This window comes from Gigantopelta aegis, chromosome 3 (assembly GCF_016097555.1).
Source record: "Gigantopelta aegis isolate Gae_Host chromosome 3, Gae_host_genome, whole genome shotgun sequence".
Taxonomy (NCBI): Eukaryota; Metazoa; Mollusca; class Gastropoda; order Neomphalida; family Peltospiridae; genus Gigantopelta; species Gigantopelta aegis.
This window is the reverse complement of record NC_054701.1, coordinates 30,583,836-30,728,014: the sequence shown is the minus strand read 5'-3', so window position 1 is coordinate 30,728,014 and position 144,179 is coordinate 30,583,836. Positions and strand designations below refer to the sequence as shown.

At 37.4% G+C, this 144,179-nt stretch overlaps 6 protein-coding genes across 9 annotated transcripts in view; 3 read left to right on the top strand and 3 right to left on the bottom strand.

Moving 5' to 3' along the window:
* LOC121367871 (bis(5'-nucleosyl)-tetraphosphatase PrpE [asymmetrical]-like) overlaps window positions 1-2,592 on the top strand; it is a 7,280-nt gene extending 4,688 nt beyond the window's left edge. For 2 of the 4 annotated variants that reach the window (XM_041492308.1, XM_041492309.1), the window contains exon 2: window positions 903-2,592. In XM_041492308.1, coding sequence (XP_041348242.1) covers window positions 1,091-1,909 — 819 coding nt within the window. In that variant the 5' untranslated portion in view covers window positions 903-1,090 and the 3' untranslated portion in view covers window positions 1,910-2,592. The remainder of the gene's footprint in view (window positions 1-902) is intronic. The other 2 variants (XM_041492306.1, XM_041492307.1) reach the window with 1 other exon arrangement.
* An 11,696-nt stretch (window positions 2,593-14,288) lies between these two features.
* Window positions 14,289-37,522, bottom strand: LOC121389748 (deoxyribonuclease-1-like). Its single transcript, XM_041521400.1, has 9 exons — window positions 37,417-37,522; window positions 36,010-36,171; window positions 32,778-32,866; window positions 31,779-31,859; window positions 29,781-29,887; window positions 17,462-17,574; window positions 16,624-16,778; window positions 15,771-15,861; window positions 14,289-15,131 (listed from the first exon to the last, which is right to left on the bottom strand). The coding sequence occupies exons 2-9, from the start codon at window positions 36,163-36,165 to the stop codon at window positions 15,075-15,077; spliced, it is 849 nt and encodes a 282-aa protein (XP_041377334.1). The 5' UTR covers window positions 36,166-36,171; window positions 37,417-37,522; the 3' UTR covers window positions 14,289-15,074.
* A 4,876-nt stretch (window positions 37,523-42,398) lies between these two features.
* Window positions 42,399-64,577, top strand: LOC121367870. The gene is made up of 4 exons (XM_041492305.1): window positions 42,399-42,532; window positions 45,006-45,389; window positions 55,950-56,139; window positions 58,959-64,577. Exons 2-4 carry the CDS (start codon window positions 45,067-45,069, stop codon window positions 59,067-59,069), a joined length of 624 nt encoding a protein of 207 aa, XP_041348239.1. The 5' UTR covers window positions 42,399-42,532; window positions 45,006-45,066; the 3' UTR covers window positions 59,070-64,577.
* A 1,535-nt stretch (window positions 64,578-66,112) lies between these two features.
* Window positions 66,113-83,862, bottom strand: LOC121368595 (transmembrane protein 43-like). Its single transcript, XM_041493334.1, has 13 exons — window positions 83,763-83,862; window positions 78,371-78,535; window positions 77,285-77,419; window positions 76,554-76,648; window positions 75,044-75,093; window positions 74,508-74,577; window positions 73,930-74,000; window positions 73,203-73,325; window positions 71,829-71,833; window positions 71,623-71,694; window positions 71,165-71,266; window positions 70,331-70,448; window positions 66,113-69,322 (listed from the first exon to the last, which is right to left on the bottom strand). Exons 1-13 carry the CDS (start codon window positions 83,775-83,777, stop codon window positions 69,099-69,101), a joined length of 1,245 nt encoding a protein of 414 aa, XP_041349268.1. The 5' UTR covers window positions 83,778-83,862; the 3' UTR covers window positions 66,113-69,098.
* A 1,660-nt stretch (window positions 83,863-85,522) lies between these two features.
* Window positions 85,523-126,719, bottom strand: LOC121367869 (exportin-T-like). Its single transcript, XM_041492303.1, is given in 27 exon segments — window positions 85,523-92,010; window positions 93,187-93,240; window positions 93,542-93,613; window positions 95,694-95,741; window positions 96,312-96,427; window positions 97,472-97,588; window positions 97,870-98,059; window positions 103,161-103,446; window positions 104,466-104,608; window positions 108,714-108,879; window positions 109,389-109,483; window positions 109,747-109,866; window positions 110,578-110,646; window positions 110,946-111,074; window positions 112,894-112,965; window positions 113,687-113,749; window positions 114,515-114,710; window positions 115,470-115,549; window positions 116,033-116,302; window positions 117,136-117,219; window positions 117,770-117,853; window positions 117,855-117,989; window positions 118,848-118,917; window positions 120,432-120,488; window positions 121,866-121,951; window positions 122,757-122,876; window positions 126,685-126,719. Coding segments are annotated over 26 exon segments (2,886 nt in total). The 5' UTR covers window positions 122,814-122,876; window positions 126,685-126,719; the 3' UTR covers window positions 85,523-91,983.
* Window positions 126,720-131,421: 4,702 nt separating this feature from the next.
* Window positions 131,422-143,395, top strand: LOC121367868 (60S ribosomal protein L18a-like). Its single transcript, XM_041492302.1, has 5 exons — window positions 131,422-131,560; window positions 134,782-134,961; window positions 135,981-136,110; window positions 142,347-142,456; window positions 143,258-143,395. Exons 1-5 carry the CDS (start codon window positions 131,543-131,545, stop codon window positions 143,348-143,350), a joined length of 531 nt encoding a protein of 176 aa, XP_041348236.1. The 5' UTR covers window positions 131,422-131,542; the 3' UTR covers window positions 143,351-143,395.
* Window positions 143,396-144,179: the final 784 nt, after the last annotated feature.

Below are 144,179 nucleotides of genomic sequence, written 5' to 3'. Positions count from 1 at the left end.
CCTGTATTCTGATTAAGCTAAATTAGAAGATTTTTAATGATCAACGGTTTGTGTTTGGGAATATGAAATGGCTGACACTGAAATACTATTTTGATTGCACCTATAGTTTTCAGTGGGGGGTTGTCCACCCGAGGTATGGTAAATATTTAAATTAATTCCCATCGGTAAACATTTTAGGGTTTTCTTTTTTCTATTCTGTGTTCACGAGTTATCAAAAACAGTTGTATCAGCTTCAAAGAAACTGAGAATAAAAATGTTTTGCAACTGATCAGAAACAGTTTTATTTTCTGAATTAAAAGGAATGAAAACAGAAATTTCAATTGTAGGTGAAGTGACGGACTTGACAGCTGTGGTGGCGGACACCTGATATCATAACTGTTTCGATAGTGATTCACGAGTTCTTGTCATCACAGCTGTGTATATTCCAATGACCTCTATCCTGTACTAATTTTGGGACTGGCAGGCTTATTTGTGGCAGTCCAAGAAATATGAATTCCCAGTAAAGGATCGCCTCGGGAGTGGCTGTTCTAAGACGAGGCACTAGATAGAGATTCGTGGTTTCAAACACTATTTTACCAAATGCCCGTTTGACTCTGCATTGTGAGATACTGTTTTGATCACGGATAACGGTTTTGCCGTTCTGATTGATACTCATGTTTTCTTATTTTTATTGTAAAAGGTATTTTTATGGATATCCCAATAGACCGGTCAGAACATACCACGACTGATTTAATGTCCCTAAGTTTAGAATACTATAGTTTGTATTATTTATTCAAGATGTTTCACCTGGGAAACAATTGTTTTATCGTTAGATTTGCTCTAAAGTAACCAGGATATATTTTCCTATGCCATCTATTATGCTTTTGTTTTATAATACTTGTTTCTGCTTCTTCTTTTTTCAGATTACAAAAGAAAATTTTAAGCATCTTGTTCAAAGTGATCTACAACAGACGGACCAGCCATTTTTATGTTTCAGTTTGTGAAAAACAAAACGACCACTTTCATACACATTCCACTCCAGTCAAACACGTGTATTTTAATATGAACTGTGAATGTGATTTGTTTGTAACTTGCGAAAAACGGAAGAACAATGACGGCAATTGTAGCTTTTTTGGCTTCATTTATGCCACAGAAGTCTGTACAACACACCCGAAAATATGGACTTCCGCTTCCGCCAACATTGCATGTTACGTTGGGCCCAGAAGTCGTTGAGGGGAAAGCTGTTTTTGTTATAGGAGATATTCATGGCTGCTATGACGAACTCTGTGAATTAATCCACAGAGCCACCGATGTTGAACCTAACATCGTAATAGTATGTGTTGGTGATCTTATTAACAACGGCCCACACAGTGCTAATGTCTTGAAGCACGTCCAGGGACTCGGATGTCATGTTGTTTGTGGAAACCACGAAGAAGTAGCGCTGAGGGAGGTAACCAATATAAAATGGAATGATGGTTATCAGCTACCTGACAAATATCACTGGATTTTGTCACTGGATCCTTCGGACGTGCAGTTCATCGAATCTTTACCTTATTCCATCAGCATTCCTAGTCTGAACGCCATCATCGTGCACGCTGGACTGGTTCCCGGAATACTGCTAGAACAGCAACACACCAATACTCTCGCGCATGTTAGGAATATTATCGAGGAGGATTATTTTGACGGAGACGGTCTAGTTCCGTGTAATAAGCCAGACCATGGTGTCGCCTGGTCAACCCTGTGGCCAGGACCTCAGCACGTGTATTACGGACACGATGCAAGACGAGGCTTCCAGAATAATGCGCACGCAACCTGCCTGGATACAGGGTGTTTGTATGGTGGTTTTCTCACTGGGATGTTCATTAATAAAAGTAAACAAATTATACAGGTTAAAGCAAAACAGATTTACTCTGTTGGTAAACCAGAATAAATCAAAGTGTTGTCTTGGTGTCCTATGTGCAAACTGAGATGGACGAGAGATGTCTGCTAAAGGTTATTTGGTTATTTCTACACATATTCTTTATGGTGAGAGAAAGAAAGGATGAAAAAGTACAGTTAACGACGCACGTGTCTCATTTTATATCTACGGTTATATGGTGTCAGAATGTGGTTAAGGACTATATAGATGAGACGGGGAAACCCGCTTCCACTCCTTGGGCTATGCTTTTCCATTAGCAGCAAAGGATCTTTTATATATATATATATATATATATATATATATATATATATATATATATATATATATATATATATGCCTTATTCCACAGGCAGTGTAGTACATACTTTTGTAACACTAATTGTGGACCAGTCGCTTGAAAGACAAATAGCTCAAATGGGCCCACCGACGGGGATCGATCCTAGCTTAACCCGTTGGTGAGAGTAGCTGTCACCACATCGGTTACTCATAAGCTAAGAATACTATATTTATATTTCGCCTTAGTTTGATACACGTATTGATAAGGGGCCCGCTCACAGACATTAAAATATTTAACGAGGTGACAAACCCTAATATGGGAGATGGTTGGGAGAGGTAGACATGCCAGTGTACGATTTTAAAGTTAAGTAAACATGGCGATATAAATATCACTTGCAAAATAAAAATTAAAAAAATAATAAAAGTATACTTGAATTTATATACCTGTGTATGATATAACTGTCATTAATCATTCACAATATGTTTAAGCATTTGACCTTAAAACACTATAGCGTACCCTGGCGATGACAAAATGTGCGCATGCACAATTTACAATGTTCTAGTTAAAGTGACGTGTTTTATTACACTTGAAAGTAATCAACTTCTATACATATATATGGCTTCCAGAAGTGGTGGGGGGTGTAGGTTTTTTTCTTACAGAGTTTTAAGTCATAGGTTTGGGCATTAGGTATCTTATGCATTTAAAGAAGTAGCGCCAGTATGGAATAGTTTAGCTTGCGGAAGTAAATGCTGCTGTATGGCAAAGTGATATGTTCACTGTTAACGTGAATAGGTAGAGCTACTGCCTTAATTAAGATGGTTTTCGCTGTTAACGTGAATGGGTAGAGCTACTGCCTTAATTAAGATGGTTTTCGCTGTTAACGTGAATGGGTAGAGCTACTGCCTTAATTAAGATGGTTTTCGCTGTTAACGTGAATGGGTAGAGCTACTGCCTTAATTAAGATGGTTTTCGCTGTTAACGTGAATGGGTAGAGCTACTGCCTTAATTAAGATGGTTTTCGCTGTTAACGTGAATAGGTAGAGCTACTGCCTTAAGATGGTTTTCGCTGTTAAGAGGTAGAGCTACTGCCTTAATTAAGATGGTTTTCGCTGTTAACGTGAATAGGTAGAGCTACTGCCTTAATTAAGATGGTTTTCACTGTTAACGTGAATAGGTAGAGCTACTGCCTTAATTAAGATGGTTTTCGCTGATGGACAGAAATCCATTGTCACCGTAGTTTTGCAATTCAAAATTTGGTTATTTTATATAAATAAAAAAATACGTCGGACATGATTTGCTTATGTAGAATACAGACAGTATAATTGTATTGTGTATATTCATAAAACAACAGCGCCTCTATGTCGTAACAATGGCGGCCTGCGTTTTCACATTTGAACCATCTTATGTGGTCTAAAAGGTCATCTTCTATCGCTGCACTGGTTGATAGTTCAGTCATGTCTTCTGGACACCGTTTAAGATTGCGACCAGTCAGCCATTTTGAGTTTATATTGTTCGTTGAAAAATTATAGTAAAGTGACTTTTCTAGTTTGCCCGTTCCTCCTGAAGAAAATACATAGTGTCTTAATCCATCATTGTAAATAAATGTTGGTACAGTTTGGTGTCTGTATTGTGATGACACTGATTTGCACGTGGGTCTTGAATAGTCCAATTTCCAGAACAGTTCGTCTGTTGACTTTAGAAAGTGCAGCATTAGAACAGTGTTTTGATCGGGCATTTCAATTGGCGTCTTGTGTAGTCTGGAAGTGTTCGGACAGAAGTTTGCTACAACGGTCACAATGTGATGGAACGTGATTTTAAAATTCATTCTACTTCAAAAAAGTTAAAGTTTTATTTTGTTTATCGACACAACTAGAGCACAATGATGTATTAATCATTGGCTATTGGATGTTAAACAATTGTTCATTTTGACATACTGGCTTGGTGAGGAAACTGGGGCGGGACGTAGCGCAGTGGTAAAGAGTTCGCTTGATGCGCGGTCGGTCTAGGATCGATCTATCAAAGGCCGTGATATGTACTATCCTTTCTGTGGGATGGTGCATATAAAAGATCCCTTGCTGCATTAAAAAAATGTAGCGGGTTTCCTCTGATGACTACAAGTCAGAATTACCAATGTTTGACATCCAATAGCCAATGATTCATTAATCAGTGTGCTCTAGTGATGTTGTTAAACAGAACAAACTTTTGGTGAGGAAACTCGCTACATTTTTCCATTAGTAGCAAGGGATCTTTTATATTAACTATCCGAAAGACAGGACATACCACGTCCTTTGATATACCAGTCGTGGTGCACATGCTCTAGCGAGAAATAGCCCAATGGGTCCACCGACAGGGATTCATCCTAGACCGACCGCTCATCAGGCAGTTTTGCCATTGGTTAACAAAAATAAGGCAAACCGGTATACATGTTTAATATTTCTCCAGTTCTGTCTCATTTGATTTCCTTGAGTCTGTACTATGACTCTCTTCACTGGTATCATATCTCGGGTCTCCCGCCGCCACAGTTTGGGAATCTTTCGCCCACGGCTTAACCTCTGCGTCGACGAACACTTACTGACCTGAGCACACATGACGAACGTCAGGTAAAACGTGTTTCTCCACTATGCTCGAGTCTCCTTAAATTTTTACAATTTGCTTTTTCTTTTAAATAATTCACAGCACTATACCTTTTGGGATCAGTTCCCAACTACCATCATCCCAACCACCCACCCCACCCCTTTAACGCATTAGTTTATCACGCGAGTGTTATTTCATGTAAATAGACCTCGTCGTGAAAAACAACCGTTTGAAACGGTCGGAAAAATATTTCTGAAACTTCTAATAAAATTCCATCTGATGCTAAATTAAACATTATCGGGAGCCGTTTCAGATATGTTCATATAGTAAATTTATTGTAAATTCACATGCTTGGGTAGGTAAAAATTACTTTGCTTGATTTAGTCTTTGGACAGTGATGAGGATCGAGGGTGTCTGGTAATGTCAACTTTATAGTTAGCTTTTTCGAGACCAGTTGGTAATCTGGAAAATATTTGTTTTCTGGTTTTGTTTTACATTTAGTATTGTCTATGGTAGACCTACTTACGTTTGGTGCCATGGCGCCAACAATGACAGGGGAACTATTAAGCCGCCCGATTGATGCCAGTATGTTTCCATAGCAGGCCAAGACCCCAGAAAATCTGAAATGTTATGTTTGGTTTTGAATGACACAATTAAATACACAATTATCTGTGGTATAAATAATATGTATTTTCCGCATCTCTTTGAATACACCACATTTTCATTGATAACGTTTTGTAGTATCCGTTACAACGACTAACTTTTTTTTACATACTGATTTATCTACATACACTACTGAATTAGGCATAATATGGTTTGACACCTGTGATATGGTGTCTTTAAATACTCGCTCATTCTTGAAATTAACAAAACATGGGTACACGGATGGATGGATTGTATAACATATGTATGTATTTTAAACGAGATTAAGTTAACCCAATAAAATTTATATCTTTTAAATGTACAGACTGTTGATCTATTAATGTATTACCGTAAACGTGTGGGGACAGGGTCTTCCCTGTCTCTTCATAAGCGGCGAAAGATGCCAGCAATATATTAATTCACCTTCCAACGGCGGGGGTGTATGTTTTTCATTGTTGCACCTGGTGGTCAAAAGCATATGGATGACCATCATTAATGGAAGGGGGGGGGGGGGGGGTCTACTACTTGGGGTCCCATCTAATTCATTTCCGCACAGCCTTAGCGTCATAGGAAATATCCCAGATATCCTCTTAAGTTACCTGGTCCCCGTTATACGAAGCTTCTTGGCGCTAAGATTACCTTTATTGCATAAGGTAGCTATGCACTTAGGTGATATTAGCGCTAAGATCGCTTCGTAAAACGGGTCCCAGGGGTCTAATTCACAAAGGTCTCTTTGGCTCTGTTAGACAACAAAGCATCCTCTTTGCAAATCTTTTAGCATTACACTGCGAGATCGCAAAGTTACGAGAGTTTAGTGAATTAGGCTCCTGATGTAGTGTGTACGCTTAGTCGCTATATGAATATGTTCAATTTCCTACTACATGTATAAGAATATCTCCTTACCTGGGCGCAAGCTCCACCTGATTGACGGGGTATGCAGATTCTGCCATCGCCTCGAAGGTCATGCACACCATGAGAAGCGCCATGCCGAGATAGCGATACTCACAGGACAGGAATCCTAGATCAACCAGACAACCGCTAGACCCCAGGAATGCTGTTAAAAAATACTTATGCAAATATAGAGGGTGGGGTGGGGATAATGGTAAATACATTTTAAATATAGAGGGTGGGGTGGGGATAATGGTAAATACATTTTAAATATAGAGGGTGGGGTGGGGATAATGGTAAATACATTTTAAATATAGAGGGTGGGGTGGGGATAATGGTAAATACATTTTAAACTAAGAACTAAAACAAGACATACGGTGTTTTTTCCACAGTGATATGACGTCACGCCCCGTGCTCCTCTGTCGGTGGTGTTTAAAACGGTCTCCCGCACCATGCAAATGATGGCGACGCTGAGGTTTACTCTCGTAGAGTTAAGGGAGAAGAAAACTCCGAACCCCACGTAATACAAAAGCAATCGTCGAGACTACAGCCACCTACAGGTGCATGGAAACAGAAATGAAAATATTACCTTAAACGTGTGTTTTTGTTCAACGACACCACTGGAACACATTAATTAATCATCGGATATTGGATGTCAAACAGTTGGTAACCTGACACGTGGTCTTTAGGCTGGATTTCCATAGAAGTTCACTTTTTACGTGTAATGATTAACGTTTCACAATTCACTTTCAGTTTCCACCAATTTTACATAGCCACGGTTCAACGATGTATAAACTGTCACACACACCGCAATCCAGTGGTCCCTGCAATGCTGCAATGCATGTGCTATGAACAGCCAACAGAGTTCAATGACCTAGTTGATACTTGCTTAATGCGGGTAATTTACATGTATTTATGATCGTGCCCGATGATGCTGAAATTCAGATACTTGGTAATAACGGCGTAGTTACTGTTTTAATATTTACTTTTAATCTGTTTTCAGTTCACAAAGTATAATATATTTTTAACAATAAGGAAAACATGCATCTTGATAAAAAAATCAAAAAGAATCCAGTATAGTCCACGGCAACAGAAATGCCGCTGAGAACGAAAACCTCCGCGGCAATCTCCACGGCATTGCCGATTGCTGCGGGCAATTGCAGGGGTTGCAAGGGAAAACATTCTTCTACAGTCCCCCAATATGAATACCTAAAGACTTTAAGCCCCAGTCTCACATACACGAATTATACCCCGAATGTCCAGGAATATACACGATCCTATGCAGCCCCGATTGCTCCTAATTTTTCGGCAAAATTTGCATGATTCGGCTTCTTTCCCGAACTGCGTATGAATGCTCACAACTGCTGCAAGAACTAATACGATACCAAAGTTACGATCTTGAACCCGATTCATTACGATGTACTATGTGTCCCCTAGGATGCTTTCACGAATACGCTACGAATCAAAAAAAGAAAGAAAAAAAGTTTGTTTTATTTAACGACGTCGCTAGATCACATTGATTTTTTATCTCATCATCGGCTATTGGACGTCAAACATATGGTCATTCTGACACTGTTTTTTAGAGGAAACCCGCTGTCGCCACATAGGCTACTCTTTTTTACGACAGGCAGCAAGGGATCTTTTATTTGCGCTTCCCACAGGCAGGATAGCACAAACCATGGCCTTTGTTGAACCAGTTATGGATCACTGGTCGGTGCAAGTGGTTTACACCTACCCATTAAGCCTTGCGGAGCACTCACTCAGGGTTTGGAGTCGGTATCTGGATTAAAAATCCCATGCCTCGACTGGGATCCGAACCCAGTACCTACCAGCCTGTAGACCGATGGCCTGCCACGACGCCACCGAGGCCGGTCGCGCTACGAATCATGACGATTAATGCAGAACGCGTCAAGAATTACTACGATACGCCTACGAATCAGTACGACTGCCTTAAGAACCAGGGGCCAATTTCACTAAACATCGTAAGCTACGTTTTGCACGTAAACGTAAATCTACGACTGAAGAGCATTTCACAAAGAAGTGTAAACGTAAGTTACGAGTAAAGTTAGACGTAAATCTAAGAGTGCCCTCGACCACAACTAGTCGCACACGTAAACTGCTACAGCCACTTCGATAATTCATAAAATGGTCACACTTTTGGTTTTTGTAAAGTGGTTAACAAATTAACTCCCTTTATTAATCCAGTGATAGTCAGTTTTGTTACCTGTGTCATTTGATCCACTTAGGGGGGCGAGATTTAACTCAGTCGGTTGAGTGCTCGCTTGAGGTACCAGTGTCACAGGATCGAACCACCTCAGTGGATCCATTCAACTGATATTTTTTTTCAGTGCATCACAGCTGGTAAAAGGCCGTGGTATCTGTTTTCCTGTCTGTGGGAAAGCGGATATAAAAGATCCCTTGCTGCATTAGGAAACAAATGTAGCGGGTTTCCTCTAACAACTATTTGTCAGAATTACCAAATGTTTGACATCGAATAGCCGATGAATAATAAATCAATGTGTTTTAGTGGTGTCGTTAAACATTTTTTTTTTTTTAATCCACTGAATTTTTCTCTTTTTTTTTCAAATAGGCTGACAGCGTTCTGTTAAAACGAGTCTGCATATTTTTTATATTTTTTTTATATATATGCAAATGTATGCAGCAAAAAAAAACCCAGACGATATTTTTCCCCAGTACCTATTGCCTGTACCAGCTCCCATTAAACGCAGGGCCGTACCGTGGTCTGGACACGGGGGTGTGGTAAACTGTCCTGAAAACGCGTCTCTTCTTGTCTTCATTACGAATATTTCGGACCTCGGCTCATTTGCCTTGCACAAACTCAACTTGCTGCTCCTATTACAATTCTGTGACACCCCTCTCCCCTTTACAAATGTCTAGATCCGCCCCTGCTATCAAATGTATTATTTTAAAACTTATATTTGACGCACTATACCATGTTTTACTTTCATCTTTTTAAAATTCAACATCATATTTTCTCTACAATCTAGAAATAAAAGATATATCCATGCACAAATGACTGCCTGGTCAACTGACTATTATTTTGATTGGGGTGAAAACAAAATAATAAACCCACCCAAAATACTCCCGAACAGTGGCGTAGTGTGGGCGGGGCCACTGGGGCGGTTGCCCTGGGCGCAAAATTCTGGATTGGTGGAAGGGACTCGGGGAGTGCTAACGGTCAACTGTTTAGGGGGCGCAATACTTGCCTTGCCCCGGGCGCTGGCAACCCACGCTACGCCACTGCACCCAAACGTCATCTTGCATTTTGCCTTCACAAATAATAAACTCGTTTATGACCTGTGAAAATTTTAGTTGCGGATCCATGGGGTGGACATGCCTTTTTGTTTTCTTTCTTTTTTAATGCAGACCCTTTTTGCAGTATATCAACTACTTTGTTGGAAAACACGAATTGAAATCACCATAATATATTTTTTTTTTTTTTAAAGTGCATATCGACTTGTCTAAATCAGGCCAGTAGGAAGCGAGGGGGCCTGGGGGTACGCCCCCCCCCCCCCCACCACTTGTAAGACTATTTTTTATCACAATAATTTTTACCATTGTAACCCAAAATCTGATATAGTTTGTACCCGATCCATCAGTGCCCCCCCCCTCCGCCCCCCCCCCCCCCATCGACACACACAAACACACTCCCAAAGCAAATATAGGGAATTGACCCATAAAATAGTGTTTTTAACTACATAGGTTAACGTTGTCGCCTATAGGAATTTATTTGGTACAGTACAACCGTTGTGTTGGTATACCGGAAACGGTGGTTTCCAAACTTTATCAAGTTTATTCGTTCTTTCTTTTAAAAGTTATAAGTTTGTTCTGTTTAACGACAGTACTAGAGCACATTGATTTATTAATAATCGGCTTTAGATGTTAAATTTCTGCTAAATGAGCTGCAAAAGAAAACAGACGTAGATTTACGTGAAAAGTAAGTTAGTAGTATTTCTACGATTGGCTTCGTGAAATGGAGTAAACGTACACGTAGAGGTAGACGTACGACAGGTGTAAGTTTTACACGTAAACGTAAATTTACGATGTTTAGTGAAATAGGCCCCATTTCACTAAACATCGTAAATTTACGTTTACCACTATAGAAAAACCAAAAGTGTTACCATTTTATGAATTATCGAAGTGGATGTAGCAATTTACGTGTGCGACTAGTTATTGTCGAGGGCACACTTAGATTTACGTCTAACTTTACTCGTAACTTACGTTTACACTTCTTTGTGAAATGATCTTCAGTCGTAGATTTACGTTTACGTGCAAAACGTAGCTTACGATGTTTAGTGAAATTGGCTCCAGCACGACTGCCGCAAGACGTCTATATCAAGGCTGCCGAACAGGCCAGATTTCATTCGACTTTCTGTATGCAAGCAACGAACATCACCATGCCGCTCTTCAAGAAGTCAGCAACCGGCCACAAATGACGAGGGAAGAGTCAGTGTACCCGTGGAGAACCAGAGGCAGAGGAAGAGCCAGAGGTAGAGAAAGACCCTTCAATAGTCGTACGAATATCCTGAATGCGTCTATGAACATATTACGGTTACGCACGATGCCCTCAAGAACTCGTAAGATTGAGTCACGATTTTAACATTGTTCACGATTACTCCCGACAGTTTTGAACATGTTCAAAACAGTCGGGAGTCGATCCAGAACATTCAAGAATACTGACGAAAGGCCAGGAACCCCCTGCGGTCTTGGTACGTATATTCAAGAATCACCAAGCATTCTTAAATCGGCCCCATTCGGGATATAATTCGTGTATGTGAGCCTGGGGTTTAGTGTTGAAGGATTTAAAAGACCGAACATGGCAAGTGTGAATATGACGGAAAGTGTTACTGTTACTAACAGTCGCGCAATCGTGCGCTTCTCCGAATGAACACGTGCTCATCAAATATAAGAGAAACAACGGACATACCTTTCGGATTTCAATTTAAGTTATGATAATAAAAGTGTATCGTATAATTCATCATTTTTGTTGTTGTTTTTTGGTTTTATTGGGGGGGGGGGGGGGTAAATACAAGTGTGTATATGTGAATACACCTACACTTTTAATAAAAGAAACCATGACGAGACAGGAAGTGGTGTGTGTGTGTGTGTGTGTGTGTGTGTGTGTGTGTGTGTGTGTGTGTGTATATATTGCCGTGAGAGTTGTCAGGGGAACGTGTCTCAGTGGCGTAGTGGTTTAGCCATTGACTTTAATCTTGGTAAGCTCTGGGTTCGCACCCCGGTTCCGAATGCCACCTGGAATAAGAATAACCGGCTTACGAGGAGATATATGCAATAGCCGTCCTCCAAAATTCTTAAAAGATCTTTGCTTCAAAATGTAGAGATGTGTGATATGTGGAACACAGACTATTTTGGGACATCGCAAGACCCTAAAAACGAGGTACGACGTGCGATGATTTCCGAATTCCAAATTGGAATCCAGTGTTCCATCCCATGATGTATAGCCACCAAGCAATGGTGCGATAGAGGTCAACTCAGAAACACTGACATGGATAGGTTTTGGGCATCATGTAAAAACAGACTTAACAGCTGTTCGTGTTTCATCGTCATTACAGCCCCTGCGAATCTCTTCAAATCGGTTGATGTTTCATCGTCATTACAGCCCCTGCGAATCTCTTCAAATCGGTTGATGTTTCATCGTCATTACAGCCCCTGCGAATCTCTTCAAATCGGTTGATGTTTCATCGTCATTACAGCCCCTGCGAATCTCTTCAAATCGGTTGATGTACTTACTGCCCTCTTATCTGGCGTAGCATTACTTTTATTTACAATTTTGAATCTCTTTTTATTTTATCAATAATATTTTCACTGAAGGTGGCAAATAGTCATATAGTACTTGGTGTTACAGTTACAATTCCAATACTTTTAAAGGGACATTCCTGAGCTGCATTGTAAGATGTTTCCGACTAATAAAATATTTCTACGATTAAACTTACATATTAAATATATTTTCTTGTTTAGAATATCAGTGTCTGCATATTCAATGTGTTTCTGATCGTCTTAATATTTGTAAGAAGACCAAACTGGATTTTGTCTTCAAATAATTTCGTACGTGCGAAAAATAATATTTTAGAAAATAAAATGAAATTTAACCTAGTACAAATATTAGAACGATCAGAAACACGTTTAATATACAGCCACTAATATTTTATGCAAAAAAATATATTTGATACGTAATTACAATTCGTTAAAAAGTATCTGTTAGTCGATAACATCTTAAAAATTGCAGCAAACTCAAGAATGTCCCTTTAAATAATTCCACATTCAGTAGTTATCGTCGTTTGTATGTTGTTGGGTTGTTTGTTAAGGTGCTTTTTTGTTGTTGGTGGTGGTGGTGGTTGAGTTTTTTGTTTTTGTTTTTTCTTGGGGGTTGCTATTTTTGTTGTTTGTTTGCGTTTTTTGTTTTGTTTGTTTCTTTGGTGTTTTGTGTTGTTTTGTTTTATTTTGGTGGGGGGTTTTTTGTTTGTTTGTTGTTGTTGTTGGGGTTTTTTTTTTTTTTGGGGGGGGGGGTTTGCCCCGCGTTCTCCTCTATGTATATCTATGTCGTGAAAGAATATGTCACTTTGACTTATTAAAGGGTTTATCAGTAAAAAAAACCAGTCATAATTATTCTAATTAATTACACAGCACGCCTGGACCACAGCGTGTGGCACTATGTGTACGTGTACGTATATGTGATGAATTTTAGTACCAGTAAATACAGAACGTGTGCGATAATTCTAGAAGGTCGTTACAGGTCCGTAGCCAATGGGGGGGGGGGGGGGGGGGGGGGGGGTAGGTCGACCCCTCCCCTACCGGTGGCTTTTTTCAATATGCCCCCTGGACCCCCCTAAGCAACTCGAGAGTTTTGCGCCCTAGCGTGAGGCACTTCGTGCCTCACCATAAGTCTAAACGACCCCTCCCCCCTCTCAAAATCCTGGCTACGGGCCTGCGTTCCATACATGGGGACGAAGGTCAGAACGTGTTCTCAAAGTGTGCTTCATAACACCTTGCTCTGATACACACGTTTGTTTTTCTTTTGTTTGTTTGATTTTTCTGCTGGTGTTTTTGTTCGCATTATGTTTGTGAGTGTCTACTAATATATATATAATGAGACCAAAATGTAACAATACTATGAATCACAAATGTTTCAATTCAGCCAGACCTAGCAGAAAAACGTCCTCTGTACTGGTTTATGTGCTTCACAGTAAACCAAATGGCCACGTTGGGAACCAATCAAATAGTTCGCGAACGTTAGTAAAATATCTGTTAGCTGAACTTGGGGCAAAAACACATACAGGGCAGTACCCTGATCAAAATCCTGGGGGGACACTACTTTTTATAAACAAATGAAACACTGTACAAATTAAACCCCGAGATGTGTATGCTATTTCCTGGAGTAAAAAAAAAAAGGTGAGATTTTCAGGGGGCTGCTGCCCCCCCCCCCCCCCCCCCCCCCCCCCCCCCCCCCCCCCCCCCCGGAGAGTACGGCCCTGACATAAGTGTTATGCATTAGTTTAGAGTTAAGGACCTGACAATGATTTTAACAATAATTTTTTCAATCGTAACATCTGCCCAAGTTCAGCCAGCAAACGTTTCGCAAACTATTTGATTGGTTCCTGACGTGGCCATTTGGTTTATTGTAAAGTGCTTAAACCAGTCTAGCGAACGTTTTTCTGCTCGGTCTGACTGAACTCAGCCCGGATTCTAACCTGAGCGGTTGGTGTTGGGTTGGGGGATTTGGTATGTTTTTAATTATCACCTTTTTTGTGCGCCATTTATGCTCCCCACGAGCACATACAGTTTTAGTATATAACTGTATACTCAGGACCGTCGATGGTGGTGGTGGTGGTGGTGGGGTGGGGTGGCATTGGTGGGAGGATATGGAGGTCGTGCTCTCGAGGTTTTGCCACTAAACTTTATTATTACTGAGAATGTTTTTTATTTTATTTAAATAATCAACATTATTTGAAGTGAATAATGAACAAATTCTTATACAATTTTTTTATTGTTACTAATCGACTCATCAATGGAATTAAAAATTATACTTTCTTTTATTCACAACTCATGTCAAATTTAGGTGAAATATTTCAATGTGTCATTTAAGATTTTTTTTTAAAATTATTACATGTATTCAAAAAATGTAATTAGTGTATCACACATATATTAGACACATAATAAGACCCACATTGAAGACTGACAACACGCACTGGTTAGGTCCAATCTTTATTTGCAAAAATCATGATAGTCCAATATAGATCGCATTTTGTTTCTTCTTTTTTAATAATGGAGTTTGTTGGCGAATATACATGTTGTGGAGCATTGGCTGGAACGAGAAATAGACTGACCGCGCCGTTTTACCATATATAATTTGCATAAATAAATAAAATTGCTTCTTTTGGTGGGATTTATCATACTTTTTTAAAATAAAATGTTTTTCCTAAAACTATGATTTTGGAAATAACCAGCCTGGTTGTCAGTCATCGATATAATAATTACGAAATGAATAAATAAATAATTAAACATTATCGTGAAAATATAATTATTGCTTTATTGTATCATAAATTATTGCTTTATTACATTGTAAAAATGTTTACAAAATGTGGCAAGAATGTCACCATACTTTTGAAATTGTTATAGGTCGTCAGTTGTCGACGAGATTAATTCAATTATAATTATATGGTACTAAAGATGCCTTTGCCAATTAACAGAGCTCCTGTCTTTGTTATTAATTTGTTTAGTATTATTAGCTATGAGTCATTTAATAGCACAACAGTACTACAGACTTGAAGATAGCGTAATTTCCACTGGAAAATGGTCGCTCACCACCACTGTCTGAAATGAGAACACATATTACATTCAATAAAATATATATATTACTAAGAAGGGATTGTGAAGAAATGGTAAAAATGGGTGATAACTTAGTTTAAGGGGAAGGAATGGAATACTTGGTTAACGGCAATTACCTTTTGATATTTCAAACTACGACTAGCCTATTTCAGGTTAAGCATAATTATGATTATGGCACTTAGTCTAAAAATAGTTACTTCTGAATCCACTCATGAGAAAGTAACAAAGTATTTTTTTAAAGCAGCTTATAAATGTTTTATAAATTACATGAGTAAAACTACATCTAATAATTTTTTTAAAACATCAAAAAGGCATCTTGAAGGTTAACAAAGGAATTTCGAATATGAGTAATTATGTAATTGACTTGAACAAAAAAAAGATAAAATTTAAAAAATCTCGCAAATTTGAACTACAGCTTTAAGACACTCGTGTGTTTCCGGCATCAATGAACGTTGCCAATCGCCTTATACGTTAGAGATAATACGTCGAAAGCCGATTAGCACGCATAGATTACACATGCAGCAAACGGGTAGGCTATAGAAGAAGGACACATCATCGGAGGAAAACTAAACTGAACACTTTAATATTACAAACTACTCGACATTGCGACTTTAAATGACATACCTCTTGTTGGGTCAGACTGTATGCAGATTTGAAATCAAACACGCCGGCAGACACTATAGCGCTCTTCAGTCTTGACCCTTTAGCAATGATTCTATAATACACAACGGAACCCGTTCACTGTAAACATACATATCTACATTACCTGAATAATGAATGAATGAATGAATGAATGTTTAACGACTCCCCAGCACAAAAATACACATCGGCTATTGGGTGTCACAAATGGTAAGTATATGAAAATATTACCTGAATAAAGAAAGAAACACGAAAGAAACTGAAGGAAAGAAAAAATAGGAGAACAAAAATGTGGTGCTGATGATAAGGATGATGATAATGGTGATGATGATAAACAACAATAATTGGAAAGAAAGCGTATTTGTGTGAAAGGGTATTTTGTTTGATGGCATTAAATGTCTAACAAATGCCACACTTGGTAAAGAAAATGTGAGATTGAACACGCTTGCAGTCACATTGAGTAACCTTAGCTCATTAGCAATAATGGATCTTTTATAACCAATTTCTCACAGACAGAACAACACGTAACACGGTCTTTGCAAATTTGGTCACTCCAGCTTTAGAGTTTGGTGGGAGGAGAAATCATTCGCCTTCATCATCATCACCATTCCCATCCCTCGTACCTGACGCTTATGGAAATGGCATCAAAATATGGGCTAACATTTGTCTTGGTTAGATATCTTTAAGTTACGGAAACTTTCAAGGTGGAATGAGGCATACAGACCTTTTGTTATACTGCACACCTGATTTCCCCAGATCAACTAAATGAACTTAACTATAAATCATTCCAGGTTTAAACTATCGCTCTACACGTTATGAACTGTGTGGAGTGGCGAACCTGTCGTATGCGCATGTGCTGCTCTTGGTGGTGGTATCCTTGCTCCTGCTTATGAGCACGCTGTAGTCGGAGTTGGTGAAGATCTCCGTGTGGCTCAGCTCGGCGGCGCTGGCGTAGTTGCAGGCCGCATTCAGGTCGCCAAGAAACAGAATGTTCTAGAAAACATTGTCGGTAAATAGTTAAAACTGTGTAAACTCATTTACTAAAACTGTTGTTGTTGATGAGTTTGTTAGTGTGTCTGTGTGTGTGTGTGTGTCTCTCTCTCTCTCTCTCTCTCTCTCTCTCTCTCTCTCTCTCTCTCTCTCTCTCTCTCTGTCTCTCTCTCTCTCTCTCTCTCTCTCTGTCTGTATGTCTGTCTGTCTGTCTGTGTCTGTGTCTGTGTTGGTTGGTTGGTTGGTTGGAGACCACATATAAAGTCCGAACTCAAGACTATATAGCAAAGTGTCCATTTGCTGTTAAATTACGCACTAATGACTATGTTGCGCGGAGCCGGGGGTGGAGGTTGGGGTGGTCGACCTGTGCCTGCTTTTCCCACTAATGACTATGTTGCGCGGAGCCGGGGGTGGAGGTTCGGGTGGTCGACCTGTGCTTGCTTTCCCCACTTGACGACAAACATTACTTTTCTTCTTTAATATTCTCCTTCTTTTTTTTTTCTTCTTTTTTTTTTGGTCCTACTCTATATAAAAATAAATATATGGCTTGCCCCCCCCCCCCCCCCCCCCCCCCCCCCCCAGCTAGAGACTGTGTCCCCAACCAGATAGTTGCGTCATGTCCACGCTAAATTCTGTCCCTGGCAATACCGTTATGTCACGCGCAACTCGAATAATAAACCGCTCACCGTCGTGTTGAACTCCGCCTCTACCTCGGCGTCCACGACGTTCAGGTATCCGATCTCCTCGACGGCGTCGTCAGGTTTAGAGTGCAGGCCAACCAACGCCAGTTTCCAAGGAGCTGCCACGATAAACGAATACAGATACGGATATGTGTATTTGGATTGGCGATCACTTCACAGAGTGTCCCACACATAAATACAGAACAATGCCAGTACATAAATACACATTTAGTTAATTAATATTAATGTCAATCGTGAATATAAAATTGAAATGACAAATGTCAAATTAAGTATGTATACTATTTTGTATTTGAGCCTTAAGTATAAACTTACTTACAGTCCGTCTAATTCTTCTATAAAATTGGGGGTTTTTTTGTTAATAATTTCAGTTTGGTATGACGTAAGAAGAAAATTAAAAGTGTTTTGGAAATAACAAACAAATACGTTTTTTTGTGTTCAAGTTACAAAACAATCGTCTAAGAAATAAATAACTTGTAGTAAATTCAATTGTATGAAAAAAGGCGGGATTATGGGACGAACTATAAGTTTGTACACTCGCTGTTTTATGTACATTGTATAACCTTACTTAGCTTACCTACAATACTTAGGGTTTATCATCAACATTGACAGATCCAGAATGGGTTACAAGGGTTCCGTGACCCGCCACTCTCCGCCCGTTTAAAGTGCTCTTTTTATTACATTTTTTAAATTCATCATTCACAATAATTAACACTAAATTGTCCAGTAAACGTGTCTCTGGGCATCTTTATTTGAAATATTTCCTGGAAGCAAACCCCCCCCCCCCCCCCCCCCCTCGAACCCACCAAGAGATCTTGCTAAAAAAATGTTTTTAGTTCGGCTCATTTGCCTCTGATAAACACAAAATGCCCTTTTTAAAATTGTGTGACCCCTCCTTTACAAAATAGCGGATCCGCCCCAGAAGTTACAGGTTGTCTTAGTATAAGACGCCGGTATAATTATAAGCGTCTGTACGAAGAAAGGTTGTTTTTCATATATGGAAACTGTTAAGCAAGGTGGCCTCGTTATAGCAGATTTAACCGGTGTCATATACAATTTCGTTTATACAATATAAAGAAAGAAATGTTTTATTTAACGACGCACTCAACACATTTTATTTACGGTTATATGGCGTCAGACATATGGATAAGGACCACACAGATATTGAGAGAGGAAACCCGCTGTCGCCACTTCATGGGCTACTCTTTCTGATTAGCAGCAAGGGATCTTTTATTTGCGTTTCCCACAGGCAGGATAGCACAAACCATGGCCTTTATTGAACCAGTTATGGATCACTGGTCGGTGCAAGTGGTTCACACCTACCCATTGAGCCTTGCGGAGCACTCACTCGGGGTTTGGAGTCGGTATCTGGATTAAAAGCCCCATGCCTCGACTGGGATCCGAACCCAATACCTACCAGCCTGTAGACCGATGGCCTAACGACTACGCCATCGAGGCCGGTTTTATACAATATAATTATACTCTTCAAAAAAGTAGGGGAACCTGAAATATTAATGTTAATATCAACTATTAGACCGAACATACGTTTTGACTACAGTCATCCTAGTAAAGAACGTTCAGGTCTGTTTATCAACACACCGAAACACATTCCGTAGTTTGCACATGCATCATGTAGTTGCCCCGTACACGTTCGTGGGGTGTCATTCTCGATTTTCACAATTTCCAGGAAGGTCCATTAATCACTGAGGAACATTAATTCTCTCAATCTTGTTCATTCTGTTGATCATACAGTTGTTATTGTTTTGTTTTTAGTCATTTTTATTGTTAGAATTTGCGATTTACTGATACTGATACTGTGGGGCATACACAATGGGAGGCCACGCAATAGGAATGTGAATATCTCCATGATTAATTATTCTATCAGTAGCGAACCCAAAAATTCTGTCGACATCCAACAAGACTTATTGGAGACCTTTGTGAATTATTGCTTATCACGAAATAAAAAATATTTGGTTGTTAACGCCCGACAAACCATCAGTTCGGATTCGTACGCAATAAATATCGGATATGGGCTGAAATAATATTAATGTGTGCGTGCGTGTATGTATGCAGATATTTATTGTATTTAACATGATTTAAATATTTATAAAGCATTATATAGATAAATACATTCAGAATTCTTGTCGGGATTTCTTTTCACCAAGTTATTAAAAAATTTGTTCGGTATTTGGAATAAACTTAAATGATACACATGAAATTTGAGCTAGAGACTGTGTCCCCCAACCAGATAGTTGCGTCATGTCCACGCTAAAGTCTGTCCCTGGCAATACCGTAACTTCGTAAATATCAGATATTATTTCAAGCGAAGTTGTATGTATCTGATATAAATGATAGTGAAAATAAAATAAAATAAAATAATAAATAGATAAAATAAGATAAATAAATAAATAAGTAAATAAATAAATACATAAATAATTAAATAAATAATTTGTGGATAGACATGTAACATTGATTAGTAGTTGTACGACTGTCTTTTTTAATGAAACTTCGCCGAAGAGGAGGACGATGCCACCAGCGGAGACCACCTTGGACGCTACGGCAGGCCTACTGAACACCGCCATGGCTCAGTCGCCGCCACCGCCCCCTGCGTCGACTTCCACGCCACGCCTGCGCAAGGCTACTACACCTGCCATCCAGCCAGACACGGACAAGCCGCCGAGCCGACAACGTACCCCCCCCCCCCCCCCCCCCCCCCCCCCCCCCCCCCCCCCCCCCAGCCCAGCCGGAAGACGCATGGAAGCTTCAAGTCAAGAAGATCAAGCCAGCGTTCCGGCATTGCGTGCAGGGGGACACCACCGACCCCGGCAAGCTGATGGGGAAGTTCCTCAACCAGGCCTGGAGACCACTGCAGGATGGTACCGAGTACGAACTACACCATCTCCGGACCAAGGAAGGCCACTCGGGACTCGTTGTGACCCACCGGCGCCGAGACTGCTACCGACAAGCGATCCTGCTACGAGAGATGGATAGCCAGACCATCCACAGGATCGTCAAGGCTATCTTCGGTGCCGGCTACCACCAGGTCATACCAGCTATTATGGACAGGAAGCACGAAGTCCCGAACTTGACCACCGGACCCCTCATCAGCTCGCCCCCCCCCATCCAGAGTCAGGCCACCGATCTTGTCGGAGGTTACTCAGGATGAGCGTGTTCGAGGCCCTAGTTATCTAATTTCTTTTTGACCGCCCGATCTAATCTAGCGACCAAATTTCATGAGTAGAATTATTATTTTTAATTAGAGATGCGCATCAAAATTTTAAAGGCCCACTATTTAATTTTTGGATGTAAATTTCAAAATTGACCCTATTTGTTAGGTTATCCCTGTCCCGAGTCAGACCCCCGATCCTATCGGATGCCGGACTCGGGATAGGCGTGTTCGAATCCCTAGTGGTATATGGACACGTTAAACCAGTTACTAAGCTAAGCTAAATACTTATTCCAAATTCCGACCATTTCAAACTCAATCCCCCCCCCCCCCCCCCCCCCTTGTCCTGGACTTAGTCACTGGCAAAGGCCAGAGATTAAGCCCAGGACAGGCGTGTGTGAAACCTTCGTGGTATATACGCACGTTAAACCTTATACCTGACCTAACAGAAGCAGTGGACGAAACTAGCGAGACAACTGTCTCCCCCAGGTCCCCCTCTCCACCACCCCCTCAAACTCATAAACCAGCCGCGCCAACCCGCAAGACAGGGAAAAAACTGCCAACAGCCAACGTCAGCACGTCACCAATGGACAGCCAGCAGACAACAACGGACCCTGACAAAACAGTCGCACCCGCCGTCATGGCAGCTGACAGCCCGGGAAAAAAAAAAAAAACCAAACCAACTGTCTGCGGAGGGGCGACTGGCAGACAACACAGGAGTCCACGCCCCCAACAATTGTGAAAAGCAAACAAACTAAACCAAACGGCATAGCCCCAAAAAAGTCAACAAGAAACCAAACAGGCATCCCAACAATCAAACTGCCCCCCCCCCCCCCCGCAGCTACGAACCCGCCGTCAGGGCAGCTGACAGCAAACCAAAACAACTGTCTGCGGAGGGGCGATAAAAAGATTAGCCAAAATTGCAATGCCCCAAAAAAGTCAACAAGGAAACCAAAAGGCATCCCAACAAGCAAACTGCCCCCCCCCCCACCCCGACCTACCGCGATAAAAAAAAAACAGGAGCCCAATTAAAAATAACCTCAAAGCAACCAATTTCCTAAAACCCAGGGGGCATAAACTAGGGCAATTCACCAAAAAGACAGTAACGATAGTCAGCAAGAAACCCTGTAAAACCACTCCGCCAACCAACCAAACCACCCCTCTCACCATCACCTTCTCCAACACTATCCCCCCCACCCTCCCTTACCCCCACCACTACCCCAGCCCCTGAACACACCTCCACCCCCTCCCACCCACCCTCTATAACCCCTACCCCAGCAGGCCCCACCAATACCCCAGCCCTTGAACCCACAACCACCCTCCCCCACCCACCCTCTACAACCCCTACCCCAGCAGGCCCCAACCCACCCACCCGCTACTACCATCACCCCAACCTCAACGGGACCCACCAGCTTCCCAACCAACCAACCCACCCTCTACTACCCCCACCCCAACCCTAGCAAGTCCTGCCAACCCCTCAACCACCCTGCAGGAAAACCCAACCCGCCCAACCACCCCCCTGGATACCCATAACCACCAAAACCCGAAATCCAAACTTCCAAATGGCTAATCAAATTATACCCCCTTCCAACCCACGAAACCAAGCGCCTAAAATTTAACAACCCTGAACTCAACGTCACCGAGGCCACAACATGGACCAACGGGTATGTGCTTATCACAGCAGAAACCAAAAGCAAATATATATTCATACAAAGCCGCCAATACCAACTGTTACCTTACGAGATAAAACCATCCAAATGTTTCAACTGCCAGCAATGGGGCCATGGCGCCAACAAATGTAAACATATAAGGAGCAGCCCACCTGCTACAGGTGCGGCCAAAAGCACCCCAGAAGCTCCCGTAACTCGCCATGCACCCGACCGATCCAATGCCCCAACTGTTTAAGCAGGCACATGGCCCACGATGACACATGCCACCATTACCAGCGTGCGCTTAGACAGCTAAATAATAGGAAAGAGCAACCAAAACAACCAGTAACAACCTACCCAACGCCAAAACCAGTAACAACCAAAATAACCTACGCGGCGAAAGTAAAAACCAATGAGCAAACCCAGATAACCGAGTTAAAAGCACTAATCGAAACACTGGTTGTCGAAATGAACAACATTAAAAATAAACTCAACAATTAAAAAAAAAAAAAAAAAAAAGAGTATAAACCAATAAATTAAAAAAAAAAAAAAAAAAAAAAAAATATATATATATATATATATATATATTCTAAATAAACTAATCAACGGGACTAAAATATGGGAGACAAGTCTCCACACACCCATATTAATAAAAATAAACCTATAAGTAAAGGCCTTAGCGTTCTCCAATGGAACGCTAAAGGTCTCCACTCAATGGGACATGGTGCCGAACTCATTCAACTCATTAGCACCAACAACACCAAGCCAGATATTATATGCATACAAGCAAATTGGCTAGGAACTGGCTCAAAAAAAAGTAATAATAAAATAACAGCTAAAAAATTCAAAATCCCAGGCTATACAACTTACTATAAAAATAGAGAAAATAGCACTAGAGCTGGAATAGCCACACTGATTAAAAGCGCCATCCCGCATAGCGAAATTAAATATGAAGCCCTAAATACCAACCTAGAAGCCCTAGGACTTACTGTATTAAACAAAAATATGCCTATAGACGTCATCAATGTATATAGCCCACCGGGAGCAGCCCATAAACAACTAAACATAAACGATTATAATAAACTTATTAAACCTAATAATAACCTAATCCTAGTAGGAGACTTCAACAGCCATAGCCCACTGTGGGGAGGTCAGCACTCCGACACACAAGGAGACATACTAGAAGAATTCATTAACATAAACAACCTAGTATGTCTCAACGATGGCAGCCCCACCTACTACCATGACCAATTAGCAACCTCATCTGCCATCGATCTTACCATAACCTCTAATAATATAGGGGCAAACGCCCAATGGGAAGTACTGGATACTCTAAATAGCGACCACTTACCCATCCTAACCAACTATAAAAGTAACATAGAATATACCGAACAATAAAAATTCTTGCCAAAATTCAAATTCAGTAAAGCCAATTGGGCAGGCTTTACTAGCGAATGCAGCCAAATTAAACTAGACGCTAATTTAGATATCGATGAAGCGACCACTAAAATACTATAAATAATATACCAAAAACCAAACAAGCTAAAAAAAAATACACCCGTCAGTTGGAGGACGGACGAAATTAAAACAAAATGCGGCTTTAGAAACAGGATGCGAAAACTCTTTTAAAAAACAGGTAAACCAGAATACCACGCCAAATATAAAATAGCAAAAAACGAAATAGGCAAACTAATCATTGAAGCTAAACAGACCAGCTGGCAGACATTCTGCGGGGAATTTAATAACAGAACATCTATTAGAGAAATGTGGAAAAAAGTTAAAGCTATTCAAGGACATCGCACGATCGCTACAGTCCTCCAAAAAAGTAAAGTGGCTACCACAAATAAACAAAAAGCAGATCTCCTAAGTAAAACATTTAGTAAAAATAGCAGCAACGAAAACTTCCCTAACAAATTTTTTGATAAACCTAAAACAAACAACAACTTACCAACAAACGATTCTATGATGGACACAGATAATCTAGAATTTAATAAACCACTAACACTAATAGAACTAAAAACGGCCATTAAAGCCAGATCAAATCAGCTATACTCTACTAAAACATATGCCAGATGTAACCCTGGAGGTAGTGTTATCGCTCTATAACAGAATCTGGGAGGAGGGCCAAATGCCCACAGCATGGAAGCACGCAGAGTGTTTCAGTCTCCCAAAGGCGGGAAAGGACCACTCCCTCCCGGGGAGTTATAGACCGATAACACTCACATCGCACATGTGCAAAACGCTGGAAACCATAATCAATAAAAGACTAAATAATTACTTACTAGAGAATAAACTAATTACAAATGTACAAAGCGGATTTAGAACTAAACACTCAACAATAGACCAGATAGTTAGACTACAAAATAGCATAAATGACGCCTTCCGCAAGTCCAATAAAGTACTAGCAATCTTTATAGATATAGAAAAAGCCTTTGATATGGTATGGCGCCAGGGGCTACTCAATAAACTAAAAACTAACGGTATTAAAGGGAATATGTTCAACTTCATCAATAACTTTATTCACAACAGATCAATATCAGCACTACTCACAAAAAACCGAAATAATAAACGGTATCCCACAAGGCTCGGTCCTATCACCAACCTTATTCAATATATTTATCAACGACATAACTAAAGCACTGGATGCAAAAAGTAAAATCAAATCAACCACTCCACTAAATACAGCACTATTCGCTGATGACTGCGCCATTTGTCGCACAGGCAGAATAACCAAAAATCTATTTAGCCTAATGCAAAACGATATGAATAAATTAAATAAATGGGCCCAGGACTGGGGCATCAAGCTATCGGAAACCAAAACAGTCTGTATGCTATTCAATAAAGTTAACTCAGCCGATAACCACCAAATAACTTCAAATAATAAACCAATCCCAAGAGTCAAAAAATTTAAATTCCTAGGTGTCACTTTCGACTCAAAACTAACCTTTAGTGACCACATAAATAATATAATCAGACAATCTAAAAATACACTAAACTTACTAAGAGCAATCTCAGGCACCAGTTGGGGGGCGCAAACGGAAGCAATGCTTATGGTTTACAAAGCATGTATACTCTCCAGGATAGACTATGGAGCCCAAGCCTACAGCTGCGCCGACCCACAATTACTGCAAAAATTAGATGTTATCCAAAACCAAGCACTAAGAACAATAGCTAAAGTTCCACGTAATACTAGCGGCCAAAGCTTAGAAGTAGAATTTAACATCATGCCACTTAAATACCGCCGCAATATTCAACATCTTAATTACCACCTCAAAATCCACTCGCTTAAGTTAGACCACCCAGTTCAGGAACTTACTCCTATAATAACTAAACCAGGACTAGAATTAAAAAAAAAAACACACAAAAAACTCAATGACTCATTTGCCACTAGGGCTAGTAAACTAGAAATAGAGGTAGGAATTGATAACATACCAGTGGCACTATATCATATTAATCAGCCTATGGAGTGCAAAACTCCATACTTAATTAAAAAAGCCACAGACGAAACACCATTTCCACCTTTTAAAAAAGTCCTGTTTGAAGCCGCAGCCAACGAAAATTACCCGGAGCACATCCATATATACACGGACGGCTAAAAAAATCCAAATAATGGTAGGGTTGGCTTCCCAATAGTAGAAGAAAAGATATCTAAACACTCCAAACTTGTTAAATATGCCAGGCTGTCAGACAACCTATCAGTTTACACAGCAGAACTGACAACCATCTACGAGGCACTAATCTGGATCAGAAATAAACAATATCCTAAAAGTGTTATCTTCTCAGATAGCCTTAGCTCAATCCAATCTCTTCAAACTAATAAATCTACCAGGCCAGACATCTTAGCAGCTATCCACAATAAACTAGTCAACTCAATAAGACCTAAATACAAAAACACCTTTGTGGATAAATTAATCACTAAAGTACGCCTAGGTAAATCTTCACAACTTAACAGCTGCTCATTTACCAAACTAAACCCAGATGTGATTGTGGCACCTGGGAAGATATGAAACACTATCTCCTGGATTGCACGCTACATACCACACAAAGAAAACTAATGATAGAGTCAATAACCGAAGCCAACCATAATAAACAAATAACGCCTAACTTCCTACTAAACCCGGATAAACATCTAAAACATAAAACCTTCAAAGCAGTTTATCTATTCGTCCAGTCCACCAAACCAAAACTATAAAATAAACCAATAATAGGCACTCATAACCATTCACTAGTACGCCCCTAAGAAGGAACTGCTACCAATTCGAACTCTACTCGATGCTTTCCAACCTAGGGGCCAAAGGTGAATAGGTGAAATAAGAACCAAGACAGGGTTAATAGATTATTCATAAGGATTGTTCAAAACCACTCACTTGTAAGCCCTTACATAAGAGCTGCAACCAATTTAGAACTCGGACCCGATGCACTCTACTGCAAGTGGCCAAAGGTGGGGAGGTTATGAATTTATTCTAAAATCGTGTTTGGCAAATTGGTCCAATCCACCAAAAAAAAAAAAAAAAAATAAAAAAAATAAAAAATAAAAAATAAAACAATAAAAAAAAATAATAGGCACTCATAACCAAAGCCAATATATCAAACAGGATAGGATCACAAATTATCAACCTCTCTTTTTACAGCTCACCTAATGGTCCAAGCCAGCCAACCACGACCCAGAATAACCACATGTATATATCGCACATTTCATGTAATCGCACCATGCACTTTATTAATGATGAATAAAACTAGCAGACACGGTAAGTCACTTAGGGCACAGAAGGACAACTGGAAAACAGAAAATAGAAGATTGACCAAGTAAGACAATATAGTATAAGGGCGTAAGCCCAACAAAACCCTTAGTATACAATTACCAACAGATAGATATAATTACTTCATTAATCTTTTGCGGGGGCGGGAAACAAAATTAATAGTACGCCGGAGTGGCGGACAGTTATGTTATGTGACTATTCATTACTAATAAGCTAACTATCTTTCTCTCCTTTCTCTCTCTCTTTCACTGACTGATAAAATAAATATGTTAAGCACTAGGCTTTTTTAACCAATACATACACTACAAGGGCTCGCCCTTCAAATTAGATATTTAGAATAGACTAATTCCCCCCCCCCCCCCCGGCCATTGTGTTAACAAAACTACGCAAGGGCGGAGGGGGGGGGGGGTCATGATGACCGTTGGAAACATTAGAATAGGGACGTAAGACAATAGGTACAACCTAAACACCAAACTAGGATTACACACAGACAACATGCTCACCGCAACAGCACACAGGATGCATTGACTAATGATAACAATGCATCCGCCCCACATTTTTAATGGCCCAGCACGTGCTCTAATAAGGAACTGGACAAAAGAATACCGGTTCCGAGTACACAATTGCAATGCACCCGGGGGAGGCCGAACAAAAGAATATCGGCCGCCCCTACCCAGTCCCCAAATACTTGCTGCTGGGAAATGTACTTGGTGTCACTGAGGAGGAAACTGAAGACCAAACCAACACCAGCGCTTCGACCACCCCGGAACAAACCGCCTTGCCTGCCAGTGTCTACACAATTGCACGAGTCTCCTCTGGGTTGTCATGCCACGACCAGAAGAGGTCAGGTCCTTATCAGGACCCTACGGACAACCTAGGGAGACAACCAGCATCATGAAGGTCGATAAGTAACGAGCTACTCTCGACTCACTAACGAGCTACACTCGATTCAAAACCTATACTAGCTCAATCATTCACCTTTCGACCGACCGCTCAAAATTGCGCCAAAATTACTCAACAAAAACTGCGCACCATTTTCTCTTTGGCTTTAAAATGGCTTCACTCAAAATTCCATAGCATCACCACCACCCCCACCCGCCTGCTACCGATTCAATCGGACTGCTGGTGCTCCCTTGCACCTGCCAGTGCAGGCGGTCCCTCCTTCCCCCCCCCCCCCCCACCTTTCCTGTCTTGGACAGAAGGGCCGGCCAAGGCCGGCTCTTGTGCCCACGACAGGCGTGCGCTACAACAGCTTGTTCTGAATGTGCACGTAAAACCCTATGACCATGACCATTAAAGTGGAATGTTCGCCTTTTAACAGGGGCGTGCGCAGGAAATTTTGCAGGGGGGGGGGGGAGGGTCGAGGTGTCTGGCGAAGCCCGATAACATCACAGTACTTCCATCTCCATTCACAGGAATGTAAAAAATCGGGATATGAAAAACAAATTCGCCTTGAGCAGGGGGGGGGGGGGGGAGTACATGTATACAGAACGATTAATACTGATAATAGAAGGGTGCGAGATATGGGGACGGGACGCTCAGATAATATTTAGCATTCTGGACAATTTTGTTTTTGTATCACCGGAATCCCCCAGTATACCCTGTATCAGCTCCCATGGTTCATAAATCTTTATGATTCAGGTAGTAAAGATCGCAGATACCCTCTGCACTATTATAAAATTACCGATGATTTTTTTTAAATACAAAAACAGAATTGTAAATAAGAATTAATGCAGTCATGTTTGGACGAAATTATTGTTGTATATATATTTGTTTTTTGGGGGTTACCTCTGATGATATGCCCTAGATCGGCGTGCTTGAACCTTCAACTGAATATAACATGTTTAGCAATGTGGACTGACGGTTGTGCTAACTCTGACTGCCCATCCTTCTTTGATAAATACACTTATATACCAACACAAAAATGTTTAGCAAATTGGTACTACACTGCACTTTAAAATACATTTCATTTCATTTCTCCAGCCAGTGCACCACGAATGGTATATCAAAGGCCGTGGTATGTACTACCCTGTCTGTGGGATGTTGCATATAAAAGATCCCTTGCTGCTAATCGAAAAGAATAGCCCATGAAGCGGCGATAGCGGGTTTCCTCCCTCAATATCTGTGTGGTCCTTAACCATATAACCGTAAATAAAATGTGTTGAGTGCGTCGTAAAATAAAACATTTCCTTCCTTTCTTCATTTCATTTCAACTTATTTTCGTGCTTATATCCAATTAAGGTTCAAGCACGTTGTCCTGGGCACACACTTCGGCTATCTGTACTGCCTGTCCAGGACAGTGGGTAAAATACACGCTACATTCAATGACGTGACAGTGAAGCATTTCATTTTGTATTGTAAATCCCCTGTTAGTTATACTGATAAATAATGCATCAATTAAATCTAGTGTCTGCTTTCGCTTTGAAAGTCACGAGCTTTTGTTTATTTCAGCACACTTACCAGATTGATGAACTCTTTTGTCTTAATATTATACTAAAGTAAAAGGCCTCCGTGGTGTGGTTAGGCCAACCCGACATAAAGCAGATAGGTACTGGGTTCGCAGCCCGGTACCGCCTCCCACCCAGAGCGAGTTTTAACGACTCAATGGGTAAATAGCAAGACCACTACACCCTCTTCTCTCTCACTAACAAATAGCTGATATGTGACCAGGACAGCGTGCTTGAACCTTAATTGAATATAAGCACGAAAATGAAAAGTATAGTGTCGATTACCTGGTTCAGGTATCTCAAACAGCGTGCAATACGGCTCCCTTTCAAACACGTCGGCAGGTGTGTTGTCGTCGTACAGGTGGGTGGCCACAAGATTCACGCGGTCAGTCCTGTAAACATTAAAAACAATTCATAAAATATAATTTAATAACAACCTTAAGTCTAAACGTATATCTACATACAACAGCTGGTTCTGAAATTCACACACTCTCACTCTCTCTCTCTCTCTCTCTCTCTCTCTCTCTCTCTCTCTCTCTCTCTCTCTCTGTCTGTCTCTCTTAGTCCCTATCTGTCTGTCTGTGTATCTGTCTATCCCTTTGTGTCTGTGTGTAAGAGAACAAGAGAAATATATGTATATATGTATATTGGAACAGTTCTTCCAACCATGTAGAAAATTGCGAATGCATAATGAATAATAAATTGCTTGTAAGTTCAAGAAGTTTAACTGATTCAGGTCACTGTATCGGCGTCTGTACCAAGTGAACGCAAAAGCTGTTGATTTTAATTATCTGTAAATAATTAACAAAAATAAACTCCGTAGGGGAGATTAGTTGTGTGTTTTTAACAGTTACGTTTGTAAAAATAAATCTCGTCCGAATAAAAACATGACGACTATTTTTAAAGCCACCAAGATCTTGTTTAGTGCTGTTTCAAATATGCATGGCTAGCCATTTGGTTACGATTCGATATACGTCCCTATATCTTTTACTCTAAATTATAATTTTCTATATCTGAGATATTTGTATTTTTTGCACAGTTCTTTACACTGTGTTTTTATTTGACTCTTGAATTTTTATATTGATGTTGATCATCACTTTATTTGTTTATTTACCATAGTTTGACACCCAATAGCCGATGTATTTTTCGTGCTGGGGTGTCCTTAAACATTCATTCATTCATTCATTTTATATCAATGGGATAATCAATTGAAGTGAATTAGTTGAAGTGAATGAGGTTTTGACGCCAGATCCACCCATGCTACACTTAAAAAGTTAAAACGAATTTTTTAACGACACCACTAGAGCATATTAATTTAAATTAATCACCGGCTATGTTAAACATTTGATAATTTTGACTCGTAGTCTTCAGAGAAAATCCGCTACATTTTTCTATTAGGAGTACGGGATCTGTTATAATCACTTTCCCACATACAGGACAGCACATACTACGGCCTTTGATATACCAGTCGTAGGACACTGCTTGGAACGGGGGTGAAAATACAATCAGAGAATGGGTCCACAGAGGAGGTTCGATCTTGCGATCAAAGCATCAAGGCTATTCTTAAAAGCGACCGTTCTTGCTAAGCGGCTTGCATTGTATGTATAACTTGCAGGTCATATCTGGGGCGCATAGACGTACAGGCTCCCATTTGTGTATGGCAGGCCGATTCTTGCCCGAATTAAACAAAATGTGCCCGAATCTGGATTACAACGTTTATTCATATTAGTATTACTGCCAAACAGCTATCAAGGGTTGCAAACGAATTGCCACACATTTTTACATGGGTTACAGCTAATATTTTGGGTAGAATAATGAAATGACATGGTGAAATGTGTTCAGGACTGCTCATTGTGCCCGAATTTCTCGGTTGTTTTTGCCCGAATTTAAGGATTTTCTCCAGGACTGTCTCGTACACTTATGCCAGAACGTAGTAATATATGATCTTCTTCAACTAGAAAAAATGGGCACTTTTAAACTATACAAACAACCACAAAGACGGATCCAAGGGGAGACCAGGGGACTCGTCCCCATAACATATTTAAGAGTCTCTTCCCCCACCCCTTTTAAATGTTGGTCCATGTGCCCTTTTTCTGTTAGTTCCCTGTCACAAAATATGTCCTGGATCCGCCCCTGAACCCCCGGACCATAAGGCCGTAATTTATTATTGTTCTTCCTACAGGTGCTGCTAACCAGGAAGACAACCTTTTAAATATATGTTAAGTGAGCGCAGCCGTGCATGAGTGCGTGTTGTCGTCGATGCGTTTCTTGTGATAGGCTCACCTATAAAAATATGCATATTGCTCCTTGTAGTTACTAGATCTTCCCAGTCGAGGGCTCAGAGTGTAGCTGAAATGTTCTTGCCTGCAAAAAAAAAAAAAATAATAATAAAAAATATATATATATATATATATATATATATATAATAATAATAATAATAATAATAATAATAATAATATATATATATATATATATATATATATATAATTTCATTTCAAAATAATTATATTGATCTGAAGAACAAATTTACGAAATCTATGCTGGTTGTCATTTTCTATCAAACAAAACATCTATATTAAATATAAATATTGCACTCTGGCACTCGAGGGTCAAACTCGATTCGGACCCCCGAGTTATCGCCACTTAGATGACAATGAGACTAAGGAATAAAGTAAAATAGCATTTTGCATCTTAATTCCAACGCTGAACATGGGTACTCTAGTACTCGTGGAGACCCTAATCTATATACATGTTTTATTATCTTGGTTGATTTGTGGCTTAGGATTTCGGTTAAAGGAATGTAGCTCTATACTAGTCGCACTTTTTAACTTTTATACTAGATCATTTGTATAAAAACTTATAGAACTTCAATTATAGAATTAGGTATTCAAGTCCAAAATCAAAATTAACCATGAGCGTGGACGCCAGTTTTGACCGTTTCCATGTTTTGTTATTGGATATACCAAGTGATTGAGGTTTTGTTTTTTTCCTTACAACATACAATGCAAACCGCTTAGCAAAATGTGTAGCTGGCGTCGGTGGCATCGTGGATTGGTATCGGACATAAGGCTGGTAGGTACAGGGTTCGCAGCCCGGTACCAGCTCCCACCCAGAGCAAGTTTTAACGACTCAATGGGTAGGTGTAAGACCATTACACTCTCTTCTCTCTCATGTTTTGTTGGCTTTTTTAGAATTTTAGTAAATGAATTGGTGCTCTACACTACCTGTCGACAAGTTATACATGACTTTAATACTAGACATCTAAAACATGTGTGTGCTCACGTGTTAAGTGTGTTGTTCAGAACTTTAAGTGAGTTGCCAGAACTATCACGTATTTCCTGTATAAGGATGATGTCATAGCGCAGAACAATCTACAAGATAAAACAAAATCATAACAGATTCTTACTGGTTGACGCTTTAACTGATGATGATAGTGGTTATGATGATGAGGAGGAGGAAGAAGAAGATGGTTATGATGATGATGGTGATGGTGGTGGTGGTTATGATGATGATGGTGGTGATGATGGTGGTGGTGGTTATGATGATGATGGTGGTGGTGATGGTGGTGGTGGTTATGATGATGATGGTGGTGGTGGTGGTGGTTATGATGATGATGATGGTGGTGGTGGTGGTCATGATGATGATTATGGTGGTGGTGGCTATGATGATGATGGTGGTGGTGGTTATGATGATGGTTATGATGATGGTGATGGTGGTTATGATGATGGTGGTGGTTATGATGATGGTGATGGTGGTTATGATGATGATGATGATGGTGGTGGTGGTTATGATGATGATGATGATGATGGTGGTGGTGGTTATGATGATGATGGTGGTGGTTATGATGATGGTGATGGTGGTTATGATGATGGTGATGGTGGTTATGATGATGGTGATGGTGGTTATGATGATGATGATGATGGTGGTGGTGATGATGATGATGATGATGATGATGGTGGTGGTGGTGATGTTATGATGATGATGGTGGTGGTGGTGGTTATGATGATGGTGATGGTGGTTATGATGATGGTGATGGTGGTTATGATGATGGTGATGGTGGTTATGATGATGATGATGATGGTGATGGTGGTTATGATGATGATGATGATGGTGGTGGTTATGATGATGATGATGATGATGGTGGTGGTGGTTATGATGATGATGGTGGTGGTGGTGGTTATGATGATGGTGATGGTGGTTATGATGATGGTGATGGTGGTTATGATGATGGTGATGATGGTGGTGGTGGTTATGATGATGATGATGATGGTGGTGGTGGTTATGATGATGATGATGGTGGTGGTGGTGGTTATGATGATGATGATGGTGTTGGTGGTTATGATGATGATGATGATGGTGGTGGTGGTTATGATGATGATGATGATGGTGGTGGTGGTTATGATGGTGGTGGTGGTGGTGGTTATGATGATGATGGTGGTGGTGGTGGTTATGATGATGATGGTGGTGGTGGTTATGATGATGATGGTGATGGTGGTTATGATGATGATGGTGATGATGATGGTGGTGATAGTGGTGGTGGTGGTGGTTATGATGATGATGATGAAGGTGATAGTGGTGGTGGTGGTTATGATGATGATGATGATGGTGATAGTGGTGGTGGTGGTTATGATGATGATGATGAAGGTGATAGTGGTGGTGGTTATGATGATGGTGATGGTGGTTATGATGATGGTGATGGTGGTTATGATGATGATGGTGATGGTGGTTATGATGATGATGGTGGTGGGGATGGTGATTATGATGATGATGATGATGATGATGATGGTGGTGGTGGTTATGATGATGATGATGATGATGGTGGTGATGGTGGTTATGATGATGATGGTGGTGGTGGTTATGATGATGGTGATGATGATGATGGTGGTGGTTATGATGGTTATGATGATGATGATGATGGTGATAGTGGTGGTGGTTATGATGATGATGATGATGGTGATAGTGGTGGTGGTTATGATGGTTATGATGATGATGATGATGGTGATAGTGGTGGTGGTTATGATGATGATGATGATGGTGGTGATAGTGGTGGTGGTGGTTATGATGGTTATGATGATGATGATGATGGTGATAGTGGTGGTGGTTATGATGATGATGATGATGGTGATAGTGGTGGTGGTTATGATGATGATGATGAAGGTGATAGTGGTGGTGGTGGTTATGATGATGATGAAGGTGATAGTGGTGGTGGTTATGATGATGATGATGGTGATAGTGGTGGTGGTTATGATGATGATGATGAAGGTGATAGTGGTGGTGGTGGTTATGATGATGATGGTGGTGGTGGTGGTTATGATGATGGTGATGATGATGATGGTGGTGGTGGTGGTGGTTATGATGGTTATGATGATGATGATGATGATGGTGATAGTGGTGGTGGTTATGATGATGATGATGATGGTGATAGTGGTGGTGGTTATGATGATGATGATGATGGTGATAGTGGTGGTGGTTATGATGATGATGATGAAGGTGATAGTGGTGGTGGTGGTTATGATGATGATGAAGGTGATAGTGGTGGTGGTTATGATGATGATGATGGTGATAGTGGTGGTGGTTATGATGATGATGATGAAGGTGATAGTGGTGGTGGTGGTTATGATGATGATGGTGGTGGTGGTGGTTATGATGATGGTGATGATGATGATGGTGGTGGTGGTGGTGGTGGTTATGATGGTTATGATGATGATGATGGTGATGGTGATAGTGGTGGTGGTTATGATGATGATGATGATGGTGATAGTGGTGGTGGTTATGATGATGATGATGATGGTGATAGTGGTGGTGGTTATGATGATGATGATGATGATGATGGTGGTGATAGTGGTGGTGGTTATGATGGTTATGATGATGATGATGATGGTGATAGTGGTGGTGGTTATGATGATGATGATGATGGTGATAGTGGTGGTGGTTATGATGGTTATGATGATGATGATGATGGTGATAGTGGTGGTGGTGGTTATGATGATGACGATGATGGTGATAGTGGTGGTGGTTATGATGGTTATGATGATGATGATGATGGTGATAGTGGTGGTGGTTATGATGATGATGATGATGATGCTGGTGGTGATAGTGGTGGTGGTTATGATGATGATGATGATGATGGTGGTGATAGTGGTGGTGGTTATGATGATGATGATGATGATGATGGTGATAGTGGTGGTGGTTATGATGATGATGATGATGATGATGGTGGTGATAGTGGTGGTGGTTATGATGATGATGATGATGGTGATAGTAGTGGTGGTTATGATGATGATGAGGAGGAGGAGGAGGAGATGATGATGGTAGTGATTATGATTGCACAAATGACAAGTAACATGCGGTTTTTGTTTTGAATATTAATCATTATTTATATTTATAAATTGTTTTGAAAGACACCAATAACCGATGTGTACTTTTGTGCTGGGGTGTTGTTAAACATCCATTCATATATTCATACATTCATTCATTCATGTTTTGAAAGGAACAGATGTAGTTATATTTTCACCTGTTTGATGATATTAACAACGTCTGGCTTGTCCATTTTTGCCCTGCCGAACGTCTGAATGTTGAAGGCTGCAATCTTGTAGTGTCCCGCCACACACACCACCATAGCCAGGAGGCACAGCGCAGTGATGGTGTTCACTGAACTCATTATACACATCTATATCTGTAATAAATACATCGAAACAATTAGAGAAAATCTGAACGACAAAACCGTAATACTTGATCAGGGCCGTATCTCTGCACAATACAGAATCAAATGGGAATTTGACAAAATAGTGGATGATTCCATGATTTTCTATCTAGTGCCTATAGGAGGACAGCCACTCTCGAGGAGATCATTTAATGGAAATTTCATCCCTCTTGTACCACCAAAAAGAGGACTGCCACTCCAGACCAGTTTACTAAATCCAGACAGAAAAAGGGAACCCTTGTTTAACCAAATACCAGGCCGTATTAAATCAGACATTAGTGTGTGTTAAATATGTGTCAGTTATGACAGTTAGTTTAAGGTGTTCGAGGAATCCCTGAACATGCTGACATTCAAATTATGAATGTTTTATTTTATTTGACATTTAGCGTTTTAAACAGCATACGACGTCTCAAATGCATATAATATGAGTATATCTTAATCTTATAAAAGGAAGTCAGAGATATTTACTTCGAAGTATTGTTTTGATTTAAATGAGTCGGAAAATGTTCAGCGATCATCAAGAAATATTGCAGGACCATCAACACTAAGTCTTATTGAATCTCTATCATCAGAGACCGGCCTCTGTGGCGTAGTGGTTAGGCCATCGGTCTACAGGCTGGTAGGTACTGGGTTCGGATCCCAGTCGAGGCATGGGGTTTTTAATCCAGATACCGACTCCGCAAGGCTCAATGGGTAGGTGTAAACCACTTGCACCGACCAGTGATCCATAACTGGTTCAACAAAGGCCATGGTTTGTGCTATATTGCCTGTGGGGAGCGCAAATAAAAGATCCCTTGCTGGTAATCGGAAAGAGTAGCCCATGTAGTGGCGACAGCGGTATTCCTCTCAAAATCTGTGTGGTCATTAACCATATGTCTGACGCCATATAACCGTAAATAAAATGTGTTGAGTGCGTCGTTAAATAAAACATTTCTTTCTTTCTTTCCATCATCAGATGTTTGATGACTATCAACACCTGTGGGACTATTAACATGTAGTGGGACCACCAGATGTCGTAAGAACAACAACATATGGAAGAGCATAAGCACATATTGCATTCTTACATAGCAATTAACTGGACACGATGCGGCAAAAGAATTTGTCATAGTATCGTATAATGTTCAGCACTGTAGTTATATTATTTTTTATTAAATCAGAGCACTCGTGCCTTTCGTTTTAAATGTGTTTTTCAATTACGGACTTACAATTCCAACTTACCTGGGAAAGCTTTTCTTTCGGACTACCAGTTTTCGGTTAAACCAAGTCTGTGTATGAACTTAATAACAACAGATGTAACGACGTGCTGTAGTTACGACTGGCAAAACTCCTACCAAGGACTTTGTGACCACCTTAAAACAGGTGTTAGCCGTCTGGTACTTCAGTCCAACACGATTGTTTATGTATTAGCAGGTGTTACGGCTGTTTACTGCATTCATCTATATTCATTAAGGATGCGACGAAACGAGTTCATTGTCTTCACACTTGTGAATGGGGTTTTGGACGTCATTGTTATATATTATGTCCAAATGTCCGTTTTCCTTTCATTGTTAATCAAATCCAATCTGTAATATTACAGCCTTGCCCGGCACTGATGTTCACAAATTGTGAAATACAATTCCGTAGTTCTATACTGAATATTGAATCTGAGTGTTCCGATTGTGTAGGAAAATGTTAATTTGAAAATGTGCATACTGTTTTAAACAGAAAGTGGCATACATAAAGCAAATGAATGACAACTTTATTGATCTGAATTTCATAACACGAAGTTAGCTGATGAATATGATATGGAGTTGAGAGCCGAAAAGGAAAGGAATGTTTCACAAGACCTCAGTCAAAGGCGCCATTGGTGGGGAGATTATTATTATTTACGTAAAATAACTGTCTCTATTTTATTAATAACGCAAAACTCAGCAAGTCATGTCTTTGTTTATTTAATAGATTATTTTATGTCTAATATTTATTATCAAACTGAAAACATTACACGAGGGAGTTAGAAACTTTTTTTTAACATTTTGCGATATTAAAAACTGTTGAACGGCCTCAAACTACGGTGTCTGTAGGTTTATTGTGACACTTAATTCAGATACTTAGTAAGAATAAAACTCGTTGTGGCCATGTAGGCTACTCTTAGCAAGTAGCCCTAACATATAGAAGCAGAGACACGTTTAAATGCTCCTACAGAATAAGATGACCTTCAATATACCACATTACCATAGTTTGACACCCGATAGCCAATGTATTTTTTGTGCTGGGGTGTCGTTCAGTATACCAGCCGTGGGGAACTAATTGGGTGATCGACCCCACGACCCATCAGACCTCAGGAAAGCGCTCTTCCAAGTAACTATCCCGACATCCGAGTTGTAAGTACCACTCACAATACTGACCATGAAAGTAATGTTAACCAACAACAAAAAATTTCCAAATGCTAGGATTAATCCAGGCCCTGCCATAGAGATCCGTATACACTTTTGTAGGCATAGACTGACAGTTGATTTGAGTTTGAGATACCCCTAGATTCAAGAATGTACTAGGTGGAATTCCGAAATTTGTAGTGTAAACCGCCATTTTCCATAATGGCCGCCATCAGGCTAGTGCCAAAAAAGAAATGCATATAACCTTTAATAGGAACATAGTAAAAGATGATTTTGGTGTCTATTATTGGGATTTCGCTATGCCAGACACAGTGGTGGTATCAAAAAACATTTTAGACGTTGCTTAATTACCGAAATCCAAGATGGTCACCATACAAAGTCCGTCAAATATAAAAACGTGCATAACTTTTGAAAGAAATGTATTGGAAGGATGTTTTTGGTGTCTTTTATGGGTTTTTAGTTATGCCCAACCTATCGTTGTTGTCATGAACAATGATTTTCATAGTTTACTCACTCAAGTTCAACAGAACCGTCACGCAAAGTCTGCCAAATCATGGGAACCTTTGGCCAGTATCAATATAGGAAGAGCCGCAGCGGGGAGGTTTTGACAGCGGCTAACTATATAGGCGTCAGTTCTTGTTACAATGATGTAAAGAGATCTAAGCGGTTGGTCGCTTCCTACGCCGTTGCTAAGTCAGAAGGAAATGAGGATCCAGTTCCAAGCACTTTCACTCAAGGTACATACACGTGCTGGGCCATGGACAATGGGGCTTTCAGTGATCAGTCATCTATCTCATGCACTAAATCTGACCATGTGACTATTCAAGTGCTCTACCAGTAGGTTATCTCTCTCAGACTCATAACCTGAGTTACAGAAATAAACTTACAAAATAGTGTACTGAGCGGTATCTGTAAGAATCGGGCATTGAGAAAACTCTTATTGAGACAGAAGTCTTTGGTAAACTGACCTTGAACTTAGTTGTAGAAGACCGTCATTATGCTCGCTCCTTCCAAGAAACAATGATGGTTTTAGATCTGATGTATGAACGTATTAATGTATGAATATCTATATATTGCATGTATGTCGAGGTTGAATGTTACATACATAGATAGTAACTGTCACAAGTAATTAGATAACTAAAAGAAACACATAAAACCAATATAAGTTTGCTACATTTATTTATATCAGCAAATAATAATCATATACACTCACACATTTCAATCATTGCGCAAACCATAGGCCTATTCATCATACATCAATGCACACCTAAACCTTTCTCTCCATCACACATTTAACTAATTTCACCAGTCACCATCTTAGTACAGATGATCACCACACTAATCAATATTAAAGAAAGAAAGAAAGAAATGTTTTATTTAACGACGCACTCAACACATTTTATTTACGGTTATATGGCGTCAGACATATGGTTAAGGACCACACAGATCTAATCACTATTAACTATACCCAAATACTACTCAATGTTTTAAGTATATGTCACATCACACATAGCACCATGTAATATTTAAAACATTACGTATTCAAAATAAAATGTCAATGTCCACTTATGACTTCATATATCTTCATTAAAACAGGGTTTTTTTATAACACCAAAAGTCAGTTAGTTATATTAATTTATATACATATAACTAATTAAGCAGTATTGCACATACCACTTTCTACCAATTAACAACTATCACTGCTAATGTTTCAACACATACATGAGCACGTTGTTAACTAATACAATTATGAACTAATTGCACATCTTATCCTTCTCTTCACCTTCCGAATTCACCACACCTCCATTATTATACTTGCACAGTATAATAATAATATTACAAAACAACCCGTTGTTTTCTATTTAACCCGAACATGGCTAATAAATAGCCCACACATGGAACTTCATTTCCACATTACCACCACACTGCACTCTCTCGTGTACCACTCCTCCACGAATTCACCAAACCTCCACAAGCTTGACTCTCAGTCACATCTCCATTCAGGCAAGCCAAGTCTACATCTCTCGGTAGACACTACTGCTGTATCAGCTATAACAGTGACCTCTTACAGTGCTGTAACCCAGATACACTTAATTACTATGATGTAACACCTTAAGATTCCACACACTTTATATACCAACCAACTTCATCTCTTTACTCAATGTCCACATTATACAAGTTATACTAAACATTCATTATCCACATATTTATAAAATTAATATGTCATTACCATACTACTACACTTTAACATAATACAATTATGTTTTATAACCATCACAAAATAACAATACATACTAAATATCAAGTATTTAATTACTTACGGTTACTTACCCGAACTATAAACATCAAAGTCTTTCACAAACTTCTGTACAACTTGCACAAATCTTGTTCACTGTTTCTCTCAAAAATAAATCACACTGCCCCAAACAATAACTAAGTCATCTTTTTTATTCACACAGTCAGCTTTTCAGTTACCATCCACTCACTCCTGATACAAGCTATAACAATACAAATTCCTACCTTCCCTAATTAATCTCGTACTAAGAAACCTTAAGTTTGATGATCCAAGCTATGACTAATCTATTCCATTTCTATCATCTGTATTACCGTATAATTGATAATAAGTATTATACCATAAATTTCATATGTATAACTAAAAATACCACATGTGTGCTAATAAACATAGTATAGTAAATCTACAAATAATTACTTTCAAATCACATTCTGCTCCGATTACCCTTGACTTGTGACAGTAACGCACTGGCGCAGTGGATAATTAAATCCTTTCTGGCCTCACAAATTGCCCCATGCCGTTGCTGGAACTCGAACCTGTGGCACCGAATTGCAAATTGCAGACTAACCACCATGCTTTCTGAGCTATCGAGGCATCCATTTATGTATGTATGTATGATTTCATAAAATTGAATAGGTGTTTTTTTTAAAGGTTTGATCCCCCCCCCCCCCCCCCCCCCCCCCCGCTACGCCACTGGAGACAGGTAATTCAGAAATAGTAGTTTGAACCGAATTAACTACACGAGGGCTGTAAAGTATTTCTAGCGGGGAAAAGGCAAGAAGACGATGTTCCCTAAAACCTACAAAAACACCTAGCTGGAGAATGCTTTATATGAATTAGTCATGATTCGATTTTCCAGCCAGTGCACCACGACTGGTATGTCAAAGGCCGTGGCATGTGCTAACTGTCAGTGGGATGGTGCAAAGATCCCTTGCTATTAATGGAAACATGTATCGGGTTTCCTCTCGAAGACTATATGTCAAAATTATCAAATGTTTGATATCCAATAGCCGATCAATGTGCTCTAATGGTGTCGTTAAACAAAACAAAATTTTTGATTCGATTTTTATTGCACCCATTCCACCCCAGTAGAACTGCTATTTACTCAAAATTAAGTCTTTAAAAAGCATAGCATATTATATTTTGTGTATTACACACCGTGACAATATGTATTGTAAACGTCAACCCATGTGCTTTTCGCCTAACATAAGATATATTTCTTACACACATTACGTAATACAGTAATAAAAAATATGTGTTAGATGTTGTTAAATAATATTAGAACTAGTTCGTACGTACGTTATTATTATTATTATTATTATTATTATTGTTGTTGTTGTTATTAGTAGTATAATTATTAATTTAAAAAAACAAATTGTTCAGCAATGTGATCACGTTCGATCGGTCTCTCGACTTTGTAACAAGACCATTCAACAACCATAATAGGATTACTGCGCGGAGTACTCCGTTCCGTTTGACAGGTAAATAAAAAACCAGAATTCAGTCCGCGGGTAGCGTAGCGACGTTTGTATCACGTGACTTCTAGGGCAACGCACCTGCTCTGTATGTGTGTAATGGGAACTTTCTCTCAATCGAGACGAGCTCTGTAGATAAAGTTAAAACCGAGGACACGTTCTTATGGTGGTTGAAGATTTGTTAATGTCTCAGTGTAAGTAGTGATAAACGATCGTTGTGTGGAAGTTGGGAGACGTTGAGTGTTTGTTGAAAGCGATTGGAATCTTGTTTTGTTGTGAGAACAACTCCCTAGTTCCTAGTGTTAAAGGGATAATATTAATATGTAAATCCGGTAACCTCGCAGAATAAATCAAATGTCAATTTTCTTGGTAGGACTTTCTTTTGGCACTGTCACATATAAAGAACATTATAAATACTTATAATAAATAGAGTTAGGGTTAGTGACGGTGCCAAAGGAAAGTCCTTCCATTTTGTTTTTATGTAAAGATTAGATTTACAGTTTTTAGTATTTTAAAGAAAATATTATATTCAGGGAGAGGGGATGGGTAACCTTATATGCTTGATTAAAAGGCTATATGTAGTGGGAATCATGTGCCCTCCCCCCCCCCCATAAACCCCCCACACCCTCACCCCCAGCACAATCAAGCACATTTATATCCTACTTAAGTTTCAAAATGATAGAAGAATTATTTATGTAGCTCCCTTCTCCATGATATCCCTTTGCAGGGGCAGATCTAGGGGGCAGGGGCCCGGGCCTCCCCTAAATTTATAATTTTATTTGTTTATTTTTTTTACAATCCCCCAAAGTTCCCTTGGCATTCTGCCTCAAGTCATTGGGGCCCAGCTAAATGGATTCTCTGGATCCGCCACTGCTTTGTCAATATTAATTTTATTTATGATTATACCTCTGTACTAATCCCCCTGCATTCCATTTTGGGAGAGTATTGAGTAAACAAGAACAATGTGTAACGAGTCTTCTTTATCTTCTCTGCCAAAAGAATTAATTATATATTATATATATATATATATATATATATATATATATATATATATATATATATATATATATATATATATATATCCTATAACTTACCCATGATATCCATGTCATAAACCTATGTGATAATTTTAGTGTATTAACCCAGTTAATAATGGTATGTAAATTTACACGGTCTCTAGGTAATATGTCACTGTGGATGGGTCATTTGCTTTCAAACCAATAAGACCTGTATGCCTGAGCGTAACGTTTTCAAAGATTTAGTTGAAATGTGTGACGTCAAACTAATTTGTGCTAATCGTGATGACATCATATTACCCACTTTAGTACTGTGATTTACTAAAAATAATTTAAAATGTTATTTTAAAAGTGTTATAGGATAAATAGAATTCGCTACTCGTGTTTTTTAATATGTAAAATATCAACCTCATCTAGTTAATCAGCAGAACCTCGACAAATACCAATTAACATAGACTCGGTTGATATTTTCCATATTAAAAAATACTTGTGACGAATGATATATATATATATATATATATATATATATATATATATATATATATATATATATATATATATATATATATATACACACACACACACACACACACACACACATATATATATACCGGTATATATATATAGCAGGGGAACTGGCATAGGAAGTGGAGAGGCAAGGGGGCATGTGCCCCCCTTCTTTATCCAGTAGCAGCATCGATGATTTATATATTTATATTTATATATATGTGTGTGCCCCCTCCCTTCCTATGCCACTGTGATGTCTATACTAACGAGCAAAGTTTATAGGGGAATCAAGTCATGCTCCCCTGGAAACTATTGAAGTTTTTTTTGCTTGAGCAAGGCATAGGCTTACAAGATGGGAAGGGAGGAAATTACCCCCCCCCCCCCCCCCCCCCAATGCCCCCCACCCCCCCAGGGCTGGAGAAAATCCTAAAATTTAAAGATATTCGGGCAAAATGAGCTTGCCTGAAACATTTTCACCATGTAATTCCATCATTTTACCCACAATATTAGTTGTATTCTGTGTAAAAATGTATAGTGATTCATTCATTCAACCCTATGTTGCCATTTGACATGATGCTAATATGAGTAAATTTTGTTATTCAGATTCGAAAGTTTTCGTTTAATTTGGGCAAAATTCAGTCTGTCCTTATCCTCCACCCCCTACCAAACCAAATGGGATCCCTTACATCTATGATGGTTTTAACCCCTGAAACCTATTCCCTGCACAGGCACCTGTTTAAATATATTTCAGTGTTAAAAAGACAGCTTGGTTATAAACTATACAACATCTTAGGTGTCTGAAGATGCCAGAATAAAAACAAAAAAATATGTTAAAAAGATGCTAGCAACCAGATGGGCTATTAATACATTAATTTGACTTCTAATGTGGTGGAGAGGGGGTGGGATGTATTATTTTTAGTTGGGGGGGCAGTACATCTTGCTGCTCTCGACCCCCACTGCTACTACTGGCACCTACGAACTTAATATGTACTTATTAAATGAAAAATGTATCATACATTTACCGACTTTGACTCATACAGATTCATTCATTACATTTTTGAACAGCAAACTATAATAACATTATGGATGGGAAAAATACAGAATTCTTTAAAATTAAATCGTCTATTATAATTTTATTTTCCAGATTCATCCTGACACCTGACACACCTAGTAACGCAAACAGCTCCAGGTGACTTCTCGTCACCATGGCAACATCATTACCTCGGATCACCCCAAGGGGGACCCCTGTTCCCGGGGCGCCAAGGTCTTTTTCTGCCAACTCCATGTATGTGAGCTACCCCCCACCCCACCTCACCAGTACCATGGACTTTTTACATATGCCTCCAAGGATTAACCCTTTAGCTCCTCCGCCCCCACGAAAGCGAATCAACGCGAGCTGGGAGACAATAGAACAACATTTACATAATGACAGACGGAGGATATTTATGCAGGCGCGAGAGCATGAGCGGTACCATTCGGCCTGGGCAAAGGGATTTTATGGCCCACCGGCTGAACGAGAGGCCTATAGGTGAGTCAGTGGTTGTGAATGAGAATGACTATAGTCCGTCCCATCCTCATACAAAAATGACTTTTGTAAATAATTTCTGTTTTGTTTGATTTAAGAAGAAAAGTAAAAGCGGTTTGGAATTAACAAAAAAATACTACACTGACATCTCTCTTATTAACTTAACCACTAAACATTTAATTCATGTCTTGCTCAGACAGCTCAGCACATCATCTTTGAACCTTGATTAATTATAAGTATGGAAATAAATTGAATGGTATGTCTACCTGCATATGCACCTGAGCCTTGCAAGGGGCGGGATGCAGCCCAGGGGTAAAGTGTTTGCTTGATGTGCGGTCGGTCTAGGATCGATCCCTGTCATTGGGCATATTAGGCTATTTCTCACTTCAACCAGTGCACCACAACAAAGACCGTGGTATGTGCTATCCTGTCTATGGGATGGTGCACATAAAAGATCCCTTGCTACTACTGGGGAAAATGTAGCAGGTTTCTTCTTAGACTATATGTCAGAATCACCAAATGTTTGACATCCAATAGCCAATGATTAATAAATCAATGTGCTCTAGTGGTGTCATTAAACAAAACAAACAAACAAACTGAGCCTGGCAAATACTCGTTTTGAGTTGTAACCATTTACCCCCTAAACCCAGATCCTAGTCTAAATAACATTTAGTTATTTGTCCGCCTTCTTTGTACTTATCCAATGCCACACTTATCAAGGATCTTTCTGCACTCCGGTCCAGTCGACTATCATATACACATTATGCTGAATATTGCATACAATAATGAATTCCATCAATTAACAGCAATGGAAGATGTCATCTCTGTCACATAACATAGAAGTGGCTATATACTTGGTGGCCATGTATATACAAATAGTCTCAGCTATTGAGGGCTGGCTATCTACAAGGTGGTCATATTTTGTGGGAAAAGCCCAGTTTACGGCCACCCCACCCTGTCTAAACATCCCCATGCTAATCACAGGTTACATCTAGTAAGTACAAATATATTTTTAAGAGCATATAAATGTGTACACTAATGTATGTCAAATATGATCATAATTATTACAACGTGCTTTCCAGGCTTGTCAATACAGGTTTTTAGTATTGCTATTGTATGTTTCCATAATGCCTTTACTTTACAACCAGTTTCAAATATTTGAACAGGCTACCCAGCTCTGCTTGGTAAATATTGGACTATATATCTTATTAAGGTGTGAGATATAAAGAGTTTTATTGATTATATGTAGCATACATTTATTTACCAAGAATTGCACGCAAGCCCACTATAAGCATGTTTTTGAAATGCATATAAACCGTAATGTTTTGCCTTTACCATAGTCTGACACCCAACAGCCGATGTATTTTTCGTGCTGGGGTGTCGTTAAACATTCATTCATTCATGCATATAAACCCAGCATGGTTTCAGAATAAACAGGAAAGGAAGGAGTGTTTTACAGTCTCAGCACATTTTGTAATCAGTGGCTGATAAGTACATTCACACAATTGGTCTATGAAAGAAGAAACCTTACAGGATCACACTTTCCATGGTCTTGTATATACCAGTCATAGTTCTAGCAAAAACGTTTTTTATGTTTTAAAAAAGTCAGACCATTAACCGTTTTGTCTTATTAAGTAATTATTTTGTTGTTGTTGCTATAGTGACAGTATAGTTCTTGCTTACAACTGGAAACTAGTACATGTAGTTATAGTCAGGGTTTTTTATATATCTGATTCTTTAACTATCAGTTACTTATGTTATTTTTAACATTTAAATATATTTGTGAAATTTTCACTAGCTGTAGCCCAGGTTCAAATTTAATCAGTATACACTTTATTTTTTGTTGTTGATTTTTTAGTGATAGAAAAGGTGGTTTAGATTTTTCGAGAATTCAACAAAGTATGTGAATTGAACAAAACCTAACACACACACATGCATGCACACTGATTTGCATCTAGTTTTAATAAATCAAATATGCCTTTTGGTGTTTTGTAAGTTTCATTTCAACTTATTTTGTGCTTATATCCAATTAAGGTCCTGGGCACACACCTCAGCTATCTAGGCTGTCCGTTCAGGACAGTGGGATAGTTGTTAGTTGGTTAATGAGAGAGAAGAGGGTGTACTTGCCCATTGAGCCCTTAAGAACTCGTTCTGGCTTGGAGCCGGCACTGGGCTGTGAACCCTCTACCTACCATCCTGTAGGCCAGTTGCAATCACATAATAAAAGTCACTGCTTTAGTTCATGTCTATAAATATATAATGGCTATAGATGACTGGTTTAAATGTGCAATTTAACAGCATTCCTTACACTCAGCTGAATCCATTGGTGTAAATGTTACAGTCGATTGGACACATGAATGTGTCAGGCATTGCCCGATTTGAGAATTATTGCTTATGATAGTCCTGACAGATAATAGTTTGGCTCTTGGAAGTTACTTGAATGGTTTTATCAAAAATGACTTTTGTAAATAATTTCTGTTTTGTTTGATGTAAGAAGAAAAGTAAAAGCGGTTTGGAATTAACAAAAAAATACTCTTATTAACTTAACCACTAAACATTTAATTCATGTTTTGCTCAGACATCTCAGATAGCTGAGATATATGCTCAACACATCATCTTTGAACCTTGATTAACTATAAGTATGGAACACATTTCATTTATTTTTTATTGTTGATTTTTTTCTGATAGAAAAGGTGGGTTTTGATTTTTCTAGAATTCAACAAAGTATGTGAATTGAACAAAAACTAACACACACACATGCATGCACACACGCACAGACATACACACTGATTTGCATCTAGTTTTAATAAATCAGATATGCCATTTGGTGTTTTGTAAGTTTCATTTCAACTTATTTCGTGCTTGTATCCAAGGTTCAAGCACACTGTCCTGGGCATACACCTCAGATATCTGGGCTGTCTGTCCAGGACAGTGTGTTAGTTGGTTAATGAGAGAGAAGAGGGTGTAGTTGCCCATTGAGCCCTTAAGAACTCGTTCTGGTTTGGAGCCGGTACCAGGCTGCGAACCCTGTACCTACCATCCTGTAGTCCAGTTGCAAGTTTCAAGTTGATTTTTGTGTCTGAATCACATAATAAAAGTCACTGCTTTAGTTCATGTCTATAAATATATAATGGCTATAGATGACTGGTTTAAATGTGCAATTTAACAGCATTCCTTACACTCAGCTGAATCCATTGGTGTAAATGTTACAGTCGATTGGACACATGAATGTGTCAGGCTTTGCCCGATTTGAGAATTATTGCTTATGATAGTCCTGTCGGACAATATAGTTTGGCTCTTGGAAATTACTTGAATGGTTTTATCTCGTATAATTTAACCATTTTATGTTATTCCGATCATTGTTAGGAGTATGCTTTTTTGTTTCCTCAATGATTACTTGACTGAAAGGATGTGTATCAATAGTAGAGCCTTCACAATCATTGGTGTCCAAAATTCCATAAAAGATATACATGCCCATTGGTGTCTAAAAGGCTAAAGTAATAATATGTGCCATGATCTGTCTTTGAAAAATACATTTGAAGGACCCCTTACAGGGATTTATCGAGGCATTCTGTGGGTCCGAAGACGGGCCACTTCCCACTGCTGTCTAAAAGGCTATAATATGTGCCATGATCTATCTTTGAAAAATACATTTGAAGGACCCCTTACAGGGATTTATCGAGGCATTCTGTGGGTCCGAAGACGGGCCACTTCCCACTGCTGTCTAAAAGGCTAAAGTAATAATATGTGCCATGATCTGTCTTTGAAAAATACATTTGAAGGACCCCTTACAGGGATTTATCGAGGCATTCTGTGGGTCCGAAGACGGGCCACTTCCCACTGCTGTCTAAAAGGCTAAAGTAATAATATGTGCCATGATCTATCTTTGAAAAATACATTTGAAGGACCCCTTACAGGGATTTATCGAGGCATTCTGTGGGTCCGAAGACGGGCCACTTCCCACTGCTGTCTAAAAGGCTAAAGTAATAATATGTGCCATGATTTATCTTTGAAAAATACATTTGAAGGACCCCTTACAGGGATTTATCGAGGCATTCTGTGGGTCCGAAGACGGGCCACTTCCCACTGCTGTCTAAAAGGCTAAAGTAATAATATGTGCCATGATCTATCTTTGAAAAATACATTTGAAGGACCCCTTACAGGGATTTATCGAGGCATTCTGTGGGTCCGAAGACGGGCCACTTCAGGGATTTATCGAGGCATTCTGTGGGTCGAAGCATGGGCCACTTCCCACTGCTGTCTAAAAGGCTAAAGTAAAAGGCTTTAAAGTAATAATATGTGCCATGATCTATCTTTGAAAAATACATTTGAAGGACCCCTTACAGGGATTTATCGAGGCATTCTGTGGGTCCAAAGACGGGCCACTTCCCACTGCTGTCTAAAAGGCTAAAGTAATAATATGTGCCATGATCTGTCTTTGAAAAATACATTTGAAGGACCCCTTACAGGGATTTATCGAGGCATTCTGTGGGTCCGAAGACGGGCCACTTCCCACTGCTGTCTAAAAGGCTAAAGTAATAATATGTGCCATGATCTGTCTTTGAAAAATACATTTGAAGGACCCCTTACAGGGATTTATCGAGGCATTCTGTGGGTCCGAAGACGGGCCACTTCCCACTGCTGTCTAAAAGGCTAAAGTAATAATATGTGCCATGATCTATCTTTGAAAAATACATTTGAAGGACACCTTACAGGGATTTATCGAGGCATTCTGTGGGTCCGAAGACGGGCCACTTCCCACTGCTGTCTAAAAGGCTAAAGTAATAATATGTGCCATGATCTGTCTTTGAAAAATACATTTGAAGGACCCCTTACAGGGATTTATCGAGGCATTCTGTGGGTCCGAAGACGGGCCACTTCCCACTGCTGTCTAAAAGGCTAAAGTAATAATATGTGCCATGATCTGTCTTTGAAAAATACATTTGAAGGACCCCTTACAGGGATTTATCGAGGCATTCTGTGGGTCCGAAGACGGGCCACTTCCCACTGCTGTCTAAAAGGCTAAAGTAATAATATGTGCCATGATCTATCTTTGAAAAATACATTTGAAGGACACCTTACAGGGATTTATCGAGGCATTCTGTGGGTCCGAAGACGGGCCACTTCCCACTGCTGTCTAAAAGGCTAAAGTAATAATATGTGCCATGATCTATCTTTGAAAAATACATTTGAAGGACCCCTTACAGGGATTTATTGAGGTGTTCTGTGGGTCCAAACATGGGCTGCTTCTCAAGAGAAAGTGGCAGTGAATATTCCCAATTTGTGTACTAAAAATTCCCAAAATATATATTTAATGATGTCTGTTCTAATAAATTACTTTAGCAGTGGTGTACAGCATTATTCAGTGGCCTGAAGCCATGTCCCAAGTATCCTTTACTCAGCTAATTTTCCAATTCCCATCAGACATGGAACAATCCTGGATAAATCCCAGCCTTACTGCTAACTAGAAGTTAACAGCAAGTTTCTTTAGAGCAACATATCACAACTGACTACACCATGCATGTGCAAGGTGTCATTAACCCTTTGAATCCTGTAAAGCACATTAAACAAGTCATCTTAAAAGAATCATTAGATATAATGTGAAGACATGTAATAGCAAATGAATGATGAAAGGTGATAAACTGCCTAAATTCTGAAATAAAATGTTTTTAACATTCATTCCTTTTATACTCATAAGTAATACAATAGATATTTCATACATACACACACATGGACAAAGACACATGTACACACGCACACACACACACATGTACACACATGTACACACACACACACACACATACACACACATACGTACACATGCAAACACACATACACACACAAATATACAAATACACATACACACACATACACACATGCACACAGACACATACACATACACGCACACACATAGACACGTGCATACACACATACATACACATACACATGCACACAGACACACAAACACACACACACACACACACATATACACACACACATACACACACAGACCTCAGCTGTCTGAGTTGTTTGTTCAGGGCAGTGGTTAATGGCAGGCATATTGTTTGTTGAATTTTATTAGTAAAAATATTGGAGATGATACTGAAACCCACAATTCACCAACCTTAAAGCATGATGGCTTAACTGCTTTGCCATCAGTACTACATGGCTCAAATTTAATGGCGGCCATGTTGCAAATTGTTGTGATGCCCTAGTCCTATATATGCCCCATTTCCCTGAAAATCAAAGAGTCTCATGGTAAAACTAACTGTGCCTTATTTTGCGTGTTACTAACTGGTCATATTTGAAAGTTGTTTTATTATGAAAACATGAACCATTCATAATTTGAATAGGTTATGTTGTGCTATATTAAAAAACAACAAAACAACGTTTGTTTTGTTTAACGACACCACTAAAGCACATTGATTTATTAATCATCGGCTATCAGATGTCGAAAATTTTGTAATTTTGACATATAGTCTTAGAGAGGAAACCTGTTACATTTTTCCATTAGTAGCAAGGGATCTTTTATATGTACTACCCCACAGACAGGATAGCACATACCACGGCCTTTGATATACCAGTGGTGATGCACTGGCTGGAACGAGAAATAGCCCAATAGGTCCACCGATGGGGATGAACCTCAGACTGACCACACATCGAGCAGGCACTTTACCACTGGGCTACATCCCACCCCTTTGTACTATATTAAGACTCTTATTGAAGTTTGCCTTGTTACCTTCTGGTTGGAAAAAGAAAGAAATGTTTTATTTAACGACGCACTCAACACACTTTATTTACAGTTATATGGTGTCAGACATATGGTTAAGGACCACACAGATTTTGAGAGGAAACCCACTGTCGCCACTACATGGGCTACTCTTTCCGATTAGCAGCAAGGGATCTTTTATTTGCACTTCCCACAGGCAGGATAGCACAACCCATGGCCTTTGTTCAACCAGTTATGGATCACTGGTCGGTGCAAGTGGTTTACACCTACCCATTGAGCCTTGCGGAGCGCTCACTCAAGGTTCCTTCTGGTTGGAATGTCATCCCAAAATTTCCATCAATATAAGTCAAATGACCTTGCCCTCTAATTCACGAAATTCAAGGCCTGATACTGCATTTATATTTTATCTTGAATTTTTGTGTTTATATCAAGTTACGGCTCAAGCATACTGTCATTGGCATAGTTGTTAGTGGTTATTGTGAGAGAGAAGTCAGTTTAATGGGTAGTACACCTACTCGCTTGGGTAGACGTCATAACTGGGATGCGAACTCAGTACCTTCCAGCCACATTTCATTTCATTTCAACTTATTTTCATGCTTATATCCAATTAAGGTTCAAGCATGCTGTCCTGGGCACACACCTCAGCTATCTGGGATGTCTGTCCTGGACAGTGGGTTAGTTATTAGTTAGTGGTTAGTGAGAGAGAAGAGGGTGTAGTGGCCTTACACCTACCCATTGATCCCTTAATAACTCGCTCTAGGCTGAGAACCTTGTACCTACCAGCCTGTAGTCCGATGGCTTAACCACTGCACCAACAAGGCCAGCCATCAACACCAGTTCCCTATTGTTAATAAACTGCTGAGATTGACGAAATCAATAAAACACCTGCTGCTGACTGTAAATAAAACCCTTTGTTTGACTATTGATTACCTATTAACCAGTCTTATTTATTTTATTGGATTACGAAGCAAACAATACATTCCCAGTCAGAAGAAAAAAAACAGGAAAATAAGGTTCCACTTCTTGCAGTTATTCTTTAGTTAGGGACAGGATGTGACTCCGTGGTGGAGCACTTGTTTGAGGTGTGACAGGTCATAGGATCAATCCCGCATGCTGTTTTAGTGGTTTTATCACTGGCTCTCAATAACTCAACTGAGACTATTTCAAGGAAAGAGGCAGAACATAGCCCAGTGGTAAAATACTCACCTGATGTGTGGTCAGTCTGGGATCGATCTCTGTCGGTGGGCCCATTGGACTATTTCTTGTTCCAACCAGTGCACCATGGTGTGTGCTATCTTGTCTGTGGGATGATGCATATATAAAAGATCTCTTGCTACTAATGGGAAAATGTAGTGAGTTTCATGACTATGTCTTTTAGCTTCCCTTAAGCTTTGATTCCATTAACGCGGTAAGCATATGCGGCATGCATGATGCGTTATGCAGATACGGTATGCGTATGCGATTTATAAGATTCCATATAAACATTTCCCCATGCGTTTTCAGTCTCTTTTGTTGAAGATTTTCTTGCCAAGAACATGGTTAATCAGTCAAAATTGCAGCATTCTCTGTTGGAAATGGAGCAACATAATTTAAATTTATGCAATTAAAAAAGCGTAATAATAGCAAAAGAAAACACTGCTGGTGGGTACATGACATAATCAGGAACCGGATTCAACAATGAGTGTATCATAATCTGGTCATGGAGTTAAAATTTGATGTGAAGTTCCAGCATTACTTCATATTTGTGATTACCTCGTCCGATTTTGTAATCAGTTGCCGCACGAATCGCTACGTGGAGCCATTCAGTTTCCCTCATTCACAGCTGGACATATTGAATCACTCTCATGCATCTACATGCATTTCCATTTTTTCCCCGCATAACGCATCACACATGCCGCATCCGCTTACTGTGTTAATGGAATCTTAGCTTTAGCATGTGAATTAAAATGTTTAATATATAATACGACAAATTACAAAAGGATGTTTTAAATAGCTCCCCATAATCTAAGTTACGGGAGCAGTTAATTACTCCCCTGAATTGTTTTCACAGTAAGATGAATATATCAGCTATGTTTATCCAGCAAGTGTTTCACAGCTGGTTTATCTAATATCAAATGCTTTGGTATGTGCTGTCCTGTCTCTGGGAAAAGAATGTAAAAAAATACCTTGCTGCTAATTTATAGATGTAGCCTATGTGGTGGGGTGGGTTTTTTTTAATGGTTTAATTTTAAAAAATAGAAAATGTGATTTGATTCCATTAATTTTTTTTATCTTTAATGTTGGCCCAATCAATGTTGCATATGAGCATGTCAGATCACTTTCCCTGTCCTTAGACTATAGCCATAGTGTTTAACACACTTAAACCATTATACTGTTAGTTAGAATTCAATAAATTACTAACATCTATATTCCACAACTTGTTACAACAAGCTGCTAAGTGAAGAATATAATAATTTGTTCCAAGCACTGGGCTTACTAATGGCATTATTAATAATAAAATCAATAATAACCAGCTTCGTACAAGAGAATCATTCAAGTGATTGTTTGGGGAAACTTCTATTTCCGAGCAAATTAATGGCTTATCGGCCCTATCATGTTTTTATGACTTTGACTGCCTACCGTCTGCTACCTGGCTACAAGAAAACTTGGGTTCTTAAGCTCAAAGCAAGACCTGTTGTTTAGATAGCATTATTTCTGCCCCTGCGCAACAACACAAAAGAAAGAAAAGAATGTACACAGATAACATGAATATTGTATGTTTGACAGATCAGATTAAAATTGAAGTGTCAGCGTGGAGAATAAGTGGTCAAAGTTTCTGTTGTGGTCTATCGTGTTCTTATTCACATAATCCTAAAGTATTCAAATGTCGTGACGGCATTATCCACTTGACATGACATAACAAATGTGCCATTTGTTGGTAATGATAAGTTCCATTGTGGTGTTAGAAGAATATGCCAGTAAATGTAAATGACCAGTTTTAAAAAAGGAAAAGGGGTTTTAATGGGTGCATCGGACGGTTGGTTGTTGGGTCTATGGGCAGGTGGATGGATGGATGGATGGATGGATGAATGGATGGATGGATGGATGATGGGATGGATGGATGGATGGATGGATGGATGGATGGATGGATGGGTGGATGGATGTTGGGTGGATGCATGGAGGGATGTATTTGTTGTTTTTTAAATGACACCACTAGAGCACATTGATTAGGATGAATGTATGGATGAGATGAGATCAGAATTGAATAAACAACAATACAATAAGCATGAATGAGTGAGTGAATGAATAAAAAAATTAACATTTTCAAAATTGTAGGCTATCAGGTGTCAGACATTGGTACATGTAAATGATGAACAAATGATATTAATATACTGCATTGACATGACATGATAAATCTGTGATACATATAACAATAACTTTTGGCAATATAGAATACAAATGTAAATGATATTAAAACTAAAATAAATTGTGGATGTATGGGTTGGTGACTGGGTGTGCTTTGGTGGGTTGTGTTTTTGGGGAACTTGGATGAGTTGGTGGGTGATTTTTGGAGTGTGTGGGTGGATGATGGATGGATGAATGGATGGATGTAGGATACATGAAAGTAGATGAACAAATGAATGAAAAAACTAGTTCAACATCTCAGAACTATTATAAAATTGGACAGTGTTAAATAATGATCAATTATGAAAACCAGTGTATAATATAAACTAGTGGAATTTTTTTTATAATTTAGTCAAAAAACATAAAATTTGTTGGTGATTATTTCCTGTTGCTGTAGTAAGCCTATGTCCTTGATATATGTTATGATTCATAACATTTTTTTTTTTTAGAAAACACTTCCGAGAAGTCTTGAAGGAACAGATGTCCTATCAGGATTACCAGAAGAAACAAGACCTGAAGAATAAAATCCACGAGAGCGAGGTGGCGGTAGAATACGACAAAATTTGTCTACAAGAGGACACGGAGAAATTCATCAAGCGATACACCTATCTTAAAAACTTTAGGGATGGGAACAAAGTTGTGAGTTCAGTTTTACTACTGTCAGTGATCTATACCTGCAACAGTTCAACTGGGCGGGACGGGATGTAGCCCAGTGGCAAAGTGTTTACTTGATGTGTGGTCGGTCTAGGATCGATCCCTGTCAGTGTCCCCATTGGGCTTTTCTCATTCCTGCTAGTGCTTTTCAACTGGTGTAACAAAGGCTGTGGTATGTACTATCCTGTCTATAGGATGGTGCATATAAAAGATCCCTTGCTGCTAATCGAAAAGAGTAACCCATGAAGTGGTGACAGCAGGTTTTCTCTCTCAATATCTGTGTAGTCCTTAACCATATGTTTGATGCCATATAAACGTAAATTTTAAAAAATGTGTGGAGTGCGTCATTAAATAAAACATTTTCTTCCTTCCTTCAGCTCAACTGTTTCCATTTTAATTTATGTCCATGCTTGTATCCAGTTAAAATTCTATTCAGGGACAAGGATTCATGGTTAGGGGCTAGTGAAAGAGAAGTTGGTGAAGTTGACATTGCATGTGGTTAAGCCATTGTAAGATATTTTCAACTAATAGAGCTTGTTTGGTGACTAAAATTACATATCAACAGTTTATAGTTTAAACTTTTACTACATGGATAAAATTTAATGGCGGCCATTACATGTGGCAAATCATTGTGATGCCCTAGTCATATGCCCCATTTCCCTGAAAATTAAAGAGTTTATAAAAAAGGGTTTTTTGTTTAACAACACCACTAGAGCACACTGATTAATTAATCATCCTCTATTTTTGGTAATTCTGACACATAGTCATCAGAGAAAACCTGCCACATTTTTCCAAATGCAGTAAGGGATCTTTTATATGCACTTTCCCACAGACAGGAAAGCACATACCACGGCTTTTGACCAGTTGTGGTGGGGTTGTGTGACAAGAACAGTGGTTTGTGGTGAGTCATTTGTGAAAGAAAGATTGATGGCCATTAAAACTCACTCTGAGTATGAACTGGTACTCAAATTTGACTGCAGCACCTACTAGCCTTAAAGTTAAAGTCTGTTTTGTTTAATGACACTACTAGAGCACACTGATTAATAAATTAATTAATTCTGACATGTAGTCTTCAGAGGAAACCTACATTTTTCTGTTAGCAACAAACAATATTTTATAAGCACTTTCCCATAGACAGGACAGTACATACCTTTGATATACCTGTCATTGTGCACTCTATGAGTTGAACTAACATCCCAATCAGAGAATGGGTTCGATCTTTCAACCCAAGCACCTCAGGTGAACACTCTACTAACTACCAAAGTGTACAGCGGTTTAGTTTACATTGTGCACTCTATGAGATGAACTAACATCTCAATCTTAGAATGGGTTCGATCTTTCAACCCAAGCACCTCAGGTGAACACTCTACTAACTACCAAAGTGTACAGCGGTTTAGTTTACATTGTGCACTCTATGAGATGAACTAACATCCCAATCTTAGAATGGGTTCGATCTTTCAACCCAAGCACCTCAGGTGAACACTCTACTAACTACCAAAGTGTACAGCGGTTTAGTTTACATTGTGCACTCTATGAGATGAACTAACATCCCAATCTTAGAATGGGTTCGATCTTTCAACCCAAGCACCTCAGGTGAACACTCTACTAACTACCAAAGTGTACAGCGGTTTAGTTTACATTGTGCACTCTATGAGATGAACTAACATCTCAATCTTAGAATGGGTTCGATCTTTCAACCCAAGCACCTCAGGTGAACACTCTACTAACTACCAAAGTGTACAGCGGTTTAGTTTACATTGTGCACTCTATGAGATGAACTAACATCCCAATCAGAGAATGGGTTCGATCTTTCAACCCAAGCACCTCAGGTGAACACTATACTAACTACCAAAGTGTACAGCGGTTTAGTTTACATTATAGACGGGAACGGGACATAGCCCAGTGGTGAAGTGCTCACCTGGTGCGCTGTCAGTCTAGGATCGATCCCCATCGGTGAACCCATTGGGCTATTTCTTGTTCCAGTGTGTACACAATGACTGGTATATCAAGGCCATGGTATGTGCTATTCTGTCTGTGGGATGGTGCATATAAAAGATCCCTTGCTACTAATGGAAAAATGTACCGGGTTTCTTCTCTAAGACTATGTTAAAATTGTTTGACATCCAATAGCCGATGATTAATAAATCAATGTGCTCTAATGTTGTCAAACAAAACATACTTTTTTTATACATGTATTATAGACTTGTATCAGTTATAAATAGAATATTTGGTTTTAGATCTGTTACTGAATACAGGGGCGGTACAGTCTCGCTCGATGCACAGTCGGTCTAGGATTGATCCCCATCGGTGGGCCCATTGGGCTATTTCTTGTTCCAGCCAGTGCACCACGACTGGTATATCAAAGGCCGTGGTATATACTATCCTGTCTGTGGGATGGTGCATATAAAAGATCCCTTGCTGCTATTTGAAAAGAGTAGCCCATGAAGTGGCGACAGCAGGTTTCCTCTCTCAATATCTGTGTAGTCTTTAACCATATGTCTCATGCCATATAACCGTAAATAAAATGTGTTGAGTGCATCGTTAAATAAAACATTTCTTTCTTTTTGTTTCTGAATACCACCATTTTGTGATTTTATATGTGAATTGTTTTGGACCTGTTTTGATTTCACCTGTTACTCCCTAGCAACCTCACAGCACCTTGTTAGTTTTTCTGAACATGGTTCCATAAGATCCACTATACCTTTCTGATGACTCTGAACTTTAACTACATCATTGCTAAATTTAATACACTAGTTAGTGAATATGAACAGAGATTTATATTCCTTTGTATTTTCCACTTTCAGATAATGGAGAACCAATGGAGAGAAAACAGAGTACTACGCCAGCATGAAAACAAGGTTGATAGAGAAATGATGAAGTATAACCCTATTAACTGGAGCTGCACACTCAAGTAACGAGACTCATATTACCACAGTTACTGCACATACTGACACTGGCCACCACTGTACCAAACAGTTAACATATGTCTGGAGGCTCAAATGTTTTGTTTTTTTGTTGACTGTGATATCATAGAGAACAGTTGTGATAAGGTGTGGTTGTGGAATCATGGCAACCAACCAGTTGTGATATATGTACTGCAGTAAGAATTGCCTTGCATATTTGTTTTTTCTAAATTAGTTAGTCAACCAAAACTAACAATTTACATTAACTGAGTATTTGCATCAAAAAGTCTTCAGAGGCTGAGTAATTCATTTTATATAGTACCGGGTACCCGGTAGTTGTTAAGCTTGCAGGTCATTGTTGGTAGGTGATGGGTTTGCATTCAGGGGCCTTGTGTGATCTGGCCCTGGAGGGGTTCAAATCTGAAACTAGTGGACCATTTGGTCTACATTTTTTCCTGGACATCTATGTGAATAGCCTAATATTGCTCTATTAAAAAAAAAATTGTTTTAGCATTAGCTGGGTGTTTGTCTGAAATCCCCAAGGTTACACCCCTGGGGCCCTATTTTCGAAGCCATCTTAGCGCTACGAAATCGTAAAACCGTCGTAGGTTGTGATGTCACTACAGCACACGCCATAGTGACGTCATAGCTTACGATGATTTCACGATTTCGTAGGCTAAGATAGCTTCGAAAATAGGGCCCCTGGCATCTCGGTACCAGTTCTAACCCAATGGCTTAGTGCAGAGGTATAAAACTACTAGACTAACAAACTTATAACTTCACTAATTGTTAATGACCGACCATTAACAATACAGTGTGCGATTTTGGTTTAAAAATTTTAAGTGTCGATCATAAGGTCTGAATTCAAATCTTTAGATCCTGCCACCAACCCAGTGAGCCCTGCCATGCGTCTCCAGTAGATCAGAAGATACACTAGTTAAATGTTTTGCATGAAATTATGGAAAAGATCGCTATTCAAGACTCTGGTTTCTCAGGATTTTGAGATATATGTTGACTGTGTCATTTCGAAGAATCAATGTAATTTGTACAAATAATATTTACGAGCCATGCGGGCTCGTATTCTAGCCAAGCTAGAGAGTCCTATATGATTTTTGCGAGCCTCGGGCTTCTGGACTCTCCTCAAAATTGCACACTGCTGTATTGTACTTCAGTTTTGGTGAATATGTTTAGTCATGGACAGACAACCCAGACAACTGTGGTATGTCACCAGGACAGGATGGAGGAATATTAATCTGGATATAAGATGGGGAAAACAAGAAGACAGAAAATGGATTGTATTAAATAAGTCTTGATAAACTAGGCATTGGTACTTTTTATCAAGACCTGTTCAAAATAATGAAAAAGTATTTGAGGACTGCTATTTGAAAACAGACATGTTATGAAGTTTTGTATTGTGACTTCATGCTCCAGCTTGAAAATATTGGTTCAATTACAGTAAAACCTCACAATCCATTTTGTAGGGTGGGGAGCAATCTAAGCTTTGTACATTTTAATTTAGAAGCAAAAAGCTTATGTTTTGTATGTATAGTAAATTACTCTTGAAAACGAGATATTCAGGATGTGTCAGAAATATTATTTAAAAACTAGGATGAAAAGGAAAATCTGTTTGTGAAACTGATTATCAGAAAGCAGATTCTGCATTTTGAGCAGCATATGTTACCTGCTCCTTGTGAATTTTGAGTCATATAGTTTATGGACAAGAATATTGGGATTACATTAGACCACTGTGTGGTTTTTGGAATGAATTCTGAAAATCTACAACTTGAATAGTGGCCTGTGTGTGGTATTTGAGTGAACTGAAAGACTTGTTTTTGTTTTTGTGATCTTAGAAAGTTATGTTTTAATCATGTTTTTGTTGTTTATATCTAATTCCATAGTTACCAGGGTAATATGTACTTTAATAATAGCAACTGCTCAATGGATATGTCTCATAGCAAATGTTAGACTCATCACTGTCAGTGCAAAAGGTTTACAAATAAAATGTTTACGATACCAGTACATTATAGTATTGCCATAGTCACAGTATGTACCCGGTACATGTATTGTGGACACTGAAGCCCAAAACAAAACCCCACACATTCAAAACCCAACAACAAAAAACATTGATCTCAAAACATAGTCGACTTACATGAACATTTTTTAAAACTACTTATCAGGAATTTCCTAAACTTGTTAACCATTTTGTTGTTGCATATTAAAGTAATTTGCAAATTTTAGTTGAATAATCAGAATCAATTATTTATGTCTTCATAGAGCAGATATGTATTATGAATAATAATAATAATATTGTTGAATACTGCCTGAATGCTATGTGATACATGTACGTTATTCCTAGGCATCACTGGTATCTCTGTCTGGCAAGGGGACATAACTCAGTGTTGAATTTAGAGTAGGAAACATGTCAAGAATCACAGCAGTGTTGTTGTATATGAATAATGAAAACAATTAAACTCATCATTTTCTGTAAAAATCACACCCTCCTGTACTCTTCTAACCAAATTTTTTGTTTGTTCTATTTTTCAGTTAAAATTAACTAAAATTATTTATCACTAGTGAAATGGTGTGACCGTTTACATATCATGCATTGTTCTTAATGGACATTTTTAGGGAACAATTTTCTATATTTTTCACTGTTGATTGTTATAAATAAAAATTAACTTACAGTGAATATATTAATCATTGTTAATTTTTATGTTTTTTAAATCTCTTTAGTGTGATATTGTCTCCCACTTAAGATGTCACCCATCTCTACTTTCATTCATAAAGCATGTACATTTGCCTCATTAGTTAACTTTAGATTATTGTTATTTATGAGTTTGTTTTAATGCTTTAATTGTAGACTAACATAAAATTCTGTGTTCTTTGGCCAGTACGTAACTCATGTTCACATTTCCATCATATACCAGTACACCAATTTTTTTTTTTTTTTTTTTTTTTTTTTTTGAGTTAGCAGTGGTAGTATACTCATGTTATTACAACTCAATGATAGAACAATACAGTTTTCATAAAAGCACAATCTGTGCACATCAAACACGACAGGCCTTGACCTTAACATTTTTCAGTGGTAGCCCACCAGTCTACCAGGTTATAAAATATAAATATAAAAATTGGTAGCCCCATAATTTTAATAATTTTTGGTAAAAAAAAAAGAGTAAAAGGCAAAATCATTTATTTTTATTTAAACATGTTTCAGGTGGGTTTTTTAGGGGTTTAAGAATCTTGTTGATTGTGGAGTACCTGGATGTAAAATCTAGTAGCCCGGAGGACTACTGGGTTTAGACATCTGATAGCCCGAGCAACAAATTGGTAGCCAAAACACCCCGGGCTACTGCTAAGCCTTAGCCTAAGGTTGAGCCCTGCACGATGTTTACACTGTGTTTCATGTGATATATGTCTCAGATATATATATAATGTTAAAGCAAAACCACGGTTTCTCAAAATGATGGAACAGTAAATGGATACAGTGAAATCCTTTACTTTCATGGACTTACAGTTTCGGGGTTTTGCTAAAAAGCACATTTCATGTATACATGTACCTATAATTGTGGATGGACATGTAATTTCATAAATTCAAATTATATGCATACATTTACAGTAAAACCTGTCTAAACCAGGCCCTGAACTAACCGGAATCCTGTCAAACCCAGCCAACTTTCTAAATTCTATAACATGACCCTCTAAACACCAGACCCTAAATGAACCGGAATCCTGTCAAACCCAGCCAACTTTCTAAATTCTATAACATGACCCTCTAAACACCAGATCCTGCCTACATCAGATAAATATTAGGTCCCTGGGCTTCAAAGAACTTAAGTTTTTACTTAAGTTTAAACTTAATGGGATTTTTTATGACTTAAGTTCCTCGATAAAAAGGGCAGGAGTGTTCTGGTTTAGACAGGTTTCACGGTATTATATTTTCATTGTGTTTTTATTTTCGTTGACTGCATTAGTCCACAAATAACATGGAAATTGGACCACTTTGAACAAAAGTGATTTCACAGTATATAGCATTTTGGAAATGAACTCGCTATATTTTCTTTATGAAATTAGATACCAATTATCAAACATTCAACAATTAAAATTCTATATGGATAACATGACTAAAAATATAAACTGCTCAATTAATGCTCACTATATTTTGAAAACTAAATGTCTAAACACACTTATTCATATTTTTTAATTAATGACTGTGTACACTGCTTTAAATTTTCAGCCTATCTTAAAGACTCATCTTGTAGTCATTATTTGATGTATTACCTGGGTTGTTGGTGCTGTTATGCAGGTAATTCTTGGTCTAAGAAAGGTAGTCTTTTTCCATGTGTAATCAATTGAAGAATAGTCATTTTTATGTCAGTATAAATGTGTTTCTTTATATTGGGCTTTATATATTTTTACCATTATAGTGAAAGGAATTTTTAAAACTGCAGTAAACCATAAATTTATGACTATGTGTTAAATGTCAGCATAAACATACCAGTGTTTTATGTCTCATGGGACTGCATGGCTTGTCTCTTATGAGTACAATATATATTCAGGGCTGGGAATTCTCCTCAGATCATCTGTTTTCCTCTCATGGAACATTGCGTTTCTTCGCATTTTAATCGTCTTTTCCTCCAAGATGTGTCAGATGGCACAGATTTTAACCTAGGATTTCAAGAATTTCCGGGACCCCCTAAATTTCATCTTTTTTACAGTTCATCATTTCCCACCCCTGATATCATAACTAAAATATTTATTCACAGTGCTAAAACTATGATTTAAACAATATTTATTAATTGATGAACTGGCTTGAAAAACAAGTAATAGGATTTGATCAATTTCTCTCCATGAGATGACATTACATACAATGCTATTTTCACAAACAATAACCATAATAGATGTCCTGTTGACCACATTTTTTTTTTACTAGTGCAGATATTTTGACATTCCAGGTAGAGATCAATGGAGGGGTGGGGGGTGGGGGGACGAGGTGTACGCATACACACAAATTTCAATGTTTATCAGATGAATACAGTTCATTTATTGGTTTGTAGTGTGAATGTGTAATTGGTCAGCTTGGTATTTGTGTGGAAGATTACCATACATATTGGTATACTTCTAAATACTGTAGGCGGCCTTGTTACATGTTGCATCCCCATTCCCTAAATACTGGAGGTGCTCTTTTTAAAACATTGCACATCCATCTCTTGAAAAATCCCACATTCACCCTTACATTCATACTGGAAATTAACATAAAAATGCTGTAGCTCAAAATGCATTTTAATAAATGTACCGGTATGTGAACAGAAAAGGAAGATACCATGGTATTAGTGTTAGTGATTTTATGTAACTGTGTTGTTGAAATAAAACCATGCTTTAAATTGCCTTGAATGTCTCAACCGAACAGTATTCATATAGGTAGTGTTTAGGTCTACCTAATTGTTCAACTGTCTCCTGGAACTATGTTTTATGATTTTATGTTTTTAATATGTGTGATAATAAAGCCATTTTTTTTCTTAATAACATTTACTGTTCTTTTTGGAATGTCACCCAACAAATCTGAAACAAAACTGAAGGTGGTTCATTGTTCATCAAAATGAAAGAAGGGATCCATTTTTTTGTGATTGACAGGCCAGTCAGAAATGTTTTCATTTTCAATAGAGGCTCTTTCAGTTTTATTTTTAAAAATATGAGTTGAAAATCCAGAATTAAATTACTTTTGGCCAAAAGAAGAAAGTACCACCAAATTAACTCCCTTGATTAATGATGTACTTCATACAATTTTTGCCCAACTGCAGCTGTGTAGTGACTAAATCAAGAATGACATCATGTATGAATAAAGTTTGGAATGTTTAGCACAGGTATTTCGTAAGACACTTTGCATCACTGACCTGAAATTAAAACTAGGAATACCATGTGTTACTCTTTATTGGAAATACAAAGTTCACGTAGGTCTATACCGTAAAATAAATATACTGTATTGCTCATACCGATAGGTTAACTGTTAAAAAGGTGTGTTGACCACAAGGTTCAAACTTAGTCACCCTTTAATGCCATCCAAATCAAAGGAAATTTTGTTGTACACTTACCGCCTATAAAATATATTTTTTTTTAATGCAAATGACAAAACCCTTAAAGTGATCAAAATCATATCTCCACACACAAGATCGAGTTGAAAGGGTTAGCAAAGTTGAGATTGTAACCATGAATCGGATCAGGTCATAGAGTTTAACATGTACATTCAGAGCAAGCTGTTGTTGTGCATGCCTGCCATGGGCATATGTGTTAACTTGTGCCTGCTTCTCCATCCAGGATAGGAAACGGTTTGGGGAGGGTAGGATAAAGGCCTGCCCGCACTAGTCCAGTACGAGAGATGGCAACCCGACCAGGGTCGGTAGTGTTCCACGAATCACCGTCGAGTGCTTCATCTATAGAACTGCCACTGCTAGTCATTTGAACATGATTACATAGCCATGTATGCATAGAGTTAAAATGTGATGGACTACCATATATCAAACAATAATTACATAGCCTCCCACCAACGTTTCCAATTGTTTAATTCTGGAAGAGGCTTTACACCAATGACAAATCACCAGTCCACTACAAAGAGGTCAGATGAGGTCATAGGTTTTAACGTGCACATTCAGAACAAGTTGTTGTAGCACACGCCTGTCATGGGCGCAGTTGTCGACTTTCGCCAGCTCCTCCATCCAGGACTGGTGCAAGGGGGTGGGGGGTGTACGTATTTTCTTCTTATACCAGTTGTGAAACATGAATCCACCAAGGTATGGGGGGTAAGCCTCAGGTTATACCACGGACAAAGCACCAGTCTACTGCATAATGAATGAATGAATGTTTAATGACAACCTAGCACGAAAATACATCAGCTATTGGGTGTCAAATTATGGTAAATGCCAATATAATGATTGCATAATGGATTATTGCTATAACCCATCACACTTCAGGCAAGTACTAGACAAAATATTAATGGACAAATCTAGCATACTTGATATTGTGTACCATTACACAAAACAAAGCACAAATACCAAGTTTAGTAATAATAAATGCATTTATTGAATACTGCAGTTTAGACAAACAAACCAATCCTGACACAAAAATTTTTTTAAAATGGTATCGAGTATAGTCATGAAGGTAACACGTGGAATGGAACATGGTGAAAGTCTGTGTTCCTCTTACAACTATCATGAATGTAAAGTATTTCTGGGTGAAACTTGTGGGAATGGAGATCGTGTGGAGAATTTACACTGTTTGGTAACAAAATCTTTCATTCCATGCATACTGAAGTTTTTATACCAAAATGTTTTTGTTGAATGCTCAAGAAACATTTTTTAAAAACAACAATATCAAAATGAATCCAGCTGTTAAATAATTACCATAGCCTGGCTGAATATGCAGAATCTAAGTGGGTTGTTTTTGTTAGTTTTTTTGTTGTTGTTTTTTAGAGAGTTTCCATTGTTTCCAAACCTTTTGGTACTTTTAAATATTGTTTCAATTCCACAATTTCTACATATTAAGCCATATTCAGGATGGAAGTAATAAAATAATCCACTTTAATTTTCTTTGAAATCTATACATGTATAAAAATTAGTGTTACGTAAATTTGAATATTACAAATTGTATAAATCACAGATTAATAAAGCTACTCAATCAAAACAACACAAATAAATATATATTAAATATCAACATAATTTTAAAATCAATAAAATAATACCTCTACTATTCAACAAACACAAAATACTAATTCACTATGAGCAAACTGCATATATATATATATATACTATATTAAATCAATATGAATATACAAGACAACTTATTGAGAAATTAAATCTGGATTTCATTTATATATATTATGCATATGATTATAGATATTTTGTCATAAAATGTAAGTGTTATTAAAAATTATATATTCCTCTTAAACAATTTTTGAGGAAATCATGTGCATGTGTAGGACTCTGTGCAGGGGGTGTCTGTACTGTGGGGAGCAAACCTTTTAGGGGAGCTCAGTTATACTACCCTTGAAAATATATTGAAAAAAAGAAAATTTGATTGGATCGGAAGGGGGTGGGGGAGGGGAGAGAGTTTGACCCATGAATAACATTTTACACCCTTCTCACCAGTTCCTCCCCTCAGGGAGTACTGTTATCTTAAGGTTTTGAGTTATACTAAGGTTTCGAAAGACCAATGAAAAAGGGCAAGTTAATTACTGCTTACAAAAAAAAGATTATTATTTATGTCTACTGTTTAAACAATGGAGTAAAAGAAACATGAATTGATAAAAATATATCCCAGAATTTAATCACTTGACGTCTGTACAGAAAAATGCATTAAAAAATAAACTTTTGGTTATTCCATTGAGATGTTGAATGCACAAATAAGTTAATGCTTATGAAATTTATATACAAAGTTAAACCTGCTATAAAGGACAAAGGCATCTTATATCTTTGTTATATAACAAAATACCAGACTACAAAAGACTTGAAGCCCTTTCAGAAAGTTTCTGAATATAAATAAATTCTGTATGTTGTGACTGTCATGGGTTTTTTCTATCCATTATATTATTTTTAATACGAAGTATTCAGAATTATTCACAAATGAAACAGAATGCTATTTTATTATCTGTTCCAATTCTGAATTAAAACATTTTCAATCAGACTGTTAATTTTTAATTTTAAAATTTTAAGATTGAAAATTAAAATGATAATTCCTAATCGATTCCCGATTTATAGGCAGGTTTGCTTGTACCTACTACTTCATTCACATATTCAAAGCAAGCAAAAACTTAGCACCTAAAGTTTTATCTTTTATCCTCAATAAGCAACTTGCTAAAAGCGATATCTAAAGTACACTGTAAAATTGTTTCATGGATCTAGCTTCCTAAACACACTGTACTCTTTTTCTTTTTTTTACCAACCTTGAAACTTTAAAAATATTTTAACTGCATTTACAAAATTATTGTTTTTAAAGGAATTTCCATTGCAAGATTATGCTTTTTTGCACATCTCATACAGGCTCACAGAATCCCGTAAGGATGCTTGGGTTCTTTGTTTTATTGTCAATGCACTTTAAACATTGGAACACCGAAATGAGGACATGTTTCAAAAGTCTATGGTCATGTCATGGCTCTGTTAAAATATTCCTTGAACAATTTTGAATGTATATTACTATAATTATAGTTCTACACTCTCGTATCTCAGAATGAAGGTGAACACAAAATATAATTAACAAAAACAATGAACAATGATGGCAGTTATTATTAATCAATTATTGTTAATTGGTTGCGCTCTACTGGTGGTAGGGGTTATCTCCCATCTGTTACACATCCCATTTGTTACACACCTACATATTCCCAGTTCTTACACAGTCAGCTTAGGGACTAATTAAGTGAAACCCTATTAACCTTAGTGGAACACCCTAGTCCAATTCAACTGTTCAATTCAATTCAACTTTATTCCATCAAACCAATCACATTGGTACATAATACATGTATGCATTTGTAAATTGATATGCATACTGTAAATCGGGGAAAAACTAAAAAATTCAAGCGTATTGTTTTACTTCATAAACAGTTTTACTTCTAACAGGGGTCTTAATTGTTAGCAACTGAAACCGTGAGCAATATTATTCCAGTTTACAGTACATCAGCTACAAGCAGAGATTCTCTATAATCACATAGTAAATAGATAATTTGTAATAAATAAATGTGAATATGTGTTGTGTTCTTGTGTCTTAATTGTTAACAGAAGGTGAGTCCATTATTGCATACTAGGTAGAAGGTATAGGATTAGCAGTTCACTCAGTCAGGACCTATGTTGTTATAAGGTGTGTAAGAAACGGGATGTGTAACAAATGGGAGGATACCGTGGTGGGAATAGAAATAACTGTAACCACCTATCATCTATGATGACAAAAACAATACACTAGTAATTAATCCAAAATAATTTTAGGGTTTTTTCCACGATTTAGTGTACTCCCAGAGATCAACTTAACATGAGACAAACTCATAAAGCGTCATTACAACGTTTATCTTCCTCTGTAGCTGTTATACGAGTGACTGGACTGTCGGAATCGGAATCTGGAGAGAAATAACGGTGTTAGCGCCATAGCCAGAATAGCACAGCCAAGCCATGGGCGGTACCGGATCCACCCTAGAGCAATCACTGTCAAAGAGAGGCTGATTGACAGGGACAGGTTCATGACAGCCACGCCCATTCCAACCAACTCTCGTATAATGGGCAACCAGTCAACTGAAATGGAGAAAAAAAAGTATCATAATAATTTTAATTCATTGAGTTATGGATTTATGAACAGCAGTTCTGTATTCAAGACATAGTGTGGAAAAAATACTTTAAATGAAACAAATTGGTATTTATAAATGGCACTGAAATAACTACATGTATGTAAACAATACATTGTATTTTCAACATAGAGTTTACATTACTGAAATTATAGGATGTATAAGCCTGGTAGCACACAGGGCTAGCTATGCCTGTCACTGCATATTGCTTTGCAGGCGCGGCACAGTGTAAAAAATAGTGGTATGGCTCGATGTTGCCAGACTCTCCTTTCAAATTAACCTGTGAAGGACATTTTCACAGATACCACAAATATAACCACACATACGCACACACACACACTCTCTCACACACACAAAATGGTGGTACGGCCTACACACACACACACACAAAAAGGTGGTACGGCCATGCCATACCTTTTTGAAAACTGGTATGTCCATGGCTGTACTGGCCGTACTGTCTGCACTGACCCTGCTTTGTTAGACTCAATTTCATATATACTAGTTGTAATTTAATATTATCTAAGATTTACTGACTAGATGCAAATCTATGACTACTTTTTTCCTATAAAAAAGGCAGCATATCTCACTCATTTGAAATAGCATTTCTACCCCAGTCTTGAGTTTCTCATATTCAGGGATGTGAGAAGGGCTGGAACAAAAAAAGCTTACTGCGGCCGGGGTCCAGGGGTTGCTCAAGGGCCCCTGAAGGAAAATTGTTGTTTACAACCCCTGGAACTGCCAAAAATTGCATTCAATGCTAACAAATCTAAACTAGTTATAACTTATAATATAAGACACATCATAAACTTGAAACCGTGAAAACATGCAAATGAACCTTGTGTCGTCAACAGTATTGAACATCATGTTTTTGGGTTTTTTAGACGAAATGGAAAAGTGCATTTACGTGTTTCCGCGTAGCTCTCACATCCCTGCATATGACTAAGAAGAGAATACTGACCTAAAGTTGTGACAATACTGGTGAGACATCCAAACCCTACAAACATCATGAGCCAGCCAGCAAACCGAATGGCCCAGGTCAACATGGAGTTTTGAGCCTGCTCAAGACCAAATATTTCCTAAAAGATGAAACTCACTGTCAGAACACCAAAACTGTCCTTTAATTGGCATTATCCAAGCAGAATCAACAAAATTCCATAACAGCACAAAGTACAGAGCATAATAAAATATATAGAGATTATTATACGAGCTTGTGTCATACTGATTTTACAAAACGAGTGTCAGGATTCTTGTATTGCCCGAGCGAGAGCAAGGGTAATACATGAATCCTGATACGAGTTTCGTAAAATCAGTACGATTCACACGCAAGTGTAATAATTTCTTTATTATCCATATTATTATTGTTGTTTTCTTTATGAAAAACAAGACCCAACTCAAAATGTTTCAGCCACAACTAGAAGGTGACGACGAAATGATGTCATATTTCAAATGCACAGTCTGAGCTAGGACTGGAGAAGCAAAGTCATGTTATGACGTCGCTTCCCAAAGTTACGTTATTACACTTGTTATTACACGTTTGCTTCGTATGATTATTATTAACTCGGTTATGTTGAACCATATGGATAATAATACAAAATATAGTACATCAAAGCACCACTATTAAGTTACCACCTGTTCAATAAAAGACTACAGGCCATAATATTTGTCTACTGGCACCAGAACTGCTATCTACTTTGTGAAACAAAATTTCTAGTCCAAGAGGTTTTTTCCCTCTATGGCTCAAATAAAAATGTATCCATAGCCAACCACCAATCCACATTTTAATAAGCCTGACCTTGGGACTGAGGTTGCCGAAATGAAGAATCTCAAGGTTATTTCCTGCCTCAGTCCGATATTCAACCAGTTGTCTCCCATGTTGCTTGGCAATAATGCTGACCTAAAAACCAACATTTGCTACTATACACCTTTTTTTAGTGAGGGTATGAATCAAAATCATAAATAGGATATATCTAACATTTTTCTGTGGTGGGGTGACAGTTACATAAAATTTGTGAATATGTAGAGTGACTATGAAATTAAGATATAATAAAAATTCCTGGTAATAAAAACATTCTAATTAAGTTTTGATTTATTAAGCACTTACAGCAAAACTAAGTCAATCTAATATTGCTTTCTATCAAAGTGAATGTTGTACATTTGTTGTATAAAGCAATTTAAAATTTAGATGGAAAATGTTTATTGAATATGATGTTGGAAAAAACACCAGGATGCAGATAAAAGATCAACTGTTACCTGAGCAGGCGGTCCCAGCTCTGAGTCACCACTCAATCCAGCATACTCAAATGTGACTCTCAAGTCTCCCACCTGTGAACAACAAACAGATTAATTCCATATGCCATACAGCACAAAGAAACTTAATTCAAACATACTACTTTGAATGTTAATAACATAAGTTTAATTTTAGTATACACTGTCATATTACATATTGAAAAACTCACATAACCTAATGATAAGAGAATATTATATACAATACAGCACAAACAAAATTAATACATGCTACTTATTAATAACACAGTTTTATATCAAATATATTGCCATATTTCATAAACAATTGCAAAAGAACTATCACACAAGCTAATGACATAATTTGATATAAAACACAGAACAAGCAAATTTAAATTTAAACAAACTGTGTAAATAGATATTATTACCTACTGTAAGTGTGATTACTATGCAATTTTATGGACTTATGTATAACACACAAGCTAGTGTCATCATTTATTAATCAGAAATGAAAACACTGAAATATATCTGCAATTGTAGCTAATATTATTTCCATTTGAGGATGGAGGCAGAATGTGATTCTTCAAGTGGTGGGGGTGGGGGAGAAGGCACCAAGGTGTCTTGTATAAGAAGAAACTTTAAAGTTTGGATACTTTATAACATATTTTGGCTACTGTTAATTAAAAAAAATTATTCTGAAAAACAGTTAATGTCTGGAACTATCTGTCTACAGCCTTACCATTAAAGTTTATAAAGACGTGAATACATGTAATATACTGACATGTAACATAGACATTTTAAAACCTATATATTATATGCTGTGTTATACCATGACAGTTTATAAAGACGTGAATAACATACTGACATGTAAGATACACAATTTAAATGCTGTATACTATATGCTGTGTTATATAAAAATTGATTGTAATTTTTTTGTCAATTTATCAGTGTATATCAGTCACAAATACTATTTGAAAGCAAAGAAAGAAAGAAATGTTTTATTTAATGATGCACTCAACACATTTTATTTACAGTTATGTGGTGTCAGACATATGGTTAAGGACCACACAGATATTGAGAGAGGAAACCCGCTGTCACCACTTCATGGGCTACTCTTTTCGATTAGCAGCAAGGAATCTTTTATATGCATCATCCCACAGACAGAATAGTACATACTACAGCCTTTGATATACCAGTCGTATTGCACTGGCTGGGGATGAGAAATAGCCTAATGGGTCCACTGACTGGGATTGATCCTAGACTGACTGTGCATCAAGCGAATGCTTTACCACTGGGCTACGTCCCGCCCCCTCAAATAGTATTTGTAACTGTTATACAACTTACTTAGTTGAAAATACACATAAATCAGTTTCTAACATCCTTTCCAAAACCTATTTTACGTAATAAGTCCCATTAGATGTAATAACATAATTTTCTGAGGTTTATCAAAGGATAACATTCAGTATTTTTGTGACATCGTCCAATTAAAATAGAGTAAATCTTATAACAATGGGAAGTTTGTCATTACATAAATATATATATATCAATTCACAAGATGTCTGGAGTGGGTTAGTTTATTTTGAACCCACCTGGGGCTGTGTGGGGTTGACACTGTGGTAGAGAGCTCCGTTGAAAAACTTGGTGGTGGGGTCTCCCGGGGGAGGGCCCTGGTAAATTCAGAGGCTTGTAGTCCGTTATCTTCTCAACAAGACCTGCAAAACAGACATGACAGAATACAACACTGATGCATGGTATTACATGGAAACAGAGAATAACTAGTTAATGATGTTGGATAACTGCTTTATCCTGTGATGGTAAGAATGGGAAATTCCGCGAGGCTCTGCTGAGCAGAATTTCTCATTCAGCCTGAACAGTATAAATTAGATATTTGACGTCATTAACCAGTTATTATCTTTATCCTGCAGACCATAAAAATTATGGGGAAAAGCTATTATTTCTGTTATTTCAGCCACATTGTATGATGACCTAGAGGTCAAATGAGCAATTCTGTAATGTAGCTATGCTAGTAGCAGGATATGACTGCTTTATCCGTCATCATATTCTGTCAATAGAAACGGTAGTTGCAAGATAAACCCATATATTATGATTAAAAATGTACATAATATTATACGCTCTACATGTACCAATAAACGTAGCAACTTCTGCAAATATCTATTGCCAATCCAAGAAACACTGATCTCTTGGATTTGACTGCCATTGTCTCAACTATAAAGTAATCAGTTACCTGCTCCAGACATGTATCATATCACACATTATGTTATTACTCATCAAGTGTTAATTCCATATCATACTCACTGTTTGAAAGGAAAAAGTTCCCAACTCTAACCTCGTGAGCCACAAGGGTGAGTGACTGCACAGACATTGACCTAAAAGAATCATAATATGTAAATAAATTCTGCTGTAAATAGAATTAAGGCACAACAGCATTATCAGCAAATGCACTATAAATATATTCATTCTTAAAATGCAAAGTGCAGAGCAGACACTTCTCATAGTTAACATGATAACCAACAGATAGCTATCGAAAAATGAACAAACTCCCGTTACTACATCCAGACCAATGGGATGGCGTTACGTTGTAATGAATATAACAGAAATTTTATTATAAGTATTTGACGAACATTCTAATAAACAAACAAATAATTCATGTATATACAGATCAATTAATCAGTCTTGAAGGCCATACTGTCTGCAGAAAAATAAATTAAATGCAGATGTTGGATAGACACAGACTAGTATATGAACAAGACAATAATTTATACTATAGTAACTATAGGGATGATCTGCTAACAAAAGTCTGTCATTTCTTGTTGGATTGGGATAATGAAACTTCTCTATTATGATCAATTGATACACAAAATAATAAAACTTACTCAGGATTAACATGGCTGACAGAGTTGTCAAAGGACGAACTTCTTATTAGGTCTGAACTCCATTCTTGTGCTAAAATAAAAAAACAGTCTTAATGGACTTATTGTATTAACATGGTAAGAAAACATCTGGAAATGTCACGTTATTGTTAAACACTATACTATAACATTTTTAAATTGTGAGGAGCAGACATTTATTGTGGTACTAAAATATAAATATATCAGACATTTGTTTTGGCAGTTAAATTAAGTAAAACATAAGAAGAAACATAAATAGAAATCATTGTGAATATTTTTTTTATTATAAGAGTATGTTGTCTTTACTCATGAAATAATATAGAACTAGAAAGAGAAAATCTAGTGAATAGTTCCTTACAATAAGAGTATGTTGTCTCTACTCTCATGAAATAATAAAGAACTCAAAACAAAAAATATTGTGAATATTTTTTAATTATAACAGTATGTTGTTGTCTCTACTCTCATAGTTAAATGAAATAATAAAGAACTAGAAAGAGAAAATCTTGTGAATGTTTTCTTACAATAAGAGTATGTTGTCTCTACTCTCGTTTGTCCTCCTTCATTATATTCCCTGAAAAGAACAAAATATATGGGAGAAATGTTTTACATGACGTGTATTTCTATGGGTTTTTTTAATTTCCTAATACTTGTTTTAATATAAATGGAGGTGGACTCCACTGTGAACTACTATAAACATCAGTACAACAACAAAAACATACAGACACTGACATCTAAACAAAATAACTAAAATAACAGTATTATATAATTTTAATAACTGAAACAGTTAAAGTTTATTTTGTTTTACAACACCACTAGAGCACATTGATTTATTAATCATTGGCTATTGGATGTCAAACATTTTGTAATTTTGACATATAGTCTTAGACAGGAAACCCACTACATTTTCCTATTAGTAGCAAGGGATTTTTTATATGCACCATCCCAAAGACAGGATAGCACATACAACAGCCTTTGATACATCAGTCGTGGTGCACTAACTGGAATGAGAAATAGCTCAATGGGCCCACTGACGGGGATCGATCCAAAACCAACGGTGCATCAAACGAGTGCTTTACCACTGGGCTAAGTCCTGCCCCATAACTGAAAAAGTTCTATCAGCTGGAAATAGGAGTCAGGAATATGAGTCAGGAATATGCTTTGTACATTTTGTCTTCCCAGATTATTTCTTACAAATTTAATCTCGCCTATTTATATTTTACCAAGCTGTCTTACAAACATATTAATTTTTTTTTTTTTTCTCTAAAGTTGTATCTTTTCTTCTTCTTTGTAATTGCCCCAAAACCATTTAGTAAAGTCAGGCATCAAATGAACATATTTCTTACATTTATTACCGTACCATTTCGTCTTAAGAAAATAGTTTTTTTTTCGATTTTGGGGGGGATCCTACATGTCAACTCTTACGGATCACTTGTAAGACTTACAGATTTTTTAGCATTTGACAGTCTTACGGGTGTAGGACAAATTCCTTACGGGTAACACTCAGGTTTTTATTTTTTACATTATTATTATTTTTACATGACTCGTTATCATCTAAGTAAGCCATCCTTTGTGATCCTTTGTGATTTTCGTTGTACTTTTGTGAATCGGGAAACGGCCATTTTGTCATATTTATTTTGGACAAGAGGTGCCACCTAGCGGATATATGTGCACTAATCAAAATTGTAATTGTTAATAGTCTCGATTTTCATTTTCATGTTGCCTTGAATTTAAAATCATCAGTTCCCCGTCCTTTTGCAGCTCGCTTATGGATTTCTTATGGATTTTTGTCCACAGTCTTGCAGGTGTTGATCAGTAAAGGTTGGCATCTATGGGGGGGATTTTTGTTTTGGAGGGTGGGGAGTTATTGCTACGAATCTGATTAGTAATATCAAAGAACATAACATATTTCTAATGGTTAATTCTGACTCAACAAACATATGTTGCCATTAATTTTCACCAATGTATTTCTAACGGTCAATTCTGACTCACCAAACATATTTTGCCATTAATTCTCACCAATGTATTTCTTACCGTTTTGTCTCATGTTCAACCCACTGGTACATCTCTACTTTTCTCTTCAGCTTCACCGATGGTGTGGAAATCTTATATAAAGAATCTTCTAACATCTGTAAAAATAATATTATCTAATATTATTTAACTTGGCCTCTAAAAGTGATCTCGCAATAAAGCTACTAGGCAACAGCATTTTAAAAAAGGAAAACAAAAGAGACAACATAATTAATAGATTTAATGTTAAATTTCTACAATTTATACCAATATTATTACAGTAATCATATACATATTACTCTGCATAAAACAATTTCTGCTTTAAAAAAACTTGAAAAGTAACTGGAAAATAGTGTTATGATATACATGTAGGTTATAGAAACTGTTCAATGTTTTTATTATGTTATTTCGGAGTTCTGTGTCCTATGTATTATGATATTTCGGAGTTCTGTGTGCTATGTATTATATGTCGGAGTTCTGTGTGCTATGTATTATGTTATTTCGGAGTTCTGTGTCCTATGTATTATGATATTTCGGAGTTCTGTGTGCTATGTATTATGATATTTCAGAGTTCTGTGTCCTATGTATTATGTTATTTCGGAGTTCTGTGTCCTATGTCTCTGTCCATCACCAGTGTACATCAATAAGTGATCACACACATACAAATTTATTCACTCCTTAAAACTATTTTTGTGTTACCTTTAATTTATTCAGTCTTGATTTAACCTGAGATAATAATTTATGCCATCTGTTACCTTGTCAGTTCTGAGCAGTCCAGAGATGTGAACAAGCTTTCCATTGTTTTCATCAAAAGCCACTTCGTTTGCACCGAGTGGCAGGACAACTCTGAGACCCTCGTCAAGTGACTTGGCCGTTTGGACAGCACGACCCTGTTAACAAAACACCAAACATGTTGGTACTTTAGGAAAATGGGTCACTCCATTATGAAAGGATGAGTAACAGAAGTTAAAAATGAAACATCACACGCGTGTGTGTACAGGAATTGTAGCAAGGGGGTCTAGACTGTGGCAAGTTTAGTTTATGGGTTGGATGGGGGTAAAACATATTTCGTCAGAAAAGGTGCTTTTTTTAAAGATTCTTGAGCAGGGGTGGAAGGAGAGGGGGTCGACCCCCTGCACACATGTTTGAACATAAAATAAAAAGTAGCAACTGAAATCACAACACCGTCACATCAAATGAGTTGAAAGATCTGATTCTATTCACAGAGGCGAAAAACAATTTTGATTTATGAAGTCACAAATGACAATTAGGTAAAACTAATACTATAAAGCTTCATCCATTGGTAGCATGTTTATTCACTTGCTGTTCACTACTTGAATATCCGCAGTATGTATTTAGCTGCCTGCCTGCTAAAAACTACAAGGAAATTGATCTTCGCAAATAGAAAAAATACAGGAGCACTCATGTACCTAGCACTTTTAGCCATGAATAAATTTTCTCAAAAATTAAATGGGAACTCTTCAAGACTTTAAATGCAAAATTTTCTAAACTTTTATGAGGTAATCACAAAAGTTCAATAGAAAAGCCGCTAATACATGTATATGAATTTCTTCCTCTTTTTCCTTTTTTTTTTACCTGAAATCAGATTACAAAGTTTCATTATATTTGACTCTGGGAATAAAACTACAACATATTTTGGGACAAACTACATGTAAGGGGTCAGCATATCAGAGACATACTCCCTCAGAAAATGTACTGACTAAAAAGAAAATTTGCTTGAGCACGAACGGGTTTCGAATTTGAAACTCACTCCCTGAACGTGCACCTGTCACAGAGTTGGCTAATACTTAGTGAAATACAATACCTGTCAACCAACAAACCTCATTCCAGAAAACAAGACAGGATGCTCCAGTGAGGATAACAAGTCCAACTAAGATTCCTACTAAACTGTTTCCAATACGCTCAAAGAATGTCGGGTTGTGGCGGTACGACACACGTGTGTGAGAGTTACCTCCCATGTTGTGCATTCCCGGGTCACCTGGATACTGAAAATAGTACAAACTTTGGATTAGTTCCCGACTATAATGAACTAAATAATCATGTAACAGAACAATATATCAAAGTCACATACACATGCTTTATTAGTATTTATTTTAAAACAAAATTGTATACTGAAATATATCGGCATGACAGGATTATGATGCTGATTCTCTAAACAACTTATGTCTGAAAATGATATTGATGTCTAAAAATTACAACAATTGATTTTTTAAAAACCCAGACTGTATATTAGCAGGGTTGTTAAAGTTTGGTTTGTTTAACAACAACACTAGAGCACATTGATGAATTAATCATCGGCTATTGGATGTCAAACATTTGGTAATTTTGACTCGTAGTCATAAGAGGAAACCCGCTACATTTTTCCTAATGCAGCAAGGGATCTTTTATATGCACTTTCCCATAGACAGGAAAACACATACCACAACCTTTGTCCAGTTGTGGTGCACTGGTTGGAATGAGAAAAAACCAATAAGCTGAATGGATCCCCCAAGGTGGTTCGATCCTGCGACGCAAGCACCTCGAGCGAGCACCCAACCGACTTCGCTAAATTGCACCCCTAGCAGCATTGTAACCTATTACACTGATTCTCAAAGTGTGAGTAGAATTCTAACGGGTTAATCCACTCAAATGAAAGCGACTGTTAGTAAAACCATAGGACCAAATTTACAAAGCCCATTTTAGACTTACACATGTGTAACAACATACATTTACTATGCTTAAACACCTGCCTTTAAAACAGGCTTCATAACTTCGGCTTTTAATATTTTATATAATCAGTACATAATAAACAGGCTATTTTTGTCAAATACAGTTTTTGTCATTGATGCGTGCAATATATCATATTTTAACACATAACTATAAAAATCATATTTGACCCCCCCCCCCCCCAAAAAGAAAGAAATAAAAAGATTAAATAGCTATTTTCGTACCTTGACCATAGATTAAAAACAAAGAAGCCTTCTTGAACAGTCAATCAGAAGACTGCTTCAATGATAAAGTATATAGAGAACAGGTTGTAATGTTTTTCTCTCTTTTATAAATAGGAGAGCTTCGAGTGTAAATGAAATAAAAAAGAAATCACTGTTCTGGAACCACTTTAGTCTGGACATGTTGATGTCGACATTTACCTGTAGTCAATGATCCATATCCAATCTGTTTATCATCACTTACCTTTAACACACACGGATAAAAAAAAAAAAAAAGGTATATAACAAGTCTTGATTTGCAAATTAGAAAAGAATTCCACAAGTAAAAAGGTTCTCGGACACACACAGATGACGGGAATACTTTCTTGCCGAGTGTGGTTGCCACATGCCAGTATCTGGAGCACACCTCAACAGGTTACAATTTGGTGAGAAATTTACCATCTGACAAGTATCCTGAATTCACACTTGATATTGTTATCTTTTTGTGTATATGTATTAAAAGAAAGAATGAATGAGTGAATGAATGAATGAATGAATGAGAGAATGTGTCAGTGAGTTAGTGAGTGAATGAGTGAGTGAAAGTTTGTTTTCTTTAATGACACTACTAGAGCACATTGATGTATTTATCATCAGCTGTTGGATGTCAAATATTTGGTATTTCTAACAGTCTTTGAGAGGAAACCTGCTGCATTTTTCAGTTAGTAGCACGGAATCTCTTATATGCATGGACCACTGATAGGATAGTACATACCATGCCTTTGATATACCAGTTGTGACGCTGGCTTGAATGAAAAATAGCCACATGGGCCCACAAACAGCGACTGTTCCTAGACTGACCACACATCAGGCGAGTGCTTTACCACTGGGCTACATTTCACCCCATGAATGAATGAATGAATGAACGAACGAACGAACGAACGAACGAACGAACGAACGAACGAACGAACGAACGAACGAACGAACGAACGAACGAACGAACGAACGAACGAACGAACGAACGAATGTATGAATGGAGGAATTGATGACCAAATCAATATATAGAAATTCAAGTTAAATTAAAACAGTGTAAAGGGTTGAGCAAAAATATAAATATTAGGGTCTCACTACACAGATGACTTCCGGGTGAGAATCCATTCATCACGGTCCATTACAGTTCCTAATTGTGACACAAGTTATGGTTCACATATTCACTTCTAGGAAATGGTGAATAATTAAAACAATATGTATGTTTAATGGTAAGCCTTCTGGCTGTATTTTGCCCATGTTATTTTGTAATATTGTGCATTGACCTTTTGGGACATGGGTGTATAGTGCAAGAGACAGCCGGAGTGAATCGGTTAATGAACCACCTGTTCGGACCGATACGACAGCCAGATGCAGTCATATAGCCAAAAATTGAGAGGGAAATGTTCTCACTTTGGAGTGAAAATAAATGCTTATATAATGTATGTTCCCAATGGTATATGTTGTTAGTAACAACAAGAACCCGTTCTATTGGCAATCTTCATTTGCAGTTGGGCAATTTAACATGGATTTCAATGGCAGATGACATCTGTGTAGTGAGACCTTAGGGGCCTACAGGTAAGTATTTAAATTAAATTTTAAAATAAATTAAGTGTCTCTCAAATATTTAAACACAAGATCAAAGTGGAATCACTATGTATTAACAAGACTGTCCATGTATATCGTTTGAGTAAATAATGAATCTAAATTTGAATTCACAGCCTTTGTCTGTGTCTGACTAACAGTTATTAAAATGACAAAAAGTATGTATTGTTTTTCATTATCATCCTAATACTTTTTAAACTAACTTAATTAAAAATTTATTTTATTTCCTAATATACATTTTTTTATTCATACAAAATTACTGAGAATAAAAAAATTCAGTTTGGGCTACAATAAACAGGATAGCTAATAATCTAGATTCAAGACTCTTAATAACATCTTGATACTTTTAACATCATGAAATAGCTTATACATTGAATGCATCTGATGTCATTGTATGTAAAAATATTGGCAATATAGTAAGGAAATGTATTAAACATGTAATTTTTGTGGTTAAAAAAATACTTTTAATTATCAATTGAAAATAAGTTAGTATAGCAGCAAACTTGGGTTAGTCTCTTTAAAGTTGCGACAATAACAAGGTATAATTTCAATGCTAGTATGTCTGGAGCACCAAAAGCACAGCCCCCTCCTTAACTTTGAAGTTGAGTTGACCAGAATAGCAATTGGTTTCCCAGTTGCTGGCATCTATTGATGTTTTCATGCAGGGCTTCTAGAAATTTTTTTAAATCCACTAGCCATGGTATCAGTGATTTTAAAAATTTACTAGCCACAATTAAAAATTCATTAGCCCTACTTTACTTAGTTAATACAATTTTACTAAATAATATTAAAAAATCAGATATAGCTTTAAAACACTTAACATTGGCGGGTGGGGGGGGGTGGAGTCAGGTTATTCATATTTACAAAATAAGACTTAACTGCAACATTTGATTTTTTTTTTTTCACTAACCATCGGGCATGGCAATAGTAGTTATTTACTAGCCCAACACTGAATATGGGGCTACCATAATCTAGAAGCCCTGCTTCATTTATGTGAAGCTTGGAAATTTTATACAATTTTTAAAATGACAATACAGTCTAAGTGTTCACTGTCTAAGGCATGGTCAACTTTTTCACAATTTTGTTAACATTAATTACTGTTATCTGCCCCAGACTTCATCACTGTTGCTCCCAATAACTCCCCCCCCCCCCCCCCCCCCCACCGATAACAGTTCAAGGGAAGTAATTTTTAGTTCCCTTAGCATGTGAATTTATGTTACCAACATGATGATATCTTAAACAGCTCCCATACTCCAAGTCAAGGAAGAAAAATTGAATGCATGCTTGAGTTAAGTCTCACCGAAATTTCAGTATTTTGAGATTTGCTCGGTATGGTAAATTGGTATTGACCAGCTCGTGTAACCAGATTTGTAATCAGCATAGATTTACATTAGTCCTATGACAAATACTGACAAAGGAAGGAAGGAAATGGTTTATTTAACGATGCACTCAGCACATTTTATTTAAAGTTATATGGCATCAGACATATGGTTAAGAACCACATAGATATTGAGAGATGAAACCCACTTTATGGGTTACTCTTTTCGATTGGCAGCAAGGGATCTTTTATATGCACCATCCCACAGATAGGATAGTACATACCACAGCCTTTGTTATACTAATTGTGGAGCACTGGCTGGAACGAGAAATAGCCCAATGGGCCCACCGACACGAATCCTAGATCAATGGTGTATCAGGCAAATGCTGTACCACTGAGCTACATCCCGCTCCTACTGACAAAACAACTAAAGAAATTATTTGTAGTACATCGACAATTGTGTTGTACGTAGAGAATGTCCAAGTCATGATTTTAGTTACTTACTCTGTCTCCCTCTCCCTCTCCCCCTCTCTCTCTCTCTCTCTCCCTCCCCCCCCCTCCCTCTCTCTCTCTCTCTCTCTCTCTCTCTCTCTCTCTCTCTCTCTCTCTCTCTCTCTCTCTCTCTCTCTCTCTTGTTTTTTTTGTGTGTTCAAAATCACTTTCATGTTCAAGATGTTAAATATCATGTCCAATAGCTTAACAGCTACACCACCGAAGCCACTGACACCAAAAAACATATTTAGCCAAATGTCAGGACCGTAGTACATTCTGGACGTTCTTGCCTGTCATTAACACATACAGACCCTACTATAGGATTGTTTGAATGGTATATCTGGGTAATGGGTAATTTGTGAAACTTATTGCTACCTGTTGACTTAAAATATACCGTATCTAATATGGAGTAAAAATAATTTTTCGCTGGGGGTGGGATGGCATTGCCCTCATGCTTGAAACATTTATATCCCAGCCTTCATGAACAATGTGGGATTTGGAGGGAGGGGTTTGGGGGGAGGGGGGAGGGTTAATAATTCCAGTTCCATTTAACAGAAACAGAAAAGTGGAAGTGTTTTGGAAATTAAAAACACACAAATGCTATTGTAGTGTGCAATTTAAAAAATAATCGACTGTTTTCTAACTTGCACACAAAAATAGTTTTTAAAAAATTGTTATTTCCAAAACACTTGTTAAACAAATTGTTATTTACAAAAAAAAAAAAAAAAAAACATGTTTGTAACTTTGTAGGACGGACTACGGTACCTACAAACAATCATTTTAACACCTGTGTTTGATTCTAAAGTGAAGTTACAAGTCTTTGGTATTAAAACTATGCAAAGACAATGGGTGTCACGTAATATTTACCTGCTGCCTATACATTTTGGGTATTACTATTTCCTCCAATAAGTCACACCAATAAAAACTTGTACGTTGCAGCGAAATATTTCAACTTCCTGAAGTGATATCCCGTTTATAAATAGATAACTAGACCACAGGGCCTTTTTCGATTGGTTGATAAATATAGAACAGAAATTCCCTGACGTAATTTCAGGTACACACTGAACATTTACATATAACAGACATAATGTACGGTAATAAATAAATTCGCTTTGATTGGCTTCGGCGGTGTAGTGGTTATGCCATTATACATGAGGCTTGTAGGTACTGGGTTCGCATCCCGGTACCGGCTCCCACAGAGAGAGTTTAACGACTCGGTGGGTAGGTGTAAGGCCACTATATCAAGTCACAATGTCTTCTCACTCACAAACAACTAATCACTAACACCTTGTCTTGTATGGACAGCCCAGATAGCCGAGTGTGTGTCCAGGACAGTGTAGCCTACTTGAACCTTAATTGGATATAAGCAAAAAAATAAGTATAAACAACAACAAAATAAATAATTAAAAAGACCTGTAAAGAACCGATGAGCAGGGGCTATATACTCTTTAACTCTCCATCTTAATCAGGTTTCCTATTATCAGCATTTTGTTTCCCATTCCAACTAGTGTTCAATTATATTACTTAAATTATTGGCACAACACAAAGGGAATGGTTCTATTTTGAAGGATATGTGCCATCTTGCTTGCAGAATTTGCATATAAATGATCACATGTGTGCACTTTCATTTACACATGTGTCCCATTCCTGGATTTTACTTCTTGATCTGGGAAGTGGGGTCGAGCTCTGTCACTTGGACCGCACTCATCTAAGGTGTTTTGGTCATAGGATCGAACCTCCTTAGTGGACCCATTTTGATTGTGTTTTAGTCATAGGATCGAACCTCCTTAGTGGACCCATCTTGATTGTGTTTTACCCCAACCAATGACCCGTGACTAGTAGGCCTATATCAAATGTAGTGTTGTTCTGTATGTGGGAAAGTGCTTGAAGAGATCCCTTGCTGTAGCACATTTCCTTCAAGATTATAAAAATGTCAAACATCCACCACCACCAATGCCGGTTTAAGCCTATTATTAAGAAGGTAGGAATGTTTATTTAACGACGCACTCAACACATTTTATGTAGTTATATGGTGTCGGACATATGGTTACGGTCCACACAGATATTGAGAGAGGAAACATCCTCTTGCCACTTTATGGGCTACTCTTTCCGATTAGCAGTAAGGGATCTTTTATATGCACCATCCCACAGACAGGATAGTATATACCACAGCCTTTGTTACACCAGTTGTGGAGCACTGGCTGGAATGAGAAATAACCAATGGGCCCCGACAGGGATTGATCCTAGATCAATCGTGCATCAGACGAGCACTGTACCACTAGGTAACATCCCACCCCAGATAATGAGAGAAACTTGCTGCCGTCACTCACTGGGCAACTTTCTTCAAAGAGGATACTTACATATCACTGCATTTGTTGCACCAGTTGTGGAACACTGGCTGGAACAAAAAATAGCCCAATGGGCACAGCGATGGGGATCAATCATAGACCGACTGGGCTACTACTAGACTATGTCCCACCCCACCTATGATTAAGAAAACAGTATGTTCTAGTGGTCTATTTAAACAAGAAACAAACTTTAAACTCTTTGCTCTGCTTCTCTGTAATGCAAAATTCCTAAACATTTCTGGCAGACCTCAGTGAAGAACACTAAACTCAAAACAGAAATGAAGAAATATTAAATAGTTTTATTTTTCATGTTTGTATTTACAAAACATATTTGCATAAATAAAGAAATATTGGGTGAATTGATTTTAAAGATTTTATTTGCACAATCATCATAACTGACCATTTGCTGCAGTGCAGTATTTAACACAATCAATAAAGCCTACTGCATAATAACTCAATGCAAAGGTTATGACAGTTGATGGACATTTCCTTTACAAATATCACAGAAATATTGTATTCCAGTTATGGAACTTGTGACAAGTTCAAAAGTTGAAAATACCTTTGGAAAAGTTATGACCTTCAACACTATGTCTGAATATTGGCACACTACAAAGGGGAGGGGACTATTTTGAAGGAATCTGTCATGAATGTTTTTTAATTACTCCAATTTCTAGAAAAATACTATATGTAGAATAAAATAGCAATCGTTAGAGAAACCAATCACATATATGGTAGACAGCATTTAACCCACCTCAAGCAATAACATCATCCCTCCTCTCCCCAAATAATACAATTGTACTAATATTATAAAGACCGCCCTAAACACAAAATTTAAATCAGTCTGTGTTGTGCAAATTGAAAAAATTCCTTAATCATAAGAGGGCTTTCATCATCTTCACCCAACCCCACACCACGCCTGTCTGGTACACCTGCTTCTGTTTAATTCTTTAATCATGAGAGGGCTTTCATCATCTTTTTCACCCAACCCCACCCCACGCCTGTCTGGTACACCTGCTTCTGTTTAATTCCTTAATCATGAGAGGGCTTTCATCATCTTCACCCAACCCCACACCACAGCTGTCTGGTACACCCGTTTATGTTTAATTCATTTAAAGCCAATTTCCAGGGAGTGTGTTTTATCAACTGAGAAATGAAGTAACAGGTACATACTTATTATGATCCCTTACGACACGTATATGCACGTTCTTCCCATACTATAAGCTCAGGCCCCATGATTATAAAACTATTAGAGTCTAGACTCAAGACTTTATAGGGTTTGTGACTTCACCATCATGGCAATGACATACAAATTGTATGTGTGTGATATCATTATAGATATGAGTTGACGCTGAAGTTTTATAATCACAGGCCCTGGAATATCCTAACAACTAATCCAAATGAAGATAGGATAGTCCAGGTGTGATGAATCATATTGTAAGAGGCCAAGCTCAGAAGCCTATTTCACAAAACATCGTAAGTTTACGTCTGTGACTAGCAGTTATACCGGGCATACATTTACATCTGTTTGGCATCTATTTCACACAGAAAATTACATCATTACAGAAGATGAAGCATTTTAAGGACAAAAGAAAATGAAATATTTGTACTTTTAACTATATTTGTTTTAACTATAATAGTAATAAAAACTGTGGTTTAGTCGTAGATTTAGGTTTACATGTAAAACTAGGCCTACAATGTTTTATGAAATTGGGCCCAGTATAGCAAAAAGTAACTTTAATGATCTGAAATCCATAATAATCAGGTTAACTTGTCTCATCAAACAGTACTGGGGTGGTTTCCTTGCCAATGGTTTTATCATATACATACCACAATTACTTCATGATTTTTGGGTATCTGTGGTACTAAACAGTATTAATCATGGAATTACAGTACTTTGTGTATGGATCTTCCAATACTATAGGGAACTTTAGATATTGTAGATTCTGAAGAAGTAACTGAAAAAACAAACATTTAATGAATTTTAAACTTTCTTTCATTATTTCTGTAACTATATATACAAAGTTCATCTTTTATTTTGTGATGTTATTTAGCTTTGAAATTTTTAGAATTTGACTAATCATTACCAAAACAAATTTGAATAAAGCTTTGCCTTTTAATTAAAAAAAGATTTTTTCAAAGTTTATAAATAAATTAATACTTTTCCCACATTTTCTCCACAGGTGAGGTTTTCCATTTATATCTAGACCTAGAGAAGCTGGGGGGGGGGGAAGAGTTCTGAGGCAATGCAAACTTTATGGATATATTAATACTTTTCAGCTATAACATATTTGGGGGGGGGGGGGGGGTAAATAAGATGTAGAGCTGGGTGAGGGGTTGTACAAATACTAGTTCTGATTGTTTTCATGATTTCATGATGATTTCATGAAACTATCAAGTCTTGCATGAAGAATTCATTAGGTCAATTATAGCACTCAGAATGTATGTCCAATCATTTTATTTTAAACATAGTGCTTAAGGGTGGTTTTGCAAACAGATCAAAAAGCAATGCCATTTTAAAATGAGCTATCACTATTCTGAAATGTTAGTATGTTATGTTTCTGGGCCAGAGTTTTCAAACTGAAAGTTAAAACAGATTACTCGTATAAAAGGACATCTGAAATATTTGTCATACAATATGCCATTTTCAAAAATTTTGGAGGTAGTTATTGACATATTAGTACATCAAAATATTGCAGGGGCTTTTTGTTTTGTTTTGTTTTGTTTAATTTATTCATTTTTTTTTTTTATTATATTTTTTTTTTTTTTTTTTTTTTTTGTAAATATACTTCAAATATTTAGCTGTAACTTTAACCAATGTGAAATAAGATAATCTTAGAAATTCAAATTGAAATCTGGCCTGTTTTAATTAAACTTTGAATTCATAGCTCAAATGTACTGCATTAATTTACACTAACAGGGATTTATCCAGGATTTGTGGCCAGGATCCCACGACTGATGGGATTGGGAAAATTAACATGAGTTATAATCATACTTTGGATATGTTTTCAGGCCACTGAATGATGCAGTACACAATTGTTAAATTAATTTATTAGAACATACATAATTAAATATATATATATACTGGGAATTTTTAGTATAAAAATTGGTAATTTTCAGAGATTGGGAAAATTAGCGCAAGTAAATCATACTTCGGATAGTTTTTCATGCCACTGAATGATGCAGTACACCAGTTAAATTAATTTATTAGAACAGATATACAATGTAATTAAATATATATACTGGGAATTTTTGGTATAGAAATTGGGAATTTTTTAGGGCCACTTACTGTTTGGAAGGAGTCTATGTTCAGACCCACAGAACACCTCGATAAATCCCTGACTACCAGTAATGTATGCATTTTGTATGGCATTAAATTCAAAGTCACAAGTTCCATAAGCAATAAGCTCCGATTAGTAATATAATCAGGTGCAGGATTGCTCACAACTATAAACAAATTTGCCTTCTACAATAACATTTGTAGTAACATTTTTCTCCAATAATCATCAACACATTTGATTTTGTCATAAATCAGAAAAAGTACATTTTGAAAATTCCTTAAACTCATGATCTTATAACAAGGAACGAAAATCGCTGGCATACATTTTACATTCACTAACACTGTACATGTGATTGTTATATACCATTAATGCCCATGTTTGAAAAAAACTAAAAAATACACAAGTCCTGAGAATTGAAAAAACCCCAAACTGAAACATATCTTCTACATAAAAAGAAAAGACATCACAACAGAACAAAAATAAAATAAAACAAAACAAAACAAAACAAATTTGTTTATAAATAAATTTCGTGAGTTAAATTTTTTTTTTAAAGATACACTCCTTGCTCTGTGCGAAAGGTTTTACTAAAATAATTAAATCATTAAAATTTCTTTGCCCACTCAAAATTTTTAATCAAAATTCTTGTCAGTACCATTATGCATGATATAAAGAAAAAAAAACTAATCTCAAGTTATGAAGAATTACATTGCAACAATATATTTATAAATTTAACAGGTAAATTGCAAGTTATATTTGATAATATTTTTCTGTAGATTAAAAAAACAAACCACGTTACCCATACCTTTAACATAATTGATTTAACACATATTTCTAGATCAAAATAAAGACTTTTTCTTTACACTACTATTATAAACATTATTAATAACATGATTCAGAGTGTATGTATATATATATATATATATATATATATAAAACAGTCACAGTGACATGGTTTTCAGCATTTTAATGTGGCATTAAATGATCTAAAATTCATTTTTCACAGATATGTAATTTTACAAAGACAACAAGAATTCTGTGGAATTAAACGTCTCACCTATCATAAACCTTTTCGGTCAAGTGATAAACCAAGTTTCATTGATGTATGGTTTATAGTTTGTGGTAAGCTGATCGAAATGTAAAACTTTAATGTAAATATCAACATCGTCGCCATCAGAAAATCAATAACTTTATCTCGCTTTTTAATTCGTAAAGGAAAGATAATAAGTTACAGATTGAAATTTATTGCAATTAGATTTAAATATGCAACTAAAAAATAGATTGAACTGAATAAAATGCAAAGGGTAACGAATTGCATAAAAATGTACATACAACCATTCTGTAGTCTGCGTGTATGTCACTTAGTAGCAATTTACTGACAGGTTCCTCCTTGCCATTTATAACAGAAAACTGGACCTATCCTTTTTAATTTTGACATACTTGACAATTAACATGAAAACTATTACACAATGTTATAGTAGCACTCAACTGAAACAAACATTTACAATTCACACAACTGTTACCAACAGCAACAAACGATGTTAACCCTGTCATTGCTAACAAACCAGTAATAAACTTTGCTTCATGTTAAGAATCAAGTGCCCATCACGGCCAATACATCAGTAGGTAGAAAAATTTTCATAGTTTTTTTCTTTTCATGAATACTTACTTATCCTGGCATCTTAGTAACACAGTGCATTCACCCCCCCCCCCCCCCCCCCCCCCCTCCCATCCTACAGACCGGTCCAAACTTCCCAACAGTTGATTGGTCAAAATCTTCCATTGTGTCAAGGGTTCACTCTTCCAATCACTATATTACCCAGAGGCCAGGATTAAGAAAAAAAGAGGAAATTATCCACTGGATTTTATTTCAACTGTCAATGCCCAAGATGAGCATGTAACTCCATAATGCCAAATATACTAATATATTAAATATTCATTTTAATTATCTGTGCATGTAATGAGCATTCGTATCCAATATCAGCACCAGTAATATTTCACATTATTTCATTACAATTTTATAGGTCTGTGTTGCAGATATTGAAAAATTAAAATTAAAGAAAAGTTGGGAGTATTTTCTCTTTTTATGAATACTTAACCCGACTGATCTGTGACCAATGTAAGAATATTACACTACATTAATGAACATTTGAATACCATTTCTCTTACAACTCATTGTTTAAAAATGTATCCAGCTAACTTTCACTCATTAGATATGTCTTAACATATAATATACAACTCATTGCAAGATAAATGGTATGTAATGGTCACTTATGGCAGTATTCTCTATGTAACAAACTAATAAATTGATGTTAATTAACACTGTTCGTATTCATTTTTAATTCATTTCGGAGCTTAATTCTACTCAAGGTTCATGCATGCTGTCCTGGTTACACATTTCAGCCATCTCTCCAATGAGCTCTTAAAACTCACTCTGTGTTGGAGATTGTACTACAATATGAATTTAGCACTACACATCTTAAGGCTGATTGTTAAACAGCTAAAAATGTTAGTCTGTTTTCTTTAATGAAACCACTACAGTACGTTGATGAACTTGATCTATTAATCATCAACTAGTGGATGTCAAACTTGATAATTCTGACATAAAATCTTAAGAAAAAATCTGCTTTATTTTTCCATTAGCAGCAAGGCATCTTTTACATGCATTTTCCCATATACAGAAAAGCACATCCAATAGCCTGGGATAAACTAGTTGTGATGCACTGGTTGGAACAGGAAAAAATGTATCGGAGAGAGATTCAATCCTTTGACTTAAGCAATCTTAACTACTAAAGTAGAATTTTCCATTGTAACAGCAAGGTTTTTTTTATAACATTCTACTGACCTAGTTTGATCAGTAATTTAATAAGTAAATATAACCCTTGTATCAAGTGTCATAACGTTTTCACTTTTTACCAACTCATTCACACATCACACAACAAACAATTAGGCAGACATGGGAAGCTCCCCAGTGCAGAATGCAAAGGATATTTGGCACACTAAGGCAAGTCTCAAAAGGAGTGGCCCTTATAACAATCAGCGGGCTGCTGTTAGTATGAACAGTTCACATCATTGTTACCCAAATTATGGTACTCTAAGTAACTGTGTAATCCAATTAAAGACAACACCAGCCCTGACTATTATAGCTTCATGACAAAACTAGTGTGTATGCAAGCCTATGTAAAACAGACTGCCTTGAATTTCCATCACAGTAGTCGAAGCGATTCGCTGTGGTATAAAAGATAGCAGTATGATAACTACTCCTTTCTATAGTAAGTTATGCCTGGAGATCTGGCCAAATGAGATTTTAATATCTGCATACGTCCATTGATTGCGATTTCCATCATACTAGCGGATGAACGACTCATTCTAGGATTCTCGCAAAGCATTATGGGAAAAGTTCAGTAGAAATGTCTATCAAGATCGATCACTCTGGGAAGTGCGGCATCTTCAAGCATCCCTTTGTCATGACTTGGCCTTCAGAAAAAATGTCTGTAAAATAAACAGAAGATAATTTTTACAAAATTACTGAACTGCATCAAAATATATGCAAATAAAACAAGTATTAAGTTTTAAAATTGGTCCGACCTTTATCCAGGTTGGAGCAAAAATCAATAAAATTGATGTTTCATTATAAAACAAGCTGTTCCTACATGTGAGGTTTGATGGTCCTGTCTGCATCTTTATGCAAGATATGGTCCGGACAAGAAAAAGTTAACAGACAAGACATAAGGACGTATGGACAAGGCCATACCATAATACGACCCATCATAGACAGGCCTATAAAAAGAAAAGAAAACCCCCACACTGGTGAGTGTAGGTCTAATAGGATCTCTAATATATGCATTACAAAATTATCTAGTGACGTTTCCTGTTCTATTGTTTATTCTAAACAGAGATGTTGATCTTTTTGTGGAAAGATCAGGGGTGGGAATTGGTGAACTGTAAAAAAGAGGAAATCTAGAGGGGTCCCGGAAATTCTTGAAATCCTAGGTTAAAATCTGTGCCATCTGACACTTTTTGGACAAAAGGATGATTAAAATGCAAGGAAACGCAATGTTCCATGAAAGGAAAACAGCTGATCCGAGGAGAATTCCTACCCCTGAAAGATAAAACACAGGGCTCGAATTTAAGAATGTCTCCCACAGCAATGTTTAAATGAATTGCAATGGGTGAAACAGCCCACCGACGACAATTTTGAGCCCGTCTATGGCAATGTTAAAAAAGTGACATTTGCAGCAAATAAAACAAGACTGTGAGGCTATTTTGCTGTATGAAGACATATTTCAAATGTTCAAATGTTAAATACTGGCAGATAATGTACACCAGATGTATATATTTTGACACTGTTGAGCAGCTTTACCGACGACACTTTTGTGCTATTGGTGATGCTCTCTACCTACTGCAATTTATATCTCAACGACGGCAATTGCCGTCGGTGCCGTAGTTAAGTTCAAGCAAGCCCTGAAAACATATATGTTGCCTCCTTGACGTTCAATAACGGTAACACAAAAACAAAAAGTGAAGTTAAACAGGTCATTTCATTATGTTACACCACCATGGGTGATTTAATGTGACAGTTCTCCACGACATTGCCGACTGCCGTGGTCAATTGCAGGGCTTGTGTAAGTCTGATTAACTGTTAAACATGCTGCGTACAGTACTCACTTTCATATAATTTCTAAAAGTCTTTTGATCCGTCTTCATGGCTTGGCAAAACTCCTGAAAGATACAAGATATACTATATCAACAATTTCCATGTTTAATTTTAACATGTCGAAGTGTAAATCTCGCAACAATTGATTTTAAATTACGTAAACTCACAGACTAAAAGAAATATTTTAGTAATAAAAACTTGACATAAGCACATCCAGCATAAAACAATTATTAAGAAAGTATGAATGTTAAAGTTAATTTGGTAATTAAAAGTAATGATTTTGCTTGATAATAATAGTACATTTTAAAAATATATTTAGCATATCATATTTTAAAATTTATAATATTAATGACAAAGAAAACTTACCTGTGTGAGTTGTGGGGGTAAGTTGAGTGTTGGTAAATATTCACCCTGAAGATAGGCAATCACTTCTTCACCCTTGAATAAACAAATATTGAAAACTAAAGTAATATTTTTCAAACACATTATAGAGCTCTAAGAGTGCTGGTCTTTATACAGGACTTCTAGATTATGGTAGCCCCACTGCCATGGCTAGTGATGTTCAATGTTGGGCTAGTAAATAACTAATATTACCATGCCCGACAGGACTTCTAGATTATGGTAGCCCCACTGCCATGGCTAGTGATATTCAGTGTTGGGCTAGTAAATAACTACTATTGTGATGCCCGACAGGACTTCTAGATTATGGTAGCCCCACTGCCATGGCTAGTGATATTCAGTGTTGGGCTAGTAAATAACTACTATTGTGATGCCCGACAGGACTTCTAGATTATGGTAGCCCCACTGCCATGGCTAGTGATATTCAGTGTTGGGCTAGTAAATAACTACTATTGTGATGCCCGACAGGACTTCTAGATTATGGTAGCCCCACTGCCATGGCTAGTGATATTCAGTGTTGGGCTAGTAAATAACTACTATTGTGATGCCCGACAGGACTTCTAGATTATGGTAGCCCCACTGCCATGGCTAGTGATATTCAGTGTTGGGCTAGTAAATAACTACTATTGTGATGCCCGACAGGACTTCTAGATTATGGTAGCCCCACTGCCATGGCTAGTGATATTCAGTGTTGGGCTAGTAAATAACTACTATTGTGATGCCCGACAGGACTTCTAAATTATGGTAGCCCCACTGCCATGGCTAGTGATATTCAGTGTTGGGCTAGTAAATAACTACTATTGCCATGCCCGACAGGACTTCTAGATTATGGTAGCCCCACTGCCATGGCTAGTGATATTCAGTGTTGGGCTAGTAAATAACTACTATTGCCATGCCCGACAGGACTTCTAGATTATGGTAGCCCCACTGCCATGGCTAGTGATATTCAGTGTTGGGCTAGTAAATAACTACTATTGCCATGCCCGACAGGACTTCTAGATTATGGTAGCCCCACTGCCATGGCTAGTGATATTCAGTGTTGGGCTAGTAAATAACTACTATTGCCATGCCCGACAGGACTTCTAGATTATGGTAGCCCCACTGCCATGGCTAGTGATATTCAGTGTTGGGCTAGTAAATAACTACTATTGTGATGCCTGACAGGACTTCTAGATTATGGTAGCCCCACTGCCATGGCTAGTGATATTCAGTGTTGGGCTAGTAAATAACTACTATTGCCATGCCCGACAGGACTTCTAGATTATGGTAGCCCCACTGCCATGGCTAGTGATATTCAATGTTGGGCTAGTAAATAACTACTATTGCCATGCCCGACAGGACTTCTAGATTATGGTAGCCCCACTGCCATGGCTAGTATATTCAGTGTTGGGCTAGTAAATAACTACTATTGTGATGCCCGACAGGATTTCTAGATTATGGTAGCCCCACTGCCATGGCTAGTGATATTCAGTGTTGGGCTAGTAAATAACTAATATTACCATGCCCAACGGCTAGTAAAAACAAAAGTTGTCAAATGCTGCATTTTAGTCTTATTTTTTCAATATGAATATCCTGTAACCCACTCCCACCCACACAAACCCCCAATCTTAGTGTGTTTTAGCTCCATTTCCCTCTTTAGGTGACATATCCGATTATTACTATTAATTAGTAAAAGTTTATTTACTTAAAGTAAAGTAGGGCTAGTGGATTTTTAATTGTGTCTAGAAAATTTCTTAAATTACTGATTCCATGGCTAGTGAATTTTATAAAAATTCTAGAAGCCTTGCTTTATAATATTTTTAATTCTGGTAACATAAATATCAATATCACCGACAGGGTTTGAGCCAACGGGATTCAACAGCATTACTAATAATTTTATTAGTCAGTTAACATGTTCCTGCTTTTATTTTTTAATTGGTATGGAAGTTAACACAAACATTTCTGCATCAACTGCATGCTTTATCCAAATTTTGTTTGCAGATAGAATTAAAGAGTTAATAAAATTTTACCTGCAATAACTATAGTTACTAAATAAACTAATACATATAGGTCTGTTATATACATACATACCCATGTAATACAATGTACTAAAACATACATAGCCATATTATATACTTACTCTTTTGTCAAGAATAGTTTTTAAGCACATAGCACTTTCACCTAAAACCTGAAATAAAAAGCAAACTAAAATTAAGAATCTTCAAACAGTTATGGAATTTTTTATATTTTTTTTGGGTTTGTTTTTTAGAAAAGAACAAATAAGTACCACATATTAATAGAAAAATAGGTAAATAATAATAATAAATTATGGACGGGACGTAGCCCAGTGGTAAAGTGCTTGCTTGATGTGCAGTCAGTTTAGGATCGATCCCTGTCGGTGGACCCATTGGGCTATTTCTCGTTCCAGCCAGTGCACCATGACTGGTATATCAAAGGCCATGGTATGTGCTATCCTGTCTGTGGGATGGTGCATATAAAAGATCCCTTACTGCATTAAGAAAAATGTAGCAGGTTTTCTCTGATGACTACATGTCAGAATTACCAAATGTTTGACATACAATAGCCGATGATTAATTAATCAATGTGCTCCAGTGGTGTCATTAAACAAAACAAACTTCTTCTTATATCCAGTAGGGAGAACTAATGTAAATAAGATAATGAGGAAGATCAATTCTCTAACCTATCACAGATACTCCACCATATTATTATGCATGTTTTATTTTCAACTCAAACTCACCAGAGTTGTCTGTGCATCCGACAGGTCAAACGTGGGTTTGAGAGGAGCCAGAAAGCATGCTGGAATGACGTTCTTATACATGAAATCCAGAAATCCCATGATGTTGTTTGTGCCTCCTAATTAAAGAAACAGAACAATGTCTGACTTCATGAAAAATAACTTTGCCATGAGATTATTGAAGCAGGTTCTTGTCAGTTACAAAACAATTCAGAAGAAATGCCAAGAGTATATTAGTTTTTTCATTTTAAATACCCTCAGGTAATAATCCATATGAAGGTTTCATAAAATCGTCAGCCTCTTAGCATAACTCATATTTAGAGCTTTTGAGATCAGTGGGGGAAAAAACTAAAATGTATACAAACAGAAATAAATTCTTTAAAAATTAATTGAACAAAAACAAGAACAAAAACATGTGTTCTTGCTCAATTTTTTGTTTTAATTAATTTTTGTTTGTATACATATATACTGAAATAATAGATCACACCAACATTAACAAGAGAGGGTGACTCCCAACAAAAACCCTCATCATGTATGTGAAAACAAGAAGTTAACCATGTTACCAACATTAAATCTCACATTAGCGACATTCAGTCTCACATTAGTGACATTCAGTCCCACATTAGCGACATTCAGTCTCACATTAGTGACATTCAGTGCCACATTTATATCTTTGTACTTTATACCAACATTACGATGCCAATAGTGACTGAAATTTGCTCTACAATACCAAGTGTTCCCTTACAGGGTTCACAGCCTTAAAGACCAAACAAATTCAAAGACTTTTACCTACCATTTTCAAAGACTTTCAAAGACTTTTACACAGCGGTCAAAGACAATAGAATGCGATAAAAATACCAAATCAGTTCGATTACATTGCTGTCCATGGCAACAAATTGTTGGGGGGTTTTCAGGTTAAACCTTGTAACTACAAAATATCAAGTGCATGCAGCTGTAAAAGATATCATCATTGCTTTGGCTATGATTTGTGAGAATTTAAAGACTTTTTAAGACTTTTATTACAAATGAAAGACTTTCAAAGACCTAAAAAGATTTTTTTCAAATTCAAAGACATTCAAGGAATTTAAAGACCACTACGAACCCTGCCTTATTTCTTTCTCTCAGTATACATCAGAAATGCAACTTGACAAGCTCTGACTTACCCCAGATGTCAATCATTTTCCTCAGAATGCTGAAGCATGTTTTTTGACTAGTGGGGTCTGGACACTCAACAGCCCCTTGTACAACAGACATCAAAACCTCGTTCAAATTCTGAACATCTGAAAATAAAATGTCAATGCTTAATATATTGCATACCTTTGTACTATGAATTTCTGTACTGCAAAGTAATGGTCCTAATTTACTCCTTGTTAAATTTAATTATGTAATTTACTAATATTTTTCAGAAAAGTGAGACTGATCAACTTTAAAATTCCAAAACCTGTCAAAATAAGAATTTCAAAATTTCAAAATTTAATAGAAAAAGCAACGTAGCCTTATCTTTGGTTTGGAGAATATTATTAAATTAATCTAGTAAGATAACTGGATAAACTCTGCATACCCTGAACTTTCAAAACATCTATGGCATCATTGCTAATGATAGTCGACAGAAATTGGTAATATCCTCGCTGTAGTAGCTTTTTCTCTGTGGCAGCCACTTGGTCACGTTCGTCAGATGGTATTGCTAATGTCTGGAATATTGTACTCACAAACGGCATGAAAATCTCACTTAAAAATGGGGTTATTGCACTCTGAAACAAATAGAAAAATAAACTCCATGTAAAATTAGCCACATTAAATAGAAAAATAATTTACTAAGATCAGAGACAACCAAAAAACCCAACCATACACTAGTACACATGTATTGAAAGAACAGTCATATACACCACCACAAAATTAACTTTAACTGGCAGACACTATACCAATAATAATTCTATATAATAAAAGAAATCTATTGTTTTTCGTGCTTTGCTGGCCAGCTACAGATGATTTATTGCAACACATGTTCATATTTTACCTTCAATTTGATACTACTTTACCTTTTAACTTCAAAATACTTTAATGTGAACTTGATAGTACTTTACTTTGCATTTGATATTATTTTCCCTTGAACTTGATAGTACTTAACCTTGAACTTGATAGTACTTAACCTTGAACTTGATAGTACTTTACCTGGAACTTGTCAATAACTTACCCAGTGCTCATGGTTTGAAAATCGATGTTGAGCAAGAAACTGCTCTCCTGAAATTATGTAGGAGAGCAAATGTTCCCAGTGTATCAATTCACAGTAATTTTTAGTAAATATATTAATGATATAGGCATGTGACGAGGCGAGTGGTTTTTGGCCCAAGTGGAAATACTTTTGCGCGAGTACACGCGAGCAGGAGCAATTGCTCGCATCAAACCATATCGACTTGTTAACCTAGAATAATTTACCTTGAACATAACAGTACTTTGAACTTCATTGTGAGCTGGTTGAGAAGCAGTATGAAGTATGAACTCGACAGTACTTTACCTTGAACTTCATGGTGAGCTGGTTGAGGAGCAGTATGAAGTATGAACATGACAGTACTTTACCTTGAACTTCATGGTGAGCTGGTTGAGGAGCAGTATGAAGTATGAACTCGACAGTACTTTACCTTGAACTTCATGGTGAGCTGGTTGAGGAGCAGTATGAAGTATGAACTCGACAGTACTTTACCTTGAACTTCATGGTGAGCTGGTTGAGAAGTGGTATGAAGTATGAACTCGACAGTACTTCACCTTGAACTTCATGGTGAGCTGGTTGAGGAGCAGTATGAAGTATGAACTCGACAGTACTTCACCTTGAACTTCATGGTGAGCTGGTTGAGGAGCAGTATGAAGTATGAACATGACAGTACTTTACCTTGAACTTCATTGTGAGCTGGTTGAGGAGCAGTATGAAGTATGAACTCGACAGTACTTTACCTTGAACTTCATGGTGAGCTGGTTGAGAAGTGGTATGAAGTATGAACTTGACAGTACTTCACCTTGAACTTCATGGTGAGCTGGTTGAGGAGCAGTATGAAGTATGAACTCGACAGTACTTTACCTTGAACTTCATGGTGAGCTGGTTGAGGAGCGGTATGAAGTATGAACTCGACAGTACTTTACCTTGAACTTCATGGTGAGCTGGTTGAGGAGCAGTATGAAGTATGAACTCGACAGTACTTTACCTTGAACTTCATGGTGAGCTGGTTGAGGAGCGGTATGAAGTATGAACTCGACAGTACTTTACCTTGAACTTCATGGTGAGCTGGTTGAGAAGTGGTATGAAGTATGAACTCGACAGTACTTCACCTTGAACTTCATGGTGAGCTGGTTGAGGAGCAGTATGAAGTATGAACATGACAGTACTTTACCTTGAACTTCATTGTGAGCTGGTTGAGGAGCGGTATGAAGTATGAACTCGACAGTACTTTACCTTGAACTTCATGGTGAGCTGGTTGAGAAGTGGTATGAAGTATGAACTCGACAGTACTTCACCTTGAACTTCATGGTGAGCTGGTTGAGGAGCAGTATGAAGTATGAACTCGACAGTACTTTACCTTGAACTTCATGGTGAGCTGGTTGAGAAGTGGTATGAAGTATGAACTCGACAGTACTTCACCTTGAACTTCATGGTGAGCTGGTTGAGGAGCAGTATGAAGTATGAACTCGACAGTACTTTACCTTGAACTTCATGGTGAGCTGGTTGAGGAGCGGTATGAAGTATGAACCGGACAGTACTTTACCGTGAACTTCATGGTGAGCTGGTTGAGGAGCGGTATGAAGTATGAACCAGACAGTACTTTACCATGAACTTCATGGTGAGCTGGTTGAGGAGCAGTATGAAGTATGAACTCGACATTACTTTACCTTGAACTTCATGGAGAGCTGGTTGAGGAGCAGTATGAAGTATGAACCAGACAGTACTTTACCTTGAACTTCATGGTGAGCTGGTTGAGCAGCAGTATGAAGTATGAACTCGACATTACTTTACCTTGAACTTCATGGTGAGCTGGTTGAGGAACAGTATGAAGTATGAACCCGACAGTACTTTACCTTGAACTTCATGGTGAGCTGGTTGAGGAGCAGTATGAAGTATGAACCGGACAGTACTTTACCGTGAACTTCATGGTGAGCTGGTTGAGGAGCAGTATGAAGTATGATCCGGACAGTACTTTACCTTGAACTTCATGGTGAGCTGGTTGAGGAGCAGTATAAAGTATGAACTCAACATTACTTTACCTTGAACTTCATGGTGAGCTGGTTGAGGAGCAGTATGAAGTATGAACTCGACAGTACTTTACCTTGAACTTCATGGTGAGCTGGTTGAGAAGTGGTATGAAGTATGAACTTGACAGCACTTTACCTTGAACTTCATGGTGAGCTGGTTGACGAGAGCTATGAAGTATGAACTCGACAGTACTTTACCTTGAACTTCATGGTGAGCTGGTTGAGGAGCAGTATGAAGTATGAACTCGACAGTACTTTACCTTGAACTTCATAGTGAGCTGGTTGAGGAGCGGTATGAAGTATGAACCGGACAGTACTTTACCGTGAACTTCATGGTGAGCTGGTTGAGGAGCGGTATGAAGTATGAACTCGACAGTACTTTACCATGAACTTCATGGAGAGCTGGTTGAGGAGCAGTATGAAGTATGAACTCGACATTACTTTACCTTGAACTTCATGGTGAGCTGGTTGAGGAGCAGTATGAAGTATGAACTCGACATTACTTTACCTTGAACTTCATGGAGAGCTGGTTGAGGAGCAATATGAAGTATGAACCGGACAGTACTTTACCGTGAACTTCATGGTGAGCTGGTTGAGGAGCAGTATGAAGTATGAACTCGACATTACTTTACCTTGAACTTCATGGTGAGCTGGTTGAGGAGCAGTATGAAGTATGAACTCAACAGTACTTTACCTTGAACTTCATGGTGAGCTGGTTGAGGAGCAGTTAGATACGATAACGTAGCGCTGACATCGCTACGAGATGAGGCATATACCCCATGTGTAGCAAAAACAAACTTCAGTGTTGTGTAAAAAAACATTCACACTTTGTTGGAAACACTTACTCGATATAGTTCATATATATTAAATTAATTGTTGTTGCAAATATAATTAATACAATGCAGATTAACAATTATCAAGACTAAAAGCGTTCTTCGGCAGCCATGACGGATAATACGAGAAGTTCGTGAGAATGTGAAATAGCCTATCCATACATGAAAATATATACTATCTACTAGAGTAATTTTAGTTTTATGATATATTTGACGAAATGTATTTTTTTTATTTCTTTTATCTTTTAAAACTTAAACTTAATAGTTCGTCTAAAATTATAAAAAATAAAAACATACCCACATTTAAACTGCATTGTTTGCTCTCGGAACTTTTTTGACAGAGGTCAAGGTAAGTAGACCAGTTTTTATTTTAATGTGGCGAAGCATTGCAATAATATAGATTTATTTATTTTAAAAAAAAAACAATTTGCCTGACGTCTTTACAAGAACAATAACCTGGGTGAATGACGTTTCCGTTTTAAGAACGCTGGAAACATTTCAAAGCAAAATTGCTATAGAATGGGTTTTTTTGGGGTTTTTTAACATTACTAATGCACTTCACTCTGAAGAAAATCTTGTGATTAAAAAAAAATGTACTATCTACGAAATATAGATTTCAAGTGACATTACTGTAGGATATTTATTGTGTGCAAAGCCAAAATAAGGGTGTGAAAAGTGACCGTCGTCGACAGTAGTCATTTTTAAAGTACTTACACTAAGTTACAGTGCTAGCTGTTTGCTAATAGTGTAGTGGTAGAATGTCATTTTAATATTGGTGTGTATTTTGTGCATTATTGTAGTGGGTTATCTCAGATCTCAGAAGAAGAACTGTAAATAAAATGTTAACTTTGAGCTAGTAGTGTAGTCTTAGACTTGAATTAATCAATTTATTGTTGTTATTATTAACACTGTATTACTATTAGTGATTGCCAAATATTCCTCATGAGCTCATCTCGGACAGTATATGGTTTTAAAATACCTACAGTTAATAAATAGTTTTGTGTATGTAAAAAAAAAAAATATATATATATATATTACTCGATGCAGTTTCTGCGGTGCTCCGAAGAAGATAGCGGAGGAAACTACTTACAACCAACATGGCAGTCGAGGGATAAGAATAGCCAGATGACATTGTACATTGCGAATTTTAAGGGCTTACCAATACATAAGACATCTTTATGGCTCCTGATGCGTGTCAGTAGTGAAGAAACTTAACTATGTATACAACTACAACTTTATTTGAACAAAATGTGCGATAATATTGGCGGGAAACGTGCCGCTGTGATCTGTGGCGGCTCTGCTATGAAGAAATGACATCCATATCCCGTAACGGTAACCGAGACATAGGCGAAAGTTTCCGTTACAATACCATAACTAAGGAGCAGTATGAAGTATGAACTCGACAGTACTTTATCTTGAACTTCATGGTGAGCTGGTTGAGGAGTGGTATGAAGTATGAACCGGACAGTACTTTACCTTGAACTTCATGGTGAGCTGGTTGAGGAGCAGTATGAAGTATGAACTCAACATTACTTTACCGTGAACTTCATATGGTGAGCTGGTTCAGGAGAGCTATGAAGTATGAACTCGACAGTACTTTACCTAGAACTTCATGGTGAGCTTGTTGAGGAGTGGTATGAAAGTGACAGTACTTTACTTGAACTTCATGGTGAGCTGGTTGAGGAGCGGTATGAAGTATGAACGTGACAGTACTTTACCTTGAACTTCATGGTGAGCTGGTTGAGGAGCGGTATGAAGTATGAACGTGACAGTAATTTACCTTGAACTTCATGGTGAGCTGGTTGAGGAGCGGTATGAAGTCGTACAGCTCCTTGACCTCGGGCTGTTTGAGGAGGTTCTCCAGGATGATGGGGATGAAGGGCAGGATCTCCTTCTCCAGACACACGACCATGCGGTGGAGGTACTGCCTCACCCCCGTGTGCAGCATCTGGCGGTGAGCGGGGGCGTTGAGCGCCACCAGGAACAGCTTGAGCAGCTCGGTGAACACCTCGATACACCCGCTCTGCTTCATCGTCTGCTGGCTTGAAAAACACTTACTGGCACGGCTGAAGGAAGGAAAGAAATGTTTTATTTAATGACACACTCAACACATTTTATTTACAGTTATATGGCTTCGGACATATGGTTAAGGACCACACAGATATTGAGAGAGGAAACCCGATGTCGCCAATTCATGGGCTACTCTTTTCGATTAGCAGCAATGGATCTTTTATATGCACTATCCCACAGACAGAATAGCACATACCACGGCCTTTGATATACCAGTCGTGGTGCACAGGCTGAAACGAGAAATAGTCCAATTGACCTAGCGACGGAGATCGATCCCAGACTGACAGCGCATCAAGCGAGTGCTGTACCACTGAGCTACGTCTCGCCCCTGGCAGGAATGAAAACAAAGTAGATGTGATTTTATAATCTACATGAAGTAGTTAATTAAAAAGCAATTACATTTTCATTATTTACTTTTTCCTACATACATACAAAAGTAGTAGAGATAAATTAACAAAACAAAAAAATCAAATATAATTTTTAGTAGGATAAACTACAGTGACCTAGTAATAGTACTGACACATCACCATCCCAAGTTGTTCCTACATGTGAGGTTTGATGGTCCTGTATGCATCTGTATGCAATATATGGTCCAGACAAGAAAACGTTAACAGACTTACAATTTTAACCAGTTATAATTAAAAGAAGCTATAATTAGTGCGAGACATGAAAAGGAAAGGAATGTCTAATAGAATGACACAACTATACCCCACTGATTAATTATCAGCTAATGGATGTCCAACATTTGGCAACTGCGACATGTAGTCTTCTCAGAACAAATGCTGCATTTTCCCATTAACAATGAGGGACCTTTTACTTGCATTTTCCCAAAAGTCGGCACAAATCATGGCCTTTGACATACCAGTCATGGCGCATTGGTTGAGATGGGAAAAATCCCTCACTACAGATATTTAGTATCTAATATATTGTTACCGCAAAACATGGTTCTTGATGTTGTCCATATGTTTAAGAAACATAGCAATGCACTATTGCTAAATTAGTGATGAGCACAAACCTTGCAAGTGCCATAGCGCTAGTAATGCAGCGTGCATAAGCCAGCTGCCTCTGTTCATTCGTTTCCTGGAAAAACTTTCCGAGAAGACCTTCGTACTTGGTTGCTATTGGTGCCAACAGGTTTCTCATGAGCAGTTGCTTTTTCTAAAATGAAAAGAATATTACTCTCAAAAATAAATGCTTCATCTAGAAAGGCATGGAACATAAAATAACATTTGATATATAATGAAACTTAATTCGAGCTGATCTATAACTGATGTCATGGGGATGAAGGATGGTGGTTTGGCGTAATGTTTTCTCTCCATGAATACATGGCTTATATAAAATTTTACTTTGTAGGTTGTGGGTATATAAAAAAGATTGCCTCTCACCTCCTCCATATAATTAAAAAAAAGTTTTTTGTGTGCGTTAAAAGACACCACTAGAGCACATAGATTTAATTAATAATCAGCTATAGAATGTAAAATTTTTGATAATTCTGATATATAGTTGTGAGGAGAAAATGTGCTACATTTTTTAGTTAGCAGCTAGAGATCTTTTTTATGCACTTTCCCAGACAGCACATACCACAGCCACATATATGATTAATTCTTTAACAGCCCTTACTGAAGCATGCTATATAAATATCCTAAATTATATTTTTATGATATCCTTCAGACTGGGGAATATTTCTTAGGTTTCAGCATACATTTATGATTTGGGCATGAAAGCAATCTAATAAAACTTGGGGCGGGACATAGCCCAGTGGTAAAGCGCTCACTCAATACGCGGTTGGTATGGGATCGATCCCCATCGGTGGGCTCATTGGGCTATTTCTTGACTGGTATATCAAAGGCCATGGTATGTACTACCCTGTCTGTAGGATGGTGGATATAAAAGATCCCTTGCTGCTAATCGAAAATAGTAGCCCATGAAGTGGCGACAGCGCTCCCTGTCACAATATCTGTGTGGTCCTCAACCATATGTCTGACACCATATAACCATAAATAAAATGTGTTGAGTGTGTCGTTAAATAAAACATTTTTCTTTCTTTCTTTCTAATAAAACTTACCTCTGATGACAGGCCACTGGATGTGATGAGAATGGCAGCCGTCTCGTACATGAAGAGTGATCTAATAAGTCTTACCTCTGATGACAGACCACTGGATGTGATGAGAATGCCAGCCGTCTCGTACATGAAGAGTCATCTAATAAGTCTTATCTCTAATCAGTGCTCTACAAAGCAAGTTCAAATTTACTCTTCCCTGGCCAGTAAAGTATAATATTTTAGTCGCCAGCCACTTATATTTAGTAGCCAGCTAATATATTCTTGTAATTAAATCGATTCATCTGCCATTTTACGGCACATTACTAATGCCGAAATTGTTATTAGACCACATTCGAATGAACTTGTGAAGGGGTAATTCCTAGTTGTTAAATACTAATTATAAGTTACTGTTTGTGTCCGGTTCCACTAAAACTGAAGGATTATTAACTATCATTATCAAATTCCGTACCCAATAATTTTATTAAATGAAATTAAGCGAATTACTATTTTAATGGCACTGCTAAGATATGCATTTAAATTGTAGTACTCATTAAAAGTTAAATAAAAGCATTGTGATAATAATTACCAGGCTTCAACATGTTACTAGTAGATACCAATCGGCTACCTTACTTTTGGTTTAAATAATATTTATTTTCATCAAATACTGCCTTGGCAATCTGTAAATACTGTTTTGTAAATAGTTGTATCTTTAAAGCCATCTAAAGTCGCGTCATGAAAATATAAACATGTTTTCATCCTCCACTGATGAACACGACTTCCAACGTGATTAAAACAACATTCATGACGGGACACGTCATTATTGTGGGAGGACCCGTTATCACGATAAGCACAACACAATTGGAGCCCAGTATAACGCATATATACTACTCAAAAGAATTTAAGGGTCAGACGATATTTTCGACATTATTTTCTGAATGTCAGTTATATTAGCTACACCATAATGTCACGCATGGTATTGTTCCATTTTGACGAAAGTGGGTCTAAGCAACCCATAAATGAATTAAAATCCACTGTCATTGACACTGTCAACTAGTTCTAATGGCGAAAACATGCTTACATTTGCACGTAAATTAGGGCGAAAGCGAAAGGTCTGCTAAGTGCCCATAACTTGCTTTTTCACAAAGCGCTTCATTTGCACGCTTTGCATGTGTATTCCATGTTCCCAATGCTGAATTTCCATATAATTGGAGCTTGCACTCGTGTACGGTGCACACTCCAAATTCGACAATGGTACGACGTCAACTGACTATCGAAGATCGAGGAAGGGCTATTGCTTGGCTTCAGGATGGCAATACGCAAAGAAATGTTGCTCTGAGACTTGGTGTCAGTCAGAGTGTCGTTGGCCGACTGTGGCAACAGTACCAAGCAACGAATTCTGTTCGAAATCGTCCACGTTCGGAAAGACCCCGAAGCACTACAAATAGAGAGGACCGCTACATCACCAATATGGCTCTACGTCAACGCACAAACACTGCACGCCGATTACGTGACAATCTGCGGACTGCGACTGGAACTCGAGTGTCTGATCAAACAATACGCAATCGTCTGAGAGCCAATAATCTACGCTGCCGTCACCAGGCTGTTCGACCACCACTCCTACCACGTCACAGAACGGCCAGACGTCACTGGTGCATGCTTCATCTGCGGTGGCAACGTGTTCAGTGGGGTCGAGTGATGTTCACTGATGAGTCCAGGTTTAGTCTCCAGTTCAACGACGGTCGGGTTCGTGTCTACAGACGTCCTGGGGAGCGCTTCGCTGACGTTAACGTTAGACAACGTCACCGGTTCGGTGGTGGCAGCGTCATGGTGTGGGACGGCATCTCTATCCACCACAGGACACCCCCTCTATGTGGTGGATGGCAATCTGAATGGAATCCGCTATCTGAATGAGATTTCCGGCCCTTGGTTCTCCCAGGCCTTCAGCAGATTGGCGGCGGGGCAGATCTGCAGGATGACAATGCCAGACCCCACCGCGCTAGGGTGGTAACGGACTTTCTCAGACAACAAGGTATCGCCAGGATGGATTGGCCAGCATATTCGCCTGACTTGGCCCCAATAGAGCACGCCTGGGACGAATTAGGCAGGAGAGTTCGGGATAACCATGCCCCTCCGGCCAACCTTCATGATCTGGGTCAACTTCTTATGGCAGAGTGGCAGGCCATTCCCCAAGAGTTCTTCAGACGTCCGATCAACAGCATGAGGCAACGATGTGTTGAGTGTATTCGCACCAGGGGTGGATTCACACACTATTAAACGAATGTTTTAATGTGTAAAATCCATGTTTGACAACCTTCAACTTTGACAGCATGTCATGTGACTTTCTTGTATACAGTGATGTTTATTTGTGGTTTTTGGTAAATATGGAACAATAAATAAAAAATTTGGTGTAGTTTACATCATCAATCTAATACACTCTGAAACTTATTTGGTTATACATTTTTGACCCTTAAATTCTTTTGAGTAGTATATAAGTCGACATTTAAAATAATTAACGTTTGAGTTTGAAACAGACACGTAAAGACACACAGTGAATCAACAATCTCATTCTAAAACCTGGCTCTTGGTCCAAAACTGAACTGGGGCCGAATTATTTCCAAATGTTTGAAATTCAAGTTAAGGGAGATAACATCATAATGAAGTATTACCTCCCTTAACGTCACCGTTATTCAGTCCGATTAACTTGTCTCAAACTTTTATTTTCCCAACAAACTACCGATAAAAAATATGTTTTATGGAATATACATTGCTACTGGTCCACTGTGTTTTCTGATGTCCAGTTTTGTTTACAGATTAAAGTAACATTACTGGACAGTCGCCAACTGGCGAATGTGATTTTATATTTTAGACGCCAGGGAATGTTTTTAGTCGCCATGGCGAGTATTTTACTCACATTGTAGAGCACTGCTGATGACAGGTCACTGGATGTGATGAGAATGCCAGCCGTCTCGTACATGAAGAGTCATCTAATAAGTCTTACCTCTGATGACAGGCCACTGGATGTGATGAGAATACCGGCCGTATCGTACATGAAGAGTGATCTAATAAGTCTTACCTCTGATGACAGGCCACTGGATGTGATGAGAATGCCAGCCGTCTAGTACATGAAGAGTCATCCAATAGTCTTACCTCTGATGACAGGCCACTGGATGTGATGAGAATACCGGCCGTATCGTACATGAAGAGTGATCTAATAAGTCTTACCTCTGATGACAGGCCACTGGATGTGATGAGAATGCCAGCCGTCTCGTACATGAAGAGCTGGTCATCGTCCGACAGGAACTGCTGGTACCCATTGTCGGGTGTATTCAACACGAGGAGGTCCTGCATCTGTTTGAGAATGTCTTCCAGGTAGTTCTGCATGTGAGATCTGCAACAACAGGGTGATCAGTTTAATGGTTTTGGCTTTGGATTATTTTTTTATATTGAGAGAGTTAACCTGCTGTCGTCACTTCATGGGCTACTCTTTATGATTAGCAGCAAAGGATCTTTTATATGCACCATCCCAAAGATAGGATAGCACATACCCCAGCCTTTGTTATACCAGTTGTGGTGCACTGGCTGGAACGAGAAACAGCCCAATGGGCCCACCGACAGGGATTGATCCCAGACCGACTGCACATCAAGTTAGCGCTGTACCACTGAGCTACGTCCTGTCCTTCATAATAAAATGCCGAGACAAACCGAAATCCAGAGTCAGATTCCTGTAAGCCAACTAAAAGAAAAGAAACCAGTAGACCATGAAAGTTGATTATTTCTCAATGGAACAGTTCCGGGGTGGGATAATGAAACCTCTCTAATAAAGAATAAACTAGGTGGTAAAGAAATAGTTGCTTGACAGGTAAACGAAACATGTTTCACAAGACTTAAAACACTTACTTCAATCCTTTAACAAATCTGGAAAATAAGTAAGCTGTTCGACTTCTCACTTTTGGTGATCTGTGTCGGAAACCTCTCTCGTCAAGAAATGCCATCTAACAAACAAAAAGGAAATTTGTTTATTATTTATTATTAATAATCCCCATTTATCAGAATGTCTGTTGGTATCATTTCCTTGCAAAAATTATTCAATTATGTTTTAAAGGAATGTCTCCTAAAACAATGGCACATATATGGATGAAAGGATGTATGATCAACATCATTAAGTTTCCACAGTCTTGTTTAACAATTCTCTTAAAATTGAATGTTTACACAAGGGCACATGTTTATATATCCAACTACTGTAGTGTGTACTCACAACAACATGAGGAATGTGCTCTGGTTCACAGCTGAAGAACTTGTCGTATCGGACAACTGTTTCAAAGAACTGAAGCTGGATGATCATGTGACCATTCGAACTCACACGACTGGTAATCAGCTAGAACAGATCAACATATAATAAATATCTCAAAAGGTTATTAATGTAAGACTTGTTTTGTTTTTTTATCAATAAATTAAAAAACCATTTGTGTAAAAAAAATAACTACATAGAACATTGTCATCTCTTTGAACAAGAATCCAACAGAATAAAATTCTTGTGTACCATTTACTGATTTGGTGTCGCTCTAAGATGCATAATAGATATTGATCTCAATATAGGTTTAAATAATAAAATTAATTTTATAGAAGAATTTGTAATGTAAAATTCATGTTTAATCTAGTTCTATATATATATTAAAAAAAAATTAATACAAGATCACAAAATTAAATTTTTATTTTTTAAAAATCAGTTAAAATTTAAAATATTTTTTGACTGCTCTGTGATGAACATTCACAGAAGCAAATATAAACCATGTTTTATTAAGTAAAAAAATGGTGCTAAACACAAAAATTTAAAGTTGACCTAAAGGTAAATGTTGAAGTCATCGATAAGTAATACCTGTATGTCATATTTTGATTTTATTAACAGAAGACAAAAAATTAAATTACAAAAAAAGAATTCTTATGAAAAATTATCCATCTCAAAAACATTCACTATTGTTTTTTTGTTAATTCCCCTACCCCTTTGTTGAGGGACTTTCACTACTGTTGGTCATGCAGGATCTGATTAAAGTTAAATCTGACCTCATTTTTATCTATATGTACTTACCAGTCTCATCATCTCTTGCAGAGCTGACGTCTTGGCTAGATTGCCACTGAAATGTTGACCATGAGAGGCCTACAATGAAATATCAAATACAATAAATAAAATATGTTCTGAAGAGTAAATAAAGGAACCTCGACCTCACCTAACCTACTAGATATTATATTCCATAAAATCTTACATATTAAGCTTTTTTAAGATCCCTATTAAATTTTACAAAAAAAGTTAGAACCAAGATACGTGGATTAAATCTTAAAGGTATACTAAAGAAAACCACCCCAAAACAATTAAGTTTAATGTGCCACTAAGGTCCTTTTTCAATACACAAATGAAGGCTGTTTCTTTAAACTGACGTGTTTGACTATACCACTTACCGGAACGGCTTCTCCTAACATATACAAAAGTGTAACGGCCATTTCGACATCTTCAATACTGGCCGCTTCCCACTGAGGTAATATCTGTGTGGCAAAGTTGTGCACTGTCAGAATAATTAGCTGTGAATCCTGCAATTAATTAAAATATGCGAGATTCATTATTCAAAGTTTATATTATTGAAGGGGAAGTGTCAGAGCTGCATAATGACCACACATTTTTTTCTCTTCTATACCTTGAACTACAGGCCCAGGAAAAATTACATCCAGTAAATTTAATCTACTATTATATTAATTTTTATTATTGCAAAATCCAATGAGCAGGGATTCTAGAGTTTTTATAAAATCCACTAGCCATGGGATCAGTGATTTAAAAAAATGTACTAGCCACGATTAAAAATTCACTTGCCCTACTTTACTTTAAGTTAATACAATTTTACTAAATACCGTATATTGCCATGTATAAGCCGACTTTTGAAGTCTAGAAACACTTTCCAAAAGAAGAGAGTCGTCTTATACACGGAGGCAACAATATGGGAGTGTAAAATTCCGATCGCAAATACTCCCGACCGCTACTTATAAATTTTGATCAGACCCTTAGCCTTTCACAAATTATGTAACAATAATTTGTGCACAGTATAAATAAAACACCCCATCATGCAATATTATGCAGGTTTTTGTTCTTGAATGCGTTATAAGTTTGATGAATAATAATAAAAAATTACTTGTTTTATTGTCATTTCAATGGTAAAAACATATTCTTTCCAACTGTCCGCCATCTTTGTTTGACCTGTGCTGGGACCAGTCTTTCATATCGCAAATTTCAGATACAAAACAGGTTTTTTTCTTCAAACAAGTATCATATTTCTAATATTATTGTTTTGTTGGGAGGGTGCAAAGTAATGCCATAAATAAATTAAGCTCATTATTAACATTACCAACTGAAAAAACATAACAGGAATTTCAGGACGATAATTACTCCCACAATTGTCACATGACCATACCATATACAGTGAACAGCTGCATGATCTTTTGTTTCTGTGTGTGTGTGGTGGGAGATTAAACATGCCTCAATGATTTTACTTTTTGCTGTCCAGTGAATGAATTAATTACTTGTGTTCAGTGATATGTTGTTACAGCTTGAATTATTTATTTTTGTTATGCTTTATCAGTTCTAAATGATTTTTCACGGCATGGTAGATGTTAGCATTGCCGCATTGACTGCGATTGCGATTACTGTTTTTGTAATAATTAAAGGGAAAACAAATATAATGAACAAGAAAAGCACAAGTCTATTTGTTGACAGTATTATTGAAATTGATACAATATATAACTGGACAAAAGATGACTTCGGCTTATACACAAGGCCGATGATTTTGTACTAGATATTTAGGGTCAAACTAAAAGGTTGGCTTATCCCAGGAGTCGGCTAATACACGGCAATATACGGTAATAGTAATAATCAGATATGTCACCTAAAGAGGGAGATAGAGCATAAAAACACTAACATTGGGGGGTTGGGGTGGGGGCAGGATATTCATATTTACAAAATAGACTTAACTGCAACATTTGACCCAAACAAATTAATTAGCCATCGGGCATGACAATAGTAGTTATTTACTAGCCCAACATTGAATATCACTAGCCATGGGAGTGGGGTTACCATAATCTAGAATCCCTGCAATGAGGTTGACCAACAGGTTAACATGCTGTATTTTAAAATTTTATCTAAAAACAAAGCAGCCATATTCCTCGCAAAAACCAGTATCAAAATGTCCTGTCATATTAATTTAAAACTGTAACTAAAATTGTTTCAAGTGATTAGTAAAATTATATTCACCAGTCTTTGAAGACAATGAAAAAAGGGTATAATACTTATTATAACTGAACTTTAAAAAATGATTAAGTAATAGTTTAGTAAATAAGCCTTGGTTTGTACTAATAAACTGACCAACTGTGCTAAGTTGTTGAAAATTGTCTTCATCTGTTTGCGGTAGTCCTGGAACATGGCTTCATCTTCACCCTATTAAAACAGAAAAAGAATAGAATACTTTTTAAGTAGAATGTGAGATATAGTCATGTGTAAAAGAAATGGTTGTGAAAAAGAAACCTATTAATTTTATTTTGATATTAGCATATTTAAATTTACCATAGACAAGATAGCATTTACACAAAAAGTATCGTAAATACATTTACATTTCATGTCATTCATACTCAACCGTATCACATTATTTTCATTGTAGATACGCAGTCCATACCAATGACTGAAGGAAGGAAATGTTTTATTTAACGATGCACTCATTTTATTTTACAGTTATATGGCGTCAGACATATGGTTAAGGACCACACAGATATTGAGAGAGGAAACTCGCTGTTGCCACTTCATGGGTTACTCTTTTTTCGATTACAAGCAAGGGATCTTTTATATGCACCATCCCGCAGACAGGATAGTACATACCACAGCCTTTGTTACACCGGTTGTGGTGCGCTGGCAGGTACGAGAAATAGCCCAATGGGTCCTCCGATGGTGATCGATCCTGGACAGACCGTGCATCAAGCGAACGCTTTACCACTGACCAATGATTGTTCACAAATTTACACATCACAAATATGCATTACAGTGCAAAAAATGCATGGCACAATATTAATCCAATTTATAATATATAAATTTGTTATACAGACTGAAATGCATAAATTAAAGCAACCGTAACCGATGTTTTAGCTGTAATCATTACTATGTGTACCTCTTGCTCAAAGTTGTAGGATTCATCGTACTTCATTTTCTTAACAACTGTAATCAGCAATCCCTGTATAAAAGAAATCACAAACTATGTATTTAGAGGTGTAGGTCATCAACATTTAAGGACTGTCTGTTATTTCTTTTATGTTCATCGCGGTATGAAAAAAAAATCATCCACAAACTGTGTGAATCGGATTTATTAAACGTTTGACATCCAACAGCTGAAGATTAACTAGTGGTGTCGTTAAAGAAATTAAACCCTTTTCTGTTTAGCAATTAGAGGATATTAAACAAGCTTCCATTTCGAATCATGTTTATAAAAAAAGAAGTTTGTTTTGTTTAACGACACCACAAGAGCACATTGACTTATTAATCATCAGCTATTGGATGTCAAACATTTGGTAATTTTGACATATATTCTTAGAGAGAAAACCTACTACATTTTTTTATTAGCAGCAACGGATCTTTTATATGCACCATCCCACAGACAGGATAGAACATAGCACATCCTTTAATATACCAGTCGTGATGCACTAGCTGGAATGTGAAATAGCCCAATGGGCCCACCTATGGGAATCGATCCCACACCGACCGCACATCAAGCAAGCACTTTACCACTGGGCTACGTCCTGCCCATATCATGTTTCTGTCCAGCGTGAAATAATTTTCAACTGTCACAAGCTTACCAAAATGTTACCTCAGTAATTTCCAATTTTATGGAAATATCAGCATAATGTTACCGTAATAATTTCTCATTGTTTAATGGAAATACCAACTGAACTTTACCTCATAAATTTCCCATTGTTAAACTGAAATACCAGCCTAATCTTACCTCAATAATTTCCCGTTGTTGCTGACTCAGACTAGACACTTGTTTAAGACTGTTAATGTACTCCTGAGCAAATATCGCCACGGCACCAGAAACATCGTCGTCTTCGTCACCAAGGAAACGCAGGATGTATGGTATTTTAGCCTCCAGAGCATTAAGAGTGATGTTAGCATTCTGTTCATCTCCGATTCTCACCAGTCTGAAAGTACCAGTCAAACTGCCAACATTGTATCAAAGTTCAGAAGAAAGGAATGTTTGTATGACACTCCAGCACACTGGTATATGTCAGACATATAACAGTAATTATGACCCTTTTGTTTAGAATATTAACATAGGTATCCAGCTGTTGCTGAATAGCAGCAAATGGTATTTTAAAGAAAAGAAAATCTGGTGAAAATTAAACAACACAAAAAGCAAAGCCATTCCCATCTTCAACATTTCTTTTTAAAAATAAATGGTTGGATGGATGGATGGATGGATGGACAGATGGATGGGATGGGATGGGATGGGATAGGACTGGATGGGATTAGATGAATTGAATGAGATGGCATGGATGGATAGATGGGATGGGATGTATGTATGGGATGGATGGACAGACGAGATGGGATGGATGGACAGGATGTATGGGATGGACGGATGAGATGGATGGAATGGACGGATAGACAGGATGGGATGGACGGACATGATGTATGGGATGGACGGATGAGATGGATGGATGGAATGGACAGACAAACGGGATGGGATGGACGGAGGGGATGGATAGTTGGACTGGGATGGGATGGGATGAGATGTATAGGATGGATGGGATAGTCAGTTGGCTGGCTGGATGGATAAACCAATCTTTACTATTACAGAGAATCACAAGATAATACTGACAGAAATGGGATCTCTGTATTGTTACCATACATGCCAGATATTTTCAAGACACAAATATAGTGACAACTCATATTAAACTTACTTCTGCCATGCCGATAACAGAGCAAGACTGATTCCATTCATAAGTTTGGACAGCTTAGCAAGAAAATCTCCTTCTTCATCCTACAAACAAATAATTCATAGATAATTTCAATATATTACGTTGGTCTCATCCATGCAATTCAACAAATTATCATGAAGTTAAAAATAACAAAAGGATAAACCCACAATTCATTGCATATCAAATGAAACAGTCACCAACACAACTTAAGTTAATCTGAAACACTTCAACCACGTAAATTAAAAAATCTTTCATTGGTTAATGTACACGGAACAAAAACAAAGAAATGTTCTGTTTAAGAGATGAAAAAGAAATGTTATTGATATTATGTTTTTATTGTGCTAGTAAAATAAGCAATCTACATCAGCAAATCAGAAAATACAGTACTAGGGTTATCCTCTCATTTTATTTTGACTTTGATGTTGAAGAAATGATATCATTTATCCTCTAAATAATACTTAAAATTGGGCTCTATACATGACACATTACCTGTACTGACATTTATAAATATAAATAAATAAGGTAAAATGGATTGTGTATCCTACCTCTGGTGGTTTAAGAATTCCAGAATTTTCGAGAACAGACATGAAGGATTCCACCAGGGTTGTCTTGGCCACCGGATCCATGCCTTTGCTGACAATCTCATGAATGCAATCACAAGCACTTTCTCGGAGCAGTGTCATCGACAGGAACCGCAGAAGAAGTGACACAAACTTGTCATTGGCGATAAGACTTATGTCAATCCATGACACAAACGTCCCAACAACGTCCAAACACAGACACGTGATCTCTGGTTTTGATGTTTCATAGCGAGTCTAAAACAAAACAAAAACATTCCAGCAACTGACAACAGCAACAGAAAATAATTGAATGTAATAATTTTCTGGATTTTCATTAGACTTATTATTAATAATGATTAAGATATTCAAGTTCTACTATTAATTCATTCAAACCACTAGTAAAAAGATGTATGTGTGTGTAACTCATATTCTGGGGGACAGAGAGGCATCAAAATAAGCATAGTTTGTGGTTACCATAAAATACAGGCCTGGTAACCTATAGGTTACAGTGCATTTATCAAGTTGACAATTCCCATTGTTAATAAAAACAAGAGTACCGGTGAGGTACATGACACACCCATCAAGAGTTTGACGGAAAATCATGTTCAGAATATAGACAAATTATCTGATTTATTTGTATCACAGAGACCTAGTAATTATATGTGACACACCACCATACCAAGTTCTTCCTACATGTGAGGTTTGATGGTCCTGTATGCATCTGTATGCATGATATGGTACTGACAAGGATTTACTGTTATGTGCAGAAGACCGTGAAAAGTAGGTCACAGTGACCTAGTAATAGTATGTGACACACCGCCATTCCAGGTTGTTCCTACATGTGAGGTTTGATGGTCAAGTATGCAAGACATGGTCCGGACAAGGATTTGCTGTTATGTGCACTAGACAGTGAAAAGTAAGTTACAGTGAACAGACAGACATATGGATGGACGTACAACGCCATAACATAATATGACCCATCATAAGACGGATGTATAAAAAATCCCTATACTTTGTGTAATGTAAAACAATAGCTCTGATCTGGATGAGAGGGTAAACTACATAGATTTAACAAGAGGTGAACTTACCATGATCTGATGCCAAGAGTCCGCCAGCTGTGACACACAGTTATCTCTCATTGCATCCTTAATAAGGGTATTGCGTCGGCTTTCCTACAAAGAACAAACACTAGCAAAATCACAAACAATGAATTAATATGCTACACATATAAATACACTGTTGGGGTGGGACAGTAAAATAGAATCATGGTACAGTAAAATAGGGTCCAGTTAGTCAATGCCTAACAATCATATTTTCATAATAAAAGTTAAAAAAGATTTTAAAATATATACTAGTGTCACATTGGTTGGTTTTTTAAAACTTTTTTACTGATCTGTATTCAAAGGGTTGTTTTGTTTAATAACACCACTAGAACACATTGATTTATTAATCATCAGCTATTGGATGTCAAACATTTGGTAATTTTGACAAAAAGTCTTAGACAGGAAGCCCGCTATATTTTCCATTAGGGATCTTTTATATGCACCATCCCAGACAGGACAGCACATACCATGGCCTTTGATATACCAGTCATTGTGCACTGGCTGTAACGAGAAATAGCCCAAAGGGCCCACCGACGGGGACTGATATGAAACCGAATGTGCATCAAGCGAGCGCTTTCCCTCTAGGCTACGTCCCACTTTGCTTGTAATAGAAACCTACTTCTGGAGAGTGAACAATTTCCCGATCCACCACTTCTTCGTCGATAGCCAGGAGAATACGCAGATACATATCGACGGCGAGTGGGACCGAGGTTCAAGGTCGACAGGACGTCCGAGAAGAATGAAGACCATCTGTATGGGTAGTCGACAATAAATGCAAGGGAGACAATCTGTGCAACCTTATTCCGAATAAAGCTTTTGTTACTGCTGACCTCACTGCCCTGAAAAATATTTGAAGAAAATATTTTGTTAGTATATTCCTGGTTAATTTTGTTTGGTAATAGTAGAAATGAATAGATTGATAAAACATTTTACTAAAGTAAATAATGGTAAATAATAGACTGATAAAAGTTCTACAACAAAATTAAATTGTATTAATATAGAAAATATAAAAACCAGCAAATTAGTTAATGAAGCCTAAAAGAAACAAGCATTTTGAGAGTACTGCTAAAGCAATATAATTACGTCCCCTAATGAGCCCAACAAATTCATTTTTTCATTTCAACTTATATTCATGCTTATATCCACTTAAGGTTCAAGCACGCTGTCCTAGGCACACACCTCAGCTATCTGGACTGTCTGGACAGTGGGTTAGTGGTTAGTGAAAGAGAAGAGGGTGTAGTGGTCTTACACCTACCCACTGAGCCCTTAAGAACTTGCCTTAAGGTTGGAGCCGGTAAGGGGCTGCGAACCCTGTACCTACCAGCCTGTAGTCTGATGGCTTAACCACTGCGTCACCGAGGCCGGTGCCAACAAATGTTTTGTATCACCTAAGTTCAAGGGGAATAACCCTGTCAAAAATTAGTAAATCGCCATAAAAGTTAACTGTAGATGATATACAGAATATCAGCTCCTTATCTTGAGGCACTGCTGGAAAAAAATGTCTGAAAAATTATATGTTGGATAGACAGACAGACGGATGGACAGAAGAACTGAGACAAATCCTATAGTTTCCTCTGATTGGAACGGTCGGGGACTAATAACCCGCAAACTGAGATAAACAAATCTTTTCTTGTACAAATCTTAAAAACATTTCACAAAATGAAGGCTTAGGACTTGTAAGTTTGTTAAACACCTACCTCCAGCTGTAGACAAGCCATCACCAGGGTTTTAATGTTCGAATGGTCCTCATTGCTCGAATGTGGGTAGCTAAAATATTAAGATAAAATATTCTTCATAGGTAACACAACAGTCAAATTTTTATTAAATACTTGGGAGAAGTTTGTTTTGTTTAACGATATCACTGGAGCACATTGATTAACTAATCATCGGCTATTGGATGTCAAATATTTGGTCATTCTGACATGTAATTATCAGAGAAAACCCGCTACATTTTTCCTAATGTAGCAAGGGATCTTTTATATGCACCATCCCACAAACAGGATAGCACATACCACAGCCTTTGATATGCCAGTCGTGGTGCACAGGTTGGAACGAGAAATAGCCGAATGGCCTATTAGGAAGAAGAGACAAAAACATTTTACTTTTAATTTTTCTATTTTTGTTCCAAGGCGAATATATATTATTTAGGAAAGAAAGAATAGTTTAACACCACCGTAGCACATTCTCAAATATGGTTATTACATCACTTGGTCTAGACAGTGACAGAAGTCTCACTACCATCACACAGGTTACTTCAACTGAATAGACAGACAGCTCAGCATATACCACAATATTGTGGAGCATGCGATTTGAAAACCTCAACAGATTCACTAAGGACAATCAATCTAAAAACCAATCACTCTATTACTAAGGTACATGTACCTCCCACCCAACTTATATTTATGAAATTAATTTGGTCTCGTAAATACTGTACATTGTAAATTTAAAAGTTTTTATTAATTTTGTATCATTAATTATGTTTTGGTGAACTATGTGTTGACACTTAAAATAGTGTTTTCCATAGCTTGTTTCAGCATGGTGCAGCACCATGCCTCACTAGCACCATATTGCCTTAATCAGTACCATGCTGCACTGAGATTAAAAAAGCCTTTTTCAATAATTAATTCTAAAATTGCCTTGATAAAACACACAAAAAATGTATTATTAATTAATAAAAATATCTCTGTTATATATTTTGCCATTCATTTATTAAAGCAAGAACATTAATTACATTTATTTCAATTATTGTTTTTATCTTTAATGTAAAAAAAGGTACCCTGAAAATGGTCAAAATTGCCCTCAAAGTGTTTTGTCTACCATGCCTTGCCAAATTTCTTGGGAAAAAACTATAAAACATCATGTGTCCAGAGTATAATCAAATGAGATTCTTTGTATGGTTATACTATGGTCTTTACCAGCAGTAAACATTGTTTTCTTACTATGGTATACACTACAATCTATTTATTTCTGATCTGATTGTTTTTCAAATTGCACACAAAAATAGTGGGGGTTTTGTTATTTCCAAAACACTTCTTTTGTCAAATGAAACTGAAATTATTTTCAAAAAACAATGTTCATGAATGCTGGGAAAGACTATAGAGGGAGAAATCTAAAAACACATAAATTGCCGTAGTTGGTCAACTAAGTTTGTAAAGAGGCATTCATATATGTTTGAAAATCCACTTTATCCAGTGACGTCAGAGCTTACAAAGGTTTTACAATATCTTAGTGCTAAGATGGCTTAAAAATCAGTAGCCAGTGTATGATAAATGAATACAAACCTTGTCTTAAGGTAGTGTTCCACCACTTGAAGAAAGAAGAACTCGATGTGATCATCTCTAAAAATTAAAGCAAAATTCATTACAATCATGTACTTTCAAGAGATGCATTTTAATTCATGAGATTATTTTAATTTTAAAACAGACCTCAAACATATTACTGTACATAAGTAACTTTAGAATATACAGTAGAATCTCACTGGGTTGAACTCAGGAGGGTCGAACACACCGCAATGCTTGAACCAAAAATGACATAACGAGTTACACTTACACGAAGTTATAGTTACGCAATGTTAACCGAGTGGTTAGGTCGAACTACCAATCTAATTAAAATTAGCTCCACTATTACATGTGGATCTAACAGCAGCCCGTTGGAGCTCATGTCCAGTTGACCTTTCATTCGACCAATCAAAACCTTACTTGCAAAATCATGCCAGTGATTTCAAAAGAATTTGAAAACAATTCGGGATTGTGCCGACGGTATACGAAATGATTCGGGTGAATTACGAAGTATGCCGGAAACTAATTTCAATATAAAATTTTATATAAAATTTGTTTCAAGAAAAAAAAACCGTAATGTTATAGCCATAAAATCTGTATATACTAGTATACAATCCAGAGTTTATTACTGCACTTTTCCACCGGTTTTTTTTCAATGTTGAAAGTTCGCCTATTGCATAAATAGTCTCACCCGATATTTTTAGAATTTGCATGCTTCCGAATAACGCTATAAAAGGCGAAATGTAATTGGTCGATATTTAAATTGTTATTTATAGATGGAATGTCACCTGGACATGGGAGTCCATGCAATGCTGTTAGATGTACTGGCAGACCCAGTAGAACTAATTTTAATCAGATTGGTCGAACTACCCGATGGGTCAAACACTTTCGCAAGCACCGACAGGGTTCGAGCCAACAGGATTCTACTGTATATTCTTATTAATCAAAGTACATTTATGTAGTTAAAAATATCTGCTACAAAATACATGTATCTTAAAAATACCAGTGACACATTTCAGTGAAAAGTCACATGTCAACGATGTCACAAATTATCCTGACACTACAGAATTTGAACAGGCATGTTATCAGTCCTGATTCTTTACTATGATTAAAAAGAGTTGTACAGTAGTACCTATCTTTCTTTAGATTAGTTAAAGTGATGTCTGAAAGTCAAGCTATTCTGTGAAGATTTTCAGTCTTTTACTAAACTAATTAAATAATACTGAAAGCTGTAGCACAAATCATCTGAATTTTGTATGTATTATTGTAATATTAAATAACTTATCCAGACTTACTTTATACCCATTGTACAAGGATTTGTAAAAAATACATGAGGTAACGTAATTTAAATTACAAATCCATACACTAATTCATAGTTGAAGGATATAAACTAAAGAAAAAAAATTACTACCGTACTTAAATAAATATATATATTACCCATGGTACACTCCACTTGTAAAAGCTTGAGCACATAATTTCCAACCATCTGGTGATATTTTGAGCTGTTCAAAGTACTCAACAGCCTACAATAAACAAAAATAAGGTATTTTCAGTCAAAGCAGTCCATTTTGAATGATGAAACATAATTTTCTTTATGATATATTTTATTGAGCAAACAAAATTTTATTAAAGGAGTGAAGTAAAATCTGCACATGATATACACATTTAATAAACAGTGCTGGATATCTTTAATTATTAACAAGTTAGAACAGACACAAACATTTTAATATTCTCCATGGCTTCTAGAATTTTTATAACAATTCATTAGCCATGGGATCATTGATTAAAAACATTTACTGGCCACAATTAAAAATTCACTAGCTCTATTTTAAGTAAATACAATTTTACTAATAGTAATAATTAGATACGTCACCTAAGGAGGGATATAGATCTTAAAAACCCTTAGATGTGTGTGTGTGTGTGGGGGGGGGGGGGGGGGGGTGAGGGGTAGCAGGATACTGATATTTACAAAATAAACTCAAATGCAGCATTTTGACCTTTTTTTCACTAGCCGTTGGGCATGGCAATAGTAGTTATTTACTAGCCCAACACTGAATATCACTAGCCATGGGAGTGAGGCTACCATAATCTAGAATCCCTGTATTCTCCCATTTACAACTGGAAAACGGTACAATTCCTAACACACCAGTTTATTAACAGAGCTAGCTCTGGCACTCACCAAATTTGCCAATTGCGAATTTTATTTTAATTTGGCGAAATAATTTCATGCAATAATTGACGTTTTTTAGAAAATAACTGTTGATTTCTGCAATTTTTGAAGTTTAATACACAATTTGGTACTAAAGTTAGTAGAAAGCTAAAACTTACCCTAGTCTGGCCAAGTCCACATGAGGAGGACAATCCCTGTAATGCTAAGTCATCCATATAACTCGGTTCTTCGTCTCAACCAAAGTAATTTCCATGTATTATTTATACTGTCAGGTTACACTAAGAAGAAAATAAAAATAAAAATATTAATTAAGAACTTTTTTCATGGCCATGTTTATTACACAGTGTTCAGTGCGGAGACGGTTATTTAAATGAAGTCCATAAACAATGATTTAATACGGTCCATGGACTCTACTTCAATTTTAATCATTTGATTTGGCAGTAACCTCCATCAGTATCAGTAAACATTCCCTCCCCTAGTTTATCATCAGGTCACTAAATTTCTACAAGGCCAGTTTGTCGCTGGAGTAAATCATTAAATATAGTTATTATTATTATTATTAATCGGAACACCTCGCTATGCTAGATGTAGAGTAAATCGGAAAAGATCGCATATATTCGTAAAAACAATTTTCTGACTCTTCGCCCGATATCTCACAAAAGTTACCGAACTTCAATTTGAAGGGAAGTAACTACATCAATCAATTGTTAGAAGAAAACATTTCGTGGCTAACGGGTCGCCAATAAAACTAAATTTGCGACAGTAAAACCACCGATATACATCCGCAAATCGGAAAACACAGTAGGGTTATCCCCTAAATGACACCAAATTAGTGCTTGTGATAGTTTTGGAATGTTTTCGTGGAAATCGTTGTTATATTAAAAAAACATTTTTGGATATACAAAAAAAGTTTTAGGGTCAGCAGGTTCAAATTAGGGTCGGTCGGGTAACCGGAAACAAACAATATTTTATGATACACCTTAGTAAAATCATAGCTGTCAACATTTTGTAATTCTGATACAATAGGGCTGTAATTCCATTACAGTCTTTGGTATATTCTGTCAAGTAGCACTTTAGTATAAACCTACATATTACTAAAATGCTACACTCTTATCATTTACATCAAGTGATGTACCAATAGGAAGATATAAAATATTTACAAAAAATCCACTAGGTAATAGTTGTGGCACCAAATGCACTAGGGAACACACACACAGTGAATATAAAACCTTATGCTGACTAAAAATCTGCAAATCCATGACATGATTAAAGTTATAACCATAAAGTTTAGTATGTTCAATGTCAACTAATACTATAATTAGATTGTCACTAACGACGTACATGTATGTACCATCAACATCACAAACAAGATATTTACGGAAAGAATATTAAATTTTTTTTAGTTATGGTACATAAGATAAAATATATTCCTATCATTAACGAAAACAATTAACAACATGGACATAAAACGAATCCATTCTAGATAGTAAACAAAAGTGTAACACCATACAGTAAGCGGGAAAGGGTGGCAGTTTCTAACTGCGTTCAGGCACATGTGTTTAGAAAAATAACCTTTCTGCGCATGCATGGTTTGTCTCTTTTAATTTTTAATGTCACAACATGATAAAATATGTTTCTTAACTATGCACAGTTGACGAACAGTTTTTTAAAATATTTTTTAAAAAGGAAAAATTTAGTTTCTCAAGTGTTCTGGTCCGGTCTGCATTTTACAAACATCCATCGCTAACACTTGATGTCAATACTGATAGGCATTATGTTCATACCAGTGAATAGTTTGTAAAATATCAATTTTCTAATGAATAGATTCTTAATTTTAAAACACAATTTATATACTCAAAATTATTTACAATTGTTATGAATAGATTATGTCTACTATTCACTACAGTAGAGGCACAAAAATGTAGCTTACTGTTTGCAGATAGAATATAATAACTGAAAATAAATTATAAATTATAACAACAGGAACCTTAGAAATCATAAAAATTAAATAATTTGTTGATCTGATGCATGTAAGGTCATGTGATAGGGATGCAGTCGATTCGTCCACTGGACAATTCGTCCACTGAAAATTTGTCCACCGAGGAACTCGAGATGATTCGTCCACTACACAAAATCAGTTCCGGACGATTCGTCCACTGGGTTTTTATTTCCCCAGTACATTTCGTCCACGGCCTAAATAATGTGTACTGCATGTACGTGGGGGCTAAATAAATTATATATATATATAATATGATATATTTTACCCCGTATTTTTTTTGCTGTGTCATAAATTTACAAAGGTGAAAATAAATGATATTGCATTAGATTACGCTTGGTAGATGTTTTTGTAACAATGCTCTGCAGACATAATTCTTTGGTGTTTCTATTTATTCGGTTATTGTTTGTTTCTATAATGTACACCTTTCACGCTACATGTCGTAGGATGTTTTTAGTACAATATGTGCTGTATTGGCCATTCTCAAAGAGAATGTTACACCCCTGCACCATGGTGAGGTCACAGCACGCTCAGGGGTGTATGGACAGATGCAACGGCTGAAGCATAGGACCCGGCAGGGAGAATTCTTTGCCATTTGGAGACGCTATACCAATGACGAAATTACTGCCAAAGAATTGATTCGTGCTGTTACGAGATTATCCATTCATTAGTCGGCTGACTGTTGGACGTTTCTCTTCCAGTGATATCTGAATGGATAATCTCCTACAGTGATTTGTGCAGTTAACAACGACGAAATACCATTCATTGATTCTACACTGATTTAATTGACCAAAAACATTCGCTTGTGCATTTCTACTACTGTCAAATATGTTAACTTTTGAATGACATTTGTTGTTTTGTTGAATTGTTTTTTAATGTACATTTAATTAAATTGGAATAGAAGACAACCAGTTTTAATTTTATTTCGAGGTTATTAGGCATATGGGGATAACGTGACGAGGGAGGGTACAGTGGATAGAATTTACGCCATTGAAGGAGAACATGACGGGAGGGGGGGGCGGGGGGTAATAAAGTCTTCCGACGCGAAGGCTTGCAATACCTATTTACCACATCTTGTACGAGCGAGTGGACGAATCGTCCGTGGACGAATCATCCGCATGATAATGAATACAAACAGTTAATAAAAACTGGATAGTAATGTTGAATTCTAACTCTATTTTACTTTTTTGGTTATAGTATACCACAAAATAATGTTAAGAAACGATTACCATGTCAAAGAAATAACTATTAATATGTTTGAAAAAAATGCAGTCGAGTGGACGAATTGTCCGAGGTGAGTGGACGAATCGTTCGGTGGACGAATTGTCCAGTGGACGAACTGTCTGGAAAGCATGTGATATACACCTAATGTTAATTCAATTTCCTCCAATTTATACTAGTCAAGTGGACCCAATATCGGTAATTTTAAGAAATAAACAAAAAACGATTTAGTAAATGTAATGGCAGACAATAACAAATCAGATGTTGTTTAACCGAACCGTGAGCAAGAAAACAAACTGAACAGTCAGGGACATTGACGATATATGTTTAACTTTTAATTATTTGGAAAAAAACTATACTTTTTACTGACAGCTTACTTTAACATCAGTTTTAGATAATTCAAGAGATCAAAAGTGGTGTAAAATTCTCATCCCTGCATAGTGCAACTAAAAAATGTGGAATATTTTGGTTTTTGACAGAACACTGACCGTATTTGGGGCATCAATGACAATGGTTCTTATTTAAATATTTGCATGAAAAATGCACGATACTGTTCTAATAATTTTTAATTCATGAATGTTAAACAATATCCACATAATTATACAGGCAACAACAACTTATTTCGATTGTCTGATGTTAGGACCAAGTAAGAAATTATGACGTTCCTTTCTTAGTTCTAAACAAAAATTAAAAATATCAATTCCAAACTCCAAACTGGCCTCAACTCCATATGCGCAACCGAAACGTTTATGGTTAAGATGGTAATGACATTATTTTCACAAAAATAATGTTGACACTATATGGTTATGTATTTGACCAACTCTTAATTTAAATACAATGATTTTGTTGAATGTTACACATTGATTTACCACGTTTCGTCATCAAAACACCATGCCACTTTCACGTCCATATTATTAACTGGTTTTCAGCATTTTAGTCAAAGATATTTACGTTGTATGAAGCGTATTACATTGGAACTTTCTGGTGTAGTGATTTATTTCGAGTGCACTACATACGTAAAGGTAGTAATCCATGTGTGCGTAGTGCGTAGACAACTGTGTTACAATTTATATAGAAATCAATTGAAGCGCAGTGCGTAATGCGTATTGTGTTAATTCTTGAACTCCTCGTTTCAGTACGCATCACGCAGACAATACGGACACTGGAAGTAGGAAAATCAGGCATGACTTCATTGCAAAAGGAAAATATATATATTATAGACACGCTAAAAAAACCCACAACCCCATCCAACTAACATTATTGACTGCGTAAGTATCATGCATTTTAGTATACTTTGGAATACTGTTGCCTCAGTGTAGGTGTCATAAAAAAAATCACGCAACCGCCCCACATATATTATATTATATGTTTTATGTTACTTGTGTTATATAATAATAATTCCAAGTATTTTACATTTTTATTATGTGTAATGTTAAAAAAAGAGTAGATAATGACTTAGATTTATTTTCGTAGTCTTCCTCCAAAAGAACAAACAAGCTTCACCCACATGAATATACGCCTACATGGAAACTGTCAACACGCAGTACGTAATACGCATCATGCGCAATGGATTCCCAGCTTTAAGCTAATGTGGTTGTTGACACAATAGATGTTGGACTTTATAGACTTGTGGATGGTGTCTCCAAAGTGATGACCCGGTCTCCAAAGCCATGTGTTACATTTGTAATATTGTTCTACAGATGAATTATTAATTTACATAGCCGCTACAAGGTGCATGGGCCTATAGGCTACCGGGAAAATAGCCATCTTAACATGCTCTGGATTCGATAGCCGATAGGCCTACTGCAACGGGCAACTCATTTTACGTGCCCCTATCCACGAAGGTTCAGGCACGCCCACCACGGATTTAGCCTCTGACTTCGCCAGTGACTAACTCCGGAGCAGGGGGGGGGGGGGGGGGTAAGTTTGAGGTGGGCGGAATTTGGAAGAAAGCCATTTAGTAAGGTCAACGCGAACGCGGACCAAATAGCAGACACTTCGTAAACTTGAAGTACACCGAGTGGGAGCCGTGCTCTGATTGGCTGAATTTCGATTCCTCGGTGAAGCCTGTATTTTACCTAAGTCTACAAAGAGTAACTGCATCCAAAACATGTCCGGACTCTAAAATTTAACCCAAAATAGTTAAGACTGCTCAGCCAAAAGGTTTTTAAGGTGATTTTGAGCAATTGAACGGGCGCCAAAGTAAAATGCGTTAGACTACTTATAAAAAAATAAACATAAGAATTTTGAACTGCTTCCAAAACGTTTAAAGTCTAACTACCCCAAAAAAAGAGGTTGATACCTGTCCTAGGAAAGGTTGTTAGCGGGGATGTCGTCACGGAGAGGCGATGAATAGGGACGAGTCCAGATGGTTGAGGGCGTACCGGTTTGCGGACTTGGCGATGCTCTCGGTGATTGGACGGTAATCTTCCCCGGCAACGGTCTTGATGACGCGGTGGATGGTCGGGTTGTCCATTTCATCGAGAAGCATCCCTTGGTGGAAAAGTCCCTTCCGGCGGACGGCAAGGCAGATCCCTCGCCCATCGTTTATCGTAATCCTACGCACCGAGAACTCTCCTTCGGTTCGTGGCAGAGGTTGGTACGACTCCGGGCTCGGTTCACAAAGGAGCTGACGGACATCCCCAATGTTGGTCTTCACCAGCCTCGCGTAGCGTGTTGGTAGCTTGCCGGCCTGCAGTGACCAAGGTTGTTCAGAGGGCTGGTCATTCGCTGGAGATGAAGTAGGTGGGGGCGGTTGTGTCGGCGGACTTGGCTTGGCTGGTTGGTCGCCTGGTGACACAATCGCCTTTCGTTTTCCAACGACCACAAGACGGGCCTGGGACTCTACAGCGCCACTCTTCCTGGGTGGGGGTGGCATCGCTGGAATCCCGGGGGTTGAAGTAGTCGGAGTTGTGGGTGGCGATTCCATCAGGGCCTGGTTAAAGACCGTGTCCGCCACTGGCGAGTCGTCAACTGGATCCTGCAGAGCTGGAACAGCTGGCCTCACTGGTGTTGACTTGGGCTTGGGGGGTACAACGGGAAAAGTCGCCGCCGGTAGTTGAGCTACCGGTTTTGACCTCCCCCGGTCCGCCCCTGGCGCGTCCGTCTTCCTCCTCCTTCTCCTCCTAGGTGGTTTCTTTACTGGGTCACCGTACACCAAGGTCACGGTTGCCCGTGACCCGGTGTATGCGACGCGGTACTCCAACAAGACTCCATACATTGTTATGAGTCCCCCCAGGTGGGGGGGGGGGGTAACTCCAGAGAGCATGAACATAGGTCCTGCTTCATCTTAAACAAAATTGGAATGTGATAGGCCTACTGAACTCAGTGGGTCGCGTTTGCATAAATATAACATCGCGTTGCTCGCGTCATGTTATGATACAGGCGAAAGTACTCGGACGCGGGCTAGTTATCTGAAAGGAAAACAGAACTATGTAATTTATGTGTATCTGTTTCCACCGAGCACGGGCTGCACGACTATTAGTCACGATTTGATCGATTAGGATATGTTGTAATTTATCTCTGACCCAGTGGCAGTTGTTAAGTGTTCGCATGATGCCTGGTCAGTCTCACTGGATCTGGGATCAATGCCGTCGGTGGGCCCATTTGGATTTTTCTCGATCCAACCAGTGCATCACGACTGTGTTATATCAAAGGCCGTGGTATCATGTACAGTACCATGCTGTTTGTGGGATATTGTATATAAAAGATCCTTTGCTACTACTAACAAAAAATGTCCAACTCACCAAACGTTAAAACATCCAATCTGAACGACAAAACCATAGGTCGAGGCCTATTGCGCTATTTCTCGCTCCAGCCAGTGCACCACGACTAGTACATCAAAGGTCGTGGTATTTGCTATCTTGTCTATGGGACGGTGCATAGAAAAGATCCCTTGCTGCTAATCGAAAAGAGTAGCCCATGAAGTGGCGACAGCGGGTTTCCTCTCTCAGTATCTGTGTGGTCTTTAACCATATGTCTGACGCCATATAACCGTAAATAAAATGTGTTGAGTGCGTCGTTAAATAAAACATTTTCTTCCTTCCATAGGCCTAATAGCCTACGTGATCACGCGTTCCAGCAAGTGCTCCACAACAGGTGAAACAAAGGCCGTGGTATTTACTATCATGTCTGTGGGATGGTGCATATAAAAGATCCATTGCTGCTAATCGAAAAGAGTAGCCCATCCAGTGGCGACAGCGGGTTTCCTCTCTATATATCTGTGTGGTCCTTATCCATATGTCTGACGCCATATAACCGTAAATAAAATGTGCTGAGTGCGTCATTAAATAAAACATTTCCTTCCTAATACGTGATCAGGGCCCGTTTCATATTCATGTACTTACCCTTTGTTTGACACGCAATGGCCGATGAATATTTTTGTGCTGAGATGTCTTTAACATACATTCATTCATTCATGTTGGCCAAAAAAAGGGGCGCGCATATCCAACTATATCAAATACGAAATTGTGACTGTGAGTGTAGAGAAATATAATAGTTGCGTAGGTAGGTGCCAAAAAGTGTGGGGGGGGGGGGCACACTTTTATATTTACACACTGTTACACTATTATAAAGCAAATATAAAGCAAAATATTTTAAAAGTGGGGGCCACATGCCCACCCCCCCCCCCCCCCCGCCGCTTCCTACGCCAGTGTAATATAACATAGAAAACAAACTTGTGAGAAAATAAATTTCGGATGACACCCCATCCACTCCCCTTCACCAATTTATCCACAATGGTAGTAATAAATTTAAGGTAAACATCCTCGGCGATGTCAAGCTATTTTCTACTATATACGTAGTCAAATACATTTATTATATATTTGAAGAAGGGTACTACTCGTTCCATGGAGTGGTTCTAACTAAATAGCCTATATAACTAAATAATCCACAAACAATTTTTTATTGCGTCGTTAAATAAAACATTTCTTTCTTTCTTTCCTTTTCATTTCAATTTATTTCCGTGCTTATATCCAATTAAAGTTCAAGCATGCTGTCCTGGGCACACACCGCAGTTATCTGGGCTGTCTGTCCAGGACAGTGGGTTAGTTGTTAATTGTTAGTGAGAGAGAAGACGGTGTAGTGGTCATACACCTACCCATTGAGTCGTTGAAACTCGGTCTGGGTGGGTGGGGGAGTCGGTACCGGGCTGCGAACCCTGTACCTACCAGCCTTATGTCCAATGGCTTAACAACGACGCCACCGAGGCCGGTAAACTCCAAGCAGGACCCGAACGCCCGTGTGGGTTACCTACTGAATCACTGTCTCCTACGCTTATGATATTCTCTTAAACCATTTTTTTTTTTATATTACCATCATTATTATTATTATTGCTTGAAATAAATATTTTTTTTAAAAATCAGCTCACAGGATGCGGAATGCGGGAACTTTTTAACGTACCCCTATCCAACTTAGGTTCGGGCACGCCCACCCCGGATTTGGCCTCTGACAATGCCAGTGAGCAAGAGGCAGCTCCAAGGTGTGTTTTTGCGATTGTCAGTGTTTTTAAATAAACCCCATGACTCAATGCTGTATTTAATGCCGTGGCTAGCATACACAGTAGTTACGGGTGAAACGTTCGAACACAATCCCTTTCAAGTCAATCACTGGTGACTTGTGGTATGTTACGCAGTTATAATGTAATTTTTAACTAATGTCGAGTAGTTACTATTAACCAATCTACGGACGTTGGTCACGTGGTTTTTCCCTTTCCCACTCGTGTCCATCATGAAAGCTCGTGGTGAAGTGCGTGCATATTATTAGGCTCTAATACTTTAATCTAGACATTAATTCCTACAAACTGATATATTTTCGTTTTATAGAACGCCTAAATTTTTAATTAAAATTGGTTTGAGCCTCACTTATGAAGCTTGATGCAACTAAATATTGAGTTTAATATTGTCATCGGAACCACCATGTGCTCTTTTTACCAAGTGACTTAGGAAGTCTAATTTTGGTACAGTACTGTAACAGTAGCCTGTAGGTATTATGGCAATGCAAGTTTTGCTTTAATTTAGGAGGCAGGAAGTGGTAAGAGTTAGTCCGTGAAACCTATTTCAAAAACGTATATTAATTTGTTTAAAAAAATTAAGCAATGAATGAATGATAAAAAACAAAGTTGAAAAAATCCCCAACTTGAGGGTTTCCAGTTCAGAATCTATTCAATACAAGATGTGTACAAAATTAGTCCAATTTTGGATTCTCTATGTATGAACTGGGTAATAAAAGTCAATCAAATTGTTAACAATTACGATAAGTTGCTCTCCTACCTTTATTTACATTACAATAATAATGATACAGATTCCACATACTATTGTCCGAACCAAATTGTTAACAACTACGAAAAATTACTCTCCTACCTTTAATTGCCGTTGGATTTCCTCCAAAGTTTGTCCAGACACATATCTTGAAAAAACCATTACAATGACACAGATTCCACATACGCAGAGTTCGACAAATCCGCTAGCCCGACGCCCGTGGCTAGTGGTTTTTAAGTTCGGGCTAGTGAGAAACGCAAAACCACTAGCCCCTGCGGGCTAGTGGTTTCCCCCCTCCTCTCGTCATCGCTCGATCGTGGTTTTTTTGTTTTCTTTCTTTCTTTTTCTCTCGGCTGAAATTTCGTTTAATAAATTTGATTGTGACGTTTGTCATCGAATAATATCAACAACGCAATGAGTATATAATAATAATCCACTTGAGCTAGGTCTGCAAACTGCAGTAACATGCTATCTCTACATCGTCACAGTTACAGCATGCATTGTTTACCTTTCCCTTTCAAGTTTCTGGCACAGGAAATAAAGTCTAATGACATGCGTGTTTTGATTGGTTAGACACGTCACGTGGTCGTTAATCTCGCACATGTTTTAGGCTAAGAACTTGGAAATCATCAATCGCGACGACAGGTTAATCTCAATCAAGTAAACCCCAGCCATGCTTTGAATTTCAGTGTTTGTTTTATTTACCTATTGTTTTTTAATTTAACACTTCGCTAACACGTGGTTATCGGCAATCAGGAAAACAATTTACTTTAATGGTAACCGCATATGCAATGACTCGGCTTGGCCTATTACGTGTAGCGGTTTGGATAAAACGTCATAGCTGCCGATACAAGATAATACCTTTTTTGTTCATCAATTAACAACGGATTAGATGTCGCCGTTATATTCTTTTGATATCGGTCTGACACGGGATAATGCCCTGTATTTGGCATCACCGTTCCTGGCGACACTGTCGTACCCTCATTTAAATTTAATTATTTTGATAGTGTTTTTAGATACCAACCAAGAGTTTGCTCAATTAATTTTCCCGGGGGGGGGGGGGGGGGGGCAAAAACAAAAACGGGACAATGACGATGGATCACACTTGACAAAAGACAAAACGTACGACACGACAAAAAAAACTGAAAGTTACAACATGATTTAAGTGTTTGTTTTATTTTACTGTTATACTCGTAAATGTGTAATGTTACAAAAATTATATAAAAATCCAGTTATAATTGATCAGGAATTTGGGCTAGTGCTTTATCTTGGTGGGCTAGTGGTTTTCACAAACCCACTAGCCCTGTGGCTAGTGACTTTTCAAAATATTTGTCATACTTGACATACCAGATGCTAACCATGTCATCTATATTGACTTCGCTGAGAGCGCATAGGGAAAAAAGCATGTAATTTTGTATCAGCTGCCATTTTGACTTTTTATGGAATATTCTTCAAGAGGGGTGAAAGGATAGGACTTAATCTAACAACGTCATAACATGTTATGATATAAAAGCAAACGTGATGACGTCGTATTATTTTTTTATTATTATTTTAATGATACCACTAGAGATCATAGATTTCATATTAATTGTGTCGCATACTTTGGAGGCTTTCACCCCTCTTGAAGAGTATTCCATAAACAAACAACATGGCAGACGGCAGAAAACTGCATGTATTTTTCCCTATGCAATCTCAGCAAAGACAATATCGGCGACATCGTTGCAGTCTCGTGTGTGGAATCTGTATATTTGTAGTGGTTTTTTTGCGATTTGTGTCTGGACAAACTTTGGAGGAAATCTAACGGCAATTAAAGGTAGGAGAGTAATTTTTTGTAGTTGTTAACAGTTTGGTTCGGACAATAGATCACTGTCACCTATGTCGACTTAGCTGAGATACCAGGTCCATGGGGCAAAAACCATGTAATTTTGTGCCGCCTGCCATTTTGCCTTTTTATGGAATACTCTCCAAGGGGGTTATGAAAAATGTCTTAATCTAACAATGTCATAACATGTTATGATATAAAATCAAACGCGATAACGTCATATTAAAAAAAAAAAAATTAGAGCACATTGATTTCATATTAGTTATGTCAGATACTTTGGAGCTTTCACCACGTTTGAAGAGTATTCCATAAAAAAAAGAGTAAAATGGCAGACGGCAGAAAACTGCTATTAATAATTTTACCTTATGCAGGGGTGCAGAAAGTACTTGCCCGCTCGCCAAATGTGAGTAAAAATTCTGACGGACGAGTTAAAAAATGCAGCTACTAATCAGACGGGCGATCAGTCTTTTTTTAATTGATTTTTATATTATAATTTTTTTTTTTTTTTTATTTATATAATTTTGTTATTATTTTATTTTTTTTGCATTGAATCAGTGACTCTGCATCGGCCATGCCAGAATTCCAAACCATTCAAACAAACAGTTCAGAATGACGGGTTAAACTTGGTGAAAACCGAACCATGCTAAAACGGGCCTAAATGAAAATGGAACCAACTTGTTTTTACGTAATTATCACGTAAATGATGTCATAAATTCAATAAGCGAACGAAAAATGGGTTACATAAACTATGATTTCACGAGTGACGCCCAAACAAAAATATACTAGCAATTTTCAGAGGCCTGAATTCTCTGTGAATAAACATCAGACGTACATCATGCATGATTGTGACATTAAACATAAACATAAATTGAATTTTTGTTTTTCAGCTCAAAGAGTATAAAATAATTGGGCGTGGCATCCCCAGTCCCAAGAACCGCGTGCCACCCATCTATCAGATGAGAATATTTGCACCGGATCCTGCAACTGCGAAATCTCGATTCTGGTATTTCTCCAGTTTACTAAAAAAGTTGAAGAAGGCTCATGGAGAGATCATCTTTTGTTCTCGAGTAAGCTCTAGTTCATTTTATTGAATCCTCTGTAGTACATGTATAGTCAATTTTAAATAACACTGTTAGGTTCCAAAAATGTCAAAAAGTTGCCAGTAATATAGCACAGGGCTTATAGAATTTTTATAAAATCCACCAGCCATGGGATCGGTGATTAAAATTTACTAGCCATGATTAAAAATTCACTAGCTCTACTTTCCATTAAGTTAATACAATTTTACTAAATAATAAAAATAATCGCACATCTCATTTAAAGAGGTTGATAGAGCTTAAAAACACTAACATTGGGGGTTTGGAGTGGGGGAAGGATATTCATATTTACAAAGTAGACTTAACTACAACAGTCTGCAGTGTTTGAGGTTAACGGTATCCTGATATCCAGGGGATACCAGAATTTAATTTTGGATACCAGACTTCAAGAACCCAGTATCCCACTGGGATACCATATAATATTAAATTCTCAGGTGGGATACCAGATTTTGAAATGTTAGTATCCAACTGGGATACTGGCCAAAAAATTTAATCTCGAACACTGGTCCGCAACATTTGAAAAAAAAAAATCACTCTGTCGGGCATGGCAATAGTAGTTATTTACTAGCCCAACATTGAATGACTAGTGGGAGTGCGGCTACCATAATCTAGAAGCTCTGTACCATTAGTTTGTGATTGACCAATTAAACCGCCCCCTGACCTCCTTTGGGCTGATTTATTTTCGTTAGAAACCTCTGTATTACAGCATCGTCATTTCCTTTTACATACAGTATACATCCAATTATTCCATTTACAGTGGAAACAATTACAACACTTGATAACTAACAATGTAATTGTCTCTGCTGCTAATTTACTTATTAAAGCCCTACTGATCGGTGTGTATGTCATTTTTAAAAAATGTTTCATGACATATTCTTTGAATTGGGCCGTTTTTAATTACAAAAAAAATTTCTGCAAACTGAATATTTTTATTTTGAAAGGAGGTCTGTTATAAATTGTTATTTCATTTGAGTTTTTGTTTAATTTAGGTCTATGAAAAGCGACCAATGACTGTGAAGAACTTTGGAATCTGGTTGCGTTACACGTCTCGTAGTGGAATCCACAACATGTACAGAGAATACAGAGACCTGACTGCCGCCAAGGCCGTCACTCAGTGCTGTAAGTTGTAATCTGTCATGGAAAACAGCATGTAAATGATGTTCTAAATTTAATGAGTGAACCAAAAATGGTTTTACAGAAAACTACACAAGCTAGCACACTAACAAAAATGTCATTCTTGCAATTTTTAGAGCCCTGGGGCCGAATTCACAAAAGTCTCTTAGGCAACAAAGCATCCTCTTTGCAAATCTTTTAGCATTGTACTGCGAGATAACAACGTTTCGAACGTTTAGTGAATTAGGCCCCAGATTCCTTGCTTTGGAATAATGTTTAATTCTAATTTTTGTCTGTTTTGTGAAATACAAATGCGAGATGCAGGTATTACTTTTGCATTAAAGTTTAGGTCCGTTTCTTACAAATTGTAAGTCCTACGTCAATGAAACTTTGAGTATATTTTCACCTATGGATGTTTATCACAGTGCACCCACAACATTTGTTAGGTGAGACATTTAATTTCGAGGAATTCTTACTAACTGGCATTTAATTTTGGAAAATGATTGAAACATGGGTAATTTAAGAAAAAATTTGGCAGCCAGACTGCACGGATGAAAGTTCACCGCCTTTCGGCGGAATTCCGCCTTTTTGTTGCGTTAAATGTTTTTTTTTTATAAATCCGCCCCTTTTCAACTTTCATTCGTTCCGCCTAAAATTCCCAGAGTTTAGATCCAACTTTAGATCTAACATGGCTGCGCCCATTGTGGCCGCCATATTTGTTTATTCGCCATTGGCCATTGACCTCAAGGTCCAATGTGGCTGAAATAACAGAAATAATAGCTTTTTCCCGTAATTTTTATGGTTTGCATGATAAAGATAATAACTAGTTATTCTCTATATCCAATGATGATTCATCCTTGCTCTCAAAGAACTGCTGCCCACAGCAGTGTGCAGATAACTCTAGCCTGCTCCAGTCTCCAAGTGGGAGGCATGGAGATCTGAGGATAGTCCGACGTCATGACAACTTCGCAAACTTTAACATTTTGAAATAATGCTGAATTTTATTTTAATATGATGAAATAATTTCATGTAATAATTTATATTTTGTTGGAAAATGACTATTTCTACAACTTTTAACTTTAATAGATAATTTAGTAAAATGTTCTTGTCATCAGGAGATAGCCTTGTACTTGTTTGCAATATGTATGCTTTAGTTTATTTGGCTGTTCTTATAATTGCTAGACATTTTTTCCAGTAGTGTCAGATTTATATAAAAAAAAAATCTTGGAAACTTCCAAAAAACTAATACATGTGATGATTCATTTGTTGTCATGTAAAATTACTTTTAAGGAATGGAGTGTGGTGGTGTTGAGTAACTTGTTATCATTTATGTATATATACTGATAACCATTTTAGGCATATTGGGAACTACACTATGACTGTACAGCAAAGTTTATTTGACCAAAAATTCCACACTAAAAGACTAAAGGTTAAATTCTTTGTACATTGTTTTTTGCACAACTTGTAGCCTGCCTCTTTAATTTCTTTCTCTGTTTTAATTTTTGGCACTTTGTTTGAAATGTAATAATACACAATAAAATACACAATAAAATAATCGTAACAGGTATGTGTTTTTAGTAGGTGAACAAAAAAAATGTTTTAACAAATAACTATTAATTGCTTGTTTACAAAGTTTCAGACAGCACATTATCCCCTTTCTTTGAGAGATATTCTCTTTTGAAAGTTTTTATAATACGTGCTAGAAGAACTGCAGCCAGTCGCTTTTTGTATCAGTATTGTTGATATGAAATTGAATGATGGGTGCAACATGAAATAATTTCATGTAATAATTTATATAATGTTAGAAAATAACTGCGTTTCTGCAATTTTTGAAGTTTAATAGATAAGTTGGTGATGTTTTATTTAACAACGCACATCAGGCGAGCACTTAATCATTGGGCTACGTCCTGCCCCTATTTGCAGTATGTGTGCTTAAGTTTATTTACCTGTTCTTATAAATAATTTCTAGACTGTTTATCCAGTAGTGTCAGGTTATTAAAAACACAATCTTGGAATGGAAACATTCAAGGAAATGATACATGTAATGATTCATTTGTTGTTGTGTAAAGATTACTATTATGTATGGTGTTGTTGATTAACTTGTTGCCTTTAATATATACTGATAACAGCTTTTGGCAGTAAAAGATGCCTGCTATATATTGGGAACTGTACTATGACTGTACAGCAGAGCTTCTGATCAGATATTCCAGACTAAAAGCAGTGTGGTTAAATTCTTTGTATGGTCTTTTGAACAACTTTTAGCGGGCTTATTTAATTATTTCTCTGTTACAATTTTTGAGAAAGCACATAATATACGCAATAAAATTCTCTGAGATGTATTCTCTAATTCCTAGCTATTGTTTACAAAGTTTTTACACATATGTACTGAAAGTTTTTACAATATGTACTAGAGGAACTGCAGCCAGTCGCTTTTTGTATCAGTATTGTTGATATGAAATTGAATGATGGGTGCAACATGCATGGCAAATCGGGCCATTAATTAACCATGCCAATTGACAATCTTTTACAAACTAATTCCACAAAACTGCCATATGCTGTGGAGACTATTTTTCCACAATATAAGTTTTGCTGTGACCATTTTTTTAATGGCCAGGGTTGCATGGAATTGTGTGAAAGAATGTTTGGAGTTGAAATTGTATTTAGACCTGAGTTTAATACTTCAAAATACTTTTTTAAAAACTCAGTATATTGCATGTTATTTTAAGTCTACTTAAAAGGAATAGCTCAAAATATAACCTGGGGAACATTTTCAGTATCGGATCGTGATTTGCCATGCATATTTCGGAGAACACTACACAATTTTAAAACGCTAAATAGTAGTTGCTATTGAACATTCAACTGATCACAAACTGCCACCAATCATAATTAAAAAAAAAAAACTGTTTCCTGTAATCCCCTTGTCCTAGATCATTTTAGTTCAGGGCTCTTGTTTAACTGACACGTAAATAGTTTTAAAATGTAAAATATACTAATATGTGGAGACTTGGACCTTCAATATGCACATAGCAAGTAACCTGTTACCTCACTTAAATTGAGATCCCATTATTTGGATAAAATCTTTAATACTTTGAAATAAATCACTTTATTACTGCTTATACTTAAGACAGCATACATGTTTGAAGTTGCACTTTATCCCCTTTCTTTGAGATCTGTTCTTCTTTGAAAGTTTTTTTAATCAAGTGCAAGAGTAACTGCAGCCTGTCGCATTTTGTATTATGATGGTTGATATAAAATTGAATTATGGGTGCCACATCAGTTACATTTTCGAAGCTGCAGTTTTGCCTGCCCTCTTGTAAACTATATTTACGAAATAATGTCCGATAATAAAGATATTTTTAATACACATATCCTTAGTCATTGATAATTCATTGTTGATGAAAGGAAGGAAGGAAATGTTTCATTTAACGACACGCTCAACACATTTTAGTTACGTTTATATGGCGTCGAACATATGGTTAAGGACCACACAGATATTGAGAGAGGAAACCTGGTGTCGCCACTTCATGGACTACTCTTTTCAATTAGCAACAAGGGATCTTTTATATGCACCACCCCATAGATGAAGAACTAATGCCTGCTTCAGTCTTTGTGTGGGAAGTATGGCGATCAGAGGATAGTCAAACATGCATAATCTCTGCATTCTGAGGTTACTAGTCCCCTACCGGTCCAACTGGATGGGACTATGGGTTTCATCTCCATCCTTCTGTCCGTCCCAAATATAATTTTTCTGAAGTTTTTTTGCAGATATTGAGATGAAATTTTATGTATAGCTTTATCATGGCAATTTACCTATTTTTGACAGATTTATGGCCCTTGAACTTAGGAGATAATAAAATTTGTTGGGCCCGCTAATAGTACTTTCAGAATGCTTGTTTTTTTCCGGTTACATATTATTTTTAGAATTTTGACCAGTGTCCCTTTTTTCAAAGATAGTGAATATTTAATTAATTAATCAATTAAGATTCCCTGCTGTGGAATGTAGTTTGCTATTGGTGTTCATCAGGGTTAGTTTGGGTTTTTTGTGAGAGTTGTTTTGTTTTGCCATTAGCTTTCTTTGATTGGTGGAAAAAACCATGTTGGGCCGTGAAACACACCCATTGTTATTCCATTATATTGGGAAGGGTTTCATGATTGTACAGCCAGTCATGATTTTTTTGTTTTTTTCAGATGTTCATTCCTAGCTGGATTGTTTACCGTAGCTGCCATTCATAATTAATCATCATTTCTACAAACCTACAGAATGTACGCTTTTTTTTTTCATGCTCAACTTAATTTTTTGCATTGAATATTAAATTTAAAAAAAAAAAAAAAATCAATATTGATAATTGTGAAACGCCCATTCAGAAATTCAATTGTTCTCAGATTTCATATGTTATTAGGATTTAGTTTATTTTTTAGTTCGTGTACAAATTTATGCATAGATGTGGCATGGGTTGTGCATTCTTCAATTTTCCGCTGCGCGTGCTGTAACCTCACCGTGGTGCAGGGGTGTAATATTCTCTTTGAGAATGGCCAATACAGCACAAATTGAAGTTTAGAGTAAAATTCGGTGTCCGTAAAATTCTGTGATATTTGTATTTGTATTTTTGGCACAGTTCTTTACACTGTTTTTGTTTAAACCTTGAATTTTTATATTGATGTTGATTATCACTTTATTTGCATTACCATAGTTTGACACCCAATAGCCGATGTATTTTTCGTGCTGGGGTGTCGTTAAACATTCATTCATTCATTCATTCATTCATTCTTCAATTTTATTATGTGCTTTGATTAAACAATTTTTTTTTTTAATGCTATACTCAAAAGTCGAAGGCTCAAGCTGCACTGTATCCCCTTTCTTTGAGAGGTATTCTCTTGTGAAAGTCATTAATCAAGTGCTAGAGAAACTGCAGCCAGTCGCATTTTGTATCAGTATTGTTGATATGAAATTGAATTATGGGTGCAACAACAACAAATAATTACATCTAAATGTTTAACGGTTAAATTTATAATAAAATTATTAACTCTAAGACGGTATATTGCTACGTATGTTTTAATGTAAGAGCTGCAAAGTGTCTTTCAAAATAACTATGCTAAAAGTTATATTTATAAAATTGAATTAAAACATGTAATGTCATCTCTTAGTCTTAATTATTTGATTACAATTTACAAGTAGTCTTGTTTTGGGTTTACTTTTTTAAAAATTAATCCTTAAGCAGAATTTGGGTAGTTTGTTAGTGATTTAATTGTTTGTGATTAATATGGCTTTAGGGTTCTGATTTTGAATGTCCATAGCAAGTATTTTAAAGGAACAGCAGGTGGAATGAATGTGAAGCTGCAGAAATCAGGCAGACCGGACTTCGTTAATAGCCAATCAGGAATTGGTATTGCCAGTTTAACTGTTAATGCAGTTAAGTGTTGGATCCTAACAACTTGATTATTGACACTGCACTTTATCCCCTTTCTTTGAGATTAATTGAATTCTCTTCAGAAAGTTATTGAAACAAGTGCAAGATTAATTGCAGCTAGTCGCATTTCTTATTGTAATAGTCAATATGAAATTGAATTATGGGTGCAACAATAGAAAATTTGACATCAACAAGTTTAGTTATTGCTGTATTTGACAAGTAGCCCAGTGGTAACCGTAAAGCACTCGCTTGATGCGTGGTCAGTAGGGGATTGATCCCCGTCAGTGGATGTATTCTCGCTCCAGCCAGTGCATCACGACTGGTGTGTCAAAGGCTGTGGTATGTGCTATCTTGTCTTTGGGATGGTGCATATAAAAATCCCTTGCTGTTAATAAAAAAAAGAGTATCCCATGAAGGGTCCGACAGTAGGTTTCCACCCTCAATGTCTGTGTTTTTTTAACCATATGTCTGACGCCATATAACCGTAAATAAAGTGTTGAGTTCGTCATTAAATAAATCATTTCCTTCCTGAAAGGGTGTGGGTAGATGCACTGATCAGTGGAAATTGAGAGAAAAACAACTGAATTAACCAACTAGAAACGTGCAAGAGCTCTTCTGATATGTTCAAAAAGGATTGAGACAAAGGGTCTGTCTTGGGTTTGCAGCCATTGTTAGATGTTTCTGACGAATAGTGTCTTTGAGGCAACTAAAATTACATATTAAAATTTAGAATACCAGTGTCTGTTTATCTACTACATTTGTGGTTGAGCATTAATGTTAGTAGCTGCACACATTTTGATTTTGCATACTAAAAGATTACTTTGTATGTTTCAGACGTTGACATGGGCGCTAGACATCGTGCTAGAGCTTCGTCCATTCAGATTATTCGTGTGGAGTCCATTCAAGCCAACAAGTGCAGGAGACCCAACATCCAGCAGTTCCACGTAAGAGTTTTTCAGACTTATTTTTAATGTCTTGGTGCATAAAAATGAATTTATGAGTTTGTACAAATAGTTTTTAAAAAAAATCTTGTGCACTTCTGCATGAATATGAGGCAGGATCTAGAACTCTTAAATGGTCAAGTGCTTGGATTGAATCATATCTCTGATTGGGTTTTCCCAACCAATGCACCAGGAGTGATGTATATCAAAGGTGTTTTGATGCAACAATTATTCATTAATACTTGAGTAATGGAAAGATGTCACAGAATGGGACATTTATTGTGCTTTACTTTGTTCAGTCTGTAGAGAGCTCACCTACAGTGCAGGGGCAGGATTTAGCTCAGTCGGTTGAGTGCTCGCTTGAGATGCTTGCAGCCACCATTCAACTGATTGGGTTTTTTCTCTTTCCAACCAGTGCACCACTACTGGAAAAAGGTATGTGCTATCCTGTCTGTGGGAAAATGCACATAAAAGATCCCATGCTGTATTAGGAAAAAATGTAGCTGGTTTTCTCCAATGACTACGTGTCAGAGTTGCCAAACATTTGACATCCAACAGCTGATGATTAATTAATCAATGTGCTCCAGTGGTGTCGTTGAACAAATTTCTTTTTTTATTTCTGTCCTAACCAGTGCCCCCCCCCCCCCCCCCCCCCCCCCCCCAATATGTCAAAGGCTGTAGTCCTGTTCAAAGACTTATTATGTTAATAACAAAATTCTAACCAGATAAAAATATTATATGTTATGGCAGAGTAACACAAAAATTATTGTATTTAATTAATTTGTTTTTTGTTTGTAATTACAGAACAGCAAGATCAAGTTCCCGCTGCCTCACCGCGTGGACAGGAAACTGCACACCTCGCGCTTCACCACGCGTCGCCCACACACCACCTTCTAAACGAAACGTGGAGAACTCAAATAAAATAAAACATTGATGAATGAATTTTTTTTTTTCTTTTCTTATATGTGGCAATGGGAAGTGGATACTTGTGGAAAAATGAGGCATACTTAGTTTGTGTACCAGCATTTTAAAATGAGAGCAGTAATATTATCACATTATCCGCCAGAAACAATTTTGTCTTATGCAGATTTTCCAGACCCGAGGGAGGTTTAAAAAAAAAAAAAGGTCATCAACATATTTTGAACTCTGGCTGTTTTGCCGTATTCTGATAGTTGGTAGGCCATCGGTCTACAGGCTGGTAGGTACTGGGTTCGGATCCCAGTCGAGGAATGGGATTTTTATATAAAAGATCCCTTGCTGCTAATCGGAAGAGTAGCCCATGTAGTAGCGACGGTGGGTTTCCTCTCAAAATCTGTGTGGTCCTTAACCACATGTCTGACGCCATATAACCGTAAAATAATGTGTTGAGTGCGTCGTTAAATAAAACATTTCTTTCTTTCTTTTTTATTCTGATAGTAGAGAATCTAACAAATTTATCAGGTATCATGGCTGTCTATAAAAGTTGGTTACGCAAATGCAACTGAATGTCCATTTGAGAATTTTTTTTATTCCATTCCATGACATCTTCAAGTAGCTTGCAGTGACCCAGAAAGCTATACTAATGGCAGGCTGTCCAGTGATATTTTTGGTCTTTGTCCTATTTTTTCCTCATATACTTCACTTTTTTCCTACCTTTTTGTTTCAACTGCTGTTAAAGTGTACATATTGCTTATGTTATTTTAAAAGTTAACAGTTAAGGAATTTAAAAAAAATTATTTGCACCATG

Bases quoted from the DNA above. Each gene is read 5' to 3' on its own strand.
- LOC121389748 (XM_041521400.1), bottom strand. From the start codon at position 36,165: ATGTGTATAATGAGTTCAGTGAACACCATCACTGCGCTGTGCCTCCTG. The intron at 32,867-36,009 runs GTGAAAATATAA...TTTATCTTGTAG, and splicing joins TTGTTAATATCATCAAACAG to ATTGTTCTGCGCTATGACAT. The intron at 17,575-29,780 runs GTAATCGACACT...TTATCGTGGCAG, and splicing joins GTTTGAGATACCTGAACCAG to CTCCTTGGAAACTGGCGTTG.
- LOC121367870 (XM_041492305.1), top strand. From the start codon at position 45,067: ATGGCAACATCATTACCTCGGATCACCCCAAGGGGGACCCCTGTTCCC. The intron at 45,390-55,949 runs GTGAGTCAGTGG...TTTTTTTTTTAG, and splicing joins GCTGAACGAGAGGCCTATAG to AAAACACTTCCGAGAAGTCT. The intron at 56,140-58,958 runs GTGAGTTCAGTT...TTCCACTTTCAG, and splicing joins TTAGGGATGGGAACAAAGTT to ATAATGGAGAACCAATGGAG.
- LOC121368595 (XM_041493334.1), bottom strand. The intron at 71,267-71,622 runs GTAACAGTTGAT...GTTGGTTTTTAG, and splicing joins AGCTGGGACCGCCTGCTCAG to GTCAGCATTATTGCCAAGCA. The intron at 70,449-71,164 runs GTCAGGCTTATT...TTCATCTTTTAG, and splicing joins TCGGCAACCTCAGTCCCAAG to GAAATATTTGGTCTTGAGCA.
- LOC121367868 (XM_041492302.1), top strand. The intron at 134,962-135,980 runs GTAAGCTCTAGT...TGTTTAATTTAG, and splicing joins AGATCATCTTTTGTTCTCGA to GTCTATGAAAAGCGACCAAT. The intron at 136,111-142,346 runs GTAAGTTGTAAT...TGTATGTTTCAG, and splicing joins CAAGGCCGTCACTCAGTGCT to ACGTTGACATGGGCGCTAGA.